This window comes from Diceros bicornis, chromosome 4 (assembly GCF_020826845.1).
Source record: "Diceros bicornis minor isolate mBicDic1 chromosome 4, mDicBic1.mat.cur, whole genome shotgun sequence".
Classification (NCBI taxonomy): Eukaryota; Metazoa; Chordata; class Mammalia; order Perissodactyla; family Rhinocerotidae; genus Diceros; species Diceros bicornis.
This window is the reverse complement of record NC_080743.1, coordinates 66,960,628-67,092,109: the sequence shown is the minus strand read 5'-3', so window position 1 is coordinate 67,092,109 and position 131,482 is coordinate 66,960,628. Positions and strand designations below refer to the sequence as shown.

The 131,482-nt window shown below is 45.4% G+C and overlaps 1 protein-coding gene across 1 annotated transcript; it reads left to right on the top strand.

The window, feature by feature from the left end:
• Window positions 1–44,391: 44,391 nt before the first annotated feature.
• Window positions 44,392–119,001, top strand: LOC131401616 (neuroblastoma breakpoint family member 9-like). Its single transcript, XM_058536888.1, has 6 exons — window positions 44,392–44,527; window positions 46,545–46,647; window positions 47,448–47,662; window positions 98,733–98,835; window positions 99,636–99,850; window positions 118,949–119,001. Exons 1-6 carry the CDS (start codon window positions 44,392–44,394, stop codon window positions 118,999–119,001), a joined length of 825 nt encoding a protein of 274 aa, XP_058392871.1.
• The last annotated feature ends 12,481 nt before the right edge of the window (window positions 119,002–131,482 follow it).

Below are 131,482 nucleotides of genomic sequence, written 5' to 3'. Positions count from 1 at the left end.
GTGTTGACTTTACTAACAGTGGGCGGGAGATTGGTTGTTACTTCTTCCATATCGATCTCCTTACCTGTACAATGGATCCAATAATCCGTTTTGGTAGCTGTAGTCATCAAGCCTATGCCTTGGCATTAGCCATCCACAAAATGTCCCGCGTTTCTGCCTAGCCTGAAAGATGCGTTTGGATGCCAAGGCTTGTAGATCACCTCCGTCACTCTACTCTGAGTGTAGGAATTCCTCTGAACACTGGAAGACTAGTGTGTCTGGTGAGAAGAGGCTGCATAGTGCAGTAATCAGTGAGAATGCAGTTCAGCTTGTTCCCCAGAATATGTGAGGGAAAGATATCTGGGATTTTTGACACAGACCAGGGATACGGTGTTGTGATGAGGGTCTACCCGATCACGGAGGTATTCCCAGTGGTTCAGGGGAGCGAATCACGAGGTTCCACAAGACCCCACCTGAGGTCTCCTGGAATATGGCTCTTACGGTATCCTGTTGTCACACTGAGGATAGTGATGTCCCTGTGCCAGGACTGAACGTTGGACGATAATGTCCCAAGGGGGAACTGCTTAATGTGACTGACCCTTTCTGAATTTCTTTGTAGAAAACCATCCTGATCTTGGGGACGAGGAAGACCATCAGCACATGTCTTCCAGGTAAGTCTCAAGAATTGTGGGACTTCATGTTGAGAACATCTGGGGATCTCAGATACAGGGAAATCAGAAAGTGCTGACTAGACCCATTGCACCACAAGTGTCATATTCGAAAAGATGTCCTATTCCACTGTGCGCCTTCCAGAGGCCAATTGCTTGATCTCTCTCCAATGTAGTCACCTGCAATCAGTTGATGTAGGTGTACTAACCAGCCAGAGGATTGCTTGCCCAGTCCCGTTCTCTCTTTGTGAGGACCACCGGCATAGGACGCAATTATGCCTCTGCCTGTTTGGCATTAGCACTGTGGCAGATATTACTTGGCCAAGGAGGTGATGAATAAAAAAAAAAAATCCATTACATTCGACCGTATTGAGAGAAAGTCACCTTGAAACTTCCAGATTTCCAAGAGTGTCCAATGCTACCGTGGCCGCTGACTTGGCAAGTGTGCATAGCTTTCAATAATGTTTCTGCAAAAGTGTTGACGCCACCTTTCTGGTTTTCTGAGAGTAGGTGCGTCATGGCTCTTGTGTACTGGGGGAGCTCGGTCTCCTTGCTCACAAGCTCGTTTTCTGCTCAATGCTCTGAGCACCCTCTGCTTGCTCTCTGTCTCTCTCTCTCTCTGTCTCTGTGTCTCTCTTTTCTCACGCTCCCTATCTGGTAGTCCCATTTCCACACTATTCTGGCCCCAGATAGAGGAGGATTATTCCCTCTCCCTTGACGAGGACTTCCCATTTCTTTTCTGTGGACGGACCCTTCTGCCTTCTGGGGAAACCAGCGCTAGGACAGTGTGTTTCCCAAACCCTCTTGTTTCAACTTTAGTCCTCCCTACCCCACCAGGCTGAGGAGGGATCTGCCACCGATGGGAGAGCTTCAGCTCCCGACACCGTCTCTCGACGAGTACTATGGGACATACTCAGTTGATGTTGGCCGATCGCACTCCTACTGGACTCAGACGAGCACCTCCGTGTTCTGTGTCGATCAGGTGGAGGTCTGTACTGTTCCGGATGCAGCCAGTGAGTATTCCATCATGCACGTCTTCAAGCTCCAGCTGGAATCCCTGCTCAGCCCACTTTCTTTGTACTCCACGCCTCTGGCTGTGCAGACACGCACATTGAACTGAATTAGTTCTAGGACTGGTTCGAAGCCAAACAAGAGGTGGTTCAGGGAGCTGCGCTCCCTTCCTCATTCCCAGGATGCGCCCCTGTCACCCTGGCCCCATTCGCACATCACGCGACCCAAAGCTGGCATGACATCCTCAACTCACCTCTGCAACACGAACAGCAAAGGTTCTGTCCAACATCCTATCGGGCAAGAAATGTCTCTCCTCACCTTCAATACTCTACGTTTCATGCCTGAAGCGTATCCCTTCAGAGTCTAGTCCTACCCAGTGCGACTGGCATCCCTGTCAATGTCTCCATCAAAGACATACCTAGGCTTCACTGTTCTTCGCCCCGTTCTCTATCTCCTTTCTCTGGGCCTTTGTTCCTATGCAGTCCACCGACGACCCACCCTAAACACCCCTACCATTCCCTTGCTTGTGTTTTTCCCTCATGCCAGCCTATGCCTTGGCATTCGCCATCCCCAAGAGTGTCCCACGTTTCTGCCTAGCCTGAAAGATGCGTTTGGATGCCAAGGCTTGTAGATCCCCTCCGTCACTCTACTCTCAGTGTAGGATTTCCTCTGAACACGCGAAGACTAGTGTGACTGGTGAGAAAGGGCTGCATAGTGCAGTAATCTGTGAGAATGCAGTTAAGCTTGTTCCCCAGAATATGTGAGGGAAAGATATCCGGGACTTTTGACACAGACCAGAGATACGGTGTTGTCATGAGGGTCTACCCGATCAGGGAGGTATTCCCAGTGGCTCAGGGGAGCGAATCACGAGGTTTCACAAGACCCCACCTGAGGTCTCCTGGAATATGGCTCTTACGGTATCCTGTTGTCACACTGAGGATAGTGATGTCCCTGTGCCAGGACTGAACGTTGGACGATAATGTCCCAAGGGGGCACTGCTTAAAGTGACTGACCCTTTCTGAATTTCTTTGTAGAAAAGCATCATGATCTTGGGGACGAGGAAGACCATCACCGCATGTCTTCCAGGTAAGTCTCAAGAATCGTGGGACTTCATGTTAAGGGGACATCTGGGGATCTCAGATCCAGGAAAATCAGAAAGTGCTGACTAGACCCACTTCACCGCAAGTGTCCTATTCGAAAAGTTGTCCTATTCCACTGTGCGCCTTCCAGAGGCCAATTGCTTGATCTCTCTCCAATGTAGTCACCTGCAATCAGTAGATGCAGGTGTACTAACCAGCCAGAGGATTGTTGCCCTGTCCCGTTCTCTCTTTGTGAGGACCACCGGCATAGGACGCAATTATGCCTCTGCCTGTTTGGCATTCGCACTGTGGCAGGTATTTCTTGGCCAAGGAGGTGATGAGTAAAAAAAAAAAATCCATCACCTTCGACTGTATTGAGAGAAAGTCATCTTGAAGCTTCCAGATTTCTAAGCGTCTCCAATGCTACTGGGGCGGCTGACTTGGCAAGTGTGCATAGCTTTCAAGAATGTTTCTGCAAAAGTGTTGACGCCACCTTTCTGGATTTCTGAGAGTAGGTGCGTCATGGCTCTTGTGTACTGGGGGAGCTCGATCTCCTTGCTCACGAGCTCATTTTCTGCTCAGTGCTCCGAGCTACCTCTGCTTGCTCTCTCTCTCTCTCTCTGTCTCTGTGTCTCTCTTTTATCACGCTGCCTATCTGATAGTCCCATTTCCACACTACTCTGTCCCAAGATAGAGGATGATTGTTTCCTCTCCCTTGACGAGGTCTTCCCATTTCTTTTCTGTGGACGGACCCTTCTGCCTTCTGGGGAAACCAGCGCTAGGACAGTGTGTTTCCCAAACCCTCTTGTTTCACCTTTAGTCCTCCCTACCCCACCAGGATGAGCAGGGATCTGCCACCGATGGGAGAGCTTCAGCTCCCGACACCGTCTCTCGACGAGTACTATGGGACATACTCAGTTGATGTTGGCCGATCGCACTCCTACTGGACTCAGACGAGCACCTCCGTGTTCTGTGTCGATCAGGTGGAGGTCTGTTCTGTTCTGGATGCAGCCAGTGAGTATTCCATCGTGCACGTCTTCAAGCTCCAGCTGGACTCCCTGCTCAGCCCACTTTCTTTGTACTCCACGCCTCTGGCTGTGCAGACACGCACATTGAACTGAATTAGTTCTAGGACTGGTTCGAAGCCAAACAAGAGGTGGTTCAGGGAGCTGCGCTCCCTTCCTCATTCCCAGGATGCGCCCCTGTCACCCTGGCCCCATTCGCACATCACTGGACCCAAAGCTGGCATGACATCCTCAACTCACCTCTGCAACACGAACAGCAAAGGTTCTGTCCAACATCCTATCGGGCATGAAATGTCTCTCCTCACCTTCAATACTCTACGTTTCATGCCTGAAGCGTATCCCTTCAGATTCTAGGCCTACCCAGTGCGACTGGCATCCCTGTCAATGTCTCCATCAAAGACGTACCTAGGCTTCACTGTTCTTCGCCCCGTTCTCTATCTCCTTTCTCTGGGCCTTTGTTCCTATGCAGTCCACCGACGACCCACCCTAAACACCCCTACCATTCCCTTGCTTGTGTTTTTCCCTCATGCCAGCCTATGCCTTGGCATTCGCCATCCCCAAGAGTGTCCCACGTTTCTGCCTAGCCTGAAAGATGCGTTTGGATGCCAAGGCTTGTAGATCCCCTCCGTCACTCTACTCTCAGTGTAGGATTTCCTCTGAACACTCGAAGACTAGTGTGACTGGTGAGAAAGGGCTGCATAGTGCAGTAATCTGTGAGAATGCAGTTAAGCTTGTTCCCCAGAATATGTGAGGGAAAGATATCCGGGACTTTTGACACAGACCAGAGATACGGTGTTGTCATGAGGGTCTACCCGATCAGGGAGGTATTCCCAGTGGCTCAGGGGAGCGAATCACGAGGTTTCACAAGACCCCACCTGAGGTCTCCTGGAATATGGCTCTTACGGTATCCTGTTGTCACACTGAGGATAGTGATGTCCCTGTGCCAGGACTGAACGTTGGACGATAAAATTCCAAGGGGGCACTGCTTAAAGTGACTGACCCTTTCTGAATTTCTTTGTAGAAAACCATCCTGATCTTGGGGACGAGGAAGACCATCACCGCATGTGTTCCAGGTAAGTCTCAAGAATCGTGGGACTTCACGTTAAGGGGACATCTGGGGATCTCAGATCCAGGGAAATCAGAAAGTGCTGACTAGATCCATTTCACCTCAAGTGTCCTATTCGAAAAGTTATCCTATTCCACTGTGCGCCTTCCAGAGGCCAATTGCTTGATCTCTCTCCAATGTAGTCACCTGCATTCAGTTGAGGCAGGTGTACTAACCAGCCAGAGGATTGTTGCCCTGTCCCGTTCTCTCTTTGTGAGGACCACCGGCATAGGACGCAATTATGCCTCTGCCTGTTTGGCATTAGCACTGTGGCAGATATTACTTGGCCAAGGAGGTGATGAATAAAAAAAAAAAATCCATCACATTCGACCGTATTGATAGAAAGTCACCTTGAAACTTCCAGATTTCCAAGAGTGTCCAATGCTACTGGGGCGGCTGACTTGGCAAGTGTGCATAGCTTTCAATAATGTTTCTGCAAAAGTGTTGACGCCACCTTTCTGGTTTTCTGAGAGTAGGTGCGTCATGGCTCTTGTGTACTGGGGGAGCTCAGTCTCCTTGCTCACGAGCTCGTTTTCTGTTCAGTGATCTGAGCACCCTCTGCTTGCTCTCTGTCTCTCTCTCTCTCTGTCTCTGTGTCTCTGTTTTCTCACGCTCCCTATCTGGTAGTCCCATTTCCACACTATTCTGGCCCCAGATAGAGGAGGATTATTCCCTCTCCCTTGACGAGGACTTCCCATTTCTTTTCTGTGGACGGACCCTTCTGCCTTCTGGGGAAACCAGCACTAGGACAGTGTGTTTCCCAAACCCTCTTGTTTCAACTTTAGTCCTCCCTACCCCACCAGGCTGAGGAGGGATCTGCCACCGATGGGAGAGCTTCAGCTCCCGACACCGTCTCTCGACGAGTACTATGGGACATACTCAGTTGATGTTGGCCGATCGCACTCCTACTGGACTCAGACGAGCACCTCCGTGTTCTGTGTCGATCAGGTGGAGGTCTGTTCTGTTCCGGATGCAGCCAGTGAGTATTCCATCGGGCACGTCTTCAAGCTCCAGCTGGAATCCCTGCTCAGCCCACTTTCGTTGAACTCTACCCCTCTAGCTGCGCAGACTCACATTGAAGTGAATCAGTTCAAGGACTGGGTTTAAGCCCAAACAAGAGGTGGTTCAAGGAACTGTGCTCCCTTCCCCATTTCCAGGATGCACCCCTGTCACCCTGGCCCCACTCTCACATCACTGGACCCAAAGCTGGCATGACATCCACAACTCACCTCTGCAACGAATAGCAACGGTTCCGTCCGACATCCTATCGGGCATGAAATGTCTCTCCTCACCTTCAATGCCCTGCGTTTCATGCCTGAAGCGTATCCCTTCAGATTCTAGGCCTACCCAGTGCGACTGGCATCCCTGTCAATGTCTCCATCAAAGACGTACCTAGGCTTCACTGTTCTTTGCCCCGTTCTCTATCTCCTTTCTCTGGGTATTTGTTCATATGCAGTCCACCGACGACCGACCCTAAACACCTCTACGGATCCCTTGCTTGTGTGTTTCCCTAATGCCAGCCTATGCCTTGGCATTCGCCATCCCCAAGAGTGTCCCACGTTTCTGCCTAGCCTGAAAGATGCGTTTGGATGCCAAGGCTTGTAGATCCCCTCCGTCACTCTACTCTCAGTGTAGGATTTCCTCTGAACACTCGAAGACTAGTGTGACTGGTGAGAAAGGGCTGCATAGTGCAGTAATCTGTGAGAATGCAGTTAAGCTTGTTCCCCAGAATATGTGAGGGAAAGATATCCGGGACTTTTGACACAGACCAGAGATACGGTGTTGTCATGAGGGTCTACCCGATCAGGGAGGTATTCCCAGTGGCTCAGGGGAGCGAATCACGAGGTTTCACAAGACCCCACCTGAGGTCTCCTGGAATTTGGCTCTTAAGGTATCCTGTTGTCACACTGAGGATAGTGATGTCCCTGTGCCAGGACTGAACGTTGGACGATAAAGTTCCAAGGGGGCACTGCTTAAAGTGACTGACCCTTTCTGAATTTCTTTGTAGAAAACCATCCTGATCTTGGGGACGAGGAAGACCATCACCGCATGTCTTCCAGGTAAGTCTCAAGAAGCGTGGGACTTCATGTTAAGGGGACATCTGGGGATCTCAGATCCAGGAAAATCAGAAAGTGCTGACTAGACCAATTTCACCGCAAGTGTCCTATTCGAAACGTTGTCCTATTCCACTGTGCGCCTTCCAGAGGCCAATTGCTTGATCTCTCTCCAATGTAGTCACCTGCAATCAGTAGATGCAGGTGTACTAACCAGCCAGAGGATTGTTGCCCTGTCCCGTTCTCTCTTTGTGAGGACCACTGGCATAGGACGCAATTATGCCTCTGCCTGTTTGGCATTCGCACTGTGGCAGGTATTTCTTGGCCAAGGAGGTGATGAGTAAAAAAAAAAAATCCATCACCTTCGACTGTATTGAGAGAAAGACACCTTAAGCTTCCAGATTTCTAAGCGTCTCCAATGCTGCTGGGGCGGCTGACTTGGCAAGTGTGCATAGCTTTCAAGAATGTTTCTGCAAAAGTGTTGACGCCACCTTTCTGGATTTCTGAGAGTAGGTGCCTCATGGCTCTTGTGTACTGGGGGAGCTCGGTCTCCTTGCTCACGAGCTCATTTTCTGCTCAGTGCTCCTAGCTACCTCTGCTTGCTCTCTCTCTCTCTCTCTGTCTCTATGTCTCTCTTTTATCACACTGCCTATCTGATAGTCCCATTTCCAAACTACTCTGTCCCCAGATAGTGGAGGATTGTTTCCTCTCCCTTGACGAGGTCTTCCCATTTCTTTTCTGTGGACGGACCCTTCTGCCTTCTGGGGAAACCAGCGCTAGGACAGTGTGTTTCCCAAACCCTCTTGTTTCACCTTTAGTCCTCCCTACCCCACCAGGATGAGCAGGGATCTGCCACCGATGGGAGAGCTTCAGCTCCCGACACCGTCTCTCGACGAGTACTATGGGACATACTCAGTTGATGTTGGCCGATCGGACTCCTACTGGACTCAGACGAGCACCTCCGTGTTCTGTGTCGATCAGGTGGAGGTCTGTTCTGTTCTGGATGCAGCCAGTGAGTATTCCATCGTGCACGTCTTCAAGCTCCAGCTGGACTCCCTGCTCAGCCAACTTTCTTTGTACTCCACTCCTCTGGCTGTGCAGACACACACATTGAACTGAATTAGTTCTAGGAGTGGTTCAAGCCAAACAAGAGGTGGTTCAGGGAGCTGCGCTCCCTTCCTCATTCCCAGGATGCGCCCCTGTCACCCTGGCCCCACTCTCACATCACTGGACCCAAAGCTGGCATGACATCCACAACTCACCTCTGCAAGGAATAGCAACGGTTCCGTCCGACATCCTTTCGGGCATGAAATGTCTCTCCTCACCTTCAATGCCCTGCGTTTCATGCCTGAAGCGTATCCCTTCAGATTCTAGGCCTACCCAGTGCGATTGGCATCCCTGTAACTGTCTCCATCAAAGACTTACCTAGGCTTCACTGTTCTTCGCCCCGTTCTGTATCGCCTTTCTCTGGGCCTTTGTTCCTATGCAGTCCACCGACGACTGACCCTAAACACCTCTACCGATCCCTTGCTTGTGTGTTTCCCTCATGCCAGCCTATGCCTTGGCATTCGCCATCCCCAAGAGTGTCCCACGTTTCTGCCTAGCCTGAAAGATGCGTTTGGATGCCAAGGCTTGTAGATCCCCTCGTCACTCTACTCTCAGTGTAGGATTTCCTCTGAACACTCGAAGACTAGTTTGTTGGTGAGAAAAGGCTGCATAATGCAGTAATTCTGTGACAATGCTGTTAAGCTTGTTCCCCAGAATATGTGAGGGAAAGATATCTGGGAATTTTGACACAGACCAGAGATACGGTGTTGTGATGAGGGTCTACCCGATCAGGGATGTATTCCCAGTGGCTCAGGGGAGCGAATCACAAGGTTTCACAAGACCCCACTTGAGGTCTCCTGGAATATGGCTCTTACGGTATCCTGTTGTCACACTGAGGATAGTGATGTCCCTGTGCCAGGACTGAATGTTGGACGATAATGTTCCAAGGGGGAACTACTTAATGTGACTGACCCTTTCTGAATTTCTTTGTAGAAAACCATCCTGATCTTGGGGACGAGGAAGACCATCACCGCATGTCTTCCAGGTAAGTCTCAAGAATCGTGGGACTTCATGTTAAGGGGACATCTGGGGATCTCAGATCCAGGAAAATCAGAAAGTGCTGACTAGACCCATTTCACCGCAAGTGTCCTATTCGAAAAGTTGTCCTTTTCGACTCTGCGCCTTCCAGAGGCCAATTGCTTGACCTCTCGCCAATGTAGTCACCTGTAATCAGTTGATGCAGGTGTACTAACCAGCCAGAGGATTGCTTGCCCTGTCCCGTTCTCTCCTGGTGAGGACCACCGGCATAGGACACAATTATGCTTCTGCCTGTTTGGCATTAGCACTGTGGCAGGTATATCTTGGCCAAGGAGGTGATGAGTAAAAAAAAAAAATCCATCGCCTTCGACCGTATTGAGAGAAAGTCACCTTGAAGCTTCCAGACTTCTAAGAGTCTCCAACGCTACCGTGGCCGCTGATTTGGCAAGTGTCAATAGCTTTCAAGAATGTTTCTGCAAAAGTGTTGATGCCACCTTTCTGGTTTTCTGAGAGTAGGTGCGTCATGACTCTTGTGTACTGGGGTAGCTCGGCCTCCTTCCTCCTGACCTCGTTTTCTCCTCACTGCTCTGATCATCCTCTGCTTGCCGTCTCTCCTCCAACCCCCATTTCTCTCTCTCTCTCCGTATCTTTCTAATGATCTGCCTCTCTCTCCCATTCACTTTTCAACTACAGTTGTTTCCGGTGTGGGGAATTTTCCTATATCTCCCTTGATGCACTCTTCTCTTTTGTTTTTTTTGACCACTTCCTTATCCCTCACTTCTAATCCAATTCTCCTATTCTGTATTTCCTAATCCCTCTCGTTTAATCTTGTATTCTTCCTACCCCAGAAGCCTCAGCAGGCATCTGCTGTTAATAATGAAGATTGAAGTCCCACGGGACTTCCTGGATGAATGGTATTTCACTCGTTCAATTGGCCATGACCCGGCAGCCTCTTATAGGCCTTACACAAGTTCCTCATTGGCGTTTGATGGAAAGGAATTCTTCTCCGCCTTGGATGCACGTGGTGAGTATTCCCATTGTAAATGGCATACAGTGTTGGTGCGTCCCTGGTAGGCTGTATGTTCTTTGAATCCACCAACCTGCACTGACTGAGAGATGCAACCCTGCAAACAGGTTCTGTAGACTAGACTGGTTCTGGGTTGAATCGTGCTCTTGGATTTACTTTTAAGATTGCATCCTGTGGCCAGAGAACGTTTTTGTCCCAATCTGGTCACCTGTCGCCTGGCATCTCTCACAGGTGCAGGCTGTTCCTATCAAGTCAGGTTCGAGAGAAGGAATGGAGGGATAATGGCAAAATGTCAGCCGTCATTATGCCACCTAGCGTAATTTGTGTAACATAGCTCTCTTTTTCCTCATAAAACTTCTCACACTCAAGACATGATGTTTTTGCTTGCATTTCCTGAATAGTTTTGTACAAACTCTCTAGCTTTCCACACAAGTTTGCATTCTGCTCCGTATTTGCAACATCCTTTATTTTGTTTCAGAGCTCAAAGTTTTCCCCCTGCGTTGCCTACCTCCCTCTGAAGCATTTCGATACCAGACCCTGAGCACCAAATCCTGCCTGTGCCTGTGGTTTCAATGAAGCCAAATCTCTCGTTCTGATCTTTCATCCTCCACAGATGGCCATGGTTTTCATCCTTTGTGCAACACCATTCATTTCTTCCGTTTGTGGCTTGTAGTTTCAATCACATGTCTAGTCTCCGTCGTATCATCTCACGTAAACTATCAGCAACCTGTGTACCTGAGGGGGGTATTGACCTAATTTATGAGCAGAGTAGAGTGGTTCCCCTCTCCGTGATATCCAGAAAAGTCCTTCCTGGTGAGCACCATCTCGTTGGGGCAACAATTTCATAGAGTTTCTAGATGAAAACACAGTTTCCATTTCCTCTCACAGAGGCTATTTTTTGACCTTTTCATCTGGGAGAAGCAGTTGGATATTTAGGGGACTTTATTCATCAAATCAGCTTGTAGGAAGAGCAAGAAACTTGGTGGTGTTCCTTACTCACTCTATTTTATAGTGAAATTGGCTATGAACGCTATGTCCCTCAGCCTTTTTGGGTCGGTAAGTGTCTTTTCACACTGGGACCATCCTCTCGCCTGTTTCCCATTCCTCCCTGAGGTGCAAAGGATCAGAGGCTTTCTGAGGACCACAACAATTCACAAAACAAAAATGTAACACACAGTTCTTTTGCATCTGTTGTTTGCCATGCCCCTTAGCAAGCGAGCTCCATGGACGCCCTAATCCACTTGGTCCTCACAGCGACACTCTCAACTAGGTGTGGGATCTCATGTTAGAGCTGAGGGGGCTGAGGTTCAGGAAGGTCACTTCACTAGCCCAAAACACCCAGCCAGCGCACAGTGGGTCATAGGCCGCTCGTTGGCCTGACTCCCTGCTCAGGCCCTGTCCCCTGCTGTCAGCAGTCAGACTGTCATAGACTAAGCAAGGATGGTGCTCACCCTCTTCTTTTTCCTTTGTTGCAAGTTGTGTCAAACAATTTTTGAGCTTAAACAGAAAAGTCTGAATACTGGTCCAAAGACCTCCTGTGGCCACTCATATAGATCTGCCAACTCCTACTGTCTCAGTGCACTTTGTCCTGTGAGCAGAGCCAGAGTCTCATCCAGCCCCTCTAGGGGGAGCTGCAGCTCCATGAGACTCTCTCTCCATGGAAAATCAGTCAGGGCTGAGAGATCTCTGTCTCTCACCACCCCCTGTCCTCAGGGGTTTCCTGCTCTGACTCAGGTTTGTCCTGGCATCCTTGTAAAGCCACATAGCTCCATCTCAGTTACGCTGCCAGCCAGGTCTGGTTCCCATGAGGAGGAGGAGAAAGGCTCAGACACACCTCTCAGGAGTGTGATGCGTGTGACAGCGCCCGGCCTTGTCAGGCCATCCTTCAAAATGCACCAGGAGAAAACAAATTCCCCCACGCGGATGGGCTGAGATAAATGAAGGGAACGTTTCAATTCTACACGCATCTGTCCTGTGTGGGGGTTCACTAATGACAACATGTAAACAGTGTGTATAGCAGCAGTGGGGCCACAGATGGTCTGCTCCACCCCATCCTCTCTGTACAGGGAGAAACGCTCTGGAAACAATGCGAACACAACCTAAATCATAACATGATCTTTTATTGAGGGCTCTTGCCCACCTGCCACACCAACAATATGGGACAGCCCTTCAGAAGTTCAGTACAATGTTCTCCCTGTTCTCCTGCAAATGCAAAGAATATTCAAAGCATAGGTTTAATAAAGCCTAGCAGTTGGGAAGAGAGAGATAAAACAACATGATGCAATCAGCCATGATAATTAAAACAACCTTAGACCTTGATTCAAAGTAACTCTTGAGAATGATGAGACCTCGTTTTGGTGATTCTTTTACCAGGCAGATTTGTTAATTTCAGAGGGTTTACTCTTTAGCCCAATATGTGTTATCATAAAATCTTATTATATGTCCTAAATTATGATTAATAAACTGTCTCCAGGAAATATGGAGGATGTAACGTGCTTGTGGAAAAAGAGCTGGAAGCTAGAAGAGGCACGTGGTGCAGGGCTGGCGTGGTGTGGGGAGAGGGGTAGGCTGACTCCAGAGGATTTGTAGAAGGGAGCTGTGGGAAATGATGTTGGAGAAGAAAGAGGGACCAGAGGAAAGGAGGAGGGAGTGCAAAGGAAGGTGAGGAGTTGAGAGTGTGTGTAGCAGAGAAGGGAGAGGAAGTTCTCACAGCAGAGCAGGCATGGGATGAAACTGGATTGGGAGTAATAAGACGGGTGACACATTGGATGGTGAGGAGAGGATAGAATCAGAGAAAGCAGTTAGAAGGAGGTTGGATGAATCCATGATGAGAGTCAGGTAGAGTATGCGATCTGGAAGACAAAATGGTAACAGATACACAAAGACACGTGTAAGAAACGGTTAAACAAACCTTGATGAGAATGGAGATGTGTAGAGGGCAGGAGAGAGGGGAGCCCATCTCAGCGTGGAGCAGGCCCTGTGGGCCAGGACCCCGCCTGAGCCTGACTTGGATTGGCCTCAGCCTATCTGAGGTCTTTGGTTAGCCCACTTTCTGAGAATATGTATTCATTTCACAGTAGAAATATACACATGTTTCAATAGGGAGAAGGGGCCAGAAGCCACTGAGGGGTGTGTGACATAGGATTGTGCACTCTCTTACCTCCCTGAAGAACCACAGAGTCTGATTCTGTAGCACTTCTGGCCCCTCAGTTTCCCATAAGGGACTCAGACCTCTACTGCATTTCCTTCACCTGCAACTACCCCTGTGTGGCAATAGAATGTCTAGATGTGTGGGTGAGTGAAGGGCAGTCAAAATTTACAGACAAGGGTGTTCAATGGGCCGCAGAACTCTGCAAAAATTCTCGTAAAATGGTCCACGAACTAGTTTCCCAACACCCTTTTCTACCGGACCTGAAGCCTTGAGGCCGTACTTTTTTCCCTGTTCCTTTATTCTGGTGGGTACACATCAACATCACTTTCTCCCCATCTCCTGAGGCCTCTCTAGAACCTTCTCTCTAGGCTATAGGACTAAGTTAATAAGAACAGATTAATAGGCATGACTTCTTCTGCCCGTGCAAAGTCCTCTGGACTCAGTGGGTGATTTTTCACTTCAGGGACACTGCAGCCTGGTACCTGCCATCTCAGCCTCTCCAGGCACACACATGAAGGTGACACTAAGATCATGAATAACAATGGATCCTGTTGTCTGTGATTTTATTTTCAGAGCTGTGTTTGGATGCCTGCGCTACAGGGAAGAACCTGAAGATCATGAAAAGAAAACCACTTTTCAAGTGGAGAGTAACTTGCAATTTCCCTGGCCTTCAGATTAGGGTACTGAGGTAATCACATCAGTGGCTCTTAGATGTACTTATTCCTTCTTGCTCTCTATCTAAGATTGTAGCTCAATCTCTCACTATTTTTTCTCTTCCTCATTTGTTCAGTCCAACAGCTGATGCGACCTCTGTCTAGTCTTCCCTCTGCTTTCCATGGGGGCTGCCACCCTGCCAGACCTTTCAATCTCCATCTCCTGTTTACACTCTGAGCTCTGCTGTGTGCCTGCTGCTGCTGTCCCGATATTCCCTCTAACCGTTCCTCTTAGCCACGGGGAAACCTGGCCCCAAGGTCCTCCTCATCACAAGAGCATCGTTGAAGCCATTGAACACATGGCACTTTGCCTGAAATCACACTTTCTTGATTTGCTTGCCTTCCATCCCTGGCTTCCCAACTCCACTGCCTCTTTCTTCATAACGAATCACTCACACATGGATCCTCGTCTTGCGTCTTGTGGGGAACCTGACCTAGGACAACCCTTAACCCTGGACTTCTCCATGTGAACAAGAAGTATTAAAACTGAGGTTAAAGAGCCCAGATTACAAAAACTAAATTAGAACTGGAGTCACAGTTGGCATGCCATATTGATCTCCTCAGCCCCAGGTGTGCAGGCCTGTGCTCATCTGCATGGGCCTTCCAGGGACTTAGTGTCCCCCCCAAGGCCCTCTTGGAGCTGGCATTAACACTGCCAGGCTTAAGCACCTGGTGAAATTTTAATTAAGATGAATGCCTTGACCTCACACCTGGAGATTCTCATTTAAATGGTCGGCGGTGGGGTTTTGTGCTTCAGGAGATTTGCAAAGCTCCCCAGTGATTCTAATGTGCAGCTGGACATGAGAGGGACCATTCCAGCATGATGATCTCAGGTTCAGCATAGAAATGCCCTGAATGTGTGGCTACTTCATTGAAAAGGCTGAATATCCATCAGCCGTTGATGGAATTTGTATGCCTCTCTCAACAGTACTATCTGTACAACATGGGAAAAAAGTGAGGAGAAAAAAGTAGGTGAATGGATTAGACTTCTAACCTCCCTACTTGGAGGAGAGTTTCTGCAACTTTTCTGAATACGTGATAAAATAGGAAAGAAGCATTTCATTGAAACCCAGTGTACAGAAAAGAAGACCTCCCTTATTACACACCATAAAATTTAGTATTTTCTTTAATATTTCTCATATAAAACTACAAATTCATATTCCATCCAATTGATTTCAAGCCCAATGGGTTCAGCACTACAGGTTGAAAATTTTAGTATTGATCAATTTTTGTCATTAAGTAAGAGCTCCAAAGAGAATCATTATGTTCATTCCCCTAAAGAGAATATCATAGCAAATAAAAACTGCAAGTTAGGAAAAAGATTGTATGTTTATGCTTCTTTAAGCCATTCTTTACACTGGCATAAAAGACAAAAAACAGAATCCTTCCCTAGGCAGTGCTTTGCGGGAATAATGGGTGAGTGGGGGAGAATCTAGTCAAACCAGTTGCTGTATGCTTCCCCTTCAGAGTTTTTGATGTTGAGAACTCTAGTGTTGAGAATATTCCTAGAAATGCCCTAAGGTGTATCCTGGCGTCCAATCAACACCAGAGAATGAAGGAAAATGAGTGGGGCCGTGGTTACCCTCCCTGCTCTCTTTTTGCTAATTCTATTTTGAGTTTCTCCTTTTTTGTTCTTTCCTCAGTCCCTTTGGAGAGGAATTTCTCTGTAAAGCCCTTTTCCTTTCCAGCCGAGGTGACCCAACAGTGTCTATGGCCTGTTGAAACCTCCAGATTGGAGCCTTTCCTCTCACCTTCCCCCAAGTTATGGAAAGGGCCTGAGGCCTGGGTTCTAGTTCTAGGGTTGTCAATAACAGGTCCCGTGGCTTTGGTTAGTCCTTGCCCCTTGGCACTACAACTTCTCATGTGTAAAAGGGGGAACTGGATTTACATATATTCTGAGGTCGCTCTTGCCCCTCACATTCTGGGACTCTCCCATAGCCGGCCCCTCTTCCTCGGAGGACGGCAACATAGAGTTAAAGAGGGTGTGTTTCTCTGCCAAGGGTCCCCTCCTTCTGACAGCAGTCTGTTTCTGAATGTGTGCGATGGATGCTAAGGACATCCCTCCCTGGGAGGTGTGAGAAAGCCATCACTTTGCTGCAGATGAAGGGGATTCGGGAGTGAAGTGGCGGCTGAGGAAAGGGTGGTAGGGGTCTGGCTAACGCTCTGCAGCAGCTTTGAGCTGGGACATCACCAGGCTCCTGGTGGGATGAGGACAGGGTCCCTGGATGCTGCACCACAGACTGGATGTAAGTTTAGGGAGGTATTTCTTCTAACCTGTGGATCTCACTTTCCCCTTCAGCCAATTGTGGCTCCCTGCTTCAGCTCCTGCTCTCAACAGGAGCTCAGCATCCTGCTGGCCTCTGTCACTACATAGCCATTCCTCCAGGCTCAGCTATCAGCAGGACCTGACAAAGACTCACATTTGGTTTTTATTTATTTATTTTCTCTCTCTCTCTCTCAGGTACCAAGAACTCTGGAACTAAGAAAAGAGATTGCTGATTTGAAAGAAACCGCATCGTAAAAGGAAGATTTTCCACTTGATGAAAAAAAACCTAAAACAGCAAGTCAATTTAAAGCCCAAACAGAACTCTGAAGGGACCCTTTGTTGAAAAACATTGCAACCACAAACCACTCTCCAAGATTTTTACTCCAAGCCTGGTTTGAGGGGAGAAATCCCAGCCCTTCAGCCTCCAAGTGTGCAAAATGACTAAGGAGACCAATGCCTAGACCCAGACAGAGTTATGAGAGACCTTAACTCTTTCTCCTCTCAGTTTCCATCCTGTACATCACCGGAATCGGGAGCAACTGGCAGCAGACAGCATGACACACTGGGCATTCTTTGGCACCAGATGGGCTGCGCTAGGAGCAGACAGCGTTGGCTATGCAGTGTCTTTGCTGAAAACGTTTAGCCTGAATTGAATCATGAGGTAGTTATGAGACAAGTGCAGAATTTAGACCATTGAACAAGACAACTCGCCTTTGTTCAAACAGTCAATGTCACCACCAGTGAGATCACAAAAAGGAAAAGACATGTTTGAGGTTCCAAAGCTCTCAAAAGATTGTGTTACTATATTTCTTTAGTCCTTTTGAACCAAACACATCTCCTCACCTTTAGTTCTTTTAGGTGGTGGTGACACTGCCTCGTTTGTAGAGGTCAGGTCAGTTGTCTGGCTCAATGGTCTACACTACATAATTGTCTGACCATTTCCTCACGATGAAATTCAGGCTGACCCTCTTGCCAAGAACACTGCACAGTTAATGCTGTGTGCTTCCTAGTGCAGCCCACCTGGAGACCAAGAAAGTTTATCCATCGCTATCCTTGCCATACTAGCATTGGTCACTTTGTTGCGGAGGGGCCTGCGAGATCTCTTCATTGTGAAGACACATTTTTTTCTTTCTATAATCAGCAAGTAATTTGGCGAGAGGTACTTTGAGAGTGTATGAATATCCTCTTCTCTAACAATCTTTCTCTCAAAATTTTGCCATCCCTTAATGATCCCTGATGTGGTTCAATGATCATATTCATATTTGTACATTGGAAATTTTCTCACTCATTCATACCTTTATACTTTATTTGCTGGCATTGTGCCGTGAAAAAGAACATTCCCTCCCCATTCATACCATTAAAATTTTTGTTTTGACTATCACTGTGGACTTGTCAATTTTTTAAATTCAGTGTTATTAATCATTATCATCGTGACTGATTGGGTGGAAGTAAATAGAAATTAATATAAACATTCTTTCTCTTCCTCACATGTATATCCTACACTCTCCCATACATTTTAGGCCATATTAGCCATGTGTAGTAGATTGTATTTATAAATGTCTTTCTTTCTCCACGTTTTTGTGTGTGTGTGTGTCTGTGTTTATTTGGTATTTAAGAAGAAATTATAGCTAGTGGTCTACACTGCACTAAATTTTGTTTGATATCTTAGTCCCTCATTAACTTGTCAAATTCTAGCATTTGTTCTATGAGTTTGAAATGTCAACTGCCAACTTTGACCACTGTGACCATCAAGTCCGTTGATTCTATTTTCTCTTTTCTTCCATCTTTCCCTGCCACTTCTTATAGAATTATTTCAACCCAGTCCAAGGTATACCATTCACACTATTTTTCCCACCTTATCCCCTCCTAGATCTTTGTTTTAGATCTACAATTCAATACATTCAGTGGTGACCAGCTGTTCAAATGTCCCAATTCACTCAGTTTCCTCTTCTTGGGTGGAGTTCCTCCTGAAAAGACTCCTCAGGATGGAAGCAGGACTCCCCGAGGGTTGCACGTATAACACTCTTTTCTGCTGCCTTGATACGTGGGCAGCTTGGTGAATAGAAGGTACTTGCCCACAATGACTTTTCTTGAGCTTTTATGAGATATCGTCCCGCTTTGTATGTTCTGTTGAGATGTAGAACGTGAATTGATTTTTCTCTGCGTTGCATGTGAATTGGCTTCTCTGGGGAGCAGAGAGAGCTCTGGAGCTTCAGAGGAATTGTGTTTTCTTTTTCTTTAAAATCTATCAGTTCTAAGAGGATAGGTCTTAGAGTTGAGCATTGCAGTTCTGTGTCTCCCAGGTAGCTAGACTTCGATCCTTTCTCATCATCTTTTCTTCATTTCTGTTCTGTTGGATGCTTTCATTTCTTTATTCAATGTCCCTTCTAGTCTTTTTAGACAAATATGTTGCCCTTATGAACCTTGTCATTTAGCTTATTTTTCAGAGAATTTTCTTTTGCTTCAATTTTTTCCTAATTTCTGCCAATTCTAATTTCTGATTTTCTGTTTCTTATCCACTTCTCTTTTGAGTTGTGTATTTCTTATGTGAAGTTTTGTGTTTTTCGTACCTACAAATGCTTTGTTAGGAACATTTAATTCAGATAGGGATGTCATTTTATAGTTTTTCTATGTTTTGTGATGGATTTTGAGGGAAATCGTTTCTCGAGCTGAAATCTTTGACTCTCTCTTTCTATTCTTCTCTTCTGTCACCTTGGAATACATGTCTGCTCTGTGATTTTCACGTTAACATGCCTAGGTTTACCTGAATGAGAAACAGAAGTTCTATGCAGGAGAGGACAGGTGCTATGAGTGGCTTAGTGGAGTTCTTAGGTCTAGATCTCTCTCTTCGGTGCAATTACTCTCATAGATGTAGGGTTGTGAGGATGGGTGTGGCGTGTTCTGATTCTGGGATCCTATTTTCTTCCAGGAGGACCTTTAATTTCTACCACTTGCTTCAAATAGATTCACAAACACTGCCAATTCAACTTCAGATCCACAGGGTTTTCATTGAACATTTACCTTTCATCTGAAGCTCCTTTCTCTGACACCAAACATCTTGTGATAAGGACACAGGGAGTAAGAGAATTAGAATATCCCACAATGTCTTCTTTGCTTTTTCCCACATGATATAGACAAAAGAATAAAGATACTAGCAACAATACCACTAGCAACATGATGGAGAAAAGTGCTTTTTGGTTTTGTTACTGTCTTGGGGTATAGATAAATTATTGTTTTCAAGTCTCTTGGAATAGTTCTAATCCATATGGTTGTTCTACAAGACGATTACACAGGTTCGTTTGTTACATTGTGTTTTCAGTGTCTGAAGTCCCAATTTAAAAAATTTAATTTAGTTTTATAATTATGTCAGAATGAATATGGTTTGCAACTCATATCTAACCAAACAAGGTACACTCCAAATAGTCTAGCCTTGACACTAATATCTGCAAGCTTCTCAAAGCCCTGGGTGGAGGTGAATCAGTGACCCCTGGTCTCCACAGAGGCTGGTTCTGTAGCCAGGATTCCTCTTTCTGGTTGAGTTTGGGAGGAAAGGATGAAATTTCTCGGAGTCAGTTTCAAAGCTTAGCTTAACAGCAGCTTTAGTGTCCAATGGAGACTCTGGAGCTAGAAATTCTGAATAAAATCTGAATAAGTTAGAATAGAATCAATTAAAATTCTCAATAAAATAGGTCATTTAAACAAAACACGGTACTTCCGATTTAGGTCTCCAACTGTTGACGCCAAAAACTGAGACACAATCACTAATGACTGAGCTGGCCCCATCCCAGTTTCTCACACCTACCACATACTCACAAACAGGGAAACAACGTCAGCACTGTGACTCAGCTGCCTTTAGTAATATATTACAAACGAGACGACCTCAGGGAATAAAGATGGTCTGTTTCGCAAGCAGGAATGAAAGGAATACTGACTCTGTGTCTTCAACAGGTAAATGATATGGAAAAGTTTCCTTGATAACTCATCTTCAGTCTTTAACCAAGACATACACACACACATTCACTATGTATATATGTAGAAACACAACTCCTCAAATCCTCCTCTCCATCCACTTCAGTCAAGAACGAGTATTTACTACTTGGTATCTCAGTTGTGCAATACAGTGACATAGTGACACAGATGCAACCTAGTAGCTGAGGGAACTGAGAAATATTGCTCCTACACTATACATCAAACTGCTAAAATTTGACTAGTAAAATTTGGGGGAATAAAACAATAAATTTTTAAACTATATTTAGATTTAATAATATTTCAGATGTTCATTCTTTGGGTGTTAACACATGGTTTTATCCTCTGCTGAATACTGATTCTAACATGGGACTATTGAGGTTACACGGCCAAAATATATACTCAGTGACTTCTACCAAAAAGGTGTATAATTGCTGGATTGGATCTCCAGCAGTCCTAAAACCTGGGCCTGGTAGGGAGATGTTGTGATTGCAACACAGGTTTGCCATGTGCTGATATTCTGAAATACAGTCTCTTAAGTTCCAAATAACAATAATTGGAGTATAATAATATATGTTAGTGTTTTTGAAAAATATGAAATCTGAATCAGTATATCTTAATATGTATCCAAAGAGGTACACTCCGCGTTAAAATTTCAAATACAATAAAACTAGTCTCCTTAAAAGAATTTCGCTATATCCATCCCTTGCTTAAAAGCCTATCACGGTTTTACGCCACTAAATACACCAGAATTTCAATACTGAAAATATCACTGTGTACTGGAATACCGAAAGCTTGTTTTGTAATCACAACGTCCTGGTGGCAGACCCAGGTTTTAGGCCTGGTTCTGGTCGGTTCTTGCAATTGTTGTTATTGTTTTTTAATTCTTTTTTTTTTTTTTTTAAAGAATTTGTCTCTTTTTTTTTTTTTAAAGATTTTATTTTTATTTATTTTTTCCCCCCAAAGCCCCAGTAGATAGTTGTATGTCATAGCTGCACATCCTTCTAGTTGCTGTATGTGGGACTCGGCCTCAGGATGGACGGAGAAGTGGTGCCTCGGTGCGCGCCCGGGATCCGAACCCGGGCCACCAGCATCGGAGCGCGTGCACTTAACCACCAAGCCACGGGGCCGGCCCTGTTTTTTAATTCTTAATCCTAGACATCTGAGTACTCTTTTCTTGTGTTAATTTATCTGGGACAACTGAGTAATTTGATTTATCTGAGACTGTCAGACAGAAGACCAAAATCTTTAGGGCCAGTGGAAAGAAGCTCATGGCGGTAGAGAGGAGGAGAAGAAAAAAGAATGGTGTGAAACAGGGGAGGTCTAGTGGGTAGTTGTAAATCACGCTATTAGAAAATAAACATTGAGTGAGCTTTGAATTGACATGAATGCTTTGACCAATACTTTTAAATTCTGATTTAAACATTCTGGGGTGGGGCTTGGATATTAGTATTTTTAAAAAGCTCCATTAAGATGCATCGAGGAATTAGAAGGACTATGGATCTAGTCGGATCTCAGTCAGCAGTGTAGAAGTGTCCCATGTGTGTGGCTACTTCATAGAAAAGCTGAATATCCGCCATGGGTGGAAGTAGCATTCTTCTCTCAACAGAACTCTGTGTACAGCCTGGAGAAAAGAGGAGAGGAAAAAAGATAGCTGGGTGGGCTAGACACGTGCTCTCTCTATTTCGATCAGAGTTTCGCACAATTTTTATAGTACAAGATACAGTAAGAATAAATTAAATAGAAACCCAGTGTACAAAAAGTAATACCTCCCCTATTATAAGTAATGGAATTGAGTGCTTTCTTTTCTACTTTTAAAATGAAACCTGCAGCCCAGTATTCACTAAATTGATTTCACAGCTGACTAACTGGTTCAGACTGCAGATTGAAAAAGTTGTTTTTTATCAAATTTGGCCTTATGCAAAATCCCAATAAAGTATCTTAGGTCTCATTCTCCTATGTTGATCCTTTTTCATGCCCTTCTTTACCCTGGCACTCTTTCTTTAGGAGACGTTTGGAAGAAAATTGATGGGACTCTAGTATAACTAAAACTAACGCTTTTTCACTTTCACTTCAGAGTTTTGTGGGTCACCTACTGAGGATATTCCTAGAAATGCCCTAAGGTGTATCCTGGCATGAAATCCCCTTCAGAGAATTTTACTGTCTATGGGATGAAAATGAAAGGGGCCCTGGTTAAACTCTCCGCTCTCCTTTTTGCTAATTCCATTTTGAGTTCCTCTTTTTGGAGTTCTGTCCTCAGTTCCTTTGGAGAAGAATTTCTCTGTAAAGCCTTACTCCTTTCCAGCCAAGGTCACTCAACAGCATCTACTGCCTGTTGACACCTCCAGATTGGAGCCTTTCCTCTCACCTTCCCCCAAATTATGGAAAGGGCCTGAGGCCTGGGTTCTAGTTCTAGGGTTGTCAATAACAGGTCCCGTGGCTTTGGTTAGTCCTTAGCCCCTTGGCATCACAATTCCTCATGTGTAAAAGGGGGAACTGGATATGCATCTATTCTGAGGTTGTTGTTGGCTCTCACATTCGAGGACTCTCCCATACCCTGCCCCTCCTCTGCAGAGGGCTGGGACATAGAGTTAAAGAGAGCATGTTTCTCTGCCAAGCGTCCTCTCCTTTCGACAGCAGCCTGTTTCTGAATGTGTGCGATGGATGCTAAGGACATCCCTCCCTGGGAGGTGTGAGAAAGCCATCACTTTGCTGCAGATGAAGGGGATTCGGGAATGAAGTGGCGGCTGAGGAAAGGGTGGTAGGGGTCTGGCTAACGCTCTGCAGCAGCTTTGAGCTGGGACATCACCAGGCTCCTGGTGGGATGAGGACAGGGTCCCTGGATGCTGCACCACAGACTGGATGTAAGTTTAGGGAGGTATTTCTTCTAACCTGTGGATCTCACTTTCCCCTTCAGCCAATTGTGGCTCCCTGCTTCAGCTCCTGCTCTCAACAGGAGCTCAGCATCCTGCTGGCCTCTGTCACTACATAGCCATTCCTCCAGGCTCAGCTATCAGCAGGACCTGACAAAGACTCACATTTGGTTTTTATTTTCTCTGCCTCTCTCAGATATCAAGTACTTCTGGAACTAAAAAAGACATTGCTGATTTGAAAGAAACCGCATCATAAGAAGAAGCTTTTCCACTTGATGGAAAAAAATCTAAAACAGCAAGTCAATTTAAAGCCCAAACGGAACACTGAAGGGATCCTTTGTTGAGAATCAGCACCACAACCACAAACCATTCTCCAAGATTTTCACTCCAAAGCCTGGTTTGAGGGGAGAAATCCCAGCCCTTCAGCCTCCAATTGTGACAATCGCTAAGGAGACCAATGCCTAGACCCACACACAGTTATGAGAGACCTTAACCCTTGCTCCTCTCAGTTCCCATCCTGTACATCACCGGAATCGGGAGCAAATGGCAACAGACAACATGACACACTGGGCATTCTTTGCCACCAGATGGGCTGTGCTAGGAGCAGACAGCATTAACTATGCAGAGTCCTTGCTGCATAGTTTAGCCTGAGGTAGTTATCAGACAAGCATGGAATTTAGACTGTTGAACAAGACAACTGCCCTGTCTTTCTTCAAATAGTCAATGTCACCACCAATAAGATGACAAACAGAAGAGACATTTGGAGTTCTAAACGACTAAAAAGATTTTAGTCCTTTTGAACCAGAAACATCTCCTCACCTTTTGTTGTTTTAGTTGGTGGTGACACTCCCTCGTTTGTAGAGATCAGGCGAGTTGTCTGGCTCAGTGGTCTACACTACGTAGTTGTCTGACCATTTCCTCACGAGGAAATTCAGGCTGACCCTCTTGCCAAGAACACTGCATAGTTAATGCTGTGTGCTTCCTAGTGCAGCCCACCTGGAGACCAAGAATGTGAAGTTTATGCATCACTATTTTTGTCATAGTAGCATTGGTCACTTTGTTACTGAGGGGCCTATAAGATCTGTACCTTGTAAAGACACATTTTTTTCTTTCTATAACGAGCAAGTAAGTTGGTGAGTGGTACTTTGAGAGTGTATGAATATCCTCTTTTTTAACGATCTTTCTCTAAAAATTTACCATCCATTAATGACCCCTCCTGTGTGTCAATTATCATATTCATATTTGTACATTGGGAATTTTCTAATTCAATCATTCCTATATACTTGTATTTGCTGGCAGTGTGCCATGAAAAAGAACATTCCCACCCCCTTCCACACTATTAATATTTTTGTTTTGACTATAACTATGGAGTCGTGAATTTTTTAAATTCAGTGTTATAAATCATTACCATCATGAATGATTGGGTGAATACAAATATAAATTAATATAAATATTCTTCTTTTTCCTCTTCATATTTATATCCTAAATTCTCCCACACCTTTTGGGCTATAGTAACCATGCACAGTAGATTGTATTTACTATAGTTCTTTCTCCATTGTTTTCTAGAGAACACGTGATTTCTCTATTCACTGTAACATTTATAAAGAATGTAAACGATCTTAATTTAGTTGTACTGAGAACGTGGTTCCCATGGTACAAGCAACTCACGAACAAATCATCACTCTGAAAATTAGCTTTTCCCTACTGAGCAAGCTCAGGCTAGGACTCCAGAGATTTTTAATAAGCTTGATACACAATTGCTCAATATATGGTATATGGTATTAAGGGTATTCAAATAAATCACCACAATATGACTTTAGGCCAGTCACTTATTAGGTTTCAATGACCTCAGTTTAAGAAGCCTTTGGACAACACTTTCTTCTGCCACAGAATGTACTTTTGAGCTCTGTTACATAGCAATATCATCCTGCAGTTTGTATGGGGTGTGATGGAGGTGGGACCTCAACTTTGAAAAGTAATCTGCCCAGTCCTTAATTCTCTTAGTCATGAATGCCTAGTGGAACACTTGGAGGTCACGACCGTTGTCACCCTTGTGAAACCACCAGCCTAGCCAATCCCAGCAGTTATAGAGACACACGAATCAGGAGAATTTCCCACATTTCAGGCTCACTAACCGTGGGTAGGATGTAGGTTAGGAGATGGCTCTCTCTCGGGCCACACCTCTCTTCCCGACCCCAGCTGCTGTGCCACTAAACACTATTGTACACACGTGGCATATATCCTTTCCACCCTGGCCAGGGCCTGTATTTTCCCACGTACGTCAGAGAAACACCAACACAGGTCACTGGTATGTGCCCACCCAGGCAGATCCAGCAACACTGTTCCATAGAAACTGCCCCTGCAGCCACTCCTGTTGAATATATTGCTTGTCCAAAGGCAGATATAATTACATCATCAGATTTATTACATGTATTCAGGGAGATATATGTGAAATTTTTAAATGGCTCTGACACATAGAAAAGAGATCCTGTGGAATTGTAATGAAATTCCTAAGTTACATATACAGAGTTTAATTTTTATAGAAAGTAAAAATCCAAACAAAGCACACATATCAACAGAGGATGAGGCAGGGAGGTAGAGATGCCAAAATTCACTTCAAGTTATGTGAAACCCAATACATTGCCGTGGGGGGAAACTGAGTCAACATTATAGCGGGTTACGTTAAGAACAATACTAATAGGCAGCTGGGATAGATATCCTTTGGCTAAATTAACTAGCCACAAGCTAAGTAGAGTATATTCTCAGATGGACTCCACGGTCTCAAGGGTATGAAAGATTGGTAGAGACTAAAAGAAGAATGTGTAAAATCTTACATTTTTCTTTGAGGAAAAGCATCAAGGACAATTCAAATGGAAACAGATCAATGAATGACCTCAACAGATTCCTCAATAAAAGAAAGTTGCTGAAAATTATAGCTGCCTTGATGTTTTTCTCTGCACATGCAACACCGAACAAGGAGAAATTCTCAGATTGGAGAAAGTGTTTGGAAGGATCAGCACAGGTAAGCCAAAAACTGAAATGAAAGGGGCTGAGAAGGATGGTCTCCTTCACTGGAGACCTTCACAGAGGAGCTAAGCAGCCTTGGAGCTCTGACATCGGGAGCCTTGTTCTTTGTGGTCTGCAACTCTGAGGTGATGTGGGGTCTGATGAAGCTTCCTGACTTACGAGGTGTACCTCAGCAGAAGAGAAGCATCACAGCCTCCTCACCTCCAGCATAATTAAAAATATCTTTGTTTCCACTAGATTTATTGTTCGTCTATTTCTCCTCTCACCTACTTTGGGACCCTCCACTTCCTCCTCATGGCTGTATCTCTCCTTGTCTCCCACCCACAGTCGTCTGCAGGGCCCACATGACTGAGGAAGCAGTTATCCAGATGTCATACAGTTGGGCTGACTCTTCACTTAGGAGCTGCCTTTGTGGGGCCATGTTCGGATGGGGCCTCTTTAGCGACCTGACCTCTTTCAACTGTTATTTCACTTCAGCTCATCCACATGGATTTGGAGAAAACTGGGTCATTGATAAGATGCCTAATGCATCTCTTCCTCTCTCTTCCCATAGAAGAGGCAGTAACTGTGCTCTTCAAGAAAGTATTCTCCCCTGAGTGCTGAGACCATCCAGCAGCAAGAGGACAAGAGATAAACCAGAGCTGGACGGAAAGAGCTAAAGGCTCAGGTGGAGGAATCTACTCTGGTCCCTCCAGGTAGGACCCCTTCCCTGGAGGAGGGAAGCTTCTTACTAAAGGCCACCAGAGACAAAGGACTTGCACTACAACTGCTGAGTCCTTCTCCCTGGTTTGGTTTGCTGTATAGGTCGTTACTTTCAGATAAAATTCACTACAAATACACACAGTTAAAGTACATAATTCATATTACAACTTTTGTGGGCCCTAGGCACTTTTGCCTTCATGGGCCCCCTCATCCATGAAATATTAAAAAGTGTAGTCTACCACTGTGTTGGTATAAAGAAAATGTATTACTATTATTATACGTGAAAACATTCTCTTTGACCTAAAAGAAAATGACTTTTCTTTTGATTTTAAAATAAATTAATACACATTTTCCTGTGCCTACTGTGTGGATCCCTAGGGCAGCCCGTGTGCCATCATGAGATGGAGGAGGAAGGGGAGCGGGTTGGAGAGGCAGGATATGGGAGGAATGAGAGGGACAGAGGAGGGGGAGGAGCAGGAGGAGAAGGAGGGGGAGGATGGAGAGCTGAATACCAAGGAGATTCTATTCCCTGGCCCCAGAATGGCAGCCCCTCTCTCTCTGGGACACTCCCTTACCAGAATCTGCACACACACACCCCGCCCTCATCTCTCATCCTCCAGCCTCCCTTCTTCCCACATGAATAGCCACTCATTCCTCCTCTCATGCCCTGATTCTAGGGATTCTTTCCTTTTCCACTGGGTCTCCCCAAGCTTGGGCCCAAGTCCTTCACCTGGAGCAGGACTGTCCCCTCCCAACCCCCACCTCCGCAGGCCCTTATTTGCCAACCCTTGTCTTGGGGTTCTGGAGAGTCTGAAGCATAAAAATCTCCCAAGAGAGAAGGAAGTGCAGGCCAGGTCTCCTCACAGAGTCATGGGGTCCCCCTGCTAAATGGAATCCAGCCGTCCCAGGTCATTCTAGTTGGATTTGTGAAGATGTCAAACCTGAACGGAGCAGGGAGGATGGACACAGAAAACACACTGATTAGTACTTTAACATGTAGGCTTATATCTATATATCCAGTATATCACATTCATTCAGTTTTGTTTTATTCTGTTCATATGACTCAGATAATCTGCATGCATTGCTTTATAGATTTTTTTTTTTTTTTTACCTCAGAAAGGCTTGGATAGGCATAACACAGGACCCCAGAATTCCACTCTTTGTTGTGTAATCCACTGTGCCCAGGACACTGCACCAGAAGGACCATAGCCTCATTGTGTGAAAGATCCACAACCTGGAAACAACCAAAATGTCCATCATCAATAGAATGGATAACTAAATTGTGGTCTATTTCATTAGCAACCACAATGGAGGAATCACTGATGACTATTAAATCCATAATTTTTAGGGAAAAAAGCCAGGCATAAGAGAATACATACTATACGATTACAGGTTAAAATCCAGACCTGTGAATTGGGCCTAATAAACAAAATTATAAAATATGTAAACAAGGAATGAAGCATCATGAAAATAAGACTGTGGTTACTGCCAAGGGCAGGGAGGGAGAGGTGATGAGGAAGGGGCATGTGGGAAGCTTCTGGAAGCCTCACATGTTCTAGGTATTGATCTAGGTGCTGGTTATGTTCATTTATAGCCATTCATTAAGCTGTACATTTATGTTTTAGGCAGCCTTCTGCATATTGTGTTACACAATGAAAGAAACAAATATCTTTCTGTCAATGCACATCATACCAGGAAGCACAAACTGTGCTAGGTGAGTAATGGGGTTATCTTACTCTGCACAGCACTATGAGGTGTGGGGTACTATTACATCCATATGACCCACGAGGAAAGTGTGTGTGATAACTATGGCAGAGAAGAGGACTTCCCAGTTACCCCCGGTATTATGTGGGCCCATGGGGCAGAGCTCCTCAAGGGTAGCGTGGCCAGAGCATTCCAAATATCTCAGAGCCCTTAGACAGGAAATGCCCCACGCAGAGGTGAGGGGACCGTGGCCTCCAACTGAAGTCAACAACCTGGGAGAGAACATACAGCCAGAGAAGAGGCAGAACCTACAGAAGATCACTTGAGGTTCCCAGCATCCACTTTGTTACGTGTCCCCAAAAGCTCACCCCCCAACTAAACACGTGGGAATACACACACGCACACACACTCACAGAGCAACAACAAAAGAAAAAACAATAGCTGGCAGCAACAGCAACAAAGCAGCAACAGTAAAGACACTAGACCTGCCAAGGGTGTGTCTGCTCCAGGGTCTGTGGCCGCCTCTATGAAATACGCAGGAGAGAGCCCCACTGCCCGCAGCGCCGAGTCAGCGGAAGAGCGAGAGTGGTCAGTTTGGAAGGAAGAAAGGCAAGACGGGAAGAACCAAAAACGCTAATAGCAAGGAGAACTAGAAGCTCGGGATTAAAAGAGCTCTCACTAAATCCCAAATAGAATAAAACCCACACACCATAACTCACTACCACACATCATACAGGCAATTCGGCAGAGTTAGGAAAACGGCAGAGATAAGAAAATACCAGGTACAGCCGGACCACCGCACCCTGAGGAAGCACGCCCATGCTGAGGACATCTCGGGTATCACACTTGGAAAACTGCTTCCTGCCGCCCTGCCGGACCCTTGTATTCCTTACCGTGTGCATTCACGGTCTCAAGCACCTCCCCCACACCAGCCCCGGAGCTCCAACACACAGAAGTTGTTGCAGATTCAGCAACAGTCCCGGACTCCGTCCCCCCGGGTCAGGAAGCCATCTAGAGCGTGAGTAACGTGCGCCTAAACGGCGGACCGCGGAACTGCCTCATCTACAGAAGACACGCCCCCTACCCGGCATCATTGGCTCTTGCCTGCCTTCCGCCCCACGCCCCGCCCCCTGCCGCATCTCGCCTCCCAATCCATCGCCCCTGCCAATGGCGGGTCAGCAGACAAGCCGGGAAGTGATGTCCTCACCCGCCAGGTTTAGGCTGACTGTCGACTCCTAGGCCTCGTCCCTGTGGATGCTGCTTCATCCAGAGACAGGTTTAGAAAAAGAGCTCTTGAAAATGAAAAGCATCCTAGTAGGAATAAGGACAACAAGAAAAAAGATTTGCAGGATCATGCTAAGGACGTATTCTAGAAATCAGAGCAAAATCTTGAAGGGAAGAAAGGGAGAAGAAAGATAAACCCAAAGGCGTGTCTGCCAAGGCCAGATATGAAAACAGGATTTTTTGGGAAAAAAGAGCTGTAATGGGGCCCGTCCAGTGGCGTAGTGGTGAAGTTCGTGAGCTCTGCCTTGGGGCCCAGGTTCTCGTGTTCGGATCCCCGGCTTGGACGTATGCGCACGGCTTGTCAAGCCATGCTGCGGCGGCGTCCCATATACGAAATGAGGAAGATGGGCACAGATGTTAGCTCAGGGCTAATCTTCCTCAGCAAAAAGAGGAAGATGGGCAAGGGATTTTAGCTCAGGGCCAATCTTCCTCACCGAAAAAAAAAAAAAGAGAGAGAGCTGTTATAACAATCCCCCACTCACCAGGGAGAAGGAGTTGGAAGCAGTATCCCACAGTTTAGTGAGAATAGGAAGGGAGGGAAGGGCCATGCGCCGTTGTAGGAGGAGACCCCACAGAGCCTGCCAAGTCCTCCATGCCTTTGGCCAAGGTCCATGGACACAAAAGCCAGGTAACAGTCTTTGCAACAAGATCCAGAGAGAAGCATTCCAAAGCACCATGTGTTTAAGTTCGGGGGGATAATGACACCTATATTGTGACTAATCTCTTAGGGAAATGTAGCATTTTATTTATTAAATTGACTATTTTTATTGAAGTAACGTCAGTTTATAACATTGTGTAAGTTTCAGGTGTACATCATTATATTTTGACTTCTGCGTAGACTACATCGCGTTCACCACCAAAAGTCTAGTTGCCGTCACCATACACCTGTGGCCCTTTACCCCTTTTTGCCCTCCCCCCACCCCCTTCCCCTCTAGTAACTAACAATCTGTTCCCTGTGTCTATGTGTTTGTTAGTTTGTTTATCTTCCACATGTGAGTGAAATCATTTCCTTTTGAGTATGGTCACATGAGAGTCCTGTACCTTTATCGCCAACAGGAGATTCCAGTTCTTATGTCACATTACGGTAGGTGTAGATATCGCCACAGGATTCTTGGGCTCTTTCTCTGGAGCTGGTGGTGTTCCACAAGGCAGAGGAGCCCCGGCTGCAGCAGCTTGGGGCTAGAAAGACCCGGCATAGAGGCCCGGTGCCTGCCTTTCCTTGAGTAATAGGTGAGCTCATTCATCTGTTCACTGAAGGGTTGGTGGTTCAAGCTCAGCTACAGATACCGGAGTTGACTGATTCCAGGTTCTTTGAAGCTATGTTTGGGCTGCACATTCTCTCTTAACTAGCTTCTCTCTTAACCTTATCTTCAATCTCTCTACTTTAAATCAGACGTGGAAAAATCCTGCCTGAACTCGGAAGGTTCACGTTAGTTACTAAAGGGGTTTGGTAGAATTTTTAAGGGTTAAAACAAGTTTTGGAGTTCCAGAGCCTACGTTTCTTACAGACAGTGTGTACAGCCTTTCTTCCCGAGGCTGGGTTTTTACAGCTGCTCATCCCTGGAAACCTGGTGTCGATTCCCTTAAGCCAAATCATCAGGAACACACCTCTTGTTAAACAAGTTGGGTTTTTTATTCCTTGGAGCCAGAAAGAACACATCCCATGGTCTGAGTAAGAGGGTGTTAGAAAGAACCTATTGTAGGATTGGGGCTTTGGTTGCGTGATTTGGGGGAGGATGGGAGGAAGCAGGGTTTGTTCGATATTGAATACTGTAGTCAGCGTGGACAATTCTATGATTGGAGTGAAGAAGTAACAGTCATTTCCTTATGAATACAGGAGGGTGTTTGGGATTTCATAGGTTGCACAGTGACCTTGTTTTTGTCTGTGCCTGGATGAAATTACGAGCTAGCCTTGTTTTGTCCAATTTTGTCAAGGTTTCAGGGTAATCGTGTCTGGGGCTGATGTTCTGTATCTGAGATGATTTCCAACAGGAAAACAAAATAAAATGGTCAGGCTGTGAGTGTCAGATCAGTGCAGGGCATCAGAGGCTGGTATTTTTCTGTCTCACTGGAAATCCCTAAAATAGAGGACAAGAAAAGAGAGCACTCTAGTCTCACAAGCTGTAGGGGCAAACCTGACTGGGTGACAGTGTTACTTTGACTAAGTTTCTTCAATTTTCTGTGGCTCAGTTTCTCACTTTAAATGGGTCAAATAGGAGTTCTTCCTACATGGTTTGACCTAGGTTTACATGAGATGTGCTGGTAAATCATTGAGCCCAGTGCCTGGCACATAGTGAGTGCTCGGTGCATATTAGCTCCTACCATCCATCACCATCAGCATTTTTGTTATCTGCCTTGTTCTTTGAAACAACTGCAGACCCTTTCAGGGTGTGGATGGACCATTCTAAATAAAGGTTCTCCAACTGACAGACGTGAAATTGGTTCCAGTCTTTATTGTTAGACACAATGCTGCAGTGGACATTTGTATATCTACATCTATATCTGTATATCTCCATCATAGCTTGTGTAAGCATGTCTCTAGTGTCTATCCTTGGAAAGAGAATTGCTCGGTTTAGAAATATATTTGCATATATCTAATTTTTGGTAAATCCTGCCCTATTGCCTTGCAAAGAAGTTTTACCAATTCATATTCTCAATCATTTATGAGAATATTCTTTTCTCTACCCTCTTGCCAACACTGGATAGCATCTGTACCTACCATTTATTTTTGCCAACAATTAACCCTTTATGGAGAGATTTACTCAATGAGTTTACATTCATTGGCCTAACTTAACTGACATCCTGGAAAAGCTGAAATCAATAGGATTTTTCTCTGTTCTCTTCTATTTTATGAATGCTCTGTTCTCTCAGATGATCTGGGCCCAGAGCAGTGCAAACACATCACTCGTGCTTGTTGGATGCTCCTGCCTGTTGGGTTCACACACTGTTCTGGATGTTGAGGGTGAGGGGCTGGTTCACAGAAGAGGTTTGAGGTTGAGTTTACCTGACTGCCCTTGACAGAGCCCAGGCTGCAGTGAACTGGGAACCCACTCACCCTGAGAAGTGAGGTTTCCATGATTGGGCTTGAACAGAGACTTCTGGAACACAGAGACTTTTAAATTTTCATTAGAATAGGCCTTGAAAAAATAGATCTTTTCTTTATTTCTAGCCCAAATAAGTGGAGAGATTGCATTCAAAAGACTTTGTTTGGGGAACTTGCTATAGTGGCTGTTTCGTTGCTCTCCTTGAATTGGTTCACCTGTGCTGGTAACTGGCACTTGTTATAAAACCTTGTCTGGTGAGCTCAGGAGAACAAGGAGCTAAAAATAATCTGCCATAGGAAACAGAGACAGTCGATGGATTTGCAGATAATGTTACGTGGAGCTAAGTATTGTACCCTCTTTCTTCTCTTAGAGGTTTGGTTGGTAGCATGAAAGAGACATTCCTCCAGTGCCCAAAATGCCGTTCATAGTGCCCTTCACATTACAAAGGCTTGGAAACAGTCACCTGAAGGTGAGCTCACCATTCTTGCTGTGCAGAGGATTTTGACAAGCACCACGTTGACTCTGAAGTAGGTGTTCTTTAGCTCTGCAGCTGGTGCCCAGGGATTGGAGCCCTATCTACTGCCTGTTATCGCATTTAGTCATCCAACGCTCTAGTGGTCAAGGCTGCTTCTCTGTTTTACGTTTGACATTCTTCTCTCTTTTGCATGAGATAAACATGCTCAAAGCAGGTAATGAAATCATCCACTAAAGCATACTTGGTCCATGGTGGAGTTGGTATTTGAATCTTTGACTGCTTTTCCTAAGTCTGTGCTTTTATCCAGCATAAACCTAGGATAGGATTTGATTAGAAATGTGATTGGGAGTGGAAGACATCAGTACAAGTTAGCTATTCTTGCTAACTGTTATTTATGTACTTGACAAGTATTTACTGACTCTTTTATCTGGCAGTGTCTTGTGGAGGCACTGGGGACACGGGGTGAATGGGCAGACGGAGTGCCCGTTCTCAGGAAGATGAGCTTCTGGCACAAGAGCCAGACATTTTACAGATAATCACATAAATATATTTTAATTATGGCTATGATAAATTTTATTGACTACTTGTGTGTTCCTTGGTCCCATTGTGTCAGCCAGGTTTGAAAACTGACTGAGTATAAATAATAGGACTACAGAACTGTGGTAAAAGATTTGTCCCCAGAAAGATCCTTGAGATATTTGAGTTGGAACAGTGGAAATCCTGATGTTTGATCCATTGTCCCCTGAAATTCAGATGTGGGTTCCTGGAGGGAGTGGTAAGTACTTTGGACAGGGAAGATTGTGGCCAAGGCTTGAGTGGGGGCTCTGCTGCCATCAAGTGGTGAGAGAGCGTGGGAAAATCTCCTAGTCTCTCTGGGCCTCAGTTTCCCCATCAATAAGATAACATTGTTGTTCAAATTCTCCAAAGTCCCTTCCTGCTCACTTTTCTCTGAGTGCATGTGGGACTGAGATGCGTGCTAAACGTGCCCTGGGAACTGCAAGTGAGACCGGGCCTTAGTCTCTTCTCTGTGTGTCTCCTGTAGGAGCCTGAGCTGAGCCCACACCCTGAAAACACAGAAATGAGGGAGCAGATGGAAGAAAGAAAATCAGCAGGTTGGGAGTATGATAATAACCCAAAGAAGGTGAAGGTACTGGTGGAGCAGGTGGATGCCAAAGGAGGTGAGAATAAGGACAAGTTGAGTTCAGGAAATCAAGGGAAACTGAGGAATGAGTACAGCATCATCCACTCCTCAAGGAGCAGCCTGAGCTGAGCGGTGAGGACTGGGAGAGTAACTTACTCCACAGAGAACCTGTGCTCCTGCCAAGGAGATCCAAGGATGGATCAGGGTTGGTTTCTACTGCTGGGAAACACCAATTCAAAGAGGAGGATGGGACCCCAGAGGCTCTTCCCCAGACCCCCTAGCCTCAACCTCAGAGCTGCTGTTACTGTGGATGCCCTTCAAGCGTGGGCTTAGAGGGATAGATGGTATTTGGAGAAGGGTTGGAGAGGTCTATTCTTACCTTAAACAGTTGTGCCCTCAAGTCAGGAGGGGCCAGGGTAAGGGGACCCTTGCATCTGAAGCAGTGATAGTAATATTCTTCTGCATTTATGGTTGAGAAAGGCTTTAGACACAATATGTCTTAAATATGTGTTCAATGCCTAATTTTCCTTATGCTATGTCAAGAACTTGGAGTTTGCATTTCAATAACATTTCCCTAAGGAAATCAAAGCAGTGAGAGGAAGAATATGAAGAGATAGTTTCAACAAAATGTGATAGGTTTCCTAAACCGAGGAGTTGTGGCAGCCCAGATGATGAGAGAGTAGGCCGAGGACATCTCTTCCTAATGACAGGGTGAACCATTGTGAGGAATCCCTGAGGACCATCCCTTCCTCATCAGAGCTGACCACAGGTGAGTGTCCTAGGACATGGGGAGGGGAGGGCAGACCCCAGTCTAAGGAAGGGGATTTGCTACATCCTGGGAGAAAGCAGAGCATCCCTGACAGGACATTTGGGACAGGAATGTAGTTGAGATGACTGGAGCTTTGCAGCCACTTTTATTCAATCGGTTGAACAAATGTCGCTGAGAGCCTCCTCAAGTGCTTGACTGGCTGCTAGGATCATGAAAACAGAGATGAATAAAATATTATCCCAACTTTCAGAGGGCTCTCAGTCTAGTAACCAGGAAGTTATGAGAAGTGTAGTTGTGGTGGGTTCATTGGAGGAACTGGCCAGTGCTGGCCAGGGATGACCTCAGTGGTTGTCCTGGACCCCCTTCTGCTTTTCCCAACAGCTGGATGACCTGTCTGGGTCCATGACCCCAAACCTCAGCCAGACTGCAGCCTCTCAGAGTACAGCCAACACCTGGGCTCCATGCTGGCTGCAAGCCCTCAACACTGCCAAGGTCTCCAGAGGAAACTGCTGATATCAGTCGCTACTGACTGTGTCTCGGCCAGCTGGAGAAATCAAGAGGCAAGTTTAATAAGTCTTTTTCTTATTATTTCTTATTTTTCTTTTTTTTGTTGAGGTAACATTGGTTTGTAGCATTATATAGATTTCAGGTATACATCATTAGAATTCAACTTCTGTATACACCACATCATGTTCACCACCGAAAGTCTAGTTTCCATTCATCACTATACAAACGGGTGGATTTAAAAATCATTATGCTCCATGAAGGAATGCAGACACGAAAGAACACGTGTATAGTTCCATGCATACAAAGTTGTTAAAGATGCAAACACATTTGTAATGACAGTGGTTGCCTGGGGCTGAGGGTTGAGGGAGTGATGGACTGCAAAGAGCCCAAAGAATGCTGTGAGATCATGGAAATGCCCTGTGTCTTGACTGTAGCAGTAGTTTCATTAGTGTCTACATCTGTCAAAGTGCATTTAATTGTATACTTTAAAGTGGCGCAGTCTGTTGTGCCAAAATTATACCTCAATGGCATTCATATAATAATTTATTGCATTTCTCCATCCTAGACTGAGTGTTTAGAAAATGAAATCCAATAAAACACAATAGAGATTAACATTCACAATCATTAAATGCTTAAGAACACATATAATGAAGACTCCTCAAAACTATCACTGAGAGAAATTAAAGACGACTACATAAATAGAAAAATATATATCAAATTCATAGATTAGAAGATTCAATGTTGTTAGAATGACAAATCAACATTGTTCTGATTAACGTTGTATCAGGCATTTTGGGGGGAAATTTGCAAGCTAATTCTCAAATGTTTATGGAAATCAAAGTACCTGGAATAGCCAAGACGACCTTGAAGAAGAATGAAGTTGGAGAACACACTCTACTGGATTTCAAAACTCACTGGAAAGCTACGGTAATTAAGACACTATAGTATTGGTGGAAGTAGACACAGCACAAATATATCATGTGAAAGAGTAGAGAGTAAGAAATTGACCCCCACAGTTATGCAATTATTTGGCTTTTTAAAATAAAGTCACCAATACACTTCAGTGGGGGTAATGAAAGACTTTTTTGCTAAAAGATGTGAGAATGAATGACTATTTATTTAGAACTAAATTAATATTCACAACCACCTTCCACCACACATTGAGTTAATTGGAAACGTGAAAGTTAAAATTATAAAGCTTTTGAAAGTAAAATGGAAATATTCTCACAAACAAGGCAAAGGCAGAGAAGTCTTAGACGTAACACCAAGGCACTCACCATGGATGAAAATTGGAAGGCCAAACGGAACTTGTTTCTAATGCCCACTCCTCTCCTCACTAGATTGTGGCCTTGGAGTATGTTTTCATCTTTCTGAGCTTTTTTTCTCATAAAGAAAAGGATAAAACCTGACTAATAATATAGTTCTTAGGGTTAAATATAATCACTTGAACAATAATGGACGCTAAGAAAATATTTGACTTGGAGTCCTCCTTTACCCACTTTAAATTTGGAGACATAAAAAAATTGGCAGAGAACAGATAAGATATTCTAAAATAAATATTTTCCCACTGCTTCTAGAAAGAAGTCGTGTATATAGTAAAAGGAATGAGAGAGGAACAAGAGCTTCTTGAACAGCCATCCCCAAACCCTGAAGCAGGGCTAGTTTCCATGTAAGACCAGAGATGGAAATCTTGACCAGACCCAGCCCCCGCAGTCTTCCCTGTCTGGAATGAAATGAGGAAGTCCACTAGCTTTAGAACAACCCGGACTCCCAGGTGTTCCTCAGGAAGACACTCAATCAGTTGTTCAACTCCAAAGATATTGAACAATTTTTGACACCAGGAGAGGTCAAGGAGAAGCTGAACCAGCTGACCAGGACTCTCACCTGAGTCAAAGCCGGGATAGTCATACATACCATTTCCCAGATCTCTCTAACAGCACGTGGATGCTCCAATGAAGTGGGTGGCAGACCTGTGAGTATCAGTCAGGAGACATCTCTATCAATTTACAGGAATCAAAAGTCAAAAATATGCCTGTACCCTAACCGAGAAAAGTTCTTGTTCAAAGCAATGTGGTGAAGAAGACATAGGTGTAAATCTTTGTAATCTTTGATTACATACTGATTTCTTAGATATGACAGGTAAAGCAAAAACAACCGATGAATAAATAGATAAATTGGACCTCATCCAAATCTTCTGTGCTTCAAAGGATGCTAACACAAAAAATGAAAAGACAACCCTGAGAATCAAAGAAAACAGTTGCAACACAGATATCTGACATATCTAGTATCCAGAAAATAGAAATAACTCTTACAACTCAACCATAAAAAGACAAATAATCCAGTTAATCAATGGAAAAAGGATTTGTATGGACATTTCTCCATAGAAGACATACAAATGTCCAATAAGCACATGAAAAGATTTATTAACATGATTAGTCATTAAGAAAATAGAAATCAAACCCACAATGAGATGCCACTTCACACCCACTAGTATGGCTGTAATAAAAAGATGGGCGATAACAAGTGTGGAGGAGGATGTGGAGAAATTGGAATCCTCATGCATTGCTAGTGGGAATGTAAAAAGGAGCAAATGCTTTGGCAAACTGTAGGTCAGTTCCTCCAAGTTACATATAGTGTTGACGTAGATATAGCAATTCCACTCCTAGGTATATCTCAAGAGAATTGAAGACACATGGTCACTAACAAACTTGTATGTGAATATTCATAGCAGTAAAAGTAGAAACTACCCAAATGTCCATCAACTGATAAATGCACAAAATGTAGTCTAGTCATAAAATGAAATCTTGTTCAAGGATAGAAAGAATAAAGTACTGATACACACCAAAATATATGTTAACTTTGGGAAGTTTTTGGTAGAAATGAGGTATAGGCAGGAAGCACCTACTTGGAAAGACCTGACGCAGAGTGAATTGGAAAATGTGGGAGGGGGCTTTGGGGTGGAGGGGACTCTACCTGACAGCCGGCTCCAGCGCTTACAACAAGGGGACCTGGGGCCAGTTACAAACCCTGTCTGTGCCTTGGTTTCTTCATCAGCAAACCAGGGAAAGGGAATGCTTTCCTCACAAGTCGATAGTGACGATTAGAAGTAATAACATATATGAAATAATCGTTCCCCAAACTGTGAGGAATGTTGATGATATCAGTAGGTCCTCAATCTGACTGCACATCTGAGTAACTTTAACACATAGATTCCAGCCCCCCGCTCAGCCCACTGAGTCAGAATCACCACCAATGAAGACTCTGACCTTGTATTTGTACTAACTCTCCCAGATGATTTTTTTTTTTAAGAATTTAAATAGGTTTAATTCTCCAAACCCAATAGAATTACTTGCAGGGTTGTTGAAGAGTTTTGTACATTTGACCATGGAGTGATCTATGAAAGTCAAATGTTTCAATCCAGAACTCTGAGACACAGGAGTTCTAATAAAATAGTGAGCAAAACTGTAAAATGTTGATATAAAAGGCTCAAAACATAAGAAGCATTGGTTGGCTAGAGTTTTGGCTGAGAGGAAAGTTGGCTTTTTCTAGGAACGACATGAATTCCTTCCACATCAGGCATCAGCAGCCACAGCATTGAAGGCACTGACAACAGAGCTGGCACTTGAGATGGCAGACGTCTTCGTCATAGAGTCCTTGGTGACTTCATGGCATAGTTGCCCCTTTGGTTGTCTGCAGCTAGCAGATTGACCAAAGTGGTAGGTGCACCTTGGTGACCAGGAGGAGGAGTTCCTGGAATGCAGATGCAACCCCCCTTTGGGAATTCCCACAGCTATTTCAAAGGAATTTGAACTAATTGAACAAATTGAACAAATTCAATTTGAATTTGAACAATTTCTTAAGAAATTGGTGGGAGCAGAACCATGAACATTCTATTTTGTAGTGTTGTTATAAGTCTTCAGTCAAATCCATTCTCCTTGGTTTTTCAGAGATATTATTGCCCCTTGTTGTGAGCCTATGATGCTGATAGAGTTAATGTTCCAGGCAGTTTTTACATTTTAAAAAGACATACTTATGGGCTTTTTGATCCAATGGGATGAATTCCTTTTTTTTTTTTTTTTTTGGGAGGAGGATTTGCCCTGAGCTAACATCTACTGCCAATTTTCCTCTTTTTTTTCCTAATTTGTTTTTTTTTTTGCTTGAGGAAGATTCACCCTGAGCTAACATCCGTGCCAATCTTCCTCTGTTTTGTATCTGGGTCGCCACCACAGCATGGCCGCTGCCAAGTGGTGCAGGTCTGCACCCAGGAACAGAACCGAGGCTGCCGAAGTGGAGAATGCTGAACTTAACCACTAGGCCACAGGGCCAGCCCAGTGGGATGAATTCTTAATGGTAGAAATTTAGATGCTGCAAGGGTATGCCTTAGCAGACCATTTCCCTGTTCCTCTCATATTTCTCATAACTGGTGTTCCATTTCTGCTTGCCGTTTATTTTCTGTTTTCATTTTTTGTAAGTTAATATTTATTGAGGTAATATTGGTTTATAACATTATGTAAGTTTTAGGTGTACATCATTATGTTTCGACTTCTGTATAGACTACATCGTGTTCACCACCAAAAGTCTAGTTGTCATCTGTCACCGAACATATGCGCCCCTTTACGCCTTTGCCCTCTCCCTTCCCCCATACCCCTCTGGGAAACACCAATTTGTTCTCTGGGTCTGTGTCGGTTTGTTGTTTTTATTATCTTCCACATATGAGTGAAATCATATGGCATTTGACTTTCTCCATCTGACTTATTTCACTTAGCATAATAAATCTCAAGTTCCATCCATGTTGTTGCAAATGGCAAGATTTCATCTTTTTTGATGGCTGAGTAGTACACCATGGTGTGTGTGTGTGTGTGTGTGTGTGTGTGTGTATATATATATGTGTGTACATATATATATCTCACATCTTCTTTATCCATTCATCCATTAATGGTCACTTAGGTTGTTTCCAAGTCTTGGCTATTGTGAATAATGCTTCCATGAACATAGGGGTGCATAAATCTTTTGGAATTAGTGATTTTGTGTTCTTTGGATAAATACACAGAAATAGAATAGCTGGATTATAGGGTAGTTCTATTTTTAATTTTTTTGAGGAATCTCCATGCTGTTTTCTATGGTGGCTGCAGCAATTACATTCCCACCAGCAATATATGAGGGTTCACTTTTCTCTACAACCTCTCCAACACGTATTTCTTGGCTTTTTAGTGATAGGCATTTGAAGACGCATGAGGTGATATCTCATTACGGTTTTGATTTGCATTTCCCTAATAATTAGTGATGTTGAACATCTTTTCATGTGCCTTTTGGCCATGTGAACATCTTCTTTGAAAAACTGTCTATTCAGATCCTTGCCCATTTTTTAATCCGGTTGTTTCCATTTGTTTGTTTTGTTGTGGAGTTGTATTAATTCTTTATATATTTTGGATTTTAACCCCTTATCGGATATATGATTTGCAAATATCTTCTCCCAATTGGTAACTGTCTTTTCGTCTTGTGGATGGTTTCCCTTTCCGTGCTTAACTTCCCAACACATTTTATTTGTTGGGAAACTATTTTGTCTTCATGTTTTTAGATGCACACAAGATTGAACTGGGAGAGTTATGCTTAGATATTTTTTGGAAAGACACAGGTGGGTAGATCAGCACAAGCGTAGACAGCTATTGAGAGTGGCTGCTGAGGGGTGGTCCCCATCAGCGGTGACCTTCAGAAGAGACCGGGCAGCCTTGTTTGTCAGCGTGGCCTAGGCAACTGGAAGGCAGGGGTTCCTAGGATTCCATGACACCCCGCACCTTCCAATTCTGTTATGGCAACTCCAGACCGTTAACTGGCACACTGGGTGCTCTCTCCATCACTCCTGTCTGAGTCTGAGCTACAGGCAGTGCCTGTGGCTCTGAGCTCTGGCATCTTGACCCTTGTTTGGACAGTTACGGACTCTCAAGTGTTGTGGGGTGTAAATCAAGTTGTTCCCAACCATAAGGTAAGCATTCTTGTTTGATGTAGTCCCATTTGTTTACTTTTTTCTTCTGCTTCCCTTGCCTGAGGAGACATGATATTCAAAAAGATACTGCTAAAACCAAGGTCAAAGAGCATACTCCCTATGTTTTCTATGGCTTCAGGTCTTCCTTTCAAGTCTTTAACGCATTTTGAGTTAATTTTTCTGTGTGATGGAAGGTAACGGTCTACTTTCATTCTTTTGCGTGTGGCAATCCAGTTTTCTCAATACCATTTATTGAAGAGACTTTCTTTTCTCTGTTGTAAGTCCTTGGATCCTTTGTCAGAAATTAGCTGTCCCTAGATGTGAGCGTGTATTTCTGGGCTCTCAGTTCTCTTCCATTGATCTGTGTGTCTGTTTCTCTGCCAGTATCAGGATGTTTTGATTATTATAGCTTTGTAGTGTATTTTGAAATCAGGGAGTATGATACCTCCCGCTTTGTTCTTTTGTCTCAAGTATTGCTTTGGATCCAAGCGATTCTTATAATGATCAACTTGGGGGTAGGAAACATTGAGCTGTATAACTTTTACCCAAAACACAAAAGTAGGACAGAGCCGAACAACAAGGATATTTTCAATCCAGTCTCTAAAGCAGAGGAGAAACTGTTGGAGGACTGTAGAATGGAAGGGGACCTGGCTCATCTGACCCCATTTTGACTTCACTCATTTTACAGCAGAGACACAAGCCCTTGGGGGCATATGACTGAGGCACCTGACAGTTCACCTTGAAAACAGTTAGAGCCCTACTTTCAAATTCTAGCTTGCTTTGAATGGAAGTTAAATTTCCTTTTTTTGCTCATTGATGCGACCAGTCTTCTCCAAGGTTCTCACCTTACACAATAAATCCTATTATTACTCATTCAAACTTCAACAGTGGGGTTTAAGTAAGAAAATCTTATAAACATTCTACCCAGCTAAGGAAAAAACAGAGAGTTAGCAAGTCCGTACAAGTTCAGGACAGTACGGCCCAGTATCGCAGGCATTTGAGACATAAAGAAAAGCACGTCAGGCCCAACAGACACCAAAAAATAGATTTCTTGAAAGCTTTGGATGGATCTCACACACCAATATCGTTACACAGTGTTGTTGGAGGATGGCGTGGGGTGGGGAGAAGATGGGCTTCAAAAGCGGTCGATGCAGTGCTCTGTCCTTGACCTGGACATAAATGCTCAGTGGTACGTGGTCACACCCCTCTCACCCTCAGTTCAGGCAAGTCCAGCAGCTAAACTGAAGAGACCAGTGCCAGAGGGGGTCTCCCAAGTCTCCGGCTCACAAGACGCAGGTGGCAACAGATGACCAGAAAGTGAGGAGGACCTTCAGGGCATCACTTTCCCTTCCCTGCCTGTCCCTCTCTCCTCAATCCCAGCTTCTCTGTCACTGAACCCCACTGCACACGTACACTGTGAATCATCAACCATCCCTGACCCGTGACCTTGAACTTCCATGTCCTGTTAGAGGACTACAACCACAGCTCAATAGCATGATGACAATTCAAAGAGATGTGTCAAGCAATGTTCCATAGAAACTGCTCTTGATCCCTGTTCTGTTCAACATGTGAGTGAAATGAATGAAGACATAAAAAATAGCATCAGGTTTACAAGTCTTCCCAAAAGAAATGGCCACTACCCGTATTCAGGATAGACACATAAACTATTGTAATCATTTTCATAGCTTGGAAAGAGCTCTTGTGGGACAAGAATGATATCCATGAACGAGAAGTATGAGAGAGGGTGTTTACTGACATTAAAAAAACAACAAAAAAGCAACCCACTCATAGAGAAGGATTTTAGGAGGTAAGGTTGTCACTCAGACTTCAGTTTAATGATAAGCCAACATGGTGCCCCAGTGAGGGGTAAGAAGTCGACATAAGACAGGGATGCAGCAAGTAGCCTGCTGAGAGAGTCAGGACAGAAAATAATTTTTAAATTAACTCTTCCTTCACTTAGTATCGTACTCTGGTTTTTGTCCTTTTTAATGGATGTAGAAAACACTGGAGAAGACCCAGAGAAGAACATCATGAGAATCTAAAAGTTTGACATCTTTCACGTGTGGAAAAGCCTTAAGATCTCTTTTAATTTAAAGAGAACATGGGGTGACTTCATGCCAGTGCTTAAGAAAATAAAATTTGTCAGGAAACTGTTCTGTCTTGATGTTTTTAGATGCACACAAGATGGAACAGGGAGAATTGTGCTTAGATATTTTTGGTAGATCAGCACAAGGGTAGACAGCTATTGAGAGTGGCTGCTGAGGGGTGGTCCCCATCGGTGGTGACCTTCAGAAGAGACCAGGCAGCCTTGTTTGTCAGCGTGGCCTAGGCAACTGGAAGGCAGGGGCTCCTAGGATTCCATGACACCCCACACCTTCCAATTCTGCTATGGCAACTCCAGACCGTTAACTGGCGCGCTGGGTGCTCTCTCCATCACTCCTGTCTGAGTCTGAGCTACAGGCAGTGCCTGTGGCTCTGAGCTCTGGCATCTTGACCCTTGTTTGGACAGTTACGGACTCTCAAGTGTTGTGGGGCGTCGATCAAGTTGTTCCCAACGGTAGGGTAGGAATTCCTGGATCAGGCCTGATGAAACCTGTTTGATGTCACTTGTTTTTTTGTATTGGTTTTTGTTTGATTTCACTTGTTTTTAACCTTATGTGTTTGGATTTCTCTAGCAGTCCCTGGCTCTACCTCTTCTGCCACACGTCACCATGGCAGTATGTCTTAGCTCTGTGTCTGATCCGAGGGCAGAAATGACGGTCCATGAAATCAACCAAGAATTGCATTCCCAGCTGGCAAAAAGCGAGCAGGACTTCCAAGACCTCATGGAGAAATTCCTTGTATCCCAAGCTACGACCTACTCTCTGGCCAAGGAGCTGCAGAAATATAGTAAGTCCTACAGGGCCATGGTCACCAAAGGGATGAATGATCACTGTCTTCCCTCTAAAATACTGAACACTCTCCAGACTTTATCTTCTATTCCCTTTGTCCAAATAAACTTCATTCTGACCACAATCCAGGAAAAGTAGAAGGGGGTATTTTACCCTCAGTTTGCTGGGGATGGAGACACTGAGGCACAAAGAGTTTAGTAACATTTTCAGGTTTGCAGTGTGGTGTAGGGTGGAATTAGAATAAAGTTCCAGATATGGATTGCTGGTGCAGCCACACAACTGCCTGCTTCTCTCGGGAAAGGGCTAGACTGTTTCTCTCAGCATCCTTTCTGTCCTGTATCAGATCCTGCATCACTGTTGGCCTAAATGTCTGGAACTAATGAACCCATCAGTTCAGACTTCTCTGAGGTCCCGGTGGCAAAGCACTGTGCTACTTACACTGCAGAAACTGGTGATAGTGCACACTGGGGAACACAGGTGATAGGACCTGCTTTAAAGGAGCTTAAAGATGAGGCTGCTCCTCCCTGAAACTGTGGTATCTGTGAGTGACACCATCAAGACAGGGAACAGCCTGGTGAGAGGGAAGCCCTGCTTCCAGGGCACTGGCTGTTCTTCCTGAGTCCAAGGAAACCATTGGACACCTGTGGTGAGGTTGAGGCTGTTTCTGTGGAAATCAGAATTTGCATACCACCCCCTCTGTCTCTCTCAGCTGGTGAACCCTCAGGGATGCTGGATAGCCAGCAGGTCCCGGTGACCTGGAGAATCTAGGCTGCGAGACATGTGCCCAAAGTGAGAATGAGGGTAGGTGGAGGAGACCCCTAGCCCCAGGAAAAACTCAAGCCAGTGTGTGAGGCAGGCCCTTCCCTCCCCCAGTCAGTCTCAAAATTGGAAGCTCGATTGCCTGTTCAGTAAGACTGGGCTGTGGTGATGAAAGGCATCGTGAGAACCTGGGCACCTGCACAATGGAGTGTTTCGAAGGAGTCTGGACAACTCTGAGCCTGAATTTGTGTCATATCCTACAATTGCTTTTCAATAAGCCATTGTGGAGGTGGTGATTAAAAATCACTGATACAGAGAAAAACTGAAGCCTGCCATTTAAAAATGTGAAGAGAAGAGCTTTCAGGAAAGGACAAACTAAGTTTTATTTACATCTTTCCTTATAATCATAGCATAGCCGTAGGAAACAAATTTTGAAGATGATGAAGAAGAAAGATCTCATTTAAGCCTGGGTGTCAAGGTAACATGGTGCAGTGGTGAAGAGCACGGACTCAGGGCCGGTCTTCCCGGGCTCCAATCCAAGCTGTGTATCTTTCTGAGCCTCAGATTCATCCTCGGGTAATACGGTGCTATCATAGTACCTACTTCTTTGACTGGTTGCAATGAATCACGTGAGTGATTTCTGTAACGCTCCTAAAACAGTTGCTGTCACAGAGTAAACAGTACTTATTAGTTCTTCCTTCTGCTACTTTCAGTTTAACACAAACTTGATTAGTATCTGTGCATATTTCCTTCAGGAATTTATGGTCTAATGTATTATATTTTTCAGAATTGCACCCACGTAAATGTTTTTATCTTTGAGGTACTTGTGCTTGAAATTCTGAGCTCAAGGGAACCAACAGTCAGTATAGTTCCCGGGGCTTTCCCAAGCATACAGGAAATCGCTACTCTGTGCGCCTGCTCAGTGTTTCCCTTAAGAGCCTGCAAGGCTTGGTAAAGTGGCCCAGGACTCAGGGTCAGTCTCAGGGGATGTGAATACTGACCTTGCCAAATACCAGTTAATCTGTCTAGTTACTTTCTGTGCCTTGGAGCTTCTCTTTCCTCAGCTCTAAAATGGGGAGTAACCAAATGCCGCGTAGTAGTTGGGAGGCTGAGGAATAAGATGTGGAAATCCCAGCGTAGAGCCTGGTGCTGGGGTTATGTCTGTCCCGGGATGGACCCTGCGTCCTCCCTTGAAGGCGGTGACCACAGCAGCATGGCCAGCTTTCCACTGAGCAGGCCTCTCTGTCTTTTCTCAGAGTGTGGAGAGTACCAAGACCTCGTTGAATCTGTGCTGGGGGAGAAGCTGCATCTTGAGGAGGGGAAGCTGGCAGAGCAGTGGGCGCTAGCTGAGAAGCTCAGGTAAGGGGAGTGTGTGTGGGGAGGCTGGGGGGAAGGGGTAGGAATCTCTGAAGTGGGGCAAGGAGCAACTTTGGGCCAGTAGAAGGCAGAAATGTACATGGCAGGCACATGTGCAGAAATATTTATAAAACAATTAGAGAAAAATAATTGGAAAATTATGGACCCCAATTATTCAGAGGCTCATTCACTCTTTTTTCAAAAACATAAATTATTGAACTGAAACTCACATGACGTAAATTTGAACAAATGAGAGTGAACAATTCAGTGGCCTTTAGTCCATTCAGTGTTGTGCCATCGTCACCTCATTTACCTTTAACATACTCACCTCCTGATGCACTACAGTTTGTCATTTTTTTTTTCAAAAGAATGCTGTCTCCTGCACCCTGTCTTTCTTGTGTTCTTTCCAGCGAACACCAGCTGTCCTGTCCACATTTCTGTGTCTGGCTTGGTGTCCACTCACTGCATAATGCACTGTGTGTATTTCCACATAGAAACGGGCACGGCTGAAGTGAAGAACTGAAGAGACGTGTTTTTACAGCAGGTTTAGGAAGACGGCTGGCTTTGTTGATGAAGGAAACAATGACTAGGATCTCCAGGAATCTACAGGAGAACTCTCTGATCCAGAGGAAGCTTATATTTTACCTTCTTCTTTCTCTTTGCCACCGACAAGTCACCACACATGTGCCAGAATTCTCTGAGGACTCCTTGGAGGAAATTCCCACAGAAATCTTCTTGAAAACCTTTAGAATCTATCACTCATCCCTTTTGACTCTGAAATGTTCTCTTCTGTCCCACCTTAGGGAATACAATATCCGAATTCGAGATCAGGAGCAACAACTGACCCATTTACGGCACCAGGTACAGGAAGGGAGAGAAGTGTCGGTCCTACTCCATCAGCACCTCAGTGACCTCCTCACACATGACGACCCTGATGACGACCAGGGGCCAGGCTTCGGAGAGCAACTGGCTGAGGGATGCGGGTTGGCCAAGCGCCTTGCCGGTGTGCTCAGCTCAGGTAAGGTGGCCACAGGCCCTGAGTGCACTGAACTGCTCTCAAAGGTGCCTGGCTCACAAGAGACTCCACAGCTCCCCTTGTAATGTTTTGACAAGCCGTCCTGGTTTCCACACCACACTTGGGGCCATGATAGGGTCAGGACTGGCTGGGTGGGAGCAGAGAGGAGATATTTACAGGGTGGAGGTCATGCTGCTCCAAGTGTCTGTTCCCTTCCTGATAGAGCGTGAGCTTTAGAGCAAGAGGCAGTGTTAGAGCACAGAAAAGAGGACATGACAGACAGCTTGTTAGAGTGAAAAGAGACCTGGCCAAAGCATGGGCTTTCCCAGGCTCTAGCCTGAGTGTTGACTTTACTAACAGTGGGCGGGAGATTGGTTGTTACTTCTTCCATATCGATCTCCTTACCTGTACAATGGATCCAATAATCCGTTTTGGTAGCTGTAGTCATCAAGCCTATGCCTTGGCATTAGCCATCCACAAAATGTCCCGCGTTTCTGCCTAGCCTGAAAGATGCGTTTGGATGCCAAGGCTTGTAGATCACCTCCGTCACTCTACTCTGAGTGTAGGAATTCCTCTGAACACTGGAAGACTAGTGTGTCTGGTGAGAAAAGGCTGCATAGTGCAGTAATCAGTGAGAATGCAGTTCAGCTTGTTCCCCAGAATATGTGAGGGAAAGATATCTGGGATTTTTGACACAGACCAGGGATACGGTGTTGTGATGAGGGTCTACCCGATCACGGAGGTATTCCCAGTGGTTCAGGGGAGCGAATCACGAGGTTCCACAAGACCCCACCTGAGGTCTCCTGGAATATGGCTCTTACGGTATCCTGTTGTCACACTGAGGATAGTGATGTCCCTGTGCCAGGACTGAACGTTGGACGATAATGTTCCAAGGGGGAACTGCTTAATGTGACTGACCCTTTCTGAATTTCTTTGTAGAAAACCATCCTGATCTTGGGGACGAGGAAGACCATCAGCACATGTCTTCCAGGTAAGTCTCAAGAATTGTGGGACTTCATGTTGAGAACATCTGGGGATCTCAGATACAGGGAAATCAGAAAGTGCTGACTAGACCCATTGCACCACAAGTGTCATATTCGAAAAGATGTCCTATTCCACTGTGCGCCTTACAGAGGCCAATTGCTTGATCTCTCTCCAATGTAGTCACCTGCAATCAGTTGATGCAGGTGTACTAACCAGCCAGAGGATTGCTTGCCCTGTCCCGTTCTCTCTTTGTGAGGACCACCGGCCGGCATAGGAAGCAATTATGCCTCTGCCTGTTTGGCATTAGCACTGTGGCAGGTATTTCTTGGCCAAGGAGGTGATGAGTAAAAAAAAAAAAATCCATCACCTTCGACCGTATTGAGAGAAAGTCATCTTGAAGCTTCCAGATTTCTAAGAGTCTCCAATGCTACCGGGGACACTGACTTGGCAAGTGTGCCTAGCTTTCAAGAATGTTTCTGCTAAAGTGTTGACGCCACCTTTCTGGTTTTCTGAGAGTAGGTGCGTCATGGCTCTTGTGTACTGGGGGAGCTCGGTCTCCTTGCTCACAAGCTCGTTTTCTGCTCAATGCTCTGAGCACCCTCTGCTTGCTCTCTGTCTCTCTCTCTCTCTGTCTCTGTGTCTCTCTTTTCTCACGCTCCCTATCTGGTAGTCCCATTTCCACACTATTCTGGCCCCAGATAGAGGAGGATTATTCCCTCTCCCTTGACGAGGACTTCCCATTTCTTTTCTGTGGACGGACCCTTCTGCCTTCTGGGGAAACCAGCGCTAGGACAGTGTGTTTCCCAAACCCTCTTGTTTCAACTTTAGTCCTCCCTAACCCACCAGGCTGAGGAGGGATCTGCCACCGATGGGAGAGCTTCAGCTCCCGACACCGTCTCTCGACGAGTACTATGGGACATACTCAGTTGATGTTGGCCGATCGCACTCCTACTGGACTCAGACGAGCACCTCCGTGTTCTGTGTCGATCAGGTGGAGGTCTGTTCTGTTCCGGATGCAGCCAGTGAGTATTCCATCATGCACGTCTTCAAGCTGCAGCTGGACTCCCTGCTCAGCCCACTTTCTTTGTACTCCACTCCTTTGGCTGTGTAGACAAACACATTGAACTGAATTAGTTCTAGGACTGGTTTGAAGCCAAACAAGAGGTGGTTCAGGGAACTGTGCTCCCTTCCTCATTTCCAGGATGCGCCCCTGTCACCCTGGCCCCACTCGCACATCACTGGACCCAAAGCTGGCATGACATCCACAACTCACGTCTGCAACGAATAGCATCGGTTCCGTCCGACATCCTATCGGGCATGAAATGTCTCTCCTCACCTTCAATGCCCTGCGTTTCATGCCTGAAGCATATCCCTTCAGATTCTAGGCCTACCCAGTGCGACTGGCATCCCTGTCAATGTCTCCATCAAAGACGTACCTAGGCTTCACTGTTCTTTGCCCCGTTCTCTATCTCCTTTCTCTGGGTATTTGTTCCTATGCAGTCCACCGACGACCGACCCTAAACACCTCTACGGATCCCTTGCTTGTGTGTTTCCCTCATGCCAGCCTATGCCTTGGCATTCGCCATCCCCAAGAGTGTCCCACGTTTCTGCCTAGCCTGAAAGATGCGTTTGGATGCCAAGGCTTGTAGATCCCCTCCGTCACTCTACTCTCAGTGTAGGATTTCCTCTGAACACGCGAAGACTAGTGTGACTGGTGAGAAAGGGCTGCATAGTGCAGTAATCTGTGAGAATGCAGTTAAGCTTGTTCCCCAGAATATGTGAGGGAAAGATATCCAGGACTTTTGACACAGACCAGAGATACGGTGGTGTCATGAGGGTCTACCCGATCAGGGAGGTACTCCCAGTGGCTCAGGGGAGCGAATCACGAGGTTTCACATGACCCCACCTGAGGTCTCCTGGAATATGGCTCTTACGGTATCCTGTTGTCACACTGAGGATAGTGATGTCGCTGTGCCAGGACTGAACGTTGGACGATAAAGTTCCAAGGGGGCACTGCTTAAAGTGACTGACCCTTTCTGAATTTCTTTGTAGAAAACCATCCTGATCTTGGGGACGAGGAAGACCATCACCGCATGTCTTCCAGGTAAGTCTCAAGAATCGTGGGACTTCACGTTAAGGGGACATCTGGGGATCTCAGATGCAGGAAAATCAGAAAGTGCTGACTAGACTCATTTCACCCCAAGTGTCCTATTCGAAAAGTTGTCCTATTCCACTGTGCGCCTTCCAGAGGCCAGTTGCTTGATCTCTCTCCAATGTAGTCACCTGCAATCAGTAGATGCAGGTGTACTAACCAGCCAGAGGATTGTTGCCCTGTCCCGTTCTCTCTTTGTGAGGACCACCGGCATAGGACGCAATTATGCCTCTGCCTGTTTGGCATTCGCACTGTGGCAGGTATTTCTTGGCCAAGGAGGTGATGAGTAAAAAAAAAAAATCCATCACCTTCGACTGTATTGAGAGAAAGTCATCTTGAAGCTTCCAGATATCTAAGCGTCTCCAATGCTACTGGGGCGGCTGACTTGGCAAGTGTGCATAGCTTTCAAGAATGTTTCTGCAAAAGTGTTGACGCCACCTTTCTGGATTTCTGAGAGTAGGTGCGTCATGGCTCTTGTGTACTGGGGGAGCTCGGTCTCCTTGCTCACAAGCTCGTTTTCTGCTCAATGCTCTGAGCACCCTCTGCTTGCTCTCTGTCTCTCTCTCTCTCTGTCTCTGTGTCTCTCTTTTCTCACGCTCCCTATCTGGTAGTCCCATTTCCACACTATTCTGGCCCCAGATAGAGGAGGATTATTCCCTCTCCCTTGACGAGGACTTCCCATTTCTTTTCTGTGGACGGACCCTTCTGCCTTCTGGGGAAACCAGCGCTAGGACAGTGTGTTTCCCAAACCCTCTTGTTTCAACTTTAGTCCTCCCTAACCCACCAGGCTGAGGAGGGATCTGCCACCGATGGGAGAGCTTCAGCTCCCGACACCGTCTCTCGACGAGTACTATGGGACATACTCAGTTGATGTTGGCCGATCGCACTCCTACTGGACTCAGACGAGCACCTCCGTGTTCTGTGTCGATCAGGTGGAGGTCTGTTCTGTTCCGGATGCAGCCAGTGAGTATTCCATCATGCACGTCTTCAAGCTGCAGCTGGACTCCCTGCTCAGCCCACTTTCTTTGTACTCCACTCCTTTGGCTGTGTAGACAAACACATTGAACTGAATTAGTTCTAGGACTGGTTTGAAGCCAAACAAGAGGTGGTTCAGGGAACTGTGCTCCCTTCCTCATTTCCAGGATGCGCCCCTGTCACCCTGGCCCCACTCGCACATCACTGGACCCAAAGCTGGCATGACATCCACAACTCACCTCTGCAACGAATAGCATCGGTTCCGTCCGACATCCTATCGGGCATGAAATGTCTCTCCTCACCTTCAATGCCCTGCGTTTCATGCCTGAAGCGTATCCCTTCAGATTCTAGGCCTACCCAGTGCGACTGGCATCCCTGTCAATGTCTCCATCAAAGACGTACCTAGGCTTCACTGTTCTTCGCCCCGTTCTCTATCTCCTTTCTCTGGGCCTTTGTTCCTATGCAGTCCACCGACGACCGACCCTAAACACCCCTACCATTCCCTTGCTTGTGTTTTTCCCTCATGCCAGCCTATGCCTTGGCATTCGCCATCCCCAAGAGTGTCCCACGTTTCTGCCTAGCCTGAAAGATGCGTTTGGATGCCAAGGCTTGTAGATCCCCTCCGTCACTCTACTCTCAGTGTAGGATTTCCTCTGAACACGCGAAGACTAGTGTGACTGGTGAGAAAGGGCTGCATAGTGCAGTAATCTGTGAGAATGCAGTTAAGCTTGTTCCCCAGAATATGTGAGGGAAAGATATCCGGGACTTTTGACACAGACCAGAGATACGGTGTTGTCATGAGGGTCTACCCGATCAGGGAGGTATACCCAGTGGCTCAGGGGAGTGAATCACGAGGTTTCACAAGACCCCACCTGAGGTCTCCTGGAATATGGCTCTTACGGTATCCTGTTGTCACACTGAGGATAGTGATGTCCCTGTGCCAGGACTGAACGTTGGACGATAAAGTTCCAAGGGGGCACTGCTTAAAGTGACTGACCCTTTCTGAATTTCTTTGTAGAAAACCATCCTGATCTTGGGGACGAGGAAGACCATCACCGCATGTCTTCCAGGTAAGTCTCAAGAATCGTGGGACTTCATGTTAAGGGGACATCTGGGGATCTCAGATCCAGGAAAATCAGAAAGTGCTGACTAGACCCATTTCACCGCAAGTGTCCTATTCGAAAAGTTGTCCTATTCCACTGTGCGCCTTCCAGAGGCCAATTGCTTGATCTCTCTCCAATGTAGTCACCTGCAATCAGTAGATGCAGGTGTACTAACCAGCCAGAGGATTGTTGCCCTGTCCCGTTCTCTCTTTGTGAGGACCACCGGCATAGGACGCAATTATGCCTCTGCCTGTTTGGCATTCGCACTGTGGCAGGTATTTCTTGGCCAAGGAGGTGATGAGTAAAAAAAAAAAATCCATCACCTTCGACTGTATTGAGAGAAAGTCATCTTGAAGCTTCCAGATTTCTAAGCGTCTCCAATGCTACTGGGGCGGCTGACTTGGCAAGTGTGCATAGCTTTCAAGAATGTTTCTGCAAAAGTGTTGACGCCACCTTTCTGGATTTCTGAGAGTAGGTGCGTCATGGCTCTTGTGTACTGGGGGAGCTCGATCTCCTTGCTCACGAGCTCATTTTCTGCTCAGTGCTCCGAGCTACCTCTGCTTGCTCTCTCTCTCTCTCTCTGTCTCTGTGTCTCTCTTTTATCACGCTGCCTATCTGATAGTCCCATTTCCACACTACTCTGTCCCAAGATAGAGGAGGATTGTTTCCTCTCCCTTGACGAGGTCTTCCCATTTCTTTTCTGTGGACGGACCCTTCTGCCTTCTGGGGAAACCAGCGCTAGGACAGTGTGTTTCCCAAACCCTCTTGTTTCACCTTTAGTCCTCCCTACCCCACCAGGATGAGCAGGGATCTGCCACCGATGGGAGAGCTTCAGCTCCCGACACCGTCTCTCGACGAGTACTATGGGACATACTCAGTTGATGTTGGCCGATCGGACTCCTACTGGACTCAGACGAGCACCTCCGTGTTCTGTGTCGATCAGGTGGAGGTCTGTTCTGTTCCGGATGCAGCCAGTGAGTATTCCATCGTGCACGTCTTCAAGCTCCAGCTGGACTCCCTGCTCAGCCCACTTTCTTTGTACTCCACGCCTCTGGCTGTGCAGACACGCACATTGAACTGAATTAGTTCTAGGACTGGTTCGAAGCCAAACAAGAGGTGGTTCAGGGAGCTGCGCTCCCTTCCTCATTCCCAGGATGCGCCCCTGTCACCCTGGCCCCATTCGCACATCACTGGACCCAAAGCTGGCATGACATCCTCAACTCACCTCTGCAACACGAACAGCAAAGGTTCTGTCCAACATCCTATCGGGCAAGAAATGTCTCTCCTCACCTTCAATACTCTACGTTTCATGCCTGAAGCGTATCCCTTCATATTCTAGTCCTACCCAGTGCGACTGGCATCCCTGTCAATGTCTCCATCAAAGACGTACCTAGGCTTCACTGTTCTTCGCCCCGTTCTCTATCTCCTTTCTCTGGGCCTTTGTTCCTATGCAGTCCACCGACGACCGACCCTAAACACCCCTACCATTCCCTTGCTTGTGTTTTTCCCTCATGCCAGCCTATGCCTTGGCATTCGCCATCCCCAAGAGTGTCCCACGTTTCTGCCTAGCCTGAAAGATGCGTTTGGATGCCAAGGCTTGTAGATCCCCTCCGTCACTCTACTCTCAGTGTAGGATTTCCTCTGAACACGCGAAGACTAGTGTGACTGGTGAGAAAGGGCTGCATAGTGCAGTAATCTGTGAGAATGCAGTTAAGCTTGTTCCCCAGAATATGTGAGGGAAAGATATCCGGGACTTTTGACACAGACCAGAGATACGGTGTTGTCATGAGGGTCTACCCGATCAGGGAGGTATTCCCAGTGGCTCAGGGGAGTGAATCACGAGGTTTCACAAGACCCCACCTGAGGTCTCCTGGAATATGGCTCTTACGGTATCCTGTTGTCACACTGAGGATAGTGATGTCCCTGTGCCAGGACTGAACGTTGGACGATAAAGTTCCAAGGGGGCACTGCTTAAAGTGACTGACCCTTTCTGAATTTCTTTGTAGAAAACCATCCTGATCTTGGGGACGAGGAAGACCATCACCGCATGTCTTCCAGGTAAGTCACAAGAATCGTGGGACTTCATGTTAAGGGGACATCTGGGGATCTCAGATCCAGGAAAATCAGAAAGTGCTGACTAGACCCATTTCACCGCAAGTGTCCTATTCGAAAAGTTGTCCTATTCCACTGTGCGCCTTCCAGAGGCCAATTGCTTGATCTCTCTCCAATGTAGTCACCTGCAATCAGTAGATGCAGGTGTACTAACCAGCCAGAGGATTGTTGCCCTGTCCCGTTCTCTCTTTGTGAGGACCACCGGCATAGGACGCAATTATGCCTCTGCCTGTTTGGCATTCGCACTGTGGCAGGTATTTCTTGGCCAAGGAGGTGATGAGTAAAAAAAAAAAATCCATCACCTTCGACTGTATTGAGAGAAAGTCATCTTGAAGCTTCCAGATTTCTAAGCGTCTCCAATGCTACTGGGGCGGCTGACTTGGCAAGTGTGCATAGCTTTCAAGAATGTTTCTGCAAAAGTGTTGACGCCACCTTTCTGGATTTCTGAGAGTAGGTGCGTCATGGCTCTTGTGTACTGGGGGAGCTCGATCTCCTTGCTCACGAGCTCATTTTCTGCTCAGTGCTCCGAGCTACCTCTGCTTGCTCTCTCTCTCTCTCTCTGTCTCTGTGTCTCTCTTTTATCACGCTGCCTATCTGATAGTCCCATTTCCACACTACTCTGTCCCAAGATAGAGGAGGATTGTTTCCTCTCCCTTGACGAGGTCTTCCCATTTCTTTTCTGTGGACGGACCCTTCTGCCTTCTGGGGAAACCAGCGCTAGGACAGTGTGTTTCCCAAACCCTCTTGTTTCACCTTTAGTCCTCCCTACCCCACCAGGATGAGCAGGGATCTGCCACCGATGGGAGAGCTTCAGCTCCCGACACCGTCTCTCGACGAGTACTATGGGACATACTCAGTTGATGTTGGCCGATCGGACTCCTACTGGACTCAGACGAGCACCTCCGTGTTCTGTGTCGATCAGGTGGAGGTCTGTTCTGTTCCGGATGCAGCCAGTGAGTATTCCATCGTGCACGTCTTCAAGCTCCAGCTGGACTCCCTGCTCAGCCCACTTTCTTTGTACTCCACGCCTCTGGCTGTGCAGACACGCACATTGAACTGAATTAGTTCTAGGACTGGTTCGAAGCCAAACAAGAGGTGGTTCAGGGAGCTGCGCTCCCTTCCTCATTCCCTGGATGCGCCCCTGTCACCCTGGCCCCATTCGCACATCACTGGACCCAAAGCTGGCATGACATCCTCAACTCACCTCTGCAACACGAACAGCAAAGGTTCTGTCCAACATCCTATCGGGCATGAAATGTCTCTCCTCACCTTCAATACTCTACGTTTCATGCCTGAAGCGTATCCCTTCAGATTCTAGGCCTACCCAGTGCGACTGGCATCCCTGTCAATGTCTCCATCAAAGACGTACCTAGGCTTCACTGTTCTTCGCCCCGTTCTCTATCTCCTTTCTCTGGGCCTTTGTTCCTATGCAGTCCACCGACGACCGACCCTAAACACCCCTACCATTCCCTTGCTTGTGTTTTTCCCTCATGCCAGCCTATGCCTTGGCATTCGCCATCCCCAAGAGTGTCCCACGTTTCTGCCTAGCCTGAAAGATGCGTTTGGATGCCAAGGCTTGTAGATCCCCTCCGTCACTCTACTCTCAGTGTAGGATTTCCTCTGAACACTCGAAGACTAGTGTGACTGGTGAGAAAGGGCTGCATAGTGCAGTAATCTGTGAGAATGCAGTTAAGCTTGTTCCCCAGAATATGTGAGGGAAAGATATCCGGGACTTTTGACACAGACCAGAGATACGGTGTTGTCATGAGGGTCTACCCGATCAGGGAGGTATTCCCAGTGGCTCAGGGTAGCGAATCACGAGGTTTCACAAGACCCCACCTGAGGTCTCCTGGAATATGGCTCTTACGGTATCCTGTTGTCACACTGAGGATAGTGATGTCCCTGTGCCAGGACTGAACGTTGGACGATAAAGTTCCAAGGGGGCAGTGCTTAAAGTGACTGACCCTTTCTGAATTTCTTTGTAGAAAAGCATCGTGATCTTGGGGACGAGGAAGACCATCACCGCATGTCTTCCAGGTAAGTCTCAAGAATCGTGGGACTTCACGTTAAGGGGACATCTGGGGATCTCAGATCCAGGGAAATCAGAAAGTGCTGACTAGACCCATTTCACCGCAAGTGTCCTATTCGAAAAGTTATCCTATTCCACTGTGCGCCTTCCAGAGGCCAATTGCTTGATCTCTCTCCAATGTAGTCACCTGCATTCAGTTGAGACAGGTGTACTAACCAGCCAGAGGATTGTTGCCCTGTCCCGTTCTCTCTTTGTGAGGACCACCGGCATAGGACGCAATTATGCCTCTGCCTGTTTGGCATTAGCACTGTGGCAGATATTACTTGGCCAAGGAGGTGATGAATAAAAAAAAAAAATCCATCACATTCGACCGTATTGATAGAAAATCACCTTGAAACTTCCAGATTTCCAAGAGTGTCCAATGCTACTGGGGCGGCTGACTTGGCAAGTGTGCATAGCTTTCAATAATGTTTCTGCAAAAGTGTTGACGCCACCTTTCTGGTTTTCTGAGAGTAGGTGCGTCATGGCTCTTGTGTACTGGGGGAGCTCAGTCTCCTTGCTCACGAGCTCGTTTTCTGCTCAGTGCTCTGAGCACCCTCTGCTTGCTCTCTGTCTCTCTCTCTCTCTGTCTCTGTGTCTCTCTTTTCTCACGCTCCCTATCTGGTAGTCCCATTTCCACACTATTCTGGCCCCAGATAGAGGAGGATTATTCCCTCTCCCTTGACGAGGACTTCCCATTTCTTTTCTGTGGACGGACCCTTCTGCCTTCTGGGGAAACCAGCGCTAGGACAGTGTGTTTCCCAAACCCTCTTGTTTCAACTTTAGTCCTCCCTACCCCACCAGGCTGAGGAGGGATCTGCCACCGATGGGAGAGCTTCAGCTCCCGACACCGTCTCTCGACGAGTACTATGGGACATACTCAGTTGATGTTGGCCGATCGCACTCCTACTGGACTCAGACGAGCACCTCCGTGTTCTGTGTCGATCAGGTGGAGGTCTGTTCTGTTCCGGATGCAGCCAGTGAGTATTCCATCGGGCACGTCTTCAAGCTACAGCTGGAATCCCTGCTCAGCCCACTTTCGTTGAACTCTACCCCTCTAGCTGCGCAGAAACACATTGAAGTGAATCAGTTCAAGGACTGGGTTTAAGCCCAAACAAGAGGTGGTTCAGGGAACTGTGCTCCCTTCCCCATTTCCAGGATGCACCCCTGTCACCCTGGCCCCACTCTCACATCACTGGACCCAAAGCTGGCATGACATCCACAACTCACCTCTGCAACGAATAGCAACGGTTCTGTCCGACATCCTATCGGGCATGAAATGTCTCTCCTCACCTTCAATGCCCTGCGTTTCATGCCTGAAGCATATCCCTTCAGATTCTAGGCCTACCCAGTGCGACTGGCATCCCTGTCAATGTCTCCATCAAAGACGTACCTAGGCTTCACTGTTCTTTGCCCCGTTCTCTATCTCCTTTCTCTGGGTATTTGTTCATATGCAGTTCACCGACGACCGACCCTAAACACCTCTACGGATCCCTCGCTTGTGTGTTTCCCTCATGCCAGCCTATGCCTTGGCATTCGCCATCCCCAAGAGTGTCCCACGTTTCTGCCTAGCCTGAAAGATGCGTTTGGATGCCAAGGCTTGTAGATCCCCTCCGTCACTCTACTCTCAGTGTAGGATTTCCTCTGAACACTCGAAGACTAGTGTGACTGGTGAGAAAGGGCTGCATAGTGCAGTAATCTGTGAGAATGCAGTTAAGCTTGTTCCCCAGAATATGTGAGGGAAAGATATCCGGGACTTTTGACACAGACCAGAGATACGGTGTTGTCATGAGGGTCTACCCGATCAGGGAGGTATTCCCAGTGGCTCAGGGGAGCGAATCATGAGGTTTCACAAAACCCCAGCTGAGGTCTCCTGGAATATGGCTCTTAAGGTATCCTGTTGTCACACTGAGGATAGTGATGTCCCTGTGCCAGGACTGAACGTTGGACGATAAAGTTCCAAGGGGGCAGTGCTTAAAGTGACTGACCCTTTCTGAATTTCTTTGTAGAAAAGCATCGTGATCTTGGGGACGAGGAAGACCATCACCGCATGTCTTCCAGGTAAGTCTCAAGAATCGTGGGACTTCATGTTAAGGGGACATCTGGGGATCTCAGATCCAGGGAAATCAGAAAGTGCTGACTAGACCAATTTCACCGCAAGTGTCCTATTCGAAACGTTGTCCTATTCCACTGTGCGCCTTCCAGAGGCCAATTGCTTGATCTCTCTCCAATGTAGTCACCTGCAATCAGTAGATGCAGGTGTACTAACCAGCCAGAGGATTTTTGCCCTGTCCCATTCTCTCTTTGTGAGGACCACCTGCATAGGATGCAATTATGCCTCTGCCTGTTTGGCATTCGCACTGTGGCAGGTATTTCTTGGCCAAGGAGGTGATGAGTAAAAAAAAAAAATCCATCACCTTCGACTGTATTGAGAGAAAGACATCTTGAAGCTTCCAGATTTCTAAGCGTCTCCAATGCTACTGGGGCGGCTGACTTGGCAAGTGTGCATAGCTTTCAAGAATGTTTCTGCAAAAGTGTTGACGCCACCTTTCTGGATTTCTGAGAGTAGGTGCGTCATGGCTCTTGTGTACTGGGGGAGCTCGGTCTCCTTACTCACGAGCTCATTTTCTGCTCAGTGCTCCTAGCTACCTCTGCTTGCTCTCTCTCTCTCTCTCTGTCTCTATGTCTCTCTTTTATCACGCTGCCTATCTGATAGTCCCATTTCCAAACTACTCTGTCCCCAGATATTGGAGGATTGTTTCCTCTCCCTTGACGAGGTCTTCCCATTTCTTTTCTGTTGACGGACCCTTCTGCCTTCTGGGGAAACCAGCGCTAGGACAGTGTGTTTCCCAAACCCTCTTGTTTCACCTTTAGTCCTCCCTACCCCACCAGGATGAGCAGGGATCTGCCACCGATGGGAGAGCTTCAGCTCCCGACACCATCTCTCGACGAGTACTATGGGACATACTCAGTTGATGTTGGCCGATCGGACTCCTACTGGACTCAGACGAGCACCTCCGTGTTCTGTGTCGATCAGGTGGAGGTCTGTTCTGTTCCGGATGCAGCCAGTGAGTATTCCATCGTGCACGTCTTCAAGCTCCAGCTGGACTCCCTGCTCAGCCAACTTTCTTTGTACTCCACTCCTCTGGCTGTGCAGACACACACATTGAACTGAATTAGTTCTAGGAGTGGTTCAAGCCAAACAAGATGTGGTTCAGGGAGCTGCGCTCCCTTCCTCATTCCCAGGATGCGCCCCTGTCACCCTGGCCCCACTCTCACATCACTGGACCCAAAGCTGGCATGACATCCACAACTCACCTCTGCAACGAATAGCAACGGTTCCGTCCGACACCCTTTCGGGCATGAAATGTCTCTCCTCACCTTCAATGCCCTGCGTTTCATGCCTGAAGCGTATCCCTTCAGATTCTAGGCCTACCCAGTGCGATTGGCATCCCTGTAACTGTCTCCATCAAAGACTTACCTAGGCTTCACTGTTCTTCGCCCCGTTCTGTATCGCCTTTCTCTGGGCCTTTGTTCCTATGCAGTCCACCGACGACTGACCCTAAACACCTCTACCGATCCCTTGCTTGTGTGTTTCCCTCATGCCAGCCTATGCCTTGGCATTCGCCATCCCCAAGAGTGTCCCACGTTTCTGCCTAGCCTGAAAAATGTGTTTGGATGCCAAGGCTTGTAGATCCCCTCGTCACTCTACTCTCAGTGTAGGATTTCCTCTGAACACTCGAAGACTAGTTTGTTGGTGAGAAAAGGCTGCATAATGCAGTAATTCTGTGACAATGCTGTTAAGCTTGTTCCCCAGAATATGTGAGGGAAAGATATCTGGGAATTTTGACACAGACCAGAGATACGGTGTTGTGATGAGGGTCTACCCGATCAGGGATGTATTCCCAGTGGCTCAGGGGAGCGAATCACAAGGTTTCACAAGACCCCACCTGAGGTCTCCTGGAATATGGCTCTTACGGTATCCTGTTGTCACACTGAGGATGTCCCTGTGCCAGGACTGAATGTTGGACGATAATGTTCCAAGGGGGAACTACTTAATGTGACTGACCCTTTCTGAATTTCTTTGTAGAAAACCATCCTGATCTTGGGGACGAGGAAGACCATCACCGCATGTCTTCCAGGTAAGTCTCAAGAATCGTGGGACTTCATGTTAAGGGGACATCTGGGGATCTCAGATCCAGGAAAATCAGAAAGTGCTGACTAGACCCAATTCACCGCAAGTGTCCTATTCGAAAAGTTGTCCTTTTCGACTCTGCGCCTTCCAGAGGCCAATTGCTTGACCTCTCTCCAATGTAGTCACCTGTAATCAGTTGATGCAGGTGTACTAACCAGCCAGAGGATTGCTTGCCCTGTCCCGTTCTCTCCTGGTGAGGACCACCGGCATAGGACACAATTATGCTTCTGCCTGTTTGGCATTAGCACTGTGGCAGGTATATCTTGGCCAAGGAGGTGATGAGTAAAAAAAAAAAATCCATCACCTTCGACCGTATTGAGAGAAAGTCACCTTGAAGCTTCCAGACTTCTAAGAGTCTCCAACGCTACCGTGGCCGCTGATTTGGCAAGTGTCAATAGCTTTCAAGAATGTTTCTGCAAAAGTGTTGATGCCACCTTTCTGGTTTTCTGAGAGTAGGTGCGTCATGACTCTTGTGTACTGGGGTAGCTCGGTCTCCTTCCTCCTGACCTCGTTTTCTCCTCACTGCTCTGATCATCCTCTGCTTGCCGTCTCTCCTCCAACCCCCATTTCTCTCTCTCTCTCCGTATCTTTCTAATGATCTGCCTCTCTCTCCCATTCACTTTTCAACTACAGTTGTTTCCGGTGTGGGGAATTTTCCTATATCTCCCTTGATGCACTCTTCTCTTTTGTTTTTTTTGACCACTTCCTTATCCCTCACTTCTAATCCAATTCTCCTATTCTGTATTTCCTAATCCCTCTCGTTTAATCTTGTATTCTTCCTACCCCAGAAGCCTCAGCAGGCATCTGCTGTTAATAATGAAGATTGAAGTCCCACGGGACTTCCTGGATGAATGGTATTTCACTCGTTCAATTGGCCATGACCTGGCAGCCTCTTATAGGCCTTACACAAGTTCCTCATTGGCGTTTGATGGAAAGGAATTCTTCTCCGCCTTGGATGCACGCGGTGAGTATTCCCATTGTAAAGGGCATACAGTGTTGGTGCGTCCCTGGTAGGCTGTATGTTCTTTGAATCCACCAACCTGCACTGACTGAGAGATGCAACCCTGCAAACAGGTTCTGTAGACTAGACTGGTTCTGGGTTGAATCGTGCTCTTGGATTTAATTTTAAGATTGCATCCTGTGGCCAGAGAACGTTTTTGTCCCAATCTGGTCACCTGTCGCCTGGCATCTCTCACAGGTGCAGGCTGTTCCTATCAAGTCAGGTTCGAGAGAAGGAATGGAGGGATAATGGCAAAATGTCAGCCGTCATTATGCCACCTAGCGTAATTTGTGTAACATAGCTCTCTTTTTCCTCATAAAACTTCTCACACTCAAGACATGATGTTTTTGCTTGCATTTCCTGAATAGTTTTGTACAAACTCTCTAGCTTTCCACACAAGTTTGCATTCTGCTCCGTATTTGCAACATCCTTTATTTTGTTTCAGAGCTCAAAGTTTTCCCCCTGCGTTGCCTACCTCCCTCTGAAGCATTTCGATACCAGACCCTGAGCACCAAATCCTGCCTGTGCCTGTGGTTTCAATGAAGCCAAATCTCTCGTTCTGATCTTTCATCCTCCACAGATGGCCATGGTTTTCATCCTTTGTGCAACACCATTCATTTCTTCCGTTTGTGGCTTGTAGTTTCAATCACATGTCTAGTCTCCGTCGTATCATCTCACGTAAACTATCAGCAACCTGTGTACCTGAGGGGGGTATTGACCTAATTTATGAGCAGAGTAGAGTGGTTCCCCTCTCCGTGATATCCAGAAAAGTCCTTCCTGGTGAGCACCATCTCGTTGGGGCAACAATTTCATAGAGTTTCTAGATGAAAACACAGTTTCCATTTCCTCTCACAGAGGCTATTTTTTGACCTTTTCATCTGGGAGAAGCAGTTGGATATTTAGGGGACTTTATTCATCAAATCAGCTTGTAGGAAGAGCAAGAAACTTGGTGGTGTTCCTTACTCACTCTATTTTATAGTGAAATTGGCTATGAACGCTATGTCCCTCAGCCTTTTTGGGTCGGTAAGTGTCTTTTCACACTGGGACCATCCTCTCGCCTGTTTCCCATTCCTCCCTGAGGTGCAAAGGATCAGAGGCTTTCTGAGGACCACAACAATTCACAAAACAAAAATGTAACACACAGTTCTTTTGCATCTGTTGTTTGCCATGCCCCTTAGCAAGCGAGCTCCATGGACGCCCTAATCCACTTGGTCCTCACAGCGACACTCTCAACTAGGTGTGGGATCTCATGTTAGAGCTGAGGGGGCTGAGGTTCAGGAAGGTCACTTCACTAGCCCAAAACACCCAGCCAGCGCACAGTGGGTCATAGGCCGCTCGTTGGCCTGACTCCCTGCTCAGGCCCTGTCCCCTGCTGTCAGCAGTCAGACTGTCATAGACTAAGCAAGGATGGTGCTCACCCTCTTCTTTTTCCTTTGTTGCAAGTTGTGTCAAACAATTTTTGAGCTTAAACAGAAAAGTCTGAATACTGGTCCAAAGACCTCCTGTGGCCACTCATATAGATCTGCCAACTCCTACTGTCTCAGTGCACTTTGTCCTGTGAGCAGAGCCAGAGTCTCATCCAGCCCCTCTAGGGGGAGCTGCAGCTCCATGAGACTCTCTCTCCATGGAAAATCAGTCAGGGCTGAGAGATCTCTGTCTCTCACCACCCCCTGTCCTCAGGGGTTTCCTGCTCTGACTCAGGTTTGTCCTGGCATCCTTGTAAAGCCACATAGCTCCATCTCAGTTACGCTGCCAGCCAGGTCTGGTTCCCATGAGGAGGAGGAGAAAGGCTCAGACACACCTCTCAGGAGTGTGATGCGTGTGACAGCGCCCGGCCTTGTCAGGCCATCCTTCAAAATGCACCAGGAGAAAACAAATTCCCCCACGCGGATGGGCTGAGATAAATGAAGGGAACGTTTCAATTCTACACGCATCTGTCCTGTGTGGGGGTTCACTAATGACAACATGTAAACAGTGTGTATAGCAGCAGTGGGGCCACAGATGGTCTGCTCCACCCCATCCTCTCTGTACAGGGAGAAACGCTCTGGAAACAATGCGAACACAACCTAAATCATAACATGATCTTTTATTGAGGGCTCTTGCCCACCTGCCACACCAACAATATGGGACAGCCCTTCAGAAGTTCAGTACAATGTTCTCCCTGTTCTCCTGCAAATGCAAAGAATATTCAAAGCATAGGTTTAATAAAGCCTAGCAGTTGGGAAGAGAGAGATAAAACAACATGATGCAATCAGCCATGATAATTAAAACAACCTTAGACCTTGATTCAAAGTAACTCTTGAGAATGATGAGACCTCGTTTTGGTGATTCTTTTACCAGGCAGATTTGTTAATTTCAGAGGGTTTACTCTTTAGCCCAATATGTGTTATCATAAAATCTTATTATATGTCCTAAATTATGATTAATAAACTGTCTCCAGGAAATATGGAGGATGTAACGTGCTTGTGGAAAAAGAGCTGGAAGCTAGAAGAGGCACGTGGTGCAGGGCTGGCGTGGTGTGGGGAGAGGGGTAGGCTGACTCCAGAGGATTTGTAGAAGGGAGCTGTGGGAAATGATGTTGGAGAAGAAAGAGGGACCAGAGGAAAGGAGGAGGGAGTGCAAAGGAAGGTGAGGAGTTGAGAGTGTGTGTAGCAGAGAAGGGAGAGGAAGTTCTCACAGCAGAGCAGGCATGGGATGAAACTGGATTGGGAGTAATAAGACGGGTGACACATTGGATGGTGAGGAGAGGATAGAATCAGAGAAAGCAGTTAGAAGGAGGTTGGATGAATCCATGATGAGAGTCAGGTAGAGTATGCGATCTGGAAGACAAAATGGTAACAGATACACAAAGACACGTGTAAGAAACGGTTAAACAAACCTTGATGAGAATGGAGATGTGTAGAGGGCAGGAGAGAGGGGAGCCCATCTCAGCGTGGAGCAGGCCCTGTGGGCCAGGACCCCGCCTGAGCCTGACTTGGATTGGCCTCAGCCTATCTGAGGTCTTTGGTTAGCCCACTTTCTGAGAATATGTATTCATTTCACAGTAGAAATATACACATGTTTCAATAGGGAGAAGGGGCCAGAAGCCACTGAGGGGTGTGTGACATAGGATTGTGCACTCTCTTACCTCCCTGAAGAACCACAGAGTCTGATTCTGTAGCACTTCTGGCCCCTCAGTTTCCCATAAGGGACTCAGACCTCTACTGCATTTCCTTCACCTGCAACTACCCCTGTGTGGCAATAGAATGTCTAGATGTGTGGGTGAGTGAAGGGCAGTCAAAATTTACAGACAAGGGTGTTCAATGGGCCGCAGAACTCTGCAAAAATTCTCGTAAAATGGTCCACGAACTAGTTTCCCAACACCCTTTTCTACCGGACCTGAAGCCTTGAGGCCGTACTTTTTTCCCCGTTCCTTTATTCTGGTGGGTACACATCAACATCACTTTCTCCCCATCTCCTGAGGCCTCTCTAGAACCTTCTCTCTAGGCTATAGGACTAAGTTAATAAGAACAGATTAATAGGCATGACTTCTTCTGCCCGTGCAAAGTCCTCTGGACTCAGTGGGTGATTTTTCACTTCAGGGACACTGCAGCCTGGTACCTGCCATCTCAGCCTCTCCAGGCACACACATGAAGGTGACACTAAGATCATGAATAACAATGGATCCTGTTGTCTGTGATTTTATTTTCAGAGCTGTGTTTGGATGCCTGCGCTACAGGGAAGAACCTGAAGATCATGAAAAGAAAACCACTTTTCAAGTGGAGAGTAACTTGCAATTTCCCTGGCCTTCAGATTAGGGTACTGAGGTAATCACATCAGTGGCTCTTAGATGTACTTATTCCTTCTTGCTCTCTATCTAAGATTGTAGCTCAATCTCTCACTATTTTTTCTCTTCCTCATTTGTTCAGTCCAACAGCTGATGCGACCTCTGTCTAGTCTTCCCTCTGCTTTCCATGGGGGCTGCCACCCTGCCAGACCTTTCAATCTCCATCTCCTGTTTACACTCTGAGCTCTGCTGTGTGCCTGCTGCTGCTGTCCCGATATTCCCTCTAACCGTTCCTCTTAGCCACGGGGAAACCTGGCCCCAAGGTCCTCCTCATCACAAGAGCATCGTTGAAGCCATTGAACACATGGCACTTTGCCTGAAATCACACTTTCTTGATTTGCTTGCCTTCCATCCCTGGCTTCCCAACTCCACTGCCTCTTTCTTCATAACGAATCACTCACACATGGATCCTCGTCTTGCGTCTTGTGGGGAACCTGACCTAGGACAACCCTTAACCCTGGACTTCTCCATGTGAACAAGAAGTATTAAAACTGAGGTTAAAGAGCCCAGATTACAAAAACTAAATTAGAACTGGAGTCACAGTTGGCATGCCATATTGATCTCCTCAGCCCCAGGTGTGCAGGCCTGTGCTCATCTGCATGGGCCTTCCAGGGACTTAGTGTCCCCCCCAAGGCCCTCTTGGAGCTGGCATTAACACTGCCAGGCTTAAGCACCTGGTGAAATTTTAATTAAGATGAATGCCTTGACCTCACACCTGGAGATTCTCATTTAAATGGTCGGCGGTGGGGTTTTGTGCTTCAGGAGATTTGAAAAGCTCCCCAGTGATTCTAATGTGCAGCTGGACATGAGAGGGACCATTCCAGCATGATGATCTCAGGTTCAGCATAGAAATGCCCTGAATGTGTGGCTACTTCATTGAAAAGGCTGAATATCCATCAGCCGTTGATGGAATTTGTATGCCTCTCTCAACAGTACTATCTGTACAACATGGGAAAAAAGTGAGGAGAAAAAAGTAGGTGAATGGATTAGACTTCTAACCTCCCTACTTGGAGGAGAGTTTCTGCAACTTTTCTGAATACGTGATAAAACAGGAAAGAAGCATTTCATTGAAACCCAGTGTACAGAAAAGAAGACCTCCCTTATTACACACCATAAAATTTAGTATTTTCTTTAATATTTCTCATATAAAACTACAAATTCATATTCCATCCAATTGATTTCAAGCCCAATGGGTTCAGCACTACAGGTTGAAAATTTTAGTATTGATCAATTTTTGTCATTAAGTAAGAGCTCCAAAGAGAATCATTATGTTCATTCCCCTAAAGAGAATATCATAGCAAATAAAAACTGCAAGTTAGGAAAAAGATTGTATGTTTATGCTTCTTTAAGCCATTCTTTACACTGGCATAAAAGACAAAAAACAGAATCCTTCCCTAGGCAGTGCTTTGCGGGAATAATGGGTGAGTGGGGGAGAATCTAGTCAAACCAGTTGCTGTATGCTTCCCCTTCAGAGTTTTTGATGTTGAGAACTCTAGTGTTGAGAATATTCCTAGAAATGCCCTAAGGTGTATCCTGGCGTCCAATCAACACCAGAGAATGAAGGAAAATGAGTGGGGCCGTGGTTACCCTCCCTGCTCTCTTTTTGCTAATTCTATTTTGAGTTTCTCCTTTTTTGTTCTTTCCTCAGTCCCTTTGGAGAGGAATTTCTCTGTAAAGCCCTATTCCTTTCCAGCCGAGGTGACCCAACAGTGTCTATGGCCTGTTGAAACCTCCAGATTGGAGCCTTTCCTCTCACCTTCCCCCAAGTTATGGAAAGGGCCTGAGGCCTGGGTTCTAGTTCTAGGGTTGTCAATAACAGGTCCCGTGGCTTTGGTTAGTCCTTGCCCCTTGGCACTACAACTTCTCATGTGTAAAAGGGGGAACTGGATTTACATATATTCTGAGGTCGCTCTTGCCCCTCACATTCTGGGACTCTCCCATAGCCGGCCCCTCTTCCTCGGAGGACGGCAACATAGAGTTAAAGAGGGTGTGTTTCTCTGCCAAGGGTCCCCTCCTTCTGACAGCAGTCTGTTTCTGAATGTGTGCGATGGATGCTAAGGACATCCCTCCCTGGGAGGTGTGAGAAAGCCATCACTTTGCTGCAGATGAAGGGGATTCGGGAGTGAAGTGGCGGCTGAGGAAAGGGTGGTAGGGGTCTGGCTAACGCTCTGCAGCAGCTTTGAGCTGGGACATCACCAGGCTCCTGGTGGGATGAGGACAGGGTCCCTGGATGCTGCACCACAGACTGGATGTAAGTTTAGGGAGGTATTTCTTCTAACCTGTGGATCTCACTTTCCCCTTCAGCCAATTGTGGCTCCCTGCTTCAGCTCCTGCTCTCAACAGGAGCTCAGCATCCTGCTGGCCTCTGTCACTACATAGCCATTCTTCCAGGCTCAGCTATCAGCAGGACCTGACAAAGACTCACATTTGGTTTTTATTTATTTATTTTCTCTCTCTCTCTCTCAGGTACCAAGAACTCTGGAACTAAGAAAAGAGATTGCTGATTTGAAAGAAACCGCATCGTAAAAGGAAGATTTTCCACTTGATGAAAAAAAACCTAAAACAGCAAGTCAATTTAAAGCCCAAACAGAACTCTGAAGGGACCCTTTGTTGAAAAACATTGCAACCACAAACCACTCTCCAAGATTTTTACTCCAAGCCTGGTTTGAGGGGAGAAATCCCAGCCCTTCAGCCTCCAAGTGTGCAAAATGACTAAGGAGACCAATGCCTAGACCCAGACAGAGTTATGAGAGACCTTAACTCTTTCTCCTCTCAGTTTCCATCCTGTACATCACCGGAATCGGGAGCAACTGGCAGCAGACAGCATGACACACTGGGCATTCTTTGGCACCAGATGGGCTGCGCTAGGAGCAGACAGCGTTCACTATGCAGTGTCTTTGCTGAAAACGTTTAGCCTGAATTGAATCATGAGGTAGTTATGAGACAAGTGCAGAATTTAGACCATTGAACAAGACAACTCGCCTTTGTTCAAACAGTCAATGTCACCACCAGTGAGATCACAAAAAGGAAAAGACATGTTTGAGGTTCCAAAGCTCTCAAAAGATTGTGTTACTATATTTCTTTAGTCCTTTTGAACCAAACACATCTCCTCACCTTTAGTTCTTTTAGGTGGTGGTGACACTGCCTCGTTTGTAGAGGTCAGGTCAGTTGTCTGGCTCAATGGTCTACACTACATAATTGTCTGACCATTTCCTCACGATGAAATTCAGGCTGACCCTCTTGCCAAGAACACTGCATAGTTAATGCTGTGTGCTTCCTAGTGCAGCCCACCTGGAGACCAAGAAAGTTTATCCATCGCTATCCTTGCCATACTAGCATTGGTCACTTTGTTGCGGAGGGGCCTGCGAGATCTCTTCATTGTGAAGACACATTTTTTTCTTTCTATAATCAGCAAGTAATTTGGCGAGAGGTACTTTGAGAGTGTATGAATATCCTCTTCTCTAACAATCTTTCTCTCAAAATTTTGCCATCCCTTAATGATCCCTGATGTGGTTCAATGATCATATTCATATTTGTACATTGGAAATTTTCTCACTCATTCATACCTTTATACTTTATTTGCTGGCATTGTGCCGTGAAAAAGAACATTCCCTCCCCATTCATACCATTAAAATTTTTGTTTTGACTATCACTGTGGACTTGTCAATTTTTTAAATTCAGTGTTATTAATCATTATCATCGTGACTGATTGGGTGGAAGTAAATAGAAATTAATATAAACATTCTTTCTCTTCTTCACATGTATATCCTACACTCTCCCATACATTTTAGGCCATATTAGCCATGTGTAGTAGATTGTATTTATAAATGTCTTTCTTTCTCCACGTTTTTGTGTGTGTGTGTGTCTGTGTTTATTTGGTATTTAAGAAGAAATTATAGCTAGTGGTCTACACTGCACTAAATTTTGTTTGATATCTTAGTCCCTCATTAACTTGTCAAATTCTAGCATTTGTTCTATGAGTTTGAAATGTCAACTGCCAACTTTGACCACTGTGACCATCAAGTCCGTTGATTCTATTTTCTCTTTTCTTCCATCTTTCCCTGCCACTTCTTATAGAATTATTTCAACCCAGTCCAAGGTATACCATTCACACTATTTTTCCCACCTTATCCCCTCCTAGATCTTTGTTTTAGATCTACAATTCAATACATTCAGTGGTGACCAGCTGTTCAAATGTCCCAATTTACTCAGTTTCCTCTTCTTGGGTGGAGTTCCTCCTGAAAAGACTCCTCAGGATGGAAGCAGGACTCCCCGAGGGTTGCACGTATAACACTCTTTTCTGCTGCCTTGATACGTGGGCAGCTTGGTGAATAGAAGGTACTTGCCCACAATGACTTTTCTTGAGCTTTTATGAGATATCGTCCCGCTTTGTATGTTCTGTTGAGATGTAGAACGTGAATTGATTTTTCTCTGCGTTGCATGTGAACTGGCTTCTCTGGGGAGCAGAGAGAGCTCTGGAGCTTCAGAGGAATTGTGTTTTCTTTTTCTTTAAAATCTATCAGTTCTAAGAGGATAGGTCTTAGAGTTGAGCATTGCAGTTCTGTGTCTCCCAGGTAGCTAGACTTCGATCCTTTCTCATCATCTTTTCTTCATTTCTGTTCTGTTGGATGCTTTCATTTCTTTATTCAATGTCCCTTCTAGTCTTTTTAGACAAATATGTTGCCCTTATGAACCTTGTCATTTAGCTTATTTTTCAGAGAATTTTCTTTTGCTTCAATTTTTTCCTAATTTCTGCCAATTCTAATTTCTGATTTTCTGTTTCTTATCCACTTCTCTTTTGAGTTGTGTATTTCTTATGTGAAGTTTTGTGTTTTTCGTACCTACAAATGCTTTGTTAGGAACATTTAATTCAGATAGGGATGTCATTTTATAGTTTTTCTATGTTTTGTGATGGATTTTGAGGGAAATCGTTTCTCGAGCTGAAATCTTTGACTCTCTCTTTCTATTCTTCTCTTCTGTCACCTTGGAATACATGTCTGCTCTGTGATTTTCACGTTAACATGCCTAGGTTTACCTGAACGAGAAACAGAAGTTCTATGCAGGAGAGGACAGGTGCTATGAGTGGCTTAGTGGAGTTCTTAGGTCTAGATCTCTCTCTTCGGTGCAATTACTCTCATAGATGTAGGGTTGTGAGGATGGGTGTGGCGTGTTCTGATTCTGGGATCCTATTTTCTTCCAGGAGGACCTTTAATTTCTACCACTTGCTTCAAATAGATTCACAAACACTGCCAATTCAACTTCAGATCCACAGGGTTTTCATTGAACATTTACCTTTCATCTGAAGCTCCTTTCTCTGACACCAAACATCTTGTGATAAGGACACAGGGAGTAAGAGAATTAGAATATCCCACAATGTCTTCTTTGCTTTTTCCCACATGATATAGACAAAAGAATAAAGATACTAGCAACAATACCACTAGCAACATGATGGAGAAAAGTGCTTTTTGGTTTTGTTACTGTCTTGGGGTATAGATAAATTATTGTTTTCAAGTCTCTTGGAATAGTTCTAATCCATATGGTTGTTCTACAACACGATTACACAGGTTCGTTTGTTACATTGTGTTTTCAGTGTCTGAAGTCCCAATTTAAAAAATTTAATTTAGTTTTATAATTATGTCAGAATGAATATGGTTTGCAACTCATATCTAACCAAACAAGGTACACTCCAAATAGTCTAGCCTTGACACTAATATCTGCAAGCTTCTCAAAGCCCTGGGTGGAGGTGAATCAGTGACCCCTGGTCTCCACAGAGGCTGGTTCTGTAGCCAGGATTCCTCTTTCTGGTTGAGTTTGGGAGGAAAGGATGAAATTTCTCGGAGTCAGTTTCAAAGCTTAGCTTAACAGCAGCTTTAGTGTCCAATGGAGACTCTGGAGCTAGAAATTCTGAATAAAATCTGAATAAGTTAGAATAGAATCAATTAAAATTCTCAATAAAATAGGTCATTTAAACAAAACACGGTACTTCCGATTTAGGTCTCCAACTGTTGACGCCAAAAACTGAGACACAATCACTAATGACTGAGCTGGCCCCATCCCAGTTTCTCACACCTACCACATACTCACAAACAGGGAAACAACGTCAGCACTGTGACTCAGCTGCCTTTAGTAATATATTACAAAAGAGACGACCTCAGGGAATAAAGATGGTCTGTTTCGCAAGCAGGAATGAAAGGAATACTGACTCTGTGTCTTCAACAGGTAAATGATATGGAAAAGTTTCCTTGATAACTCATCTTCAGTCTTTAACCAAGACATACACACACACATTCACTATGTATATATGTAGAAACACAACTCCTCAAATCCTCCTCTCCATCCACTTCAGTCAAGAACGAGTATTTACTACTTGGTATCTCAGTTGTGCAATACAGTGACATAGTGACACAGATGCAACCTAGTAGCTGAGGGAACTGAGAAATATTGCTCCTACACTATACATCAAACTGCTAAAATTTGACTAGTAAAATTTGGGGGAATAAAACAATAAATTTTTAAACTATATTTAGATTTAATAATATTTCAGATGTTCATTCTTTGGGTGTTAACACATGGTTTTATCCTCTGCTGAATACTGATTCTAACATGGGACTATTGAGGTTACACGGCCAAAATATATACTCAGTGACTTCTACCAAAAAGGTGTATAATTGCTGGATTGGATCTCCAGCAGTCCTAAAACCTGGGCCTGGTAGGGAGATGTTGTGATTGCAACACAGGTTTGCCATGTGCTGATATTCTGAAATACAGTCTCTTAAGTTCCAAATAACAATAATTGGGGTATAATAATATATGTTAGTGTTTTTGAAAAATATGAAATCTGAATCAGTATATCTTAATATGTATCCAAAGAGGTACACTCCGCGTTAAAATTTCAAATACAATAAAACTAGTCTCCTTAAAAGAATTTCGCTATATCCATCCCTTGCTTAAAAGCCTATCACGGTTTTACGCCACTAAATACACCAGAATTTCAATACTGAAAATATCACTGTGTACTGGAATACCGAAAGCTTGTTTTGTAATCACAACGTCCTGGTGGCAGACCCAGGTTTTAGGCCTGGTTCTGGTCGGTTCTTGCAATTGTTGTTATTGTTTTTTAATTCTTTTTTTTTTTTTTTTAAAGAATTTGTCTCTTTTTTTTTTTTTAAAGATTTTATTTTTATTTATTTTTTCCCCCCAAAGCCCCAGTAGATAGTTGTATGTCATAGCTGCACATCCTTCTAGTTGCTGTATGTGGGACTCGGCCTCAGGATGGACGGAGAAGTGGTGCCTCGGTGCGCGCCCGGGATCCGAACCCGGGCCACCAGCATCGGAGCGCGTGCACTTAACCACCAAGCCACGGGGCCGGCCCTGTTTTTTAATTCTTAATCCTAGACATCTGAGTACTCTTTTCTTGTGTTAATTTATCTGGGACAACTGAGTAATTTGATTTATCTGAGACTGTCAGACAGAAGACCAAAATCTTTAGGGCCAGTGGAAAGAAGCTCATGGCGGTAGAGAGGAGGAGAAGAAAAAAGAATGGTGTGAAACAGGGGAGGTCTAGTGGGTAGTTGTAAATCACGCTATTAGAAAATAAACATTGAGTGAGCTTTGAATTGACATGAATGCTTTGACCAATACTTTTAAATTCTGATTTAAACATTCTGGGGTGGGGCTTGGATATTAGTATTTTTAAAAAGCTCCATTAAGATGCATCGAGGAATTAGAAGGACTATGGATCTAGTAGGATCTCAGTCAGCAGTGTAGAAGTGTCCCATGTGTGTGGCTACTTCATAGAAAAGCTGAATATCCGCCATGGGTGGAAGTAGCATTCTTCTCTCAACAGAACTCTGTGTACAGCCTGGAGAAAAGAGGAGAGGAAAAAAGATAGCTGGGTGGGCTAGACACGTGCTCTCTCTATTTCGATCAGAGTTTCGCACAATTTTTATAGTACAAGATACAGTAAGAATAAATTAAATAGAAACCCAGTGTACAAAAAGTAATACCTCCCCTATTATAAGTAATGGAATTGAGTGCTTTCTTTTCTACTTTTAAAATGAAACCTGCAGCCCAGTATTCACTAAATTGATTTCACAGCTGACTAACTGGTTCAGACTGCAGATTGAAAAAGTTGTTTTTTATCAAATTTGGCCTTATGCAAAATCCCAATAAAGTATCTTAGGTCTCATTCTCCTATGTTGATCCTTTTTCATGCCCTTCTTTACCCTGGCACTCTTTCTTTAGGAGACGTTTGGAAGAAAATTGATGGGACTCTAGTATAACTAAAACTAACGCTTTTTCACTTTCACTTCAGAGTTTTGTGGGTCACCTACTGAGGATATTCCTAGAAATGCCCTAAGGTGTATCCTGGCATGAAATCCCCTTCAGAGAATTTTACTGTCTATGGGATGAAAATGAAAGGGGCCCTGGTTAAACTCTCCGCTCTCCTTTTTGCTAATTCCATTTTGAGTTCCTCTTTTTGGAGTTCTGTCCTCAGTTCCTTTGGAGAAGAATTTCTCTGTAAAGCCTTACTCCTTTCCAGCCAAGGTCACTCAACAGCATCTACTGCCTGTTGACACCTCCAGATTGGAGCCTTTCCTCTCACCTTCCCCCAAATTATGGAAAGGGCCTGAGGCCTGGGTTCTAGTTCTAGGGTTGTCAATAACAGGTCCCGTGGCTTTGGTTAGTCCTTAGCACCTTGGCATCACAATTCCTCATGTGTAAAAGGGGGAACTGGATATGCATCTATTCTGAGGTTGTTGTTGGCTCTCACATTCGAGGACTCTCCCATACCCTGCCCCTCCTCTGCAGAGGGCTGGGACATAGAGTTAAAGAGAGCATGTTTCTCTGCCAAGCGTCCTCTCCTTTCGACAGCAGCCTGTTTCTGAATGTGTGCGATGGATGCTAAGGACATCCCTCCCTGGGAGGTGTGAGAAAGCCATCACTTTGCTGCAGATGAAGGGGATTCGGGAGTGAAGTGGCGGCTGAGGAAAGGGTGGTAGGGGTCTGGCTAACGCTCTGCAGCAGCTTTGAGCTGGGACATCACCAGGCTCCTGGTGGGATGAGGACAGGGTCCCTGGATGCTGCACCACAGACTGGATGTAAGTTTAGGGAGGTATTTATTCTAACCTGTGGATCTCACTTTCCCCTTCAGCCAATTGTGGCTCCCTGCTTCAGCTCCTGCTCTCAACAGGAGCTCAGCATCCTGCTGGCCTCTGTCACTACATAGCCATTCCTCCAGGCTCAGCTATCAGCAGGACCTGACAAAGACTCACATTTGGTTTTTATTTTCTCTGCCTCTCTCAGATATCAAGTACTTCTGGAACTAAAAAAGATATTGCTGATTTGAAAGAAACCGCATCATAAGAAGAAGCTTTTCCACTTGATGGAAAAAAATCTAAAACAGCAAGTCAATTTAAAGCCCAAACGGAACACTGAAGGGATCCTTTGTTGAGAATCAGCACCACAACCACAAACCATTCTCCAAGATTTTCACTCCAAAGCCTGGTTTGAGGGGAGAAATCCCAGCCCTTCAGCCTCCAATTGTGACAATCGCTAAGGAGACCAATGCCTAGACCCACACACAGTTATGAGAGACCTTAACCCTTGCTCCTCTCAGTTCCCATCCTGTACATCACCGGAATCGGGAGCAAATGGCAACAGACAACATGACACACTGGGCATTCTTTGCCACCAGATGGGCTGTGCTAGGAGCAGACAGCATTAACTATGCAGAGTCCTTGCTGCATAGTTTAGCCTGAGGTAGTTATCAGACAAGCATGGAATTTAGACTGTTGAACAAGACAACTGCCCTGTCTTTCTTCAAATAGTCAATGTCACCACCAATAAGATGACAAACAGAAGAGACATTTGGAGTTCTAAACGACTAAAAAGATTTTAGTCCTTTTGAACCAGAAACATCTCCTCACCTTTTGTTGTTTTAGTTGGTGGTGACACTCCCTCGTTTGTAGAGATCAGGCGAGTTGTCTGGCTCAGTGGTCTACACTACGTAGTTGTCTGACCATTTCCTCACGAGGAAATTCAGGCTGACCCTCTTGCCAAGAACACTGCATAGTTAATGCTGTGTGCTTCCTAGTGCAGCCCACCTGGAGACCAAGAATGTGAAGTTTATGCATCACTATTTTTGTCATAGTAGCATTGGTCACTTTGTTACTGAGGGGCCTATAAGATCTGTACCTTGTAAAGACACATTTTTTTCTTTCTATAACGAGCAAGTAAGTTGGTGAGTGGTACTTTGAGAGTGTATGAATATCCTCTTTTTTAACGATCTTTCTCTAAAAATTTACCATCCATTAATGACCCCTCCTGTGTGTCAATTATCATATTCATATTTGTACATTGGGAATTTTCTAATTCAATCATTCCTATATACTTGTATTTGCTGGCAGTGTGCCATGAAAAAGAACATTCCCACCCCCTTCCACACTATTAATATTTTTGTTTTGACTATAACTATGGAGTCGTGAATTTTTTAAATTCAGTGTTATAAATCATTACCATCATGAATGATTGGGTGAATACAAATATAAATTAATATAAATATTCTTCTTTTTCCTCTTCATATTTATATCCTAAATTCTCCCACACCTTTTGGGCTATAGTAACCATGCACAGTAGATTGTATTTACTATAGTTCTTTCTCCATTGTTTTCTAGAGAACACGTGATTTCTCTATTCACTGTAACATTTATAAAGAATGTAAACGATCTTAATTTAGTTGTACTGAGAACGTGGTTCCCATGGTACAAGCAACTCACGAACAAATCATCACTCTGAAAATTAGCTTTTCCCTACTGAGCAAGCTCAGGCTAGGACTCCAGAGATTTTTAATAAGCTTGATACACAATTGCTCAATATATGGTATATGGTATTAAGGGTATTCAAATAAATCACCACAATATGACTTTAGGCCAGTCACTTATTAGGTTTCAATGACCTCAGTTTAAGAAGCCTTTGGACAACACTTTCTTCTGCCACAGAATGTACTTTTGAGCTCTGTTACATAGCAATATCATCCTGCAGTTTGTATGGGGTGTGATGGAGGTGGGACCTCAACTTTGAAAAGTAATCTGCCCAGTCCTTAATTCTCTTAGTCATGAATGCCTAGTGGAACACTTGGAGGTCACGACCGTTGTCACCCTTGTGAAACCACCAGCCTAGCCAATCCCAGCAGTTATAGAGACACACGAATCAGGAGAATTTCCCACATTTCAGGCTCACTAACCGTGGGTAGGATGTAGGTTAGGAGATGGCTCTCTCTCGGGCCACACCTCTCTTCCCGACCCCAGCTGCTGTGCCACTAAACACTATTGTACACACGTGGCATATATCCTTTCCACCCTGGCCAGGGCCTGTATTTTCCCACGTACGTCAGAGAAACACCAACACAGGTCACTGGTATGTGCCCACCCAGGCAGATCCAGCAACACTGTTCCATAGAAACTGCCCCTGCAGCCACTCCTGTTGAATATATTGCTTGTCCAAAGGCAGATATAATTACATCATCAGATTTATTACATGTATTCAGGGAGATATATGTGAAATTTTTAAATGGCTCTGACACATAGAAAAGAGATCCTGTGGAATTGTAATGAAATTCCTAAGTTACATATACAGAGTTTAATTTTTATAGAAAGTAAAAATCCAAACAAAGCACACATATCAACAGAGGATGAGGCAGGGAGGTAGAGATGCCAAAATTCACTTCAAGTTATGTGAAACCCAATACATTGCCGTGGGGGGAAACTGAGTCAACATTATAGCGGGTTACGTTAAGAACAATACTAATAGGCAGCTGGGATAGATATCCTTTGGCTAAATTAACTAGCCACAAGCTAAGTAGAGTATATTCTCAGATGGACTCCACGGTCTCAAGGGTATGAAAGATTGGTAGAGACTAAAAGAAGAATGTGTAAAATCTTACATTTTTCTTTGAGGAAAAGCATCAAGGACAATTCAAATGGAAACAGATCAATGAATGACCTCAACAGATTCCTCAATAAAAGAAAGTTGCTGAAAATTATAGCTGCCTTGATGTTTTTCTCTGCACATGCAACACCGAACAAGGAGAAATTCTCAGATTGGAGAAAGTGTTTGGAAGGATCAGCACAGGTAAGCCAAAAACTGAAATGAAAGGGGCTGAGAAGGATGGTCTCCTTCACTGGAGACCTTCACAGAGGAGCTAAGCAGCCTTGGAGCTCTGACATCGGGAGCCTTGTTCTTTGTGGTCTGCAACTCTGAGGTGATGTGGGGTCTGATGAAGCTTCCTGACTTACGAGGTGTACCTCAGCAGAAGAGAAGCATCACAGCCTCCTCACCTCCAGCATAATTAAAAATATCTTTGTTTCCACTAGATTTATTGTTCGTCTATTTCTCCTCTCACCTACTTTGGGACCCTCCACTTCCTCCTCATGGCTGTATCTCTCCTTGTCTCCCACCCACAGTCGTCTGCAGGGCCCACATGACTGAGGAAGCAGTTATCCAGATGTCATACAGTTGGGCTGACTCTTCACTTAGGAGCTGCCTTTGTGGGGCCATGTTCGGATGGGGCCTCTTTAGCGACCTGATCTCTTTCAACTGTTATTTCACTTCAGCTCATCCACATGGATTTGGAGAAAACTGGGTCATTGATAAGACGCCTAATGCATCTCTTCCTCTCTCTTCCCATAGAAGAGGCAGTAACTGTGCTCTTCAAGAAAGTATTCTCCCCTGAGTGCTGAGACCATCCAGCAGCAAGAGGACAAGAGATAAACCAGAGCCGGACGGAAAGAGCTAAAGGCTCAGGTGGAGGAATCTACTCTGGTCCCTCCAGGTAGGACCCCTTCCCTGGAGGAGGGAAGCTTCTTACTAAAGGCCACCAGAGACAAAGGACTTGCACTACAACTGCTGAGTCCTTCTCCCTGGTTTGGTTTGCTGTATAGGTCGTTACTTTCAGATAAAATTCACTACAAATACACACAGTTAAAGTACATAATTCATATTACAACTTTTGTGGGCCCTAGGCACTTTTGCCTTCATGGGCCCCCTCATCCATGAAATATTAAAAAGTGTAGTCTACCACTGTGTTGGTATAAAGAAAATGTATTACTATTATTATACGTGAAAACATTCTCTTTGACCTAAAAGAAAATGACTTTTCTTTTGATTTTAAAATAAATTAATACACATTTTCCTGTGCCTACTGTGTGGATCCCTAGGGCAGCCCGTGTGCCATCATGAGATGGAGGAGGAAGGGGAGCGGGTTGGAGAGGCAGGATATGGGAGGAATGAGAGGGACAGAGGAGGGGGAGGAGCAGGAGGAGAAGGAGGGGGAGGATGGAGAGCTGAATACCAAGGAGATTCTATTCCCTGGCCCCAGAATGGCAGCCCCTCTCTCTCTGGGACACTCCCTTACCAGAATCTGCACACACACACCCCGCCCTCATCTCTCATCCTCCAGCCTCCCTTCTTCCCACATGAATAGCCACTCATTCCTCCTCTCATGCCCTGATTCTAGGGATTCTTTCCTTTTCCACTGGGTCTCCCCAAGCTTGGGCCCAAGTCCTTCACCTGGAGCAGGACTGTCCCCTCCCAACCCCCACCTCCGCAGGCCCTTATTTGCCAACCCTTGTCTTGGGGTTCTGGAGAGTCTGAAGCATAAAAATCTCCCAAGAGAGAAGGAAGTGCAGGCCAGGTCTCCTCACAGAGTCATGGGGTCCCCCTGCTAAATGGAATCCAGCCGTCCCAGGTCATTCTAGTTGGATTTGTGAAGATGTCAAACCTGAACGGAGCAGGGAGGATGGACACAGAAAACACACTGATTAGTACTTTAACATGTAGGCTTATATCTATATATCCAGTATATCACATTCATTCAGTTTTGTTTTATTCTGTTCATATGACTCAGATAATCTGCATGCATTGCTTTATAGATTTTTTTTTTTTTTTTTACCTCAGAAAGGCTTGGATAGGCATAACACAGGACCCCAGAATTCCACTCTTTGTTGTGTAATCCACTGTGCCCAGGACACTGCACCAGAAGGACCATAGCCTCATTGTGTGAAAGATCCACAACCTGGAAACAACCAAAATGTCCATCATCAATAGAATGGATAACTAAATTGTGGTCTATTTCATTAGCAACCACAATGGAGGAATCACTGATGACTATTAAATCCATAATTTTTAGGGAAAAAAGCCAGGCATAAGAGAATACATACTATACGATTACAGGTTAAAATCCAGACCTGTGAATTGGGCCTAATAAACAAAATTATAAAATATGTAAACAAGGAATGAAGCATCATGAAAATAAGACTGTGGTTACTGCCAAGGGCAGGGAGGGAGAGGTGATGAGGAAGGGGCATGTGGGAAGCTTCTGGAAGCCTCACATGTTCTAGGTATTGATCTAGGTGCTGGTTATGTTCATTTATAGCCATTCATTAAGCTGTACATTTATGTTTTAGGCAGCCTTCTGCATATTGTGTTACACAATGAAAGAAACAAATATCTTTCTGTCAATGCACATCATACCAGGAAGCACAAACTGTGCTAGGTGAGTAATGGGGTTATCTTACTCTGCACAGCACTATGAGGTGTGGGGTACTATTACATCCATATGACCCACGAGGAAAGTGTGTGTGATAACTATGGCAGAGAAGAGGACTTCCCAGTTACCCCCGGTATTATGTGGGCCCATGGGGCAGAGCTCCTCAAGGGTAGCGTGGCCAGAGCATTCCAAATATCTCAGAGCCCTTAGACAGGAAATGCCCCACGCAGAGGTGAGGGGACCGTGGCCTCCAACTGAAGTCAACAACCTGGGAGAGAACATACAGCCAGAGAAGAGGCAGAACCTACAGAGGATCACTTGAGGTTCCCAGCATCCACTTTGTTACGTGTCCCCAAAAGCTCACCCCCAACTAAACACGTGGGAATACACACACGCACACACACTCACAGAGCAACAACAAAAGAAAAAACAATAGCTGGCAGCAACAGCAACAAAGCAGCAACAGTAAAGACACTAGACCTGCCAAGGGTGTGTCTGCTCCAGGGTCTGTGGCCGCCTCTATGAAATACGCAGGAGAGAGCCCCACTGCCCGCAGCGCCGAGTCAGCGGAAGATCGAGAGTGGTCAGTTTGGAAGGAAGAAAGGCAAGACGGGAAGAACCAAAAACGCTAATAGCAAGGAGAACTAGAAGCTCGGGATTAAAAGAGCTCTCACTAAATCCCAAATAGAATAAAACCCACACACCATAACTCACTACCACACATCATACAGGCAATTCGGCAGAGTTAGGAAAACGGCAGAGATAAGAAAATACCAGGTACAGCCGGACCACCGCACCCTGAGGAAGCACGCCCATGCTGAGGACATCTCGGGTATCACACTTGGAAAACTGCTTCCTGCCCCCCTGCCGGACCCTTGTATTCCTTACCGTGTGCATTCACGGTCTCAAGCACCTCCCCCACACCAGCCCCGGAGCTCCAACACACAGAAGTTGTTGCAGATTCAGCAACAGTCCCGGACTCCGTCCCCCCGGGTCAGGAAGCCATCTAGAGCGTGAGTAACGGGCGCCTAAACGGCGGACCGCGGAACTGCCTCATCTACAGAAGACACGCCCCCTACCCGGCATCATTGGCTCTTGCCTGCCTTCCGCCCCACGCCCCGCCCCCTGCCGCATCTCGCCTCCCAATCCATCGCCCCTGCCAATGGCGGGTCAGCAGACAAGCCGGGAAGTGATGTCCTCACCCGCCAGGTTTAGGCTGACTGTCGACTCCTAGGCCTCGTCCCTGTGGATGCTGCTTCATCCAGAGACAGGTTTAGAAAAAGAGCTCTTGAAAATGAAAAGCATCCTAGTAGGAATAAGGACAACAAGAAAAAAGATTTGCAGGATCATGCTAAGGACGTATTCTAGAAATCAGAGCAAAATCTTGAAGGGAAGAAAGGGAGAAGAAAGATAAACCCAAAGGCGTGTCTGCCAAGGCCAGATATGAAAACAGGATTTTTTGGGAAAAAAGAGCTGTAATGGGGCCCGTCCAGTGGCGTAGTGGTGAAGTTCGTGAGCTCTGCCTTGGGGCCCAGGTTCTCGTGTTCGGATCCCCGGCTTGGACGTATGCGCACGGCTTGTCAAGCCATCCTGCGGCGGCGTCCCATATACAAAATGAGGAAGATGGGCACAGATGTTAGCTCAGGGCTAATCTTCCTCAGCAAAAAGAGGAAGATGGGCAAGGGATTTTAGCTCAGGGCCAATCTTCCTCACCGAAAAAAAAAAAAAGAGAGAGAGCTGTTATAACAATCCCCCACTCACCAGGGAGAAGGAGTTGGAAGCAGTATCCCACAGTTTAGTGAGAATAGGAAGGGAGGGAAGGGCCATGCGCCGTTGTAGGAGGAGACCCCACAGAGCCTGCCAAGTCCTCCATGCCTTTGGCCAAGGTCCATGGACACAAAAGCCAGGTAACAGTCTTTGCAACAAGATCCAGAGAGAAGCATTCCAAAGCACCATGTGTTTAAGTTCGGGGGGATAATGACATCTATATTGTGACTAATCTCTTAGGGAAATGTAGCATTTTATTTATTAAATTGACTATTTTTATTGAAGTAACGTCAGTTTATAACATTGTGTAAGTTTCAGGTGTACATCATTATATTTTGACTTCTGCGTAGACTACATCGCGTTCACCACCAAAAGTCTAGTTGCCGTCACCATACACCTGTGGCCCTTTACCCCTTTTTGCCCTCCCCCCACCCCCTTCCCCTCTAGTAACTAACAATCTGTTCCCTGTGTCTATGTGTTTGTTAGTTTGTTTATCTTCCACATGTGAGTGAAATCATTTCCTTTTGAGTATGGTCACATGAGAGTCCTGTACCTTTATCGCCAACAGGAGATTCCAGTTCTTATGTCACATTACGGTAGGTGTAGATATCGCCACAGGATTCTTGGGCTCTTTCTCTGGAGCTGGTGGTGTTCCACAAGGCAGAGGAGCCCCGGCTGCAGCAGCTTGGGGCTAGAAAGACCCGGCATAGAGGCCCGGTGCCTGCCTTTCCTTGAGTAATAGGTGAGCTCATTCATCTGTTCACTGAAGGGTTGGTGGTTCAAGCTCAGCTACAGATACCGGAGTTGACTGATTCCAGGTTCTTTGAAGCTATGTTTGGGCTGCACATTCTCTCTTAACTAGCTTCTCTCTTACCCTTATCTTCAATCTCTCTACTTTAAATCAGACGTGGAAAAATCCTGCCTGAACTCGGAAGGTTCACGTTAGTTACTAAAGGGGTTTGGTAGAATTTTTAAGGGTTAAAACAAGTTTTGGAGTTCCAGAGCCTACGTTTCTTACAGACAGTGTGTACAGCCTTTCTTCCCGAGGCTGGGTTTTTACAGCTGCTCATCCCTGGAAACCTGGTGTCGATTCCCTTAAGCCAAATCATCAGGAACACACCTCTTGTTAAACAAGTTGGGTTTTTTATTCCTTGGAGCCAGAAAGAACACATCCCGTGGTCTGAGTAAGAGGGTGTTAGAAAGAACCTATTGTAGGATTGGGGCTTTGGTTGCGTGATTTGGGGGAGGATGGGAGGAAGCAGGGTTTGTTCGATATTGAATACTGTAGTCAGCGTGGACAATTCTATGATTGGAGTGAAGAAGTAACAGTCATTTCCTTATGAATACAGGAGGGTGTTTGGGATTTCATAGGTTGCACAGTGACCTTGTTTTTGTCTGTGCCTGGATGAAATTACGAGCTAGCCTTGTTTTGTCCAATTTTGTCAAGGTTTCAGGGTAATCGTGTCTGGGGCTGATGTTCTGTATCTGAGATGATTTCCAACAGGAAAACAAAATAAAATGGTCAGGCTGTGAGTGTCAGATCAGTGCAGGGCATCAGAGGCTGGTATTTTTCTGTCTCACTGGAAATCCCTAAAATAGAGGACAAGAAAAGAGAGCACTCTAGTCTCACAAGCTGTAGGGGCAAACCTGACTGGGTGACAGTGTTACTTTGACTAAGTTTCTTCAATTTTCTGTGGCTCAGTTTCTCACTTTAAATGGGTCAAATAGGAGTTCTTCCTACATGGTTTGACCTAGGTTTACATGAGATGTGCTGGTAAATCATTGAGCCCAGTGCCTGGCACATAGTGAGTGCTCGGTGCATATTAGCTCCTACCATCCATCACCATCAGCATTTTTGTTATCTGCCTTGTTCTTTGAAACAACTGCAGACCCTTTCAGGGTGTGGATGGACCATTCTAAATAAAGGTTCTCCAACTGACAGACGTGAAATTGGTTCCAGTCTTTATTGTTAGACACAATGCTGCAGTGGACATTTGTATATCTACATCTATATCTGTATATCTCCATCATAGCTTGTGTAAGCATGTCTCTAGTGTCTATCCTTGGAAAGAGAATTGCTCGGTTTAGAAATATATTTGCATATATCTAATTTTTGGTAAATCCTGCCCTATTGCCTTGCAAAGAAGTTTTACCAATTCATATTCTCAATCATTTATGAGAATATTCTTTTCTCTACCCTCTTGCCAACACTGGATAGCATCTGTACCTACCATTTATTTTTGCCAACAATTAACCCTTTATGGAGAGATTTACTCAATGAGTTTACATTCATTGGCCTAACTTAACTGACATCCTGGAAAAGCTGAAATCAATAGGATTTTTCTCTGTTCTCTTCTATTTTATGAATGCTCTGTTCTCTCAGATGATCTGGGCCCAGAGCAGTGCAAACACATCACTCGTGCTTGTTGGATGCTCCTGCCTGTTGGGTTCACACACTGTTCTGGATGTTGAGGGTGAGGGGCTGGTTCACAGAAGAGGTTTGAGGTTGAGTTTACCTGACTGCCCTTGACAGAGCCCAGGCTGCAGTGAACTGGGAACCCACTCACCCTGAGAAGTGAGGTTTCCATGATTGGGCTTGAACAGAGACTTTTGGAACACAGAGACTTTTAAATTTTCATTAGAATAGGCCTTGAAAAAATAGATCTTTTCTTTATTTCTAGCCCAAATAAGTGGAGAGATTGCATTCAAAAGACTTTGTTTGGGGAACTTGCTATAGTGGCTGTTTCGTTGCTCTCCTTGAATTGGTTCACCTGTGCTGGTAACTGGCACTTGTTATAAAACCTTGTCTGGTGAGCTCAGGAGAACAAGGAGCTAAAAATAATCTGCCATAGGAAACAGAGACAGTCGATGGATTTGCAGATAATGTTACGTGGAGCTAAGTATTGTACCCTCTTTCTTCTCTTAGAGGTTTGGTTGGTAGCATGAAAGAGACATTCCTCCAGTGCCCAAAATGCCGTTCATAGTGCCCTTCACATTACAAAGGCTTGGAAACAGTCACCTGAAGGTGAGCTCACCATTCTTGCTGTGCAGAGGATTTTGACAAGCACCACGTTGACTCTGAAGTAGGTGTTCTTTAGCTCTGCAGCTGGTGCCCAGGGATTGGAGCCCTATCTACTGCCTGTTATCGCATTTAGTCATCCAACGCTCTAGTGGTCAAGGCTGCTTCTCTGTTTTACGTTTGACATTCTTCTCTCTTTTGCATGAGATAAACATGCTCAAAGCAGGTAATGAAATCATCCACTAAAGCATACTTGGTCCATGGTGGAGTTGGTATTTGAATCTTTGACTGCTTTTCCTAAGTCTGTGCTTTTATCCAGCATAAACCTAGGATAGGATTTGATTAGAAATGTGATTGGGAGTGGAAGACATCAGTACAAGTTAGCTATTCTTGCTAACTGTTATTTATGTACTTGACAAGTCTTTACTGACTCTTTTATCTGGCAGTGTCTTGTGGAGGCACTGGGGACACGGGGTGAATGGGCAGACGGAGTGCCCGTTCTCAGGAAGATGAGCTTCTGGCACAAGAGCCAGACATTTTACAGATAATCACATAAATATATTTTAATTATGGCTATGATAAATTTTATTGACTACTTGTGTGTTCCTTGGTCCCATTGTGTCAGCCAGGTTTGAAAACTGACTGAGTATAAATAATAGGACTACAGAACTGTGGTAAAAGATTTGTCCCCAGAAAGATCCTTGAGATATTTGAGTTGGAACAGTGGAAATCCTGATGTTTGATCCATTGTCCCCTGAAATTCAGATGTGGGTTCCTGGAGGGAGTGGTAAGTACTTTGGACAGGGAAGATTGTGGCCAAGGCTTGAGTGGGGGCTCTGCTGCCATCAAGTGGTGAGAGAGCGTGGGAAAATCTCCTAGTCTCTCTGGGCCTCAGTTTCCCCATCAGTAAGATAACATTGTTGTTCAAATTCTCCAAAGTCCCTTCCTGCTCACTTTTCTCTGAGTGCATGTGGGACTGAGATGCGTGCTAAACGTGCCCTGGGAACTGCAAGTGAGACCGGGCCTTAGTCTCTTCTCTGTGTGTCTCCTGTAGGAGCCTGAGCTGAGCCCACACCCTGAAAACACAGAAATGAGGGAGCAGATGGAAGAAAGAAAATCAGCAGGTTGGGAGTATGATAATAACCCAAAGAAGGTGAAGGTACTGGTGGAGCAGGTGGATGCCAAAGGAGGTGAGAATAAGGACAAGTTGAGTTCAGGAAATCAAGGGAAACTGAGGAATGAGTACAGCATCATCCACTCCTCAAGGAGCAGCCTGAGCTGAGCGGTGAGGACTGGGAGAGTAACTTACTCCACAGAGAACCTGTGCTCCTGCCAAGGAGATCCAAGGATGGATCAGGGTTGGTTTCTACTGCTGGGAAACACCAATTCAAAGAGGAGGATGGGACCCCAGAGGCTCTTCCCCAGACCCCCTAGCCTCAACCTCAGAGCTGCTGTTACTGTGGATGCCCTTCAAGCGTGGGCTTAGAGGGATAGATGGTATTTGGAGAAGGGTTGGAGAGGTCTATTCTTACCTTAAACAGTTGTGCCCTCAAGTCAGGAGGGGCCAGGGTAAGGGGACCCTTGCATCTGAAGCAGTGATAGTAATATTCTTCTGCATTTATGGTTGAGAAAGGCTTTAGACACAATATGTCTTAAATATGTGTTCAATGCCTAATTTTCCTTATGCTATGTCAAGAACTTGGAGTTTGCATTTCAATAACATTTCCCTAAGGAAATCAAAGCAGTGAGAGGAAGAATATGAAGAGATAGTTTCAACAAAATGTGATAGGTTTCCTAAACCGAGGAGTTGTGGCAGCCCAGATGATGAGAGAGTAGGCCGAGGACATCTCTTCCTAATGACAGGGTGAACCATTGTGAGGAATCCCTGAGGACCATCCCTTCCTCATCAGAGCTGACCACAGGTGAGTGTCCTAGGACATGGGGAGGGGAGGGCAGACCCCAGTCTAAGGAAGGGGATTTGCTACATCCTGGGAGAAAGCAGAGCATCCCTGACAGGACATTTGGGACAGGAATGTAGTTGAGATGACTGGAGCTTTGCAGCCACTTTTATTCAATCGGTTGAACAAATGTCGCTGAGAGCCTCCTCAAGTGCTTGACTGGCTGCTAGGATCATGAAAACAGAGATGAATAAAATATTATCCCAACTTTCAGAGGGCTCTCAGTCTAGTAACCAGGAAGTTATGAGAAGTGTAGTTGTGGTGGGTTCATTGGAGGAACTGGCCAGTGCTGGCCAGGGATGACCTCAGTGGTTGTCCTGGACCCCCTTCTGCTTTTCCCAACAGCTGGATGACCTGTCTGGGTCCATGACCCCGAACCTCAGCCAGACTGCAGCCTCTCAGAGTACAGCCAACACCTGGGCTCCATGCTGGCTGCAAGCCCTCAACACTGCCAAGGTCTCCAGAGGAAACTGCTGATATCAGTCGCTACTGACTGTGTCCCAGCCAGCTGGAGAAATCAAGAGGCAAGTTTAATAAGTCTTTTTCTTATTATTTCTTATTTTTCTTTTTTTTGTTGAGGTAACATTGGTTTGTAGCATTATATAGATTTCAGGTATACATCATTAGAATTCAACTTCTGTATACACCACATCATGTTCACCACCGAAAGTCTAGTTTCCATTCATCACTATACAAACGGGTGGATTTAAAAATCATTATGCTCCATGAAGGAATGCAGACACGAAAGAACACGTGTATAGTTCCATGCATACAAAGTTGTTAAAGATGCAAACACATTTGTAATGACAGTGGTTGCCTGGGGCTGAGGGTTGAGGGAGTGATGGACTGCAAAGAGCCCAAAGAATGCTGTGAGATCATGGAAATGCCCTGTGTCTTGACTGTAGCAGTAGTTTCATTAGTGTCTACATCTGTCAAAGTGCATTTAATTGTATACTTTAAAGTGGCGCAGTCTGTTGTGCCAAAATTATACCTCAATGGCATTCATATAATAATTTATTGCATTTCTCCATCCTAGACTGAGTGTTTAGAAAATGAAATCCAATAAAACACAATAGAGATTAACATTCACAATCATTAAATGCTTAAGAACACATATAATGAAGACTCCTCAAAACTATCACTGAGAGAAATTAAAGACGACTACATAAATAGAAAAATATATATCAAATTCATAGATTAGAAGATTCAATGTTGTTAGAATGACAAATCAACATTGTTCTGATTAACGTTGTATCAGGCATTTTGGGGGGAAATTTGCAAGCTAATTCTCAAATGTTTATGGAAATCAAAGTACCTGGAATAGCCAAGACGACCTTGAAGAAGAATGAAGTTGGAGAACACACTCTACTGGATTTCAAAACTCACTGGAAAGCTACGGTAATTAAGACACTATAGTATTGGTGGAAGTAGACACAGCACAAATATATCATGTGAAAGAGTAGAGAGTAAGAAATTGACCCCCACAGTTATGCAATTATTTGGCTTTTTAAAATAAAGTCACCAATACACTTCAGTGGGGGTAATGAAAGACTTTTTTGCTAAAAGATGTGAGAATGAATGACTATTTATTTAGAACTAAATTAATATTCACAACCACCTTCCACCACACATTGAGTTAATTGGAAACGTGAAAGTTAAAATTATAAAGCTTTTGAAAGTAAAATGGAAATATTCTCACAAACAAGGCAAAGGCAGAGAAGTCTTAGACGTAACACCAAGGCACTCACCATGGATGAAAATTGGAAGGCCAAACGGAACTTGTTTCTAATGCCCACTCCTCTCCTCACTAGATTGTGGCCTTGGAGTATGTTTTCATCTTTCTGAGCTTTTTTTCTCATAAAGAAAAGGATAAAACCTGACTAATAATATAGTTCTTAGGGTTAAATATAATCACTTGAACAATAATGGACACTAAGAAAATATTTGACTTGGAGTCCTCCTTTACCCACTTTAAATTTGGAGACATAAAAAAATTGGCAGAGAACAGATAAGATATTCTAAAATAAATATTTTCCCACTGCTTCTAGAAAGAAGTCGTGTATATAGTAAAAGGAATGAGAGAGGAACAAGAGCTTCTTGAACAGCCATCCCCAAACCCTGAAGCAGGGCTAGTTTCCATGTAAGACCAGAGATGGAAATCTTGACCAGACCCAGCCCCCGCAGTCTTCCCTGTCTGGAATGAAATGAGGAAGTCCACTAGCTTTAGAACAACCCGGACTCCCAGGTGTTCCTCAGGAAGACACTCAATCAGTTGTTCAACTCCAAAGATATTGAACAATTTTTGACACCAGGAGAGGTCAAGGAGAAGCTGAACCAGCTGACCAGGACTCTCACCTGAGTCAAAGCCGGGATAGTCATACATACCATTTCCCAGATCTCTCTAACAGCACGTGGATGCTCCAATGAAGTGGGTGGCAGACCTGTGAGTATCAGTCAGGAGACATCTCTATCAATTTACAGGAATCAAAAGTCAAAAATATGCCTGTACCCTAACCGAGAAAAGTTCTTGTTCAAAGCAATGTGGTGAAGAAGACATAGGTGTAAATCTTTGTAATCTTTGATTACATACTGATTTCTTAGATATGACAGGTAAAGCAAAAACAACCGATGAATAAATAGATAAATTGGACCTCATCCAAATCTTCTGTGCTTCAAAGGATGCTAACACAAAAAATGAAAAGACAACCCTGAGAATCAAAGAAAACAGTTGCAACACAGATATCTGACATATCTAGTATCCAGAAAATAGAAATAACTCTTACAACTCAACCATAAAAAGACAAATAATCCAGTTAATCAATGGAAAAAGGATTTGTATGGACATTTCTCCATAGAAGACATACAAATGTCCAATAAGCACATGAAAAGATTTATTAACATGATTAGTCATTAAGAAAATAGAAATCAAACCCACAATGAGATGCCACTTCACACCCACTAGTATGGCTGTAATAAAAAGATGGGCGATAACAAGTGTGGAGGAGGATGTGGAGAAATTGGAATCCTCATGCATTGCTAGTGGGAATGTAAAAAGGAGCAAATGCTTTGGCAAACTGTAGGTCAGTTCCTCCAAGTTACATATGGTGTTGACGTAGATATAGCAATTCCACTCCTAGGTATATCTCAAGAGAATTGAAGACACATGGTCACTAACAAACTTGTATGTGAATATTCATAGCAGTAAAAGTAGAAACTACCCAAATGTCCATCAACTGATAAATGCACAAAATGTAGTCTAGTCATAAAATGAAATCTTGTTCAAGGATAGAAAGAATAAAGTACTGATACACACCAAAATATATGTTAACTTTGGGAAGTTTTTGGTAGAAATGAGGTATAGGCAGGAAGCACCTACTTGGAAAGACCTGACGCAGAGTGAATTGGAAAATGTGGGAGGGGGCTTTGGGGTGGAGGGGACTCTACCTGACAGCCGGCTCCAGCGCTTACAACAAGGGGACCTGGGGCCAGTTACAAACCCTGTCTGTGCCTTGGTTTCTTCATCAGCAAACCAGGGAAAGGGAATGCTTTCCTCACAAGTCGATAGTGACGATTAGAAGTAATAACATATATGAAATAATCGTTCCCCAAACTGTGAGGAATGTTGATGATATCAGTAGGTCCTCAATCTGACTGCACATCTGAGTAACTTTAACACATAGATTCCAGCCCCCCGCTCAGCCCGCTGAATCAGAATCACCACCAATGAAGACTCTGACCTTGTATTTGTACTAACTCTCCCAGATGATTTTTTTTTTTAAGAATTTAAATAGGTTTAATTCTCCAAACCCAATAGAATTACTTGCAGGGTTGTTGAAGAGTTTTGTACATTTGACCATGGAGTGATCTATGAAAGTCAAATGTTTCAATCCAGAACTCTGAGACACAGGAGTTCTAATAAAATAGTGAGCAAAACTGTAAAATGTTGATATAAAAGGCTCAAAACATAAGAAGCATTGGTTGGCTAGAGTTTTGGCTGAGAGGAAAGTTGGCTTTTTCTAGGAACGACATGAATTCCTTCCACATCAGGCATCAGCAGCCACAGCATTGAAGGCACTGACAACAGAGCTGGCACTTGAGATGGCAGACGTCTTCGTCATAGAGTCCTTGGTGACTTCATGGCATAGTTGCCCCTTTGGTTGTCTGCAGCTAGCAGATTGACCAAAGTGGTAGGTGCACCTTGGTGACCAGGAGGAGGAGTTCCTGGAATGCAGATGCAACCCCCCTTTGGGAATTCCCACAGCTATTTCAAAGGAATTTGAACTAATTGAACAAATTGAACAAATTCAATTTGAATTTGAACAATTTCTTAAGAAATTGGTGGGAGCAGAACCATGAACATTCTATTTTGTAGTGTTGTTATAAGTCTTCAGTCAAATCCATTCTCCTTGGTTTTTCAGAGATATTATTGCCCCTTGTTGTGAGCCTATGATGCTGATAGAGTTAATGTTCCAGGCAGTTTTTACATTTTAAAAAGACATACTTATGGGCTGTTTTGATCCAATGGGATGAATTCCCTTTTTTTTTTTTTTTTTGGGAGGAGGATTTGCCCTGAGCTAACATCTACTGCCAATTTTCCTCTTTTTTTTCTTAATTTGTTTTTTTTTTTTTTGCTTGAGGCAGATTCACCCTGAGCTAACATCCGTGCCAATCTTCCTCTGTTTTGTATCTGGGTCGCCACCACAGCATGGCCGCTGCCAAGTGGTGCAGGTCTGCACCCAGGAACAGAACCGAGGCTGCCGAAGTGGAGAATGCTGAACTTAACCACTAGGCCACAGGGCCAGCCCAGTGGGATGAATTCTTAATGGTAGAAATTTAGATGCTGCAAGGGTATGCCTTAGCAGACCATTTCCCTGTTCCTCTCATATTTCTCATAACTGGTGTTCCATTTCTGCTTGCCGTTTATTTTCTGTTTTCATTTTTTGTAAGTTAATATTTATTGAGGTAATATTGGTTTATAACATTATGTAAGTTTTAGGTGTACATCATTATGTTTCGACTTCTGTATAGACTACATCGTGTTCACCACCAAAAGTCTAGTTGTCATCTGTCACCGAACATATGCGCCCCTTTACGCCTTTGCCCTCTCCCTTCCCCCATACCCCTCTGGGAAACACCAATTTGTTCTCTGGGTCTGTGTCGGTTTGTTGTTTTTATTATCTTCCACATATGAGTGAAATCATATGGCATTTGACTTTCTCCATCTGACTTATTTCACTTAGCATAATAAATCTCAAGTTCCATCCATGTTGTTGCAAATGGCAAGATTTCATCTTTTTTGATGGCTGAGTAGTACACCATGGTGTGTGTGTGTGTGTGTGTGTGTGTGTGTGTATATATATATGTGTGTACATATATATATCTCACATCTTCTTTATCCATTCATCCATTAATGGTCACTTAGGTTGTTTCCAAGTCTTGGCTATTGTGAATAATGCTTCCATGAACATAGGGGTGCATAAATCTTTTGGAATTAGTGATTTTGTGTTCTTTGGATAAATACACAGAAATAGAATAGCTGGATTATAGGGTAGTTCTATTTTTAATTTTTTTGAGGAATCTCCATGCTGTTTTCTATGGTGGCTGCAGCAATTACATTCCCACCAGCAATATATGAGGGTTCACTTTTCTCTACAACCTCTCCAACACGTATTTCTTGGCTTTTTAGTGATAGGCATTTGAAGACGCATGAGGTGATATCTCATTACGGTTTTGATTTGCATTTCCCTAATAATTAGTGATGTTGAACATCTTTTCATGTGCTTTTTGGCCATGTGAACATCTTCTTTGAAAAACTGTCTATTCAGATCCTTGCCCATTTTTTAATCCGGTTGTTTCCATTTGTTTGTTTTGTTGTGGAGTTGTATGAATTCTTTATATATTTTGGATTTTAACCCCTTATCGGATATATGATTTGCAAATATCTTCTCCCAATTGGTAACTGTCTTTTCGTCTTGTGGATGGTTTCCCTTTCCGTGCTTAACTTCCCAACACATTTTATTTGTTGGGAAACTATTTTGTCTTCATGTTTTTAGATGCACACAAGATTGAACTGGGAGAGTTATGCTTAGATATTTTTTGGAAAGACACAGGTGGGTAGATCAGCACAAGCGTAGACAGCTATTGAGAGTGGCTGCTGAGGGGTGGTCCCCATCAGCGGTGACCTTCAGAAGAGACCGGGCAGCCTTGTTTGTCAGCGTGGCCTAGGCAACTGGAAGGCAGGGGTTCCTAGGATTCCATGACACCCCGCACCTTCCAATTCTGTTATGGCAACTCCAGACCGTTAACTGGCACACTGGGTGCTCTCTCCATCACTCCTGTCTGAGTCTGAGCTACAGGCAGTGCCTGTGGCTCTGAGCTCTGGCATCTTGACCCTTGTTTGGACAGTTACGGACTCTCAAGTGTTGTGGGGTGTAAATCAAGTTGTTCCCAACCATAAGGTAAGCATTCTTGTTTGATGTAGTCCCATTTGTTTACTTTTTTCTTCTGCTTCCCTTGCCTGAGGAGACATGATATTCAAAAAGATACTGCTAAAACCAAGGTCAAAGAGCATACTCCCTATGTTTTCTATGGCTTCAGGTCTTCCTTTCAAGTCTTTAACGCATTTTGAGTTAATTTTTCTGTGTGATGGAAGGTAACGGTCTACTTTCATTCTTTTGCGTGTGGCAATCCAGTTTTCTCAATACCATTTATTGAAGAGACTTTCTTTTCTCTGTTGTAAGTCCTTGGATCCTTTGTCAGAAATTAGCTGTCCCTAGATGTGAGCGTGTATTTCTGGGCTCTCAGTTCTCTTCCATTGATCTGTGTGTCTGTTTCTCTGCCAGTATCAGGATGTTTTGATTATTATAGCTTTGTAGTGTATTTTGAAATCAGGGAGTATGATACCTCCCGCTTTGTTCTTTTGTCTCAAGTATTGCTTTGGATCCAAGCGATTCTTATAATGATCAACTTGGGGGTAGGAAACATTGAGCTGTATAACTTTTACCCAAAACACAAAAGTAGGACAGAGCCGAACAACAAGGATATTTTCAATCCAGTCTCTAAAGCAGAGGAGAAACTGTTGGAGGACTGTAGAATGGAAGGGGACCTGGCTCATCTGACCCCATTTTGACTTCACTCATTTTACAGCAGAGACACAAGCCCTTGGGGGCATATGACTGAGGCACCTGACAGTTCACCTTGAAAACAGTTAGAGCCCTACTTTCAAATTCTAGCTTGCTTTGAATGGAAGTTAAATTTCCTTTTTTTGCTCATTGATGCGACCAGTCTTCTCCAAGGTTCTCACCTTACACAATAAATCCTATTATTACTCATTCAAACTTCAACAGTGGGGTTTAAGTAAGAAAATCTTATAAACATTCTACCCAGCTAAGGAAAAAACAGAGAGTTAGCAAGTCCGTACAAGTTCAGGACAGTACGGCCCAGTAGATCGCAGGCATTTGAGACATAAAGAAAAGCACGTCAGGCCCAACAGACACCAAAAAATAGATTTCTTGAAAGCTTTGGATGGATCTCACACACCAATATCGTTACACAGTGTTGTTGGAGGATGGCGTGGGGTGGGGAGAAGATGGGCTTCAAAAGCGGTCGATGCAGTCCTCTGTCCTTGACCTGGACATAAATGCTCAGTGGTACGTGGTCACACCCCTCTCACCCTCAGTTCAGGCAAGTCCAGCAGCTAAACTGAAGAGACCAGTGCCAGAGGGGGTCTCCCAAGTCTCCGGCTCACAAGACGCAGGTGGCAACAGATGACCAGAAAGTGAGGAGGACCTTCAGGGCATCACTTTCCCTTCCCTGCCTGTCCCTCTCTCCTCAATCCCAGCTTCTCTGTCACTGAACCCCACTGCACACGTACACTGTGAATCATCAACCATCCCTGACCCGTGACCTTGAACTTCCATGTCCTGTTAGAGGACTACAACCACAGCTCAATAGCATGATGACAATTCAAAGAGATGTGTCAAGCAATGTTCCATAGAAACTGCTCTTGATCCCTGTTCTGTTCAACATGTGAGTGAAATGAATGAAGACATAAAAAATAGCATCAGGTTTACAAGTCTTCCCAAAAGAAATGGCCACTACCCGTATTCAGGATAGACACATAAACTATTGTAATCATTTTCATAGCTTGGAAAGAGCTCTTGTGGGACAAGAATGATATCCATGAACGAGAAGTATGAGAGAGGGTGTTTACTGACATTAAAAAAACAACAAAAAAGCAACCCACTCATAGAGAAGGATTTTAGGAGGTAAGGTTGTCACTCAGACTTCAGTTTAATGATAAGCCAACATGGTGCCCCAGTGAGGGGTAAGAAGTCGACATAAGACAGGGATGCAGCAAGTAGCCTGCTGAGAGAGTCAGGACAGAAAATAATTTTTAAATTAACTCTTCCTTCACTTAGTATCGTACTCTGGTTTTTGTCCTTTTTAATGGATGTAGAAAACACTGGAGAAGACCCAGAGAAGAACATCATGAGAATCTAAAAGTTTGACATCTTTCACGTGTGGAAAAGCCTTAAGATCTCTTTTAATTTAAAGAGAACATGGGGTGACTTCATGCCAGTGCTTAAGAAAATAAAATTTGTCAGGAAACTGTTCTGTCTTGATGTTTTTAGATGCACACAAGATGGAACAGGGAGAATTGTGCTTAGATATTTTTGGTAGATCAGCACAAGGGTAGACAGCTATTGAGAGTGGCTGCTGAGGGGTGGTCCCCATCGGTGGTGACCTTCAGAAGAGACCAGGCAGCCTTGTTTGTCAGCGTGGCCTAGGCAACTGGAAGGCAGGGGCTCCTAGGATTCCATGACACCCCACACCTTCCAATTCTGCTATGGCAACTCCAGACCGTTAACTGGCGCGCTGGGTGCTCTCTCCATCACTCCTGTCTGAGTCTGAGCTACAGGCAGTGCCTGTGGCTCTGAGCTCTGGCATCTTGACCCTTGTTTGGACAGTTACGGACTCTCAAGTGTTGTGGGGCGTCGATCAAGTTGTTCCCAACGGTAGGGTAGGAATTCCTGGATCAGGCCTGATGAAACCTGTTTGATGTCACTTGTTTTTTTGTATTGGTTTTTGTTTGATTTCACTTGTTTTTAACCTTATGTGTTTGGATTTCTCTAGCAGTCCCTGGCTCTACCTCTTCTGCCACACGTCACCATGGCAGTATGTCTTAGCTCTGTGTCTGATCCGAGGGCAGAAATGACGGTCCATGAAATCAACCAAGAATTGCATTCCCAGCTGGCAAAAAGCGAGCAGGACTTCCAAGACCTCATGGAGAAATTCCTTGTATCCCAAGCTACGACCTACTCTCTGGCCAAGGAGCTGCAGAAATATAGTAAGTCCTACAGGGCCATGGTCACCAAAGGGATGAATGATCACTGTCTTCCCTCTAAAATACTGAACACTCTCCAGACTTTATCTTCTATTCCCTTTGTCCAAATAAACTTCATTCTGACCACAATCCAGGAAAAGTAGAAGGGGGTATTTTACCCTCAGTTTGCTGGGGATGGAGACACTGAGGCACAAAGAGTTTAGTAACATTTTCAGGTTTGCAGTGTGGTGTAGGGTGGAATTAGAATAAAGTTCCAGATATGGATTGCTGGTGCAGCCACACAACTGCCTGCTTCTCTCGGGAAAGGGCTAGACTGTTTCTCTCAGCATCCTTTCTGTCCTGTATCAGATCCTGCATCACTGTTGGCCTAAATGTCTGGAACTAATGAACCCATCAGTTCAGACTTCTCTGAGGTCCCGGTGGCAAAGCACTGTGCTACTTACACTGCAGAAACTGGTGATAGTGCACACTGGGGAACACAGGTGATAGGACCTGCTTTAAAGGAGCTTAAAGATGAGGCTGCTCCTCCCTGAAACTGTGGTATCTGTGAGTGACACCATCAAGACAGGGAACAGCCTGGTGAGAGGGAAGCCCTGCTTCCAGGGCACTGGCTGTTCTTCCTGAGTCCAAGGAAACCATTGGACACCTGTGGTGAGGTTGAGGCTGTTTCTGTGGAAATCAGAATTTGCATACCACCCCCTCTGTCTCTCTCAGCTGGTGAACCCTCAGGGATGCTGGATAGCCAGCAGGTCCCGGTGACCTGGAGAATCTAGGCTGCGAGACATGTGCCCAAAGTGAGAATGAGGGTAGGTGGAGGAGACCCCTAGCCCCAGGAAAAACTCAAGCCAGTGTGTGAGGCAGGCCCTTCCCTCCCCCAGTCAGTCTCAAAATTGGAAGCTCGATTGCCTGTTCAGTAAGACTGGGCTGTGGTGATGAAAGGCATCGTGAGAACCTGGGCACCTGCACAATGGAGTGTTTCGAAGGAGTCTGGACAACTCTGAGCCTGAATTTGTGTCATATCCTACAATTGCTTTTCAATAAGCCATTGTGGAGGTGGTGATTAAAAATCACTGATACAGAGAAAAACTGAAGCCTGCCATTTAAAAATGTGAAGAGAAGAGCTTTCAGGAAAGGACAAACTAAGTTTTATTTACATCTTTCCTTATAATCATAGCATAGCCGTAGGAAACAAATTTTGAAGATGATGAAGAAGAAAGATCTCATTTAAGCCTGGGTGTCAAGGTAACATGGTGCAGTGGTGAAGAGCACGGACTCAGGGCCGGTCTTCCCGGGCTCCAATCCAAGCTGTGTATCTTTCTGAGCCTCAGATTCATCCTCGGGTAATACGGTGCTATCATAGTACCTACTTCTTTGACTGGTTGCAATGAATCACGTGAGTGATTTCTGTAACGCTCCTAAAACAGTTGCTGTCACAGAGTAAACAGTACTTATTAGTTCTTCCTTCTGCTACTTTCAGTTTAACACAAACTTGATTAGTATCTGTGCATATTTCCTTCAGGAATTTATGGTCTAATGTATTATATTTTTCAGAATTGCACCCACGTAAATGTTTTTATCTTTGAGGTACTTGTGCTTGAAATTCTGAGCTCAAGGGAACCAACAGTCAGTATAGTCCCCGGGGCTTTCCCAAGCATACAGGAAATCGCTACTCTGTGCGCCTGCTCAGTGTTTCCCTTAAGAGCCTGCAAGGCTTGGTAAAGTGGCCCAGGACTCAGGGTCAGTCTCAGGGGATGTGAATACTGACCTTGCCAAATACCAGTTAATCTGTCTAGTTACTTTCTGTGCCTTGGAGCTTCTCTTTCCTCAGCTCTAAAATGGGGAGTAACCAAATGCCGCGTAGTAGTTGGGAGGCTGAGGAATAAGATGTGGAAATCCCAGCGTAGAGCCTGGTGCTGGGGTTATGTCTGTCCCGGGATGGACCCTGCGTCCTCCCTTGAAGGCGGTGACCACAGCAGCATGGCCAGCTTTCCACTGAGCAGGCCTCTCTGTCTTTTCTCAGAGTGTGGAGAGTACCAAGACCTCGTTGAATCTGTGCTGGGGGAGAAGCTGCATCTTGAGGAGGGGAAGCTGGCAGAGCAGTGGGCGCTAGCTGAGAAGCTCAGGTAAGGGGAGTGTGTGTGGGGAGGCTGGGGGGAAGGGGTAGGAATCTCTGAAGTGGGGCAAGGAGCAACTTTGGGCCAGTAGAAGGCAGAAATGTACATGGCAGGCACATGTGCAGAAATATTTATAAAACAATTAGAGAAAAATAATTGGAAAATTATGGACCCCAATTATTCAGAGGCTCATTCACTCTTTTTTCAAAAACATAAATTATTGAACTGAAACTCACATGACGTAAATTTGAACAAATGAGAGTGAACAATTCAGTGGCCTTTAGTCCATTCAGTGTTGTGCCATCGTCACCTCATTTACCTTTAACATACTCACCTCCTGATGCACTACAGTTTGTCATTTTTTTTTTCAAAAGAATGCTGTCTCCTGCACCCTGTCTTTCTTGTGTTCTTTCCAGCGAACACCAGCTGTCCTGTCCACATTTCTGTGTCTGGCTTGGTGTCCACTCACTGCATAATGCACTGTGTGTATTTCCACATAGAAACGGGCACGGCTGAAGTGAAGAACTGAAGAGACGTGTTTTTACAGCAGGTTTAGGAAGACGGCTGGCTTTGTTGATGAAGGAAACAATGACTAGGATCTCCAGGAATCTACAGGAGAACTCTCTGATCCAGAGGAAGCTTATATTTTACCTTCTTCTTTCTCTTTGCCACCGACAAGTCACCACACATGTGCCAGAATTCTCTGAGGACTCCTTGGAGGAAATTCCCACAGAAATCTTCTTGAAAACCTTTAGAATCTATCACTCATCCCTTTTGACTCTGAAATGTTCTCTTCTGTCCCACCTTAGGGAATACAATATCCGAATTCGAGATCAGGAGCAACAACTGACCCATTTACGGCACCAGGTACAGGAAGGGAGAGAAGTGTCGGTCCTACTCCATCAGCACCTCAGTGACCTCCTCACACATGACGACCCTGATGACGACCAGGGGCCAGGCTTCGGAGAGCAACTGGCTGAGGGATGCGGGTTGGCCAAGCGCCTTGCCGGTGTGCTCAGCTCAGGTAAGGTGGCCACAGGCCCTGAGTGCACTGAACTGCTCTCAAAGGTGCCTGGCTCACAAGAGACTCCACAGCTCCCCTTGTAATGTTTTGACAAGCCGTCCTGGTTTCCACACCACACTTGGGGCCATGATAGGGTCAGGACTGGCTGGGTGGGAGCAGAGAGGAGATATTTACAGGGTGGAGGTCATGCTGCTCCAAGTGTCTGTTCCCTTCCTGATAGAGCGTGAGCTTTAGAGCAAGAGGCAGTGTTAGAGCACAGAAAAGAGGACATGACAGACAGCTTGTTAGAGTGAAAAGAGACCTGGCCAAAGCATGGGCTTTCCCAGGCTCTAGCCTGAGTGTTGACTTTACTAACAGTGGGCGGGAGATTGGTTGTTACTTCTTCCATATCGATCTCCTTACCTGTAAAATGGATCCAATAATCCGTTTGTGGTAGCTGTAGTCATCAAGCCTATGCCTTGGCATTCGCCATCCACAAAATGTCCCGCGTTTCTGCCTAGCCTGAAAGATGCGTTTGGATGCCAAGGCTTGTAGATCACCTCCGTCACTCTACTCTGAGTGTAGGAATTCCTCTGAACACTGGAAGACTAGTGTGTCTGGTGAGAAAAGGCTGCATAGTGCAGTAATCAGTGAGAATGCAGTTCAGCTTGTTCCCCAGAATATGTGAGGGAAAGATATCTGGGATTTTTGACACAGACCAGGGATACGGTGTTGTGATGAGGGTCTACCCGATCACGGAGGTATTCCCAGTGGTTCAGGGGAGCGAATCACGAGGTTTCACAAGACCCCACCTGAGGTCTCCTGGAATATGGCTCTTACGGTATCCTGTTGTCACACTGAGGATAGTGATGTCCCTGTGCCAGGACTGAACGTTGGACGATAATGTTCCAAGGGGGAACTGCTTAATGTGACTGACCCTTACTGAATTTCTTTGTAGAAAACCATCCTGATCTTGGGGACGAGGAAGACCATCACCACCTGTCTTCCAGGTAAGTCTCAAGAATTGTGGGACTTCATGTTGAGAACATCTGGGGATCTCAGATCCAGGGAAATCAGAAAGTGCTGACTAGACCCATTGCACCACAAGTGTCATATTCAAAAAGATGTCCTATTCCACTGTGCGCCTTACAGAGGCCAATTGCTTGATCTCTCTCCAATGTAGTCACCTGCAATCAGTTGATGCAGGTGTACTAACCAGCCAGAGGATTGCTTGCCCTGTCCCGTTCTCTCTTTGTGAGGACCACCGGCTGGCATAGGAAGCAATTATGCCTCTGCCTGTTTGGCATTAGCACTGTGGCAGGTATTTCTTGGCCGAGGAGGTGATGAGTAAAAAAAAAAAAATCCATCACATTCGACCGTATTGAGAGAAAGTCATCTTGAAGCTTCCAGATTTCTAAGAGTCTCCAATGCTACCGGGGACACTGACTTGGCAAGTGTGCCTAGCTTTCAAGAATGTTTCTGCTAAAGTGTTGACGCCACCTTTCTGGATTTCTGAGAGTAGGTGCGTCATGGCTCTTGTGTACTGGGGGAGCTCGGTCTCCTTGCTCACGAGCTCATTTTCTGCTCAGTGCTCCGAGCTACCTCTGCTTGCTCTCTCTCTCTGTCTCTGTCTCTGTGTCTCTCTTTTATCACGCTGCCTATCTGATAGTCCCATTTCCACACTACTCTGTCCCAAGATAGAGGAGGATTGTTTCCTCTCCCTTGACGAGGTCTTCCCATTTCTTTTCTGTGGACGGACCCTTCTGCCTTCTGGGGAAACCAGCGCTAGGACAGTGTGTTTCCCAAACCCTCTTGTTTCACCTTTAGTCCTCCCTACCCCACCAGGATGAGGAGGGATCTGCCACCGATGGGAGAGCTTCAGCTCCCGACACCGTCTCTCGACGAGTACTATGGGACATACTCAGTTGATGTTGGCCGATCGCACTCCTACTGGACTCAGACGAGCACCTCTGTGTTCTGTGTCGATCAGGTGGAGGTCTGTTCTGTTCCGGATGCAGCCAGTGAGTATTCCATCGTGCACGTCTTCAAGCTCCAGCTGGAATCCCTGCTCAGCCCACTTTCGTTGAACTCTACCCCTCTAGCTGCGCAGACACACATTGAAGTGAATCAGTTCAAGGACTGGGTTTAAGCCCAAACAAGAGCTGGTTCAGGGAACTGTGCTCCCTTCCTCATTTCCAGGATGTGCCCCTGTCACCCTGGCCCCACTCTCACATCACTGGACCCAAAGCTGGCATGACATCCACAACTCACCTCTGCAACGAATAGCAACGGTTCCGTCCAACATCCTATCGGGCATGAAATGTCTCTCCTCACCTTCAATGCCCTGCGTTTCATGCCTGAAGCGTATCCCTTCAGATTCTAGGCGTACCCAGTGCGACTGGCAAACCTGTCAATATCTCCATCAAAGACGTACCTAGGCTTCACTGTTCTTTGCCCCGTTCTCTATCTCCTTTCTCTTCTCCATTGTTCCTATGAAGTCCACCGACGACCGACCCTAAACACCCCTACCATTCCCTTGCTTGTGTGTTTCCCTCATGCCAGCCTATGCCTTGGCATTCGCCATCCCCAAGAGTGTCCCACGTTTCTGCCTAGCCTGAAAGATGCGTTTGGATGCCAAGGCTTGTAGATCCCCTCCGTCACTCTACTCTCAGTGTAGGATTTCCTCTGAACACTCGAAGACTAGTGTGACTGGTGAGAAAGGGCTGCATAGTGCAGTAATCTGTGAGAATGCAGTTAAGCTTGTTCCCCAGAATATGTGAGGGAAAGATATCCGGGACTTTTGACACAGACCAGAGATACGGTGTTGTCATGAGGGTCTACCCGATCAGGGAGGTATTCCCAGTGGCTCAGGGGAGCGAATCACGAGGTTTCACAAGACCCCACCTGAGGTCTCCTGGAATATGGCTCTTACGGTATCCTGTTGTCACACTGAGGATAGTGATGTCCCTGTGGCAGGACTGAACGTTGGACGATAAAGTTCCAAGGGGGCACTGCTTAAAGTGACTGACCCTTTCTGAATTTCTTTGTAGAAAACCATCCTGATCTTGGGGACGAGGAAGACCATCACCGCATGTCTTCCAGGTAAGTCTCAAGAATCGTGGGACTTCATGTTAAGGGGACATCTGGGGATCTCAGATCCAGGAAAATCAGAAAGTGCTGACTAGACCCATTTCACCGCAAGTGTCCTATTCGAAAAGTTGTCCTATTCCACTGTGCGCCTTCCAGAGGCCAATTGCTTGATCTCTCTCCAATGTAGTCACCTGCAATCAGTAGATGCAGGTGTACTAACCAGCCAGAGGATTGTTGCCCTGTCCCGTTCTCTCTTTGTGAGGACCACCGGCATAGGACGCAATTATGCCTCTGCCTGTTTGGCATTCGCACTGTGGCAGGTATTTCTTGGCCAAGGAGGTGATGAGTAAAAAAAAAAAATCCATCACCTTCGACTGTATTGAGAGAAAGTCATCTTGAAGCTTCCAGATTTCTAAGCGTCTCCAATGCTACTGGGGCGGCTGACTTGGCAAGTGTGCATAGCTTTCAAGAATGTTTCTGCAAAAGTGTTGACGCCACCTTTCTGGATTTCTGAGAGTAGGTGCGTCATGGCTCTTGTGTACTGGGGGAGCTCGATCTCCTTGCTCACGAGCTCATTTTCTGCTCAGTGCTCCGAGCTACCTCTGCTTGCTCTCTCTCTCTCTCTCTCTGTCTCTGTGTCTCTCTTTTATCACGCTGCCTATCTGATAGTCCCATTTCCACACTACTCTGTCCCAAGATAGAGGAGGATTGTTTCCTCTCCCTTGACGAGGTCTTCCCATTTCTTTTCTGTGGACGGACCCTTCTGCCTTCTGGGGAAACCAGCGCTAGGACAGTGTGTTTCCCAAACCCTCTTGTTTCACCTTTAGTCCTCCCTACCCCACCAGGATGAGCAGGGATCTGCCACCGATGGGAGAGCTTCAGCTCCCGACACCGTCTCTCGACGAGTACTATGGGACATACTCAGTTGATGTTGGCCGATCGGACTCCTACTGGACTCAGACGAGCACCTCCGTGTTCTGTGTCGATCAGGTGGAGGTCTGTTCTGTTCCGGATGCAGCCAGTGAGTATTCCATCGTGCACGTCTTCAAGCTCCAGCTGGACTCCCTGCTCAGCCCACTTTCTTTGTACTCCACGCCTCTGGCTGTGCAGACACGCACATTGAACTGAATTAGTTCTAGGACTGGTTCGAAGCCAAACAAGAGGTGGTTCAGGGAGCTGCGCTCCCTTCCTCATTCCCAGGATGCGCCCCTGTCACCCTGGCCCCATTCGCACATCACTGGACCCAAAGCTGGCATGACATCCTCAACTCACCTCTGCAACACGAACAGCAAAGGTTCTGTCCAACATCCTATCGGGCATGAAATGTCTCTCCTCACCTTCAATACTCTACGTTTCATGCCTGAAGCGTATCCCTTCAGATTCTAGGCCTACCCAGTGCGACTGGCATCCCTGTCAATGTCTCCATCAAAGACGTACCTAGGCTTCACTGTTCTTCGCCCCGTTCTCTATCTCCTTTCTCTGGGCCTTTGTTCCTATGCAGTCCACCGACGACCGACCCTAAACACCCCTACCATTCCCTTGCTTGTGTTTTTCCCTCATGCCAGCCTATGCCTTGGCATTCGCCATCCCCAAGAGTGTCCCACGTTTCTGCCTAGCCTGAAAGATGCGTTTGGATGCCAAGGCTTGTAGATCCCCTCCGTCACTCTACTCTCAGTGTAGGATTTCCTCTGAACACTCGAAGACTAGTGTGACTGGTGAGAAAGGGCTGCATAGTGCAGTAATCTGTGAGAATGCAGTTAAGCTTGTTCCCCAGAATATGTGAGGGAAAGATATCCGGGACTTTTGACACAGACCAGAGATACGGTGTTGTCATGAGGGTCTACCCGATCAGGGAGGTATTCCCAGTGGCTCAGGGGAGCGAATCACGAGGTTTCACAAGACCCCACCTGAGGTCTCCTGGAATATGGCTCTTACGGTATCCTGTTGTCACACTGAGGATAGTGATGTCCCTGTGGCAGGACTGAACGTTGGACGATAAAGTTCCAAGGGGGCACTGCTTAAAGTGACTGACCCTTTCTGAATTTCTTTGTAGAAAACCATCCTGATCTTGGGGACGAGGAAGACCATCACCGCATGTCTTCCAGGTAAGTCTCAAGAATCGTGGGACTTCATGTTAAGGGGACATCTGGGGATCTCAGATCCAGGAAAATCAGAAAGTGCTGACTAGACCCATTTCACCGCAAGTGTCCTATTCGAAAAGTTGTCCTATTCCACTGTGCGCCTTCCAGAGGCCAATTGCTTGATCTCTCTCCAATGTAGTCACCTGCAATCAGTAGATGCAGGTGTACTAACCAGCCAGAGGATTGTTGCCCTGTCCCGTTCTCTCTTTGTGAGGACCACCGGCATAGGACGCAATTATGCCTCTGCCTGTTTGGCATTCGCACTGTGGCAGGTATTTCTTGGCCAAGGAGGTGATGAGTAAAAAAAAAAAATCCATCACCTTCGACTGTATTGAGAGAAAGTCATCTTGAAGCTTCCAGATTTCTAAGCGTCTCCAATGCTACTGGGGCGGCTGACTTGGCAAGTGTGCATAGCTTTCAAGAATGTTTCTGCAAAAGTGTTGACGCCACCTTTCTGGATTTCTGAGAGTAGGTGCGTCATGGCTCTTGTGTACTGGGGGAGCTCGATCTCCTTGCTCACGAGCTCATTTTCTGCTCAGTGCTCCGAGCTACCTCTGCTTGCTCTCTCTCTCTCTCTCTCTGTCTCTGTGTCTCTCTTTTATCACGCTGCCTATCTGATAGTCCCATTTCCACACTACTCTGTCCCAAGATAGAGGAGGATTGTTTCCTCTCCCTTGACGAGGTCTTCCCATTTCTTTTCTGTGGACGGACCCTTCTGCCTTCTGGGGAAACCAGCGCTAGGACAGTGTGTTTCCCAAACCCTCTTGTTTCACCTTTAGTCCTCCCTACCCCACCAGGATGAGCAGGGATCTGCCACCGATGGGAGAGCTTCAGCTCCCGACACCGTCTCTCGACGAGTACTATGGGACATACTCAGTTGATGTTGGCCGATCGGACTCCTACTGGACTCAGACGAGCACCTCCGTGTTCTGTGTCGATCAGGTGGAGGTCTGTTCTGTTCCGGATGCAGCCAGTGAGTATTCCATCGTGCACGTCTTCAAGCTCCAGCTGGACTCCCTGCTCAGCCCACTTTCTTTGTACTCCACGCCTCTGGCTGTGCAGACACGCACATTGAACTGAATTAGTTCTAGGACTGGTTCGAAGCCAAACAAGAGGTGGTTCAGGGAGCTGCGCTCCCTTCCTCATTCCCAGGATGCGCCCCTGTCACCCTGGCCCCATTCGCACATCACTGGACCCAAAGCTGGCATGACATCCTCAACTCACCTCTGCAACACGAACAGCAAAGGTTCTGTCCAACATCCTATCGGGCATGAAATGTCTCTCCTCACCTTCAATACTCTACGTTTCATGCCTGAAGCGTATCCCTTCAGATTCTAGGCCTACCCAGTGCGACTGGCATCCCTGTCAATGTCTCCATCAAAGACGTACCTAGGCTTCACTGTTCTTCGCCCCGTTCTCTATCTCCTTTCTCTGGGCCTTTGTTCCTATGCAGTCCACCGACGACCGACCCTAAACACCCCTACCATTCCCTTGCTTGTGTTTTTCCCTCATGCCAGCCTATGCCTTGGCATTCGCCATCCCCAAGAGTGTCCCACGTTTCTGCCTAGCCTGAAAGATGCGTTTGGATGCCAAGGCTTGTAGATCCCCTCCGTCACTCTACTCTCAGTGTAGGATTTCCTCTGAACACTCGAAGACTAGTGTGACTGGTGAGAAAGGGCTGCATAGTGCAGTAATCTGTGAGAATGCAGTTAAGCTTGTTCCCCAGAATATGTGAGGGAAAGATATCCGGGACTTTTGACACAGACCAGAGATACGGTGTTGTCATGAGGGTCTACCCGATCAGGGAGGTATTCCCAGTGGCTCAGGGGAGCGAATCACGAGGTTTCACAAGACCCCACCTGAGGTCTCCTGGAATATGGCTCTTACGGTATCCTGTTGTCACACTGAGGATAGTGATGTCCCTGTGGCAGGACTGAACGTTGGACGATAAAGTTCCAAGGGGGCACTGCTTAAAGTGACTGACCCTTTCTGAATTTCTTTGTAGAAAACCATCCTGATCTTGGGGACGAGGAAGACCATCACCGCATGTCTTCCAGGTAAGTCTCAAGAATCGTGGGACTTCATGTTAAGGGGACATCTGGGGATCTCAGATCCAGGAAAATCAGAAAGTGCTGACTAGACCCATTTCACCGCAAGTGTCCTATTCGAAAAGTTGTCCTATTCCACTGTGCGCCTTCCAGAGGCCAATTGCTTGATCTCTCTCCAATGTAGTCACCTGCAATCAGTAGATGCAGGTGTACTAACCAGCCAGAGGATTGTTGCCCTGTCCCGTTCTCTCTTTGTGAGGACCACCGGCATAGGACGCAATTATGCCTCTGCCTGTTTGGCATTCGCACTGTGGCAGGTATTTCTTGGCCAAGGAGGTGATGAGTAAAAAAAAAAAATCCATCACCTTCGACTGTATTGAGAGAAAGTCATCTTGAAGCTTCCAGATTTCTAAGCGTCTCCAATGCTACTGGGGCGGCTGACTTGGCAAGTGTGCATAGCTTTCAAGAATGTTTCTGCAAAAGTGTTGACGCCACCTTTCTGGATTTCTGAGAGTAGGTGCGTCATGGCTCTTGTGTACTGGGGGAGCTCGATCTCCTTGCTCACGAGCTCATTTTCTGCTCAGTGCTCCGAGCTACCTCTGCTTGCTCTCTCTCTCTCTCTCTCTGTCTCTGTGTCTCTCTTTTATCACGCTGCCTATCTGATAGTCCCATTTCCACACTACTCTGTCCCAAGATAGAGGAGGATTGTTTCCTCTCCCTTGACGAGGTCTTCCCATTTCTTTTCTGTGGACGGACCCTTCTGCCTTCTGGGGAAACCAGCGCTAGGACAGTGTGTTTCCCAAACCCTCTTGTTTCAACTTTAGTCCTCCCTACCCCACCAGGCTGAGGAGGGATCTGCCACCGATGGGAGAGCTTCAGCTCCTGACACCGTCTCTCGACGAGTACTATGGGACATACTCAGTTGATGTTGGCCGATCGCACTCCTACTGGACTCAGACGAGCACCTCCGTGTTCTGTGTCGATCAGGTGGAGGTCTGTTCTGTTCCGGATGCAGCCAGTGAGTATTCCATCGGGCACGTCTTCAAGCTCCAGCTGGAATCCCTGCTCAGCCCACTTTCGTTGAACTCTACCCCTCTAGCTGCGCAGACTCACATTGAAGTGAATCAGTTCAAGGACTGGGTTTAAGCCCAAACAAGAGGTGGTTCAAGGAACTGTGCTCCCTTCCCCATTTCCAGGATGCACCCCTGTCACCCTGGCCCCACTCTCACATCACTGGACCCAAAGCTGGCATGACATCCACAACTCACCTCTGCAACGAATAGCAACGGTTCCGTCCGACATCCTATCGGGCATGAAATGTCTCTCCTCACCTTCAATGCCCTGCGTTTCATGCCTGAAGCGTATCCCTTCAGATTCTAGGCCTACCCAGTGCGACTGGCATCCCTGTCAATGTCTCCATCAAAGACGTACCTAGGCTTCACTGTTCTTTGCCCCGTTCTCTATCTCCTTTCTCTGGGTATTTGTTCATATGCAGTCCACCGACGACCGACCCTAAACACCTCTACGGATCCCTTGCTTGTGTGTTTCCCTAATGCCAGCCTATGCCTTGGCATTCGCCATCCCCAAGAGTGTCCCACGTTTCTGCCTAGCCTGAAAGATGCGTTTGGATGCCAAGGCTTGTAGATCCCCTCCGTCACTCTACTCTCAGTGTAGGATTTCCTCTGAACACTCGAAGACTAGTGTGACTGGTGAGAAAGGGCTGCATAGTGCAGTAATCTGTGAGAATGCAGTTAAGCTTGTTCCCCAGAATATGTGAGGGAAAGATATCCGGGACTTTTGACACAGACCAGAGATACGGTGTTGTCATGAGGGTCTACCCGATCAGGGAGGTATTCCCAGTGGCTCAGGGGAGCGAATCACGAGGTTTCACAAGACCCCACCTGAGGTCTCCTGGAATATGGCTCTTAAGGTATCCTGTTGTCACACTGAGGATAGTGATGTCCCTGTGCCAGGACTGAACGTTGGACGATAAAGTTCCAAGGGGGCACTGCTTAAAGTGACTGACCCTTTCTGAATTTCTTTGTAGAAAACCATCCTGATCTTGGGGACGAGGAAGACCATCACCGCATGTCTTCCAGGTAAGTCTCAAGAAGCGTGGGACTTCATGTTAAGGGGACATCTGGGGATCTCAGATCCAGGAAAATCAGAAAGTGCTGACTAGACCAATTTCACCGCAAGTGTCCTATTCGAAACGTTGTCCTATTCCACTGTGCGCCTTCCAGAGGCCAATTGCTTGATCTCTCTCCAATGTAGTCACCTGCAATCAGTAGATGCAGGTGTACTAACCAGCCAGAGGATTGTTGCCCTGTCCCGTTCTCTCTTTGTGAGGACCACTGGCATAGGACGCAATTATGCCTCTGCCTGTTTGGCATTCGCACTGTGGCAGGTATTTCTTGGCCAAGGAGGTGATGAGTAAAAAAAAAAAATCCATCACCTTCGACTGTATTGAGAGAAAGACATCTTGAAGCTTCCAGATTTCTAAGCGTCTCCAATGCTGCTGGGGCGGCTGACTTGGCAAGTGTGCATAGCTTTCAAGAATGTTTCTGCAAAAGTGTTGACGCCACCTTTCTGGATTTCTGAGAGTAGGTGCCTCATGGCTCTTGTGTACTGGGGGAGCTCGGTCTCCTTGCTCACGAGCTCATTTTCTGCTCAGTGCTCCTAGCTACCTCTGCTTGCTCTCTCTCTCTCTCTCTGTCTCTATGTCTCTCTTTTATCACACTGCCTATCTGATAGTCCCATTTCCAAACTACTCTGTCCCCAGATAGTGGAGGATTGTTTCCTCTCCCTTGACGAGGTCTTCCCATTTCTTTTCTGTGGACGGACCCTTCTGCCTTCTGGGGAAACCAGCGCTAGGACAGTGTGTTTCCCAAACCCTCTTGTTTCACCTTTAGTCCTCCCTACCCCACCAGGATGAGCAGGGATCTGCCACCGATGGGAGAGCTTCAGCTCCCGACACCGTCTCTCGACGAGTACTATGGGACATACTCAGTTGATGTTGGCCGATCGGACTCCTACTGGACTCAGACGAGCACCTCCGTGTTCTGTGTCGATCAGGTGGAGGTCTGTTCTGTTCTGGATGCAGCCAGTGAGTATTCCATCGTGCACGTCTTCAAGCTCCAGCTGGACTCCCTGCTCAGCCCACTTTCTTTGTACTCCACTCCTCTGGCTGTGCAGACACACACATTGAACTGAATTAGTTCTAGGAGTGGTTCAAGCCAAACAAGAGGTGGTTCAGGGAGCTGCGCTCCCTTCCTCATTCCCAGGATGCGCCCCTGTCACCCTGGCCCCACTCTCACATCACTGGACCCAAAGCTGGCATGACATCCACAACTCACCTCTGCAAGGAATAGCAACGGTTCCGTCCGACATCCTTTCGGGCATGAAATGTCTCTCCTCACCTTCAATGCCCTGCGTTTCATGCCTGAAGCGTATCCCTTCAGATTCTAGGCCTACCCAGTGCGATTGGCATCCCTGTAACTGTCTCCATCAAAGACTTACCTAGGCTTCACTGTTCTTCGCCCCGTTCTGTATCGCCTTTCTCTGGGCCTTTGTTCCTATGCAGTCCACCGACGACTGACCCTAAACACCTCTACCGATCCCTTGCTTGTGTGTTTCCCTCATGCCAGCCTATGCCTTGGCATTCGCCATCCCCAAGAGTGTCCCACGTTTCTGCCTAGCCTGAAAGATGCGTTTGGATGCCAAGGCTTGTAGATCCCCTCGTCACTCTACTCTCAGTGTAGGATTTCCTCTGAACACTCGAAGACTAGTTTGTTGGTGAGAAAAGGCTGCATAATGCAGTAATTCTGTGACAATGCTGTTAAGCTTGTTCCCCAGAATATGTGAGGGAAAGATATCTGGGAATTTTGACACAGACCAGAGATACGGTGTTGTGATGAGGGTCTACCCGATCAGGGATGTATTCCCAGTGGCTCAGGGGAGCGAATCACAAGGTTTCACAAGACCCCACTTGAGGTCTCCTGGAATATGGCTCTTACGGTATCCTGTTGTCACACTGAGGATAGTGATGTCCCTGTGCCAGGACTGAATGTTGGACGATAATGTTCCAAGGGGGAACTACTTAATGTGACTGACCCTTTCTGAATTTCTTTGTAGAAAACCATCCTGATCTTGGGGACGAGGAAGACCATCACCGCATGTCTTCCAGGTAATCTCAAGAATCGTGGGACTTCATGTTAAGGGGACATCTGGGGATCTCAGATCCAGGAAAATCAGAAAGTGCTGACTAGACCCATTTCACCGCAAGAGTCCTATTCGAAAAGTTGTCCTTTTCGACTCTGCGCCTTCCAGAGGCCAATTGCTTGACCTCTCTCCAATGTAGTCACCTGTAATCAGTTGATGCAGGTGTACTAACCAGCCAGAGGATTGCTTGCCCTGTCCCGTTCTCTCCTGGTGAGGACCACCGGCATAGGACACAATTATGCTTCTGCCTGTTTGGCATTAGCACTGTGGCAGGTATATCTTGGCCAAGGAGGTGATGAGTAAAAAAAAAAAATCCATCACCTTCGACCGTATTGAGAGAAAGTCACCTTGAAGCTTCCAGACTTCTAAGAGTCTCCAACGCTACCGTGGCCGCTGATTTGGCAAGTGTCAATAGCTTTCAAGAATGTTTCTGCAAAAGTGTTGATGCCACCTTTCTGGTTTTCTGAGAGTAGGTGCGTCATGACTCTTGTGTACTGGGGTAGCTCGGTCTCCTTCCTCCTGACCTCGTTTTCTCCTCACTGCTCTGATCATCCTCTGCTTGCCGTCTCTCCTCCAACCCCCATTTCTCTCTCTCTCTCCGTATCTTTCTAATGATCTGCCTCTCTCTCCCATTCACTTTTCAACTACAGTTGTTTCCGGTGTGGGGAATTTTCCTATATCTCCCTTGATGCACTCTTCTCTTTTGTTTTTTTTGACCACTTCCTTATCCCTCACTTCTAATCCAATTCTCCTATTCTGTATTTCCTAATCCCTCTCGTTTAATCTTGTATTCTTCCTACCGCAGAAGCCTCAGCAGGCATCTGCTGTTAATAATGAAGATTGAAGTCCCACGGGACTTCCTGGATGAATGGTATTTCACTCGTTCAATTGGCCATGACCCGGCAGCCTCTTATAGGCCTTACACAAGTTCCTCATTGGCGTTTGATGGAAAGGAATTCTTCTCCGCCTTGGATGCACGTGGTGAGTATTCCCATTGTAAAGGGCATACAGTGTTGGTGCGTCCCTGGTAGGCTGTATGTTCTTTGAATCCACCAACCTGCACTGACTGAGAGATGCAACCCTGCAAACAGGTTCTGTAGACTAGACTGGTTCTGGGTTGAATCGTGCTCTTGGATTTACTTTTAAGATTGCATCCTGTGGCCAGAGAACGTTTTTGTCCCAATCTGGTCACCTGTCGCCTGGCATCTCTCACAGGTGCAGGCTGTTCCTATCAAGTCAGGTTCGAGAGAAGGAATGGAGGGATAATGGCAAAATGTCAGCCGTCATTATGCCACCTAGCGTAATTTGTGTAACATAGCTCTCTTTTTCCTCATAAAACTTCTCACACTCAAGACATGATGTTTTTGCTTGCATTTCCTGAATAGTTTTGTACAAACTCTCTAGCTTTCCACACAAGTTTGCATTCTGCTCCGTATTTGCAACATCCTTTATTTTGTTTCAGAGCTCAAAGTTTTCCCCCTGCGTTGCCTACCTCCCTCTGAAGCATTTCGATACCAGACCCTGAGCACCAAATCCTGCCTGTGCCTGTGGTTTCAATGAAGCCAAATCTCTCGTTCTGATCTTTCATCCTCCACAGATGGCCATGGTTTTCATCCTTTGTGCAACACCATTCATTTCTTCCGTTTGTGGCTTGTAGTTTCAATCACATGTCTAGTCTCCGTCGTATCATCTCACGTAAACTATCAGCAACCTGTGTACCTGAGGGGGGTATTGACCTAATTTATGAGCAGAGTAGAGTGGTTCCCCTCTCCGTGATATCCAGAAAAGTCCTTCCTGGTGAGCACCATCTCGTTGGGGCAACAATTTCATAGAGTTTCTAGATGAAAACACAGTTTCCATTTCCTCTCACAGAGGCTATTTTTTGACCTTTTCATCTGGGAGAAGCAGTTGGATATTTAGGGGACTTTATTCATCAAATCAGCTTGTAGGAAGAGCAAGAAACTTGGTGGTGTTCCTTACTCACTCTATTTTATAGTGAAATTGGCTATGAACGCTATGTCCCTCAGCCTTTTTGGGTCGGTAAGTGTCTTTTCACACTGGGACCATCCTCTCGCCTGTTTCCCATTCCTCCCTGAGGTGCAAAGGATCAGAGGCTTTCTGAGGACCACAACAATTCACAAAACAAAAATGTAACACACAGTTCTTTTGCATCTGTTGTTTGCCATGCCCCTTAGCAAGCGAGCTCCATGGACGCCCTAATCCACTTGGTCCTCACAGCGACACTCTCAACTAGGTGTGGGATCTCATGTTAGAGCTGAGGGGGCTGAGGTTCAGGAAGGTCACTTCACTAGCCCAAAACACCCAGCCAGCGCACAGTGGGTCATAGGCCGCTCGTTGGCCTGACTCCCTGCTCAGGCCCTGTCCCCTGCTGTCAGCAGTCAGACTGTCATAGACTAAGCAAGGATGGTGCTCACCCTCTTCTTTTTCCTTTGTTGCAAGTTGTGTCAAACAATTTTTGAGCTTAAACAGAAAAGTCTGAATACTGGTCCAAAGACCTCCTGTGGCCACTCATATAGATCTGCCAACTCCTACTGTCTCAGTGCACTTTGTCCTGTGAGCAGAGCCAGAGTCTCATCCAGCCCCTCTAGGGGGAGCTGCAGCTCCATGAGACTCTCTCTCCATGGAAAATCAGTCAGGGCTGAGAGATCTCTGTCTCTCACCACCCCCTGTCCTCAGGGGTTTCCTGCTCTGACTCAGGTTTGTCCTGGCATCCTTGTAAAGCCACATAGCTCCATCTCAGTTACGCTGCCAGCCAGGTCTGGTTCCCATGAGGAGGAGGAGAAAGGCTCAGACACACCTCTCAGGAGTGTGATGCGTGTGACAGCGCCCGGCCTTGTCAGGCCATCCTTCAAAATGCACCAGGAGAAAACAAATTCCCCCACGCGGATGGGCTGAGATAAATGAAGGGAACGTTTCAATTCTACACGCATCTGTCCTGTGTGGGGGTTCACTAATGACAACATGTAAACAGTGTGTATAGCAGCAGTGGGGCCACAGATGGTCTGCTCCACCCCATCCTCTCTGTACAGGGAGAAACGCTCTGGAAACAATGCGAACACAACCTAAATCATAACATGATCTTTTATTGAGGGCTCTTGCCCACCTGCCACACCAACAATATGGGACAGCCCTTCAGAAGTTCAGTACAATGTTCTCCCTGTTCTCCTGCAAATGCAAAGAATATTCAAAGCATAGGTTTAATAAAGCCTAGCAGTTGGGAAGAGAGAGATAAAACAACATGATGCAATCAGCCATGATAATTAAAACAACCTTAGACCTTGATTCAAAGTAACTCTTGAGAATGATGAGACCTCGTTTTGGTGATTCTTTTACCAGGCAGATTTGTTAATTTCAGAGGGTTTACTCTTTAGCCCAATATGTGTTATCATAAAATCTTATTATATGTCCTAAATTATGATTAATAAACTGTCTCCAGGAAATATGGAGGATGTAACGTGCTTGTGGAAAAAGAGCTGGAAGCTAGAAGAGGCACGTGGTGCAGGGCTGGCGTGGTGTGGGGAGAGGGGTAGGCTGACTCCAGAGGATTTGTAGAAGGGAGCTGTGGGAAATGATGTTGGAGAAGAAAGAGGGACCAGAGGAAAGGAGGAGGGAGTGCAAAGGAAGGTGAGGAGTTGAGAGTGTGTGTAGCAGAGAAGGGAGAGGAAGTTCTCACAGCAGAGCAGGCATGGGATGAAACTGGATTGGGAGTAATAAGACGGGTGACACATTGGATGGTGAGGAGAGGATAGAATCAGAGAAAGCAGTTAGAAGGAGGTTGGATGAATCCATGATGAGAGTCAGGTAGAGTATGCGATCTGGAAGACAAAATGGTAACAGATACACAAAGACACGTGTAAGAAACGGTTAAACAAACCTTGATGAGAATGGAGATGTGTAGAGGGCAGGAGAGAGGGGAGCCCATCTCAGCGTGGAGCAGGCCCTGTGGGCCAGGACCCCGCCTGAGCCTGACTTGGATTGGCCTCAGCCTATCTGAGGTCTTTGGTTAGCCCACTTTCTGAGAATATGTATTCATTTCACAGTAGAAATATACACATGTTTCAATAGGGAGAAGGGGCCAGAAGCCACTGAGGGGTGTGTGACATAGGATTGTGCACTCTCTTACCTCCCTGAAGAACCACAGAGTCTGATTCTGTAGCACTTCTGGCCCCTCAGTTTCCCATAAGGGACTCAGACCTCTACTGCATTTCCTTCACCTGCAACTACCCCTGTGTGGCAATAGAATGTCTAGATGTGTGGGTGAGTGAAGGGCAGTCAAAATTTACAGACAAGGGTGTTCAATGGGCCGCAGAACTCTGCAAAAATTCTCGTAAAATGGTCCACGAACTAGTTTCCCAACACCCTTTTCTACCGGACCTGAAGCCTTGAGGCCGTACTTTTTTCCCCGTTCCTTTATTCTGGTGGGTACACATCAACATCACTTTCTCCCCATCTCCTGAGGCCTCTCTAGAACCTTCTCTCTAGGCTATAGGACTAAGTTAATAAGAACAGATTAATAGGCATGACTTCTTCTGCCCGTGCAAAGTCCTCTGGACTCAGTGGGTGATTTTTCACTTCAGGGACACTGCAGCCTGGTACCTGCCATCTCAGCCTCTCCAGGCACACACATGAAGGTGACACTAAGATCATGAATAACAATGGATCCTGTTGTCTGTGATTTTATTTTCAGAGCTGTGTTTGGATGCCTGCGCTACAGGGAAGAACCTGAAGATCATGAAAAGAAAACCACTTTTCAAGTGGAGAGTAACTTGCAATTTCCCTGGCCTTCAGATTAGGGTACTGAGGTAATCACATCAGTGGCTCTTAGATGTACTTATTCCTTCTTGCTCTCTATCTAAGATTGTAGCTCAATCTCTCACTATTTTTTCTCTTCCTCATTTGTTCAGTCCAACAGCTGATGCGACCTCTGTCTAGTCTTCCCTCTGCTTTCCATGGGGGCTGCCACCCTGCCAGACCTTTCAATCTCCATCTCCTGTTTACACTCTGAGCTCTGCTGTGTGCCTGCTGCTGCTGTCCCGATATTCCCTCTAACCGTTCCTCTTAGCCACGGGGAAACCTGGCCCCAAGGTCCTCCTCATCACAAGAGCATCGTTGAAGCCATTGAACACATGGCACTTTGCCTGAAATCACACTTTCTTGATTTGCTTGCCTTCCATCCCTGGCTTCCCAACTCCACTGCCTCTTTCTTCATAACGAATCACTCACACATGGATCCTCGTCTTGCGTCTTGTGGGGAACCTGACCTAGGACAACCCTTAACCCTGGACTTCTCCATGTGAACAAGAAGTATTAAAACTGAGGTTAAAGAGCCCAGATTACAAAAACTAAATTAGAACTGGAGTCACAGTTGGCATGCCATATTGATCTCCTCAGCCCCAGGTGTGCAGGCCTGTGCTCATCTGCATGGGCCTTCCAGGGACTTAGTGTCCCCCCCAAGGCCCTCTTGGAGCTGGCATTAACACTGCCAGGCTTAAGCACCTGGTGAAATTTTAATTAAGATGAATGCCTTGACCTCACACCTGGAGATTCTCATTTAAATGGTCGGCGGTGGGGTTTTGTGCTTCAGGAGATTTGCAAAGCTCCCCAGTGATTCTAATGTGCAGCTGGACATGAGAGGGACCATTCCAGCATGATGATCTCAGGTTCAGCATAGAAATGCCCTGAATGTGTGGCTACTTCATTGAAAAGGCTGAATATCCATCAGCCGTTGATGGAATTTGTATGCCTCTCTCAACAGTACTATCTGTACAACATGGGAAAAAAGTGAGGAGAAAAAAGTAGGTGAATGGATTAGACTTCTAACCTCCCTACTTGGAGGAGAGTTTCTGCAACTTTTCTGAATACGTGATAAAATAGGAAAGAAGCATTTCATTGAAACCCAGTGTACAGAAAAGAAGACCTCCCTTATTACACACCATAAAATTTAGTATTTTCTTTAATATTTCTCATATAAAACTACAAATTCATATTCCATCCAATTGATTTCAAGCCCAATGGGTTCAGCACTACAGGTTGAAAATTTTAGTATTGATCAATTTTTGTCATTAAGTAAGAGCTCCAAAGAGAATCATTATGTTCATTCCCCTAAAGAGAATATCATAGCAAATAAAAACTGCAAGTTAGGAAAAAGATTGTATGTTTATGCTTCTTTAAGCCATTCTTTACACTGGCATAAAAGACAAAAAACAGAATCCTTCCCTAGGCAGTGCTTTGCGGGAATAATGGGTGAGTGGGGGAGAATCTAGTCAAACCAGTTGCTGTATGCTTCCCCTTCAGAGTTTTTGATGTTGAGAACTCTAGTGTTGAGAATATTCCTAGAAATGCCCTAAGGTGTATCCTGGCGTCCAATCAACACCAGAGAATGAAGGAAAATGAGTGGGGCCGTGGTTACCCTCCCTGCTCTCTTTTTGCTAATTCTATTTTGAGTTTCTCCTTTTTTGTTCTTTCCTCAGTCCCTTTGGAGAGGAATTTCTCTGTAAAGCCCTATTCCTTTCCAGCCGAGGTGACCCAACAGTGTCTATGGCCTGCTGAAACCTCCAGATTGGAGCCTTTCCTCTCACCTTCCCCCAAGTTATGGAAAGGGCCTGAGGCCTGGGTTCTAGTTCTAGGGTTGTCAATAACAGGTCCCGTGGCTTTGGTTAGTCCTTGCCCCTTGGCACTACAACTTCTCATGTGTAAAAGGGGGAACTGGATTTACATATATTCTGAGGTCGCTCTTGCCCCTCACATTCTGGGACTCTCCCATAGCCGGCCCCTCTTCCTCGGAGGACGGCAACATAGAGTTAAAGAGGGTGTGTTTCTCTGCCAAGGGTCCCCTCCTTCTGACAGCAGTCTGTTTCTGAATGTGTGCGATGGATGCTAAGGACATCCCTCCCTGGGAGGTGTGAGAAAGCCATCACTTTGCTGCAGATGAAGGGGATTCGGGAGTGAAGTGGCGGCTGAGGAAAGGGTGGTAGGGGTCTGGCTAACGCTCTGCAGCAGCTTTGAGCTGGGACATCACCAGGCTCCTGGTGGGATGAGGACAGGGTCCCTGGATGCTGCACCACAGACTGGATGTAAGTTTAGGGAGGTATTTCTTCTAACCTGTGGATCTCACTTTCCCCTTCAGCCAATTGTGGCTCCCTGCTTCAGCTCCTGCTCTCAACAGGAGCTCAGCATCCTGCTGGCCTCTGTCACTACATAGCCATTCCTCCAGGCTCAGCTATCAGCAGGACCTGACAAAGACTCACATTTGGTTTTTATTTATTTATTTTCTCTCTCTCTCTCTCAGGTACCAAGAACTCTGGAACTAAGAAAAGAGATTGCTGATTTGAAAGAAACCGCATCGTAAAAGGAAGATTTTCCACTTGATGAAAAAAAACCTAAAACAGCAAGTCAATTTAAAGCCCAAACAGAACTCTGAAGGGACCCTTTGTTGAAAAACATTGCAACCACAAACCACTCTCCAAGATTTTTACTCCAAGCCTGGTTTGAGGGGAGAAATCCCAGCCCTTCAGCCTCCAAGTGTGCAAAATGACTAAGGAGACCAATGCCTAGACCCAGACAGAGTTATGAGAGACCTTAACTCTTTCTCCTCTCAGTTTCCATCCTGTACATCACCGGAATCGGGAGCAACTGGCAGCAGACAGCATGACACACTGGGCATTCTTTGGCACCAGATGGGCTGCGCTAGGAGCAGACAGCGTTCACTATGCAGTGTCTTTGCTGAAAACGTTTAGCCTGAATTGAATCATGAGGTAGTTATGAGACAAGTGCAGAATTTAGACCATTGAACAAGACAACTCGCCTTTGTTCAAACAGTCAATGTCACCACCAGTGAGATCACAAAAAGGAAAAGACATGTTTGAGGTTCCAAAGCTCTCAAAAGATTGTGTTACTATATTTCTTTAGTCCTTTTGAACCAAACACATCTCCTCACCTTTAGTTCTTTTAGGTGGTGGTGACACTGCCTCGTTTGTAGAGGTCAGGTCAGTTGTCTGGCTCAATGGTCTACACTACATAATTGTCTGACCATTTCCTCACGATGAAATTCAGGCTGACCCTCTTGCCAAGAACACTGCATAGTTAATGCTGTGTGCTTCCTAGTGCAGCCCACCTGGAGACCAAGAAAGTTTATCCATCGCTATCCTTGCCATACTAGCATTGGTCACTTTGTTGCGGAGGGGCCTGCGAGATCTCTTCATTGTGAAGACACATTTTTTTCTTTCTATAATCAGCAAGTAATTTGGCGAGAGGTACTTTGAGAGTGTATGAATATCCTCTTCTCTAACAATCTTTCTCTCAAAATTTTGCCATCCCTTAATGATCCCTGATGTGGTTCAATGATCATATTCATATTTGTACATTGGAAATTTTCTCACTCATTCATACCTTTATACTTTATTTGCTGGCATTGTGCCGTGAAAAAGAACATTCCCTCCCCATTCATACCATTAAAATTTTTGTTTTGACTATCACTGTGGACTTGTCAATTTTTTAAATTCAGTGTTATTAATCATTATCATCGTGACTGATTGGGTGGAAGTAAATAGAAATTAATATAAACATTCTTTCTCTTCTTCACATGTATATCCTACACTCTCCCATACATTTTAGGCCATATTAGCCATGTGTAGTAGATTGTATTTATAAATGTCTTTCTTTCTCCACGTTTTTGTGTGTGTGTGTGTCTGTGTTTATTTGGTATTTAAGAAGAAATTATAGCTAGTGGTCTACACTGCACTAAATTTTGTTTGATATCTTAGTCCCTCATTAACTTGTCAAATTCTAGCATTTGTTCTATGAGTTTGAAATGTCAACTGCCAACTTTGACCACTGTGACCATCAAGTCCGTTGATTCTATTTTCTCTTTTCTTCCATCTTTCCCTGCCACTTCTTATAGAATTATTTCAACCCAGTCCAAGGTATACCATTCACACTATTTTTCCCACCTTATCCCCTCCTAGATCTTTGTTTTAGATCTACAATTCAATACATTCAGTGGTGACCAGCTGTTCAAATGTCCCAATTTACTCAGTTTCCTCTTCTTGGGTGGAGTTCCTCCTGAAAAGACTCCTCAGGATGGAAGCAGGACTCCCCGAGGGTTGCACGTATAACACTCTTTTCTGCTGCCTTGATACGTGGGCAGCTTGGTGAATAGAAGGTACTTGCCCACAATGACTTTTCTTGAGCTTTTATGAGATATCGTCCCGCTTTGTATGTTCTGTTGAGATGTAGAACGTGAATTGATTTTTCTCTGCGTTGCATGTGAACTGGCTTCTCTGGGGAGCAGAGAGAGCTCTGGAGCTTCAGAGGAATTGTGTTTTCTTTTTCTTTAAAATCTATCAGTTCTAAGAGGATAGGTCTTAGAGTTGAGCATTGCAGTTCTGTGTCTCCCAGGTAGCTAGACTTCGATCCTTTCTCATCATCTTTTCTTCATTTCTGTTCTGTTGGATGCTTTCATTTCTTTATTCAATGTCCCTTCTAGTCTTTTTAGACAAATATGTTGCCCTTATGAACCTTGTCATTTAGCTTATTTTTCAGAGAATTTTCTTTTGCTTCAATTTTTTCCTAATTTCTGCCAATTCTAATTTCTGATTTTCTGTTTCTTATCCACTTCTCTTTTGAGTTGTGTATTTCTTATGTGAAGTTTTGTGTTTTTCGTACCTACAAATGCTTTGTTAGGAACATTTAATTCAGATAGGGATGTCATTTTATAGTTTTTCTATGTTTTGTGATGGATTTTGAGGGAAATCGTTTCTCGAGCTGAAATCTTTGACTCTCTCTTTCTATTCTTCTCTTCTGTCACCTTGGAATACATGTCTGCTCTGTGATTTTCACGTTAACATGCCTAGGTTTACCTGAACGAGAAACAGAAGTTCTATGCAGGAGAGGACAGGTGCTATGAGTGGCTTAGTGGAGTTCTTAGGTCTAGATCTCTCTCTTCGGTGCAATTACTCTCATAGATGTAGGGTTGTGAGGATGGGTGTGGCGTGTTCTGATTCTGGGATCCTATTTTCTTCCAGGAGGACCTTTAATTTCTACCACTTGCTTCAAATAGATTCACAAACACTGCCAATTCAACTTCAGATCCACAGGGTTTTCATTGAACATTTACCTTTCATCTGAAGCTCCTTTCTCTGACACCAAACATCTTGTGATAAGGACACAGGGAGTAAGAGAATTAGAATATCCCACAATGTCTTCTTTGCTTTTTCCCACATGATATAGACAAAGGAATAAAGATACTAGCAACAATACCACTAGCAACATGATGGAGAAAAGTGCTTTTTGGTTTTGTTACTGTCTTGGGGTATAGATAAATTATTGTTTTCAAGTCTCTTGGAATAGTTCTAATCCATATGGTTGTTCTACAACACGATTACACAGGTTCGTTTGTTACATTGTGTTTTCAGTGTCTGAAGTCCCAATTTAAAAAATTTAATTTAGTTTTATAATTATGTCAGAATGAATATGGTTTGCAACTCATATCTAACCAAACAAGGTACACTCCAAATAGTCTAGCCTTGACACTAATATCTGCAAGCTTCTCAAAGCCCTGGGTGGAGGTGAATCAGTGACCCCTGGTCTCCACAGAGGCTGGTTCTGTAGCCAGGATTCCTCTTTCTGGTTGAGTTTGGGAGGAAAGGATGAAATTTCTCGGAGTCAGTTTCAAAGCTTAGCTTAACAGCAGCTTTAGTGTCCAATGGAGACTCTGGAGCTAGAAATTCTGAATAAAATCTGAATAAGTTAGAATAGAATCAATTAAAATTCTCAATAAAATAGGTCATTTAAACAAAACACGGTACTTCCGATTTAGGTCTCCAACTGTTGACGCCAAAAACTGAGACACAATCACTAATGACTGAGCTGGCCCCATCCCAGTTTCTCACACCTACCACATACTCACAAACAGGGAAACAACGTCAGCACTGTGACTCAGCTGCCTTTAGTAATATATTACAAAAGAGACGACCTCAGGGAATAAAGATGGTCTGTTTCGCAAGCAGGAATGAAAGGAATACTGACTCTGTGTCTTCAACAGGTAAATGATATGGAAAAGTTTCCTTGATAACTCATCTTCAGTCTTTAACCAAGACATACACACACACATTCACTATGTATATATGTAGAAACACAACTCCTCAAATCCTCCTCTCCATCCACTTCAGTCAAGAACGAGTATTTACTACTTGGTATCTCAGTTGTGCAATACAGTGACATAGTGACACAGATGCAACCTAGTAGCTGAGGGAACTGAGAAATATTGCTCCTACACTATACATCAAACTGCTAAAATTTGACTAGTAAAATTTGGGGGAATAAAACAATAAATTTTTAAACTATATTTAGATTTAATAATATTTCAGATGTTCATTCTTTGGGTGTTAACACATGGTTTTATCCTCTGCTGAATACTGATTCTAACATGGGACTATTGAGGTTACACGGCCAAAATATATACTCAGTGACTTCTACCAAAAAGGTGTATAATTGCTGGATTGGATCTCCAGCAGTCCTAAAACCTGGGCCTGGTAGGGAGATGTTGTGATTGCAACACAGGTTTGCCATGTGCTGATATTCTGAAATACAGTCTCTTAAGTTCCAAATAACAATAATTGGGGTATAATAATATATGTTAGTGTTTTTGAAAAATATGAAATCTGAATCAGTATATCTTAATATGTATCCAAAGAGGTACACTCTGCGTTAAAATTTCAAATACAATAAAACTAGTCTCCTTAAAAGAATTTCGCTATATCCATCCCTTGCTTAAAAGCCTATCACGGTTTTACGCCACTAAATACACCAGAATTTCAATACTGAAAATATCACTGTGTACTGGAATACCGAAAGCTTGTTTTGTAATCACAACGTCCTGGTGGCAGACCCAGGTTTTAGGCCTGGTTCTGGTCGGTTCTTGCAATTGTTGTTATTGTTTTTTAATTCTTTTTTTTTTTTTTTTAAAGAATTTGTCTCTTTTTTTTTTTTTAAAGATTTTATTTTTATTTATTTTTCCCCCCAAAGCCCCAGTAGATAGTTGTATGTCATAGCTGCACATCCTTCTAGTTGCTGTATGTGGGACTCGGCCTCAGGATGGACGGAGAAGTGGTGCCTCGGTGCGCGCCCGGGATCCGAACCCGGGCCACCAGCATCGGAGCGCGTGCACTTAACCACCAAGCCACGGGGCCGGCCCTGTTTTTTAATTCTTAATCCTAGACATCTGAGTACTCTTTTCTTGTGTTAATTTATCTGGGACAACTGAGTAATTTGATTTATCTGAGACTGTCAGACAGAAGACCAAAATCTTTAGGGCCAGTGGAAAGAAGCTCATGGCGGTAGAGAGGAGGAGAAGAAAAAAGAATGGTGTGAAACAGGGGAGGTCTAGTGGGTAGTTGTAAATCACGCTATTAGAAAATAAACATTGAGTGAGCTTTGAATTGACATGAATGCTTTGACCAATACTTTTAAATTCTGATTTAAACATTCTGGGGTGGGGCTTGGATATTAGTATTTTTAAAAAGCTCCATTAAGATGCATCGAGGAATTAGAAGGACTATGGATCTAGTAGGATCTCAGTCAGCAGTGTAGAAGTGTCCCATGTGTGTGGCTACTTCATAGAAAAGCTGAATATCCGCCATGGGTGGAAGTAGCATTCTTCTCTCAACAGAACTCTGTGTACAGCCTGGAGAAAAGAGGAGAGGAAAAAAGATAGCTGGGTGGGCTAGACACGTGCTCTCTCTATTTCGATCAGAGTTTCGCACAATTTTTATAGTACAAGATACAGTAAGAATAAATTAAATAGAAACCCAGTGTACAAAAAGTAATACCTCCCCTATTATAAGTAATGGAATTGAGTGCTTTCTTTTCTACTTTTAAAATGAAACCTGCAGCCCAGTATTCACTAAATTGATTTCACAGCTGACTAACTGGTTCAGACTGCAGATTGAAAAAGTTGTTTTTTATCAAATTTGGCCTTATGCAAAATCCCAATAAAGTATCTTAGGTCTCATTCTCCTATGTTGATCCTTTTTCATGCCCTTCTTTACCCTGGCACTCTTTCTTTAGGAGACGTTTGGAAGAAAATTGATGGGACTCTAGTATAACTAAAACTAACGCTTTTTCACTTTCACTTCAGAGTTTTGTGGGTCACCTACTGAGGATATTCCCAGAAATGCCCTAAGGTGTATCCTGGCATGAAATCCCCTTCAGAGAATTTTACTGTCTATGGGATGAAAATGAAAGGGGCCCTGGTTAAACTCTCCGCTCTCCTTTTTGCTAATTCCATTTTGAGTTCCTCTTTTTGGAGTTCTGTCCTCAGTTCCTTTGGAGAAGAATTTCTCTGTAAAGCCTTACTCCTTTCCAGCCAAGGTCACTCAACAGCATCTACTGCCTGTTGACACCTCCAGATTGGAGCCTTTCCTCTCACCTTCCCCCAAATTATGGAAAGGGCCTGAGGCCTGGGTTCTAGTTCTAGGGTTGTCAATAACAGGTCCCGTGGCTTTGGTTAGTCCTTAGCCCCTTGGCATCACAATTCCTCATGTGTAAAAGGGGGAACTGGATATGCATCTATTCTGAGGTTGTTGTTGGCTCTCACATTCGAGGACTCTCCCATACCCTGCCCCTCCTCTGCAGAGGGCTGGGACATAGAGTTAAAGAGAGCATGTTTCTCTGCCAAGCGTCCTCTCCTTTCGACAGCAGCCTGTTTCTGAATGTGTGCGATGGATGCTAAGGACATCCCTCCCTGGGAGGTGTGAGAAAGCCATCACTTTGCTGCAGATGAAGGGGATTCGGGAGTGAAGTGGCGGCTGAGGAAAGGGTGGTAGGGGTCTGGCTAACGCTCTGCAGCAGCTTTGAGCTGGGACATCACCAGGCTCCTGGTGGGATGAGGACAGGGTCCCTGGATGCTGCACCACAGACTGGATGTAAGTTTAGGGAGGTATTTCTTCTAACCTGTGGATCTCACTTTCCCCTTCAGCCAATTGTGGCTCCCTGCTTCAGCTCCTGCTCTCAACAGGAGCTCAGCATCCTGCTGGCCTCTGTCACTACATAGCCATTCCTCCAGGCTCAGCTATCAGCAGGACCTGACAAAGACTCACATTTGGTTTTTATTTTCTCTGCCTCTCTCAGATATCAAGTACTTCTGGAACTAAAAAAGATATTGCTGATTTGAAAGAAACCGCATCATAAGAAGAAGCTTTTCCACTTGATGGAAAAAAACCTAAAACAGCAAGTCAGTTTAAAGCCCCAACGGAACACTGAAGGGATCCTTTGTTGAGAATCAGCACCACAACCACAAACCATTCTCCAAGATTTTCACTCCAAAGCCTGGTTTGAGGGGAGAAATCCCAGCCCTTCAGCCTCCAATTGTGACAATCGCTAAGGAGACCAATGCCTAGACCCAGACAGAGTTATGAGAGACCTTAACCCTTGCTCCTCTCAGTTCCCATCCTGTACATCACTGGAATCGGGAGCAAATGGCAACAGACAACATGACACACTGGGCATTCTTTGCCACCAGATGGGCTGTGCTAGGAGCAGACAGCATTAACTATGCAGAGTCCTTGCTGCATAGTTTAGCCTGAGGTAGTTATCAGACAAGCATGGAATTTAGACTGTTGAACAAGACAACTGCCCTGTCTTTCTTCAAATAGTCAATGTCACCACCAATAAGATGACAAACAGAAGAGACATTTGGAGTTCTAAACGACTAAAAAGATTTTAGTCCTTTTGAACCAGAAACATCTCCTCACCTTTTGTTGTTTTAGTTGGTGGTGACACTCCCTCGTTTGTAGAGATCAGGCGAGTTGTCTGGCTCAGTGGTCTACACTACGTAGTTGTCTGACCATTTCCTCACGAGGAAATTCAGGCTGACCCTCTTGCCAAGAACACTGCATAGTTAATGCTGTGTGCTTCCTAGTGCAGCCCACCTGGAGACCAAGAATGTGAAGTTTATGCATCACTATTTTTGTCATAGTAGCATTGGTCACTTTGTTACTGAGGGGCCTATAAGATCTGTACCTTGTAAAGACACATTTTTTTCTTTCTATAACGAGCAAGTAAGTTGGTGAGTGGTACTTTGAGAGTGTATGAATATCCTCTTTTTTAACGATCTTTCTCTAAAAATTTACCATCCATTAATGACCCCTCCTGTGTGTCAATTATCATATTCATATTTGTACATTGGGAATTTTCTAATTCAATCATTCCTATATACTTGTATTTGCTGGCAGTGTGCCATGAAAAAGAACATTCCCACCCCCTTCCACACTATTAATATTTTTGTTTTGACTATAACTATGGAGTCGTGAATTTTTTAAATTCAGTGTTATAAATCATTACCATCATGAATGATTGGGTGAATACAAATATAAATTAATATAAATATTCTTCTTTTTCCTCTTCATATTTATATCCTAAATTCTCCCACACCTTTTGGGCTATAGTAACCATGCACAGTAGATTGTATTTACTATAGTTCTTTCTCCATTGTTTTCTAGAGAACACGTGATTTCTCTATTCACTGTAACATTTATAAAGAATGTAAACGATCTTAATTTAGTTGTACTGAGAACGTGGTTCCCATGGTACAAGCAACTCACGAACAAATCATCACTCTGAAAATTAGCTTTTCCCTACTGAGCAAGCTCAGGCTAGGACTCCAGAGATTTTTAATAAGCTTGATACACAATTGCTCAATATATGGTATATGGTATTAAGGGTATTCAAATAAATCACCACAATATGACTTTAGGCCAGTCACTTATTAGGTTTCAATGACCTCAGTTTAAGAAGCCTTTGGACAACACTTTCTTCTGCCACAGAATGTACTTTTGAGCTCTGTTACATAGCAATATCATCCTGCAGTTTGTATGGGGTGTGATGGAGGTGGGACCTCAACTTTGAAAAGTAATCTGCCCAGTCCTTAATTCTCTTAGTCATGAATGCCTAGTGGAACACTTGGAGGTCACGACCGTTGTCACCCTTGTGAAACCACCAGCCTAGCTAATCCCAGCAGTTATAGAGACACACGAATCAGGAGAATTTCCCACATTTCAGGCTCACTAACCGTGGGTAGGATGTAGGTTAGGAGATGGCTCTCTCTCGGGCCACACCTCTCTTCCCGACCCCAGCTGCTGTGCCACTAAACACTATTGTACACACGTGGCATATATCCTTTCCACCCTGGCCAGGGCCTGTATTTTCCCACGTACGTCAGAGAAACACCAACACAGGTCACTGGTATGTGCCCACCCAGGCAGATCCAGCAACACTGTTCCATAGAAACTGCCCCTGCAGCCACTCCTGTTGAATATATTGCTTGTCCAAAGGCAGATATAATTACATCATCAGATTTATTACATGTATTCAGGGAGATATATGTGAAATTTTTAAATGGCTCTGACACATAGAAAAGAGATCCTGTGGAATTGTAATGAAATTCCTAAGTTACATATACAGAGTTTAATTTTTATAGAAAGTAAAAATCCAAACAAAGCACACATATCAACAGAGGATGAGGCAGGGAGGTAGAGATGCCAAAATTCACTTCAAGTTATGTGAAACCCAATACATTGCCGTGGGGGGAAACTGAGTCAACATTATAGCGGGTTACGTTAAGAACAATACTAATAGGCAGCTGGGATAGATATCCTTTGGCTAAATTAACTAGCCACAAGCTAAGTAGAGTATATTCTCAGATGGACTCCACGGTCTCAAGGGTATGAAAGATTGGTAGAGACTAAAAGAAGAATGTGTAAAATCTTACATTTTTCTTTGAGGAAAAGCATCAAGGACAATTCAAATGGAAACAGATCAATGAATGACCTCAACAGATTCCTCAATAAAAGAAAGTTGCTGAAAATTATAGCTGCCTTGATGTTTTTCTCTGCACATGCAACACCGAACAAGGAGAAATTCTCAGATTGGAGAAAGTGTTTGGAAGGATCAGCACAGGTAAGCCAAAAACTGAAATGAAAGGGGCTGAGAAGGATGGTCTCCTTCACTGGAGACCTTCACAGAGGAGCTAAGCAGCCTTAGAGCTCTGACATCGGGAGCCTTGTTCTTTGTGGTCTGCAACTCTGAGGTGATGTGGGGTCTGATGAAGCTTCCTGACTTACGAGGTGTACCTCAGCAGAAGAGAAGCATCACAGCCTCCTCACCTCCAGCATAATTAAAAATATCTTTGTTTCCACTAGATTTATTGTTCGTCTATTTCTCCTCTCACCTACTTTGGGACCCTCCACTTCCTCCTCATGGCTGTATCTCTCCTTGTCTCCCACCCACAGTCGTCTGCAGGGCCCACATGACTGAGGAAGCAGTTATCCAGATGTCATACAGTTGGGCTGACTCTTCACTTAGGAGCTGCCTTTGTGGGGCCATGTTCGGATGGGGCCTCTTTAGCGACCTGACCTCTTTCAACTGTTATTTCACTTCAGCTCATCCACATGGATTTGGAGAAAACTGGGTCATTGATAAGATGCCTAATGCATCTCTTCCTCTCTCTTCCCATAGAAGAGGCAGTAACTGTGCTCTTCAAGAAAGTATTCTCCCCTGAGTGCTGAGACCATCCAGCAGCAAGAGGACAAGAGATAAACCAGAGCTGGACGGAAAGAGCTAAAGGCTCAGGTGGAGGAATCTACTCTGGTCCCTCCAGGTAGGACCCCTTCCCTGGAGGAGGGAAGCTTCTTACTAAAGGCCACCAGAGACAAAGGACTTGCACTACAACTGCTGAGTCCTTCTCCCTGGTTTGGTTTGCTGTATAGGTCGTTACTTTCAGATAAAATTCACTACAAATACACACAGTTAAAGTACATAATTCATATTACAACTTTTGTGGGCCCTAGGCACTTTTGCCTTCATGGGCCCCCTCATCCATGAAATATTAAAAAGTGTAGTCTACCACTGTGTTGGTATAAAGAAAATGTATTACTATTATTATACGTGAAAACATTCTCTTTGACCTAAAAGAAAATGACTTTTCTTTTGATTTTAAAATAAATTAATACACATTTTCCTGTGCCTACTGTGTGGATCCCTAGGGCAGCCCGTGTGCCATCATGAGATGGAGGAGGAAGGGGAGCGGGTTGGAGAGGCAGGATATGGGAGGAATGAGAGGGACAGAGGAGGGGGAGGAGCAGGAGGAGAAGGAGGGGGAGGATGGAGAGCTGAATACCAAGGAGATTCTATTCCCTGGCCCCAGAATGGCAGCCCCTCTCTCTCTGGGACACTCCCTTACCAGAATCTGCACACACACACCCCGCCCTCATCTCTCATCCTCCAGCCTCCCTTCTTCCCACATGAATAGCCACTCATTCCTCCTCTCATGCCCTGATTCTAGGGATTCTTTCCTTTTCCACTGGGTCTCCCCAAGCTTGGGCCCAAGTCCTTCACCTGGAGCAGGACTGTCCCCTCCCAACCCCCACCTCCGCAGGCCCTTATTTGCCAACCCTTGTCTTGGGGTTCTGGAGAGTCTGAAGCATAAAAATCTCCCAAGAGAGAAGGAAGTGCAGGCCAGGTCTCCTCACAGAGTCATGGGGTCCCCCTGCTAAATGGAATCCAGCCGTCCCAGGTCATTCTAGTTGGATTTGTGAAGATGTCAAACCTGAACGGAGCAGGGAGGATGGACACAGAAAACACACTGATTAGTACTTTAACATGTAGGCTTATATCTATATATCCAGTATATCACATTCATTCAGTTTTGTTTTATTCTGTTCATATGACTCAGATAATCTGCATGCATTGCTTTATAGATTTTTTTTTTTTTTTTACCTCAGAAAGGCTTGGATAGGCATAACACAGGACCCCAGAATTCCACTCTTTGTTGTGTAATCCACTGTGCCCAGGACACTGCACCAGAAGGACCATAGCCTCATTGTGTGAAAGATCCACAACCTGGAAACAACCAAAATGTCCATCATCAATAGAATGGATAACTAAATTGTGGTCTATTTCATTAGCAACCACAATGGAGGAATCACTGATGACTATTAAATCCATAATTTTTAGGGAAAAAAGCGAGGCATAAGAGAATACATACTATACGATTACAGGTTAAAATCCAGACCTGTGAATTGGGCCTAATAAACAAAATTATAAAATATGTAAACAAGGAATGAAGCATCATGAAAATAAGACTGTGGTTACTGCCAAGGGCAGGGAGGGAGAGGTGATGAGGAAGGGGCATGTGGGAAGCTTCTGGAAGCCTCACATGTTCTAGGTATTGATCTAGGTGCTGGTTATGTTCATTTATAGCCATTCATTAAGCTGTACATTTATGTTTTAGGCAGCCTTCTGCATATTGTGTTACACAATGAAAGAAACAAATATCTTTCTGTCAATGCACATCATACCAGGAAGCACAAACTGTGCTAGGTGAGTAATGGGGTTATCTTACTCTGCACAGCACTATGAGGTGTGGGGTACTATTACATCCATATGACCCACGAGGAAAGTGTGTGTGATAACTATGGCAGAGAAGAGGACTTCCCAGTTACCCCCGGTATTATGTGGGCCCATAGGGCAGAGCTCCTCAAGGGTAGCGTGGCCAGAGCATTCCAAATATCTCAGAGCCCTTAGACAGGAAATGCCCCACGCAGAGGTGAGGGGACCGTGGCCTCCAACTGAAGTCAACAACCTGGGAGAGACCATACAGCCAGAGAAGAGGCAGAACCTACAGAAGATCACTTGAGGTTCCCAGCATCCACTTTGTTACGTGTCCCCAAAAGCTCACCCCCCAACTAAACACGTGGGAATACACACACGCACACACACTCACAGAGCAACAACAAAAGAAAAAACAATAGCTGGCAGCAACAGCAACAAAGCAGCAACAGTAAAGACACTAGACCTGCCAAGGGTGTGTCTGCTCCAGGGTCTGTGGCCGCCTCTATGAAATACGCAGGAGAGAGCCCCACTGCCCGCAGCGCCGAGTCAGCGGAAGAGCGAGAGTGGTCAGTTTGGAAGGAAGGCAGGCAAGACGGGAAGAACCAAAAACGCTAATAGCAAGGAGAACTAGAAGCTCGGGATTAAAACAGCTCTCACTAAATCCCAAATAGAATAAAACCCACACACCATAACTCACTACCACACATCATACAGGCAATTCGGCAGAGTTAGGAAAACGGCAGAGA

Bases quoted from the DNA above. Each gene is read 5' to 3' on its own strand.
- LOC131401616 (XM_058536888.1), top strand. From the start codon at position 44,392: ATGACGGTCCATGAAATCAACCAAGAATTGCATTCCCAGCTGGCAAAA. The intron at 44,528-46,544 runs GTAAGTCCTACA...GTCTTTTCTCAG, and splicing joins CAAGGAGCTGCAGAAATATA to AGTGTGGAGAGTACCAAGAC. The intron at 47,663-98,732 runs GTAAGGTGGCCA...GTCTTTTCTCAG, and splicing joins TGCCGGTGTGCTCAGCTCAG to AGTGTGGAGAGTACCAAGAC.